Source organism: Diadema setosum, chromosome 12 (assembly GCF_964275005.1).
Source record: "Diadema setosum chromosome 12, eeDiaSeto1, whole genome shotgun sequence".
NCBI lineage: Eukaryota > Metazoa > Echinodermata > Echinoidea > Diadematoida > Diadematidae > Diadema > Diadema setosum.
Window position 1 is genome coordinate 2,930,027 of NC_092696.1, and position 144,179 is coordinate 3,074,205.

The 144,179-nt window shown below is 38.3% G+C and overlaps 2 protein-coding genes across 2 annotated transcripts in view; both read left to right on the top strand.

The window, feature by feature from the left end:
• Nucleotides 1-717, top strand: part of LOC140236115 (testis-expressed protein 52-like) — a 2,054-nt gene extending 1,337 nt beyond the window's left edge. Inside the window, exon 2 of the mRNA XM_072316087.1 lies at nt 1-717. This exon is cut by the window's left edge and continues 308 nt beyond it. Within this exon, the coding sequence (XP_072172188.1) occupies nt 1-585 (585 nt within the window). The 3' untranslated portion in view covers nt 586-717.
• Nucleotides 718-9,292: 8,575 nt separating this feature from the next.
• On the top strand, nt 9,293-107,543 carry LOC140236292 (uncharacterized). Its single transcript, XM_072316246.1, has 16 exons — nt 9,293-9,365; nt 19,042-19,353; nt 20,127-20,463; nt 26,992-27,128; nt 28,083-28,157; nt 28,605-29,995; nt 30,032-30,199; nt 31,099-31,260; nt 60,135-60,317; nt 68,218-68,400; nt 75,535-75,741; nt 82,905-83,087; nt 91,408-91,587; nt 91,890-91,958; nt 107,139-107,253; nt 107,470-107,543. Exons 1-16 carry the CDS (start codon nt 9,293-9,295, stop codon nt 107,541-107,543), a joined length of 3,849 nt encoding a protein of 1,282 aa, XP_072172347.1.
• The last annotated feature ends 36,636 nt before the right edge of the window (nt 107,544-144,179 follow it).

The following is a 144,179-nucleotide window of genomic DNA, read 5'->3' on the forward strand; positions in this document are numbered from 1 at the left end:
TGGGATCCAGACTACAACAGCAATATATGGCGGAACTTTAGCCATGGGGAGGGGTACAAGGTTGACACCCCTGGTAGACGGGTGAAGGAGACAGTGGCAGCTATGTACCCCATTAAGATTCCATCACACTCTGAAATGAAGGAGCACACATTTACCAAGTTCCTCAGTGAAGTTCCGATCATCAGGGACCCCAAGAGGCGCCACCTCGCCATCTCGCACTCAATGAAAGAACTCCAAGACTTTCAGAGGCTCAAACTCCGCAGCGAGATGCGGGTACCTCCCATGGATGCAGAGGGTAATTTGCTTCCCCCTCAGGGCTTCAAGAGACACCCAAAATTATTCCAGGGTCAGCCGCATGCCAACATCACCACAAAGTTTAGACAAATGACAGAGATGGAGCAAGAAAGCGAGCGCAGTCGACTAGGAACTCACAGAACTAGTCCAAATCGCCTGTGGAAACTTTCTTTCAAAGACAATAACCCTGAATTTGAGCAAGTTCAGAAAGACATTGAGAGCAGGAAATTATCACCCAAAAAGCGGAAAGATGCAAGAAGTCCTGCTCCTGCAGAAATTCTATTCAAATGAGGTGTTGATTATGGAAAGAAGATAATTGTATTGTGCGTAAAAAGTGAATCAGTGCAAAATTCCCTTGTCAGCTCTTAGAGTAACATTTGCTCTCTTGTGGAATGTAATTTTTGTAAGTTCTGTACAACTGACTAGTGGTGCCAAATGTTAGGCATGTACTGTGCACTCTCGTTATAACGAAATGCTTGGGACTGGCAGTTTTCTTTCGTTATAACGAAATTTCGTTATAACCGAACAAATACAATACAGTATATAACGAAAACAAGGAAACCACGCATATATATCACATTATGTTTGCTGAATACTCATCATACACTGGAGAGCTATGTGAAATGTGATGGGATAACTGTATTACAATAATAAACGCAAGTTCCACTCAGAAAGTGTGTGTGGCACAAGGAGCGAACACACAGTGGTGTGAAACGTTCACCCATGCAGAGACGCTATACACTACCGTATTTTTTATCCGCTACGTATTTTCGAAAGCAATTCGTATTTCGTTATAACGGAGCACATTTCTTTTGTTTTTCTTTGTCTGTGGCGCTCGGAAAAGACTTCGTTATAATGGAAATTTCGCTATAACCGTGTTCGTTATAAGCGAATTTTGTGCCATAGACTTTAATGGTGATAATTGTGGGACCAGAAGATTTACTTCATTGTAACGAAATTTCGTTATAACCGTGTTCATTGTAGCGGGAGTGCACTGTACAATGTAGTAGAGTGTGCTGTAATCATGCAGAAAATTGTTTAAGTGTATGACAAAGTTTCATCTGCAGCAAGTAATTGTCCAAGGAGAGAAAGCTCACTTTTATATTATTATGTTGAAAGTGTCTGCTGCAGTGAAATACAACTACAAGGAATATCTTAATACTCTAAATTAGATTTTAGATAGTAAAGATATTACACTCCTATATAGCTTTAAATGTGAGCAACCTCTAAATTCTGTAAATACTTTGTAAGATCTTGAAATTAGTCATGCATATATTTTCATTTTAGATAATACCAAGTTATTTTACCTTGCATGATATAGCACTAGCTTATTTAATCATACATTATTATTATCATTAATAGTAATGCCATACCATCTGTTGCAATACTAATTTTGAAGTTTATTTTTTCAAACATTTTGCCCTGATTGGTCAGCAGTCATATAAGCATATCTGTAATTCTACAATACTTTTTTTAAACAAAAGAGGCATGTAACAATGTTGTACAGTGCACTCACATTGTAATGAACACCATTATAACAAAATTTTGCATACTGTACATCAAAGTGAAATTAATTTCCTGAAATTATCATCAATATATTTGTTTATACACCGTATTTGTTTAGCTATGAAAGAAATAATATAATGAAAGGTAAACTGCCAGACACGAGGGCTTCAACCATTATAGCAAGAGCTGAATAGACTGTTATCCCTTTTGTCAATGAGGCGTTGATGTATAGCTAGCTGCAACTATCTTCTGTTGCTTTCTGTGTGGCAGATATACTCCAGCTTGTTAAAACCTAATGTTGCAATTATTTATTGTTAGGAGAGAATCTATCCATGGTAAAAGAACTATTTTCTACCACCTCATTGGTATTGCATTTGCTCCTGCATGTAGATCATGTTAGGTTATAGCCATGTTCTGTGGAATCATGCCCTATTTTCGAGTTTCTAATTCTTCTAATTCTAAAATACAATATACAGTAGTGGGGTGGAGTCAAAAGGAACGTGAGCTTTCGATCCTAGCAGAGTCCTCGTCAGACGCAAAATGGTCATTTTGGTAATTTTGCCTCTGACGAAGATTCTGCTAGGATCAGAAGTTCAGGCCCCTTTTGACACTATTTTACTCCATTGGCTCGCCTTCATTGGATAAGCAGTTTTCAGCAGCTTTTTTTTTTTTTTTTTTGCTAAAATAGTGGGGGTTTCTTTCATGGCAAAAGTGTTTAGATACCAAAACAAGAAATATAGTTCTTCAAAAAGAAACTGCAAACAGCATGTGTGCAATGATTGTGCAAGATACTTGATGTATAAAAGTGCTTGCTAATGACACCAAAATGGACCAGTGGTTTATGATACTTGTATGGAGTGTAGGAGATTGATATTTATTTGACAATCACTTTTTTTTTGTACGGCTGTGTCAATTGGAAATTTTGATATGTTTGTAGTACAGTGTATATTGCGTGTATACTTCTACATGCATAGTCTTTAAAACCTGAGTAAATCTTTCATGTAATCAAAATCAAAATAAAATATATCTATGTCAAATGTCATGTCATTCTGATTTGATTTTTGAAGGATGTGGCTGAAATATGAAGAAGGGTAGTGCATACATGTATTGTATGTATATGTATGCGTGTATGGTGTATGTGTGTGTGCGTGTATGATTTTTTAGATGCTGCAGTACATAAATGATTTTTTTTTTCTTATATAGACTAATGATTTTTGATACTTGAATACTGCATACATATATACACACATTATATACACAACACACACAGATATTAGAATATGCTTCAGCATTCTTTATGTTAAGAAATAATGTTACATGCAATTCCTAAAGGCTGTCCAATGGAATAAGGAGACATATACTGCAGACGAAAATATCTAAAAGACTTGGGTCACAGTATCATAGAAAAAGTATTACAAAATAAGATCTGAATATACTGTATGTGTACAAAATATGAAGATATACATGTACTCATAAATTCATCACAAGACAATTAAAATTGGCGTACGAGTTTCCTTCAATTTGTCTCACTCTGCTCCTCTGTACAGGAGACAAACTGAAGAAATTTCGTACGACGATCTTCACCCCCTCCGTTTATCATTTTGTAGGAATGTATTGCTTTCAAAATAAAAATTGCATACATAAACAGGTTTACTTAGTAACCTTAGTAACCTCAACAATCTGTCATTTTGTTCCAAAGCATATATTTCTAGTTTGTTGTACAAATTTCTCTCATTCCTATGTTCTGTTCTTCATCTCTCTCTTACTACATGTATCTTACACTGTATCTCCTTCCCTTACAATCGTTCTTCCTATATAGTTCTGCCTGCACCTCCTTTCAACTCTCCCTCTCTTTCCTGCTTTCTCCTTCTTTTCTTTTCCTTCTCATTGCTTTACTCCTTCCCCAGCCTGCTCTTTACCTTGGCCCCTTCGACTCTTTTCCACTATCTGTACTAGTATTCTCTAATTTTTAATTCATCCATCACCTTATTTAATCTTTTATATACAGTGTACTGCAGTTTATTCATTTTATTCAGAATGCGAACAACCAATAAGCATTATGATTATTCATTTATTACAATCAAAATATAGATCTCTAATAGTGTGGATTTCAATAGTCATATCTATGGATGTATACATTACGTACGAAGAGAATGGACAGCTTGTATGAAAAATGTGCCTTTTTAAAAACATTCATGTAAATTAAAACATAAAATATGATATTATGACCGAAACTTCTACGCCTCATTTTTTTTTCTTTTTCAGAGCCTACAAATCAGAGCAATAACAAACTGCTGTCTTATTGGTTTGTAAGGAAAGTAAGTTACAGTTTCTGGGGATTTTCAATCGTTCGTTAATTTATAAGTTGTTGGTTTTGCAGCTGTTCTCTCTTGTGCGGTTGAACTGCTCTCTCGGACGCTTCACCGGTATCAAGCGCTAGGTGGCGCTACCCACTCCCTGGCGCTGGCGTCAGAGCCTTCTCACAAGGCACTGCCTGGCGTCACTCTCTCTGGCGTTTTGCCGAACAAGGATAATTGTACAAGATCATCCATCACCTTTCTCTCGGTTGTACACATATTTCACTTCAGTAATAAGGATTCAATTTTTGTATGGAATGAACTATAATGGCCAACCCTTTTATAACTTATATACATGCCTTGTGACCAGTAGCCACTGACATCATATAGCTCAATTTATTTAGATTCAAGTACACATTTATTCCAGTCAGATCATAAAAATCACAATGAAAGGTTATATGGAACATGGTAGCTATACAGTGATCCGACAAGGACATGTCAGAAGAAGTTATACACAAAAGGGTAACTTGTGTCTCGATGGCCTAATACAATAGAAAAAGTGTACATGAAATAAATCCAAGACTTAATACATACACACACACACAAAATATACACACAAAAAGGAAGGATTGAAAAAAAAAATCAACAAAGGTAAAAGTACACAGACTTTGCTTGTTTTTCTACCCTGGATCAACAATTCTGGGAAATCTCGCTTTTTACAGCATATTGGTGGCAGGTAAAATTCATTTTCAAAATCTGCTTTTAAAATCAAATAATACATTCATAGATGAGAAACTGGTCATGACATGCAGGGGTGGTGAGTTTCACAGCTTTGGTACAGGGAATCGATTCTCAAATCTTGTTGAAAAGAAAGGCCGTGATACGCACACAAGCTGCTGAGACGCGTTACCGATATATATAAGTAAACAAAGCCCACAATTAATTATTAATAGTTATATCATGTTGTGTAAACACAAGATAATGATGTTATCATTGCGCGACACATTGGATATGAGACAATGTCTTATACATAACGTTTCAACATTTGATGCGTATACACTTTTTTAAGCACCAACACCTATTACCATTGGACGTGCTATCTCTTGGTTCTTTTAACAACCTCATTGTATGTTAAATATACCTCTTTTGAAAGAATAGTTTTAGATTGCTTAATCATCTATTCATTATGCATTTGATATGTTTCTTATATAAATTATCTAGACAGTATCTAGACAAATGGATAATAAAAGAATCTGAATCTGAATCTTTACAAATAATGTACATGTAAAAAAGTTATAGCAATACCTTACCTAGCGTTTGCCGAATAATTTTGTCTGCCAAAAAACGTTTTTTGCTCTTCGTGGCATTTAATTATATTAGACGTAAGAAATCACGAAATGCTTTCCATGTTGTCATCTTTTTGTTTTTGTAACTCAGAGTAACCAAAGTATTTCATGTTCTTGTAATCAATTTACAGCAATCATATCAAATTGAAGACTCCGGTCTTTCACTGACTTAACGTTGAACACACAGTATTTTCTCAGCAGATCTGTTTGTAATGCATTTATTCCAGTCAGATCAGATAAATCACAAAGATGCATACAATGGACATGATAACTATACAGTGATCTGACGAGGACATGAGGGTCCCGAGAAGTCATACAAAAAGGCAACTTGTGTTTCGAGGCTCTGATACAATATAACGGTGTAAATAGAATTGATACATCTACAAGAATTTTACACACACACACAGATACACAAAAGGAAGAATTGAAAGGAAAAGACGAAATCTACAAAGATAAAAGTACAGGAGCGAGTGTACATGTTTGCTTGTTTGTCTAACCTGGATCAACAATTCTGGCAAATCTTGCTTTTCACAGTGCATTGATGACAGATATATATTTTCAAAATCTGCATTTCCAGTATATTCATTAATAATACACTAGTAACATGCAGACCGGGTAGTGAGTTCCACAGTTTTGGTCCAGTGAAGCCATTCTTAAATCTTGTTGAGAAGAAAGGTTATGATATGACCTCACGCTGTAGAGACGTGTTACTGACTAAGTAAGTTAAACTTCAGTGTTGAGTACAAAGACCACGATTAATCATTAATAAATATATCAAAGTGTAAACATAAGGAATGTATGTTATCATCGCGCACATTCAAACACCAAGATGTTTCATGTATTACTATTTGACAAAGTTTCTACCTGAACACTTTTATGACACAGTGGATATGAGACTCAGTCTGTCAATAGAGCTAGAGCGTATTGACTATCTAATACATTATAATATGCATGCGTAACTGCAAACCTGTTTTCATGATGGCTGATTTTGATTTCATATCAATCAATGCTATAGCATTTCATATCAATCAAGGCTATAGCTCGTCACATATTTTCTCATATTATCTCATCTCATTTTAATATTGCCATGGGAACTATTATGTTTTTGTTAAATTTAAATGTTTGAGCTTCAACCAACCTTTAATTATAGAGGGCAAGCTTTCGTCCTACTCCTGAGGACTTTCTCAAGCCTACAATTAAAGGTTGGTTGAAGCTCAAACATTTAAATTTATCGTCATCACCAGCCGATGAAAGTTTTTAGTATCATATGTTTTTGTTGTTTCTTGTGCTTGTGATGTAATGTATTTTTTAGGCAGCTCACCACAAGCTCTGCTTTTTTGAGGTTCTGCCTTCCTTGTACAATCTTATGTATGTGATATACAACATGAAAAAGATCGAAAATAAATGTTAAATTTACAAACTTGAACTTGAACTTGAACGTCTTGTAAATGAGTTACAGATGATTATGTATCTTTTTTGAGTTACTTTATGTAAGAAAGTAGGGACATCTTGAATTTTTGATTTGAATAACATTCTATAGAATGTCTTGGAAACAAAATTCAAGTACACAGACACACGCTCTCTCTCTCATGCACGCACACACGCACACGCACACAGAGATTGTCATGATATAAAGTCCTTTTAGATTCTTTGTTCAATTCAATCACGAAAGAAATAATTCACTCGATTTAAAGACGCAAAGTTGTCATACAATTAACAGTAGGTGGCTAGAGATATGTTTATCTTCGTCTCAAATATCAATGTCATTTCACAGGCTCAAACCTTTGCGCATTGAACATTCGAATTCAGTCAACATAATCAAGTCCTGTTCTATGCAATTCTTACCGCATTTTTTAAGTTAAATTCTCCTTCCTTTTCACTGTTTCTCATTACAATGAATCGTTTTCATTTCAATTCAAAGTTTTACTCTAAACTTTAGACTAAGAATTGTACTTAGAATCTAATCTTTTCTTGCAGATTTCCCTTTGAATAATGACAAAGTGTTCAGGCGTTGACTGTTTTTTTTTAACGTTCTGCTCTCTCGGTTTGTTGTAATTCGTTGGTCATTCATATTCGTTTCATATCATTCCTCTTTTTGTTCTATTTTCTTTAATCTATAGAGAAATTCATAGGGAACGACGAAAAGTTTTGGATCCGTCCTCCTGGTCGACTCTGTGTGTGTGTGTGTGTGTGTGTGTGTGTGTGTGTGTGTGTGTGTGTGTATGTGTCTTCATCGTTTTTACGTTGCTCGAGCGAGCCGTAGACCCGTTTTTTCCAAGAGTATAGCGACATTATAATATAGATAATCCTGCTAGTTGTCATATTATGCTTTAGCGACTACAATTTCGTATTTGTGCATATAGTGTGATTCTCGAGCAGACGCCAAAACCGTTCATAATAAGCCCCGTAATGAGCATGCATGCATGCGTATGAAAGTTGTTGCTTCGAATGATTGTTTGTTGGAGGAATAAGAAAATATACAATTTCAGTATATTTATATAGGTAAAAGGTAACATTTTAAAGAATATTGAGTTTGAAAACATCTTTTCTATCACATCAAGTTAATAATTAGATACGTGTTATGCTTGGTGTGATGTGAGCGTTAATTGGCATTTATTGACTCTGTTCCTCCTGTTTACTCAAGAAATATTTGTTAGAATATCAAGGTCCGCTCATTATCGTTATTTGGTGGAATCGCATCTTAAAGTTTAACCTAGTGCACACACCCCCATTAGCTGTAAATCTGTAGATGGTTGCCTATAGTCACGGTATAGTAATTCAAGCAAGCAAGGACCGTCATACACTGATATAGTATACATCTTGACTCACAGTTCGCAATGATATAAGCACGAAAATTAGTATTAGTTTCAATCGCAAATTATGTGATGATAAGAAGCTCCTTGAGATTAATTCCATAAGTGAAAGTCAGTTATCAGGTTTCCTGTTAAATGATTGGTCGACATGACTGCATTTATCGAAATTTTACAGATAACGGGCTCCAATGTTATCGTAACAATTAGAAGTATATGCAGCAGGGTCCTTCCTGGTGTATTTCAAAGATGTTCATAATGGGAATACGCAGGGAAAACAATGACGTGTCCTGAAACTTGTTATCTCAGCTAACAATATTAAGTCATTCGAAATGCTTTTCAATATCAACATCATTATAATGTTATAACTTCCTTGGAAGGGTGTCACTTAGTCCCTTAAAATGGGTAACACAGCGTTGTAAACGTGATAAAGCGTCATATGACTAGCTTTCAGATGAAGCATTGTATTTGATTATCTTATCAGATGCCAGTAGAAAGTCTCTTTTTGACATCTCTTTATTTCAAGTGGTTACTTGCATCACTTTATTTAACATGCACTTGAATGAAGACTGCATGCATCTCAAGAGAATAAGTTGCACTATTTTACGTTTCAGTTCAGCCTTTGATCGCGGGAAAAAAAATCTTTACGCGTTGTACGACAGTGTACGAGATCATTATCATGTAAGAATACAAACAATCCGTAAACTTCGCCCTCATTAAACCTTGAACTATGTCTACTGAGAAGCAACAGTGTCAACATCAGTTCTACGTGTCCCATGATCTGCGAGACAATCCATTAATAGAAATAGGATACAAACGACATCGTCGCGGGGAGGAGCTCCACATTTTATTCCACTCATTCATTTTTCATTGAAGAATTTCGTCTGTCTCGGAAGGGTGCATTGCTTGTCCTGTGTTCGACTATCTCCCCCTTTTTAAATCATGATGGCTGAAATTCTTAACACTGTCGGACATAACTATCCAAACTTGGACTCAACTTATTCGTTATGAAATTTCTCAGTCTTTCACTATACCTGCGATGGATAGAAAGTACAATCTCGTTCTCCTGTTAACATTGACTGCCAATGTGCTCTGTGGCCACAGTGGAAAAGGTAGGTGTAACTTTATTTATCATTATCCTGCACTCACTGGCGTAGCCGGGGGGGGGGGGGGCGGTCGCCCCCCCCCCTAAGATTTGGACCGGGGATTTGGGAGGCGAAAAAAAAAATGCGTGTATATTGTATGCATGCACATGAAGCGGGTCTCCTTTGCAACCTTTCTTCAAATAAGATCATATTTGCTTTTTGAAACTTTCACTCAAAGCGTGCACCAGATCGTTGAATTTCAGTTCAAAATATGCAAAATCTCTCGTGCTTGGGAGGGGGTATCCCCCTCCCAAACCCTCCCCCTCTGTGCCTCTTTCCCTAGCTTAGTACACTTTTTAGATTTACAAAAAAAGGGAATAATTCTGAGTGCACAAGACTTATCACTTAATTCCGAAAACTAAAAGTTCCCTCATGTACATTTCCTCCCTCAGTCTCGCCTCCCACCCATCAAATCAGTTTTTTTCTTTTTGGTGATTTCCCAAATATTCCATCTATAATATGCGTATACGAGATATCTCCATTTCAACCTTTAAAAGGCAAAAGCTCCATAGTAAGGGAAAGATGGAGATAACACTCGCCCTCCCCCCCCCCCCGCCATGCATAGAAGTAGACTGTGGCTATACTTTGAACATAAACAGTTTTCCAAATATGACACAAAATGTGCGCACCAAAACGTTAAACTGCAATCAGAAAATTATACAGAATCTCCTTCCACAGACACTTCCCTTCTCACGGATTGACAAATTTCCAGATATTCCAACAAAAGTGTGTGCCAGATTGTTGAATTTCAGTTCGAAAAGCTTAAAACTGAAAAAAAGGCTCCCTTGAATATGGGAGAGGTATCTTGCCACGCATTCATTGCTTGTTACCCACTATAGACTTGGTACATTTTTGGGAATGACAATTTCTGAATTTTCCACAAAAAGTGTGCCCCAGATCGCTTTATTATTCTAAAAACGCAAAAGCTTCGCGAGCGGGAGGGGGAATCCCCCTTCCCCTAAGCTCTACCTCACTAGACTTTGTACATACACAGAGATGATGCACATTCGGAATAAGAGCTAAATTCCGTGATTTTAACACTTCGATGAAAAAGTATTGCACCAAAAATTTGCACCAGATCGCTGAATTTCAGGTCTGAAAACGCAAAAATCACTTTCGTGTGGGAAGGGATATGCCCCTATCTACACCCTCGTGTGCATGTTTTTTCTGTTTGATTGCTGAACAGACAGCGTTCATGATATTCAGTGTAAGAATTAATACAAGAAGATTATCTAAATGATACCATTTTATAGACAAATTGTTCAATAATAATCTACATCAAAATATACTGCTACCTTAAACAAGTGGGACTGTTTCACGTCCATACAACGCGCAATAACATGCATCAAACTGCACCATTTGCAACATCAAAATGCAAAAAGTTCTTACCATGGGAGGGTGGACACCCCCTCTCACACCCTCCCCTTCCCCCTCGCTCGCTCCGCTCGCACGGGTTCAGTCTCGTTCATGATATTTAGTGAAAAGAATTAATACAAGAAGTGTCTTTAAATTATACCATATTGTAGGCAAATTGTTCAATGATAATCTACATCAAAATATACTGCAACCACAAGTCGGACTGTTTGGACTCGTTAAAACACGCAAAAACATGCATAAAATTGCACCATTTGCAACATCAAAATGCAAAAAGTTCTTACCGTGGGAGGGGGACACACCCCTCTCACACCCTCCCCTTCCCCCTCGCTCGCTCCGCTCGCACGAGTTCAGTCTCGTTCATGATATTCAGTGAAAAGAATTAATACAAGAAGTGTATTTAAATTATACCATTTTATAAGCCAATTGTTCAATAATAATCTACATCAAAATATACTGCTACCTTAAACAAGAGGGACTATTTCACGTCAATAAAACGCTCAAAAACATGCATCAAACTGCACCATTTACAACATCAAAATGCAAAAAGTTCTTACCGTGGACCCCCTCCCACACCCTCCCATCCCCGTCGCTCGCTCCACTCGCTCGGGTTCAGTCTCGTTCATGATATTTAGTGAAAAGAATTAATACAAAAAGTGTATTTGAATTATACCATTTATTGTAGGCAAATTGTTCAATGATAATCTACATCAAAATATATTGCAACCTTAAACAAGTGGGACTGTTTCAACTTGTTAAAACACGCAAAAACATGCATAAAATTGCACCATTTGCAACATCAAAATGCAAAAAGTTCTCACCGTTGGAGGGGGGGGGGGGGGACACCCCCCTCCCACACCCTCCCCTCCCCCTCGCTCACTCCACTCGCTCGGGTTCAGTCGCGTTCATGATATTCAGTGAAAAGAATTAATACAAGAAGTGTATAAACTATACCATTTTACAAGCCAATTGTTCAATAATAATCTACCTCCAAATATATCGCTACCTTAAACAAGTGGGACTATTTCACGTCAATAAAACGCTCAAAAACATGCATCAAACTGCACCATTTCCAACATCAAAATACAAAAAAAGTTCTTACACCCTCCCCTCCCCGTCGCTCGCTCCGCTCGCTCGGGTTCAGTCTCGTCCATGATATTTAGTGAAAAGAATTAATACAAAAAGTGTATTTGAATTATACCATATTGTAGGCAAATTGTTCAATGATAATCTACATCAAAATACACTGCAACCTTAAACAAGTGGGACTGTTTCAACTCGTTAAAACACGCAAAAACATGCATAAAATTCCACCATTTGCAACATCAAAATGCAAAATGTTCTCACCGTTGGAGGGGGGGGGGGGACACCCCCTCCCACACCCCTCCCACACCCTCCCCTCCCCCTCGCTCACTCCGCTCGCTCGGGTTCAGTCGCGTTCATTATATTCAGTGAAAAGAATTAATACAAGAAGTGTATTTAAACTATACCATTTTATAAGCCAATTGTTCAATAATAATCTACATCAAAATATACTGCTACCTTAAACAAGTGGGACTATTTCACGTCAATAAAACGCTCAAAAGAATGCATCAAACTGCACCATTTCCAACATCAAAATGCAAAAAAGTTCTTACCGTGGGAGGGAGGACACCCCCTCCCACACCCTCCCCTCCCCGTCGCTCGCTCCGCTAGCTCGGGTTCAGTCTCGTTCATGATATTTAGTGAAAACAATTAATACAAAAAGTGTATTTGAATTATACCATATTATAGGCAAATTGTTCAATGATAATCTACATCAAAATATACTGCAACCTTAAACAAGTGGGACTGTTTCAACTCGTTAAAACACGCAAAAACATGCATAAAATTGCACCATTTGCAACATCAAAATGCAAAAAGTTCTCACCGTTGGAGGGGGGGGGGGGGGGACACCCCCTCCCACACCCCTCCCACACCCTCCCCTCCCCCTCGCTCACTCCGCTCGCTCGGGTTCAGTCGCGTTCATGATATTCAGTGAAAAGAATTAATACAAGAAGTGTATTTAAACTATACCATTTTATCGGCAAATTGTTCAATAATAATCTACATCAAAATATACACGTACTGCTACCAAAAGTGGGACTGTTTCACGTTGATAAAACGCGCAAAAACATGCATGAAATTGCACCATTTACAACATCAAAATGCAAAAAGTTCTTACCGTGGGACGGGGGAAACCCTCCTGAGCTCCCACACCCTCCCCCCCCCTCGCTCGCTCCGCTCGCTCGGGCTCGGTCGCTTCGCTCCCTCGCAGACTAACCGCCCCCCCTAAGATGAAATCCTGGCTACGCCGTTGCCTGCACTCATTTTAGAGTTGTGTTGGGCCTACCAATGAAGGGTGTGTTTAAACTGACGCAGCCAGCAAAAAAATCTTAAAGGGATCGTACAGTTTTGGTTGAGACCTAATTTCAGGTTTTTATCTTTTTGTGGTGAGATAGTGAGAAACCGCTTATAAAATATAGAAGAGCATGTAATTCTATGATGAATTCAATGTTTATTTGGCTAAAAGTAGTTTTTAAATGGCTGAGATATTCAAAAAAGAGCAATTCTAATAAAGTGTGGGCCCACATGTTATTACGATCGCTTTGTTTTACGGTTTTTTTTTTTTGGATGTTTCAGTCATGCCAAACCCGATTTTCATCAAATAAACTTTGGATTCCTCTCGAAATGGTATGCTCTGTACTATATCATAAGTATTTTCTCACAAAAAGTTAAAAAGCCCAATTCTCCCCTCCACCAAGGTAACTATACTATCCCTTTAACCGTTTATGGTATACCTTCCTTTGTCATATGATGCAATGAATCGGGGTGGATGGGGAGTTCAGCCTTAAAGGGATCGTACAGTTTTGGTTGAGACTTAATTTCATTTTTAACATTTTTTGGTGAGATAATGAGAAACCTGTTATAAAATATGAAAGAGCATGTAATTCTATGAGGAATTCAACGTTTATTTGATGAAAATTGGTTTTGAAATGGCTGAGATATCCAAAAAAAGAGCGATTCTGATAAAGTGTGGGACCAACACTTATTACGATCGCTTTGTTTTACTTTGTTTTTGGATGTTTCAGCCATTCCAAACCCGATTTTCATCAAATAATGTTTGAATTCCTATTAAAATGGTATGCTCTGTACTATATCATAAGTGTCTTCTTGGTATCTCGCAAAAAGTTCAAAGCCCAATCTTCATCTCCACCAATACTGTACCATACCTTTAATGTTGATATCCAAGCTGCTGATTCAGTCCAGGGCAGCGCCACCTCCCTGGTCTGTCGTGGTTGATTTAACTTTTCATATGTGCCGTAAGCTAGACATTGAAGAAAATAAGAACGATTTTTTTTTTTTTTTTTTTTAGTCATACACTATACGAGTCATGAAGCCCACGAGTCACAGAGTCCACGAGCTAGACACCTAAGCGGTTACAGTTCACTACTACAAAGGTTCGTTCATGAAAAAATGAATAGGGCTCGGTACTCCAATGGTTCCTTAATCTGAAAAAAAAAAAAGAGATAAGGATCAGTATTCTGAAGTTTCGTTTAACGAAATGGAAACATAGAGTGCTATAACTCGAATTTGGTTCGCTAACCCGTAAAAAAAAAAAGGATTGGTTATCCCGAGGTTGATCTATCATGTTTCAATAGTTTAAGGTTATAGCACGCACGTTCTTTTCAGATTATTAGGATTGAAGGGATGGTACAGCATCGGTGGAGATGAGAATCGGGCTTATAATTTTTTTTGCGAGATACCAAGAAAACGCTTTTGATATAGTACAAAGCATATCATTTTAAGAGGAATTCAAAGTTTACTTGATGAAAATCGTTTTTGAAAAAACAGAAACAACCAAAAACAAAGTAAAACAAAGCGATCGTAATAAAAGTCTGATGGGGTCCCACACTTTATTAGAATTGCTCTGTTTTCGATATCTCAGCCATTTCAAAACCAATTTTCGTCAGTTAAACGTTGAATTCCTCATGGCATTTCATGCTCTCTCACATTTCATATAGAGGTTTCTCATTATCTCACCAAAAAATGTCAGAATCCTAAAATCAGGTCTCAACCAAAGCTGTACCATCCCTTTAACGAACATTGCAATTATTTCTTCTTTTTTGACAGTCTCTCGGATTAACGGAGCTTCTAAATAACCAACCTTAATTCATTTCTGGATTAATACAAATGCAGAATAACGAACCTCGTTTCATTTTAGGATTAAAGACCGTATGGAAAAGCGAACCATGGGGAATAACGCCACAAAACGTTTGGATTGCCTATGCCTATTTCATTTTCAACAATGTTTGAATTAATGAACGTCTTTGAGGTAAAGGGAATTTGTGTGTTTATTTGGAATAACGAACCTTACGAGTAACGAACATCACCTAGTAAACAGGCCCAGATATGAGCTAGGTATAGACACTTAGAAAATGAGGCACAATTTTAAGAGCTTGACACTATACAGGCGCATACATAATTTAAACCCTATGATATCATTTTCAGCTCATGGATTTTGTTTTCCTTCAGTGTCGAACTTTTGGGCGTCATTTGCCTATAGTCTGATAGTATGTAGCTCGTGCACCTTATTTGCCTCTCCATATCTCGTATAGACCTCACAGCTTGAGGGCCTATTTTCATATCATTTCACTTCATTTATCAAGTTTCCACAAAATTTGACAGTGTTGTTATCGTAACATAATCCATAAAATGAAAAGTTACATATAGTCTGTATATTCAGTATTTGGTGTCTACATTAATATTACATGACACCATGAATTTAAATCAGTATAAAGTACGTTACGTTCATATTGGATGATGAAGAATCTGTGCGGGGGAACCTGCATTGAAACAAATGTTCGTGGGGGTAGAAAAAAAAAAGCACTTTCATACACACACCACTTTTTTTGTTTTATGATATTCTTTACTCGAGTTTCATCAAATCCACATTAACAATGAAATTAATATTACCAACAACCAAAGAGCAGCTGTATTCTCCTTTCTTGTACTGCTGAATCATTTTTACAACATACACCACAACATATTTGTTTTTTTTTTCGAAATCATACCATGGTAATATAAGAGAAATGACATGAAACTCCGCGTAACTCCCAGAAAAAGCTATTTTGATCAACCTAATCAAGCCAATCAAAATGTGCCTTATTACACACACACACACACACACACACACACACACACACACACACACACACACACACATACTTGTATTACTTGTGAGCTGTGTGACTCATGGATGCCGAGCTCGTGACGTGATTCCCCGAACTTAAGCCTAGTACCATGGACCTAATATAACGGACTATTAACGGCTGTCTTTTTTTGATGTATCACATACAAAGTTTCTCGGTATTACAGTAGACGATAAACATTTGTGGAAGCCTCATATTATTAGTATTAGTAAAATAATTTCGCGTAATATTGGTATTATTAATAAACTTAAATTTCATATCCCGTTGTCTTCTTTGTTGACGTTGTATTTTTCATTGATATTACCTTATTTGAATTATGGAATTTTAGCATGGGGCAGTGCCCATCAAACTTTATTAGATAGATTATTGTTATTACAAAAAAAGGCACTTCGTATCATTTGTGGCGTTTCTCCATGTTCCCATGCAGATCCATTATTTGCTAGATATAAGATTTTAAAAATCAAAGATTTGTTTTTCTTTCAGCTGGGTCAGTTTATGTTTAATTATAACACAAATGCACTTCCTAGCGTTTTTGATTCAATGTTTCTACGAAATCAATCTTTTCATAATTATCCCACCAGGCGATCAAATGAGTTTCATTTACCCCTTCTGAGAACGTTATTGGCACAAAATACATTTATATACAGTGGCCCTAGATTTTGGAATTCTTTAAGTTGTGATATAAAACATTCTTTATCTTTGAATTCGTTTAAGCGTAAGTTAATTTTTTTTTGTTGAACTCATATTAAGCTATATGATTCATTACCTAGCTGGTCTTTACATCGTCAATCGTTGATTTCATCATTGTGTATTTTTTACATTATCTTATTTGTATAAACTTTGTTCGGCTGATCGAGCTGAAACACCTCAATTCCCTTTTCTGATCCAGATGTACAGCACCTCAATTCCATCTTCTGATCCCGATGTTCAGCGTGTTGGCTTTTCCTTTCACTTCCTTTTTCTTTCTCCCCTTTCTTTCCATTGTTCTTTTGTGTTTTATTACTGTCATGGTATACCCTACTGTAAAGTCATGTAAAGTCGTTGTGTTTCTACTGTCTTGTTCTGTCCTGTCTTGTTCTGTCCTGTCTTTGTAAAAAAAAAAAAAAAGTTCAATGTATTCACAAGAATCCTTTGAGTGGTTCACAATTTACAAGCATGCTTTTCAGTGAACCTCTCCGTTCTTTCTTTCTTTTTTTCTCTCCAAACATAACTTTGTATTTTGCCGATATGCATGTATAATTTCGTATTTGTTAAACATTATCTACCATGTAAAGTCGAATACATGCCTATGTTATATCTTCTGATTCATTTCGTGTTATGTTTGACGAAAAAGAAAGAAGGAATGGAATAAATGAAATGAAATGAAATGAAATGATGTAATGATCGTCACCGACACATGATTATGTGCATCTTAATGAGTACATTCAGGTGTCTTGATAATAACGATTGTCTGATCATGCATCGTCACTAACAAAAGAATCGTTTTGCTCCATTTCAGTCTTGTTTGATGTGCCTTTTTCAGACGGAAATGTCTTTGAATGAATACAGATTATGAGGGGCGGCAAAATCCGGTCCTGAGATCATGACAAATTTTGTGTCAAAAGATGGGCAATTGCTGATTCGCAGATTTTCGCACATGCATAAGATCTTTACTAAGTGACAAGATTTACCTGTTCTCTACCATCCCTTTTTGCTCTGGAATAAGCTGCGGAAAAGTGAAATATTGAGATCACAAATGACAATCATTCTGCCAAAATGTTAGCTTTCCTTTAAAAACTGCCTGCTTCTCCCAAGCGAGATTGTTTAAGGCATAATTTCCTAACATATACATCGTAACTGCACATTCACTTTACTTGATTTTTGTTAGTTATTTTCTTCTACGCATAAATAGTTGTAGACAATCATGGGATCAAAGCAGCGAAGGATGCTAAAAATGCATTTCTGGGGCTTTTGAGTTGTACAGGTGCATGAACTGATAACGATAGGATGAATGTCCTTGTGTATTAGGTCCATGCTAGTAGGTACACTTTTCCCTCGCACAAAATCAACTTAGACAATAACGTTGCTCCTTGACTGCTATACTTGGAATAACCTCTACGTCTGGGACTATAAACTTATTCACATTTACATGTTCATTACATTTGAAATACTGCAAATAAGCGTAAAGCGTAGATCCCTAAAGAATCAAATTTAGATTTGTATTTTGATCTGTAAATATAGGCCTAAAAGAAAGAACTGAAGTGGATTAAGTTAATGAATATTATTTTCAGGGCAGTACTCGTTGTTGCGTTTCAAAGGAGAATCACAACGTGGATGATTACACTTTGGGTTAACCTCCCATTACCATTCTGTTCACGTCACAATATTCCTGGACGACATTCTTAATTACCATTCAGGATACCATTGATTTAATTTAAATTGTGTAAGAATAGGATCGTATGATTATGATATTGGAACCATCACATTGTAAATGTATTTTTGATAATCTTCGAAATAAGAAGAATGAATAAAAAAGCTCAACAAAAGTTGAAATGTCAACATTGGTTGTTTTGAGGGAACTAAAATTGCCTGTAATCGGTTCTTCTCTCAAAAAAATAAATATGACTTTGAATGTAAAATTAAACTCGATCACCATTTGTAGTCCGACTACTTCACCGGTTTAAATTGCAAAACACGTATGTGAAAAAAAGGCACACACACACAAAAGCTTGCCTCTTCAGAACCCATTTTATTCATCTATTTATTTATTAATATTTTTTTTATTTTTTATTTTTATTTTTTTTTTTTTGGGGGGGGGATGAAAAATCTTTAATGGAAGAGTAAAACGCCAATTTATTATAAAGTTTTTTCCTAGTAATGCGTAACAATATGAAACACCTTTATCATAAATTATACCCTGATCTTTCGCTGCCAAAAAAGGTTCATGAAGACCGGTAGCATGTATACGAGGAGACTACTCGAATTGTATTATAATCATGCATGTAGCTAAATACAGGGCAATGACACGGACTGACTTTGCTCATGTTTCCGTCGTGTAGCTTCAGTGGTAGGCACTGCCCCCAACGTTCAAGGATGGAAAGGAGAAGACATCCGATTGCGGTGTGACATCCAGGAGGAGCCTCTCGCTGTGTTTTGGGTCAAGGAGGGGATCTCAGAGCAGCAGTCGAGGACGACCAAGGCTGAATTCTATGATGGGGAATTTTGGAGCAGGGAGGAACGGTTCGACATCGATAAGAACTTCAGCCTCGTCATCACTGACTTGGAGGTGGCAGATGAGGGTTGTTACTATTGCCAGGTCGTTCTGAAGAATCTCGAGAACTTTGAAAATTCCACCGTAATGGCGATTAGATGTAAGTAATCTATATGTATATATTTTTCCCCGCATTATGTCATTGATCAGTAGGAGATAAGGGAAGGAAGACAACAAGTGAAATGAATGAAAAAGGAGCGATGAAAGGCTTACTTGTCAATAAAAATCACCTCTTATAGCATTGCATTGACTTGTTCGTATACTCGACCTCGCCGTTACTTGAACGTATAAAAAAAAGGCAACATTATCTGCATTGATTTCCTGAGGGTACAAAACACAAAACGGCTCGCTGATGAATTCAGTACAGAAAGTACAAATAGTTTTTGTTTTGTTTTGTTTTGTTTTGTTTTTCGTTGGTTATTTTGATGGTGTCAATTGGCGCGCGTTACGATATTATATATACAAATCCCCAAAGAAAGAATACGGTTATTAAGCTCTCTTTAACTCTCATTTTGCGGACGTGTGATCTCATGTGATGCAGTATGCCGATGTTAATACAATCACATTTATTCTTCCATTTTGTTTTTCAAAGTTCGGGGGAAGGGGAGTTTTTACATTCCCTCCTCGACTGATATCGGGGAGGGGGACAATCCCCCACCCCCTGGATTTTAAACGCCCATGCATCTGAGCATTCTTCAAGGTTATAGTCTCATCTGTGTTCAATAACAAATCATGTTGCTGAAGTACAACCGTCTTTGCATGAAAGTAGGATAAAGTCCGAAAATCATTTTAGTTATTTCTGACGGAAAAAAAATGGGATTCGAATACAAATATTATGTTTCATACCGAAAATGATCTTTTTTATTTTCCTAGCGATGGCGTCAAGACATACAATTGAGGAATGCGTTGATAAGAGTCAATCTCATCAAAGCCGGTGTATATACGAAGCTCCCTCCAGCACACCTACCTTTAATCTTACGTGTGTCGTGAGTGGATTCAAACCTAACGTTTCCATGCTATGGACCGAGGAGTCGGGAAAGAGACTGAATTCAGTGGTTTCACATCAGAGCACACTTTCTGACGGCACATACGAGAGGTTCGAGACAATCACTGTATCAGCTAAGCATGGGACAGAGCAAACCTTCATGTGCACGGCTACCGGTGACTCGCTGAATGGAGTGTCGACCGTAGAAATCACTATTCCGCCTATACCAGGTTTTGAAATGTTGCCAATTGTATGTTTCTGAATACATGTAGTAACTGGTATAGACGTGATCTTGCTTAAAACCAATGTTCTGATTGAGACTGGTCACGGATGAATATAGTTAGCTCATTCATACTTTGACCAAAGTAATCATCCCGCTGAAAAATTGTTCATTTTACTATTCTCCAATTTATTAGTAAAAATGGGGGAAACGTGCATACTAGGAAAATGTTGACCTATTTCAATGAATGATAATAATAATGATAATAATAAAATGATAATAATAATAAAATGATAATAATAATAAAATGATAATAATAATAATAATAATAATAATAAAGCAATAATAATGATAAAAGTAATGATATTGACAGTATTAAATAGTAAAAATAACGATAAAAATAATAATAATGTTAATAAGCAGCAGCATCAGATGGAAAAACCCTTACGACTATTGATAGAGGTACACGTCACAAGTCCGAAACCAACGAGTTACACAACCCACGATTCACACATTCCCAGATATCAACACTTCTAGGCAAGGAATTGGCCCATGAGCATAGGTATTAAAAAACGGCCCACCAATCCGACACTCGCTTGGCTTAACATGTTCAGTTTTTGTTGAGACCTAACTTCATGTTTCGAACATTTTTGGGTGAGATAATGAGAAACCTCTTATGAAATATGAAAGAGTATGTAATTCCAAGACGAATTCAACGTTTGTTTGATGAAAATTGGTTCTGAAATTGCTGGGATACCCAAAACAGAGCAATACCAATCAAATGTGGAATGTTGCGACACGGATTGTAGCCCCTACACGGCTCGGGGCGACAAGCCGTGACGCCAACTCAGTCACGGATTGTCGTCTGGCGACAATCCGTGACGCTTGTGCAGTTCCCAGTTTTTGACCTCGATGGCGACAATCCGTGATGGCAAAAAAATTGTTGCGACACGGATTGTTGCCCCGTCAAGGATTGTCTCCCGGGCTCGGGGTGGTTGCTCCGGTGTTAAGCTTTGGTGGGATGGGTATGACGGGAAAGTTATGCGTGTGTGTGTGTGTGTGTGTGTGTGCGTGTGTGTGTGTGTGTGTGTGTTTGGAGTATAACAATACAATATGTAGAAACTGTGCATGTGTGGTGGTTGTATAGTGGTAGTGGTTTGTTTGTCTGTGTGAATACGTGTGCCTGTATGCGTACGTGTGTATGTGGTATAGTATGTGTATATCAAAGGGTATGCCCATGATGGTGCATGTTTGTGGGCGTAGTCTTGTGCCTGCATGAGTATCTGAGGGGTTTGGTGTTCGTGGCCTCACGCTCCTTTTCCGGGCTTCCATATAAACCTGTGTTAAATGCAGCATGTGAAAGTATTCCATGAATCATAAAAAATCAATCGAATCATAGAATTTTTTTAAATTGAAGTAGATGAAGGGAAATTTTCTCTGCTTTCAAGCAAACAATATATTTTGGGATGTTGTCCAGCTCTAAAAAAAGTTAAGAGCCTCCATACGAGACTAGTCATCCAGTCACTCTCAAAAATGATAAAAATAGCAAATTACCTTATACATCAATAAAAAATCATTAAAAATACAAAAACCCTGATTCATTCAACTTCTTCATAACCTGCAGAAGCTCCTGTCCTCAAGCAATGTCAAACACTACCAAAAGTGGCAATTTTCCACTTGACTGATTTTAAATGATTTTTTTAGTAAAAAATAACATTACCTCATCTTTATACTGCCTTCCCGGTAGGCAATGCGCGAGTTGAATTAGGAGCGTGAGGCCTCGTGGGCTACGAAGGCCCTACGTATGTGTGTTGTATTATTGTGTGTGAGCGTTCGTGTGTCTACGTAAAGGCCGTGTCACACCAGAATTACGTGCGACTTGCAAGGAACAATTTTGACTACCCGGAGGTCCCCGTAGATGATCCGCACATGACAGTACCTAGCGTGTATCTCAAAAGTAGTCGCCCGGAGGTGCGCATGCATATTTTTTTACCCGCAACCGTGTTTAGGTCCTGTCACACCTTTCCGGGCAAGCTACTCGGGCTTGTTACGTGTAGGGATTTTCTAGCATACCGGACATTCCTGAGGGCGGAAAAGGATTTGTGCGAGTCAGCGCATGTGTCTTACTTGCTGGACGCGTTATACTTGCGAGTATACTGTGTGACCTTTGTACCAGTCGCGTGGGGGCTGACAACTCAGCGAAGGAATTCCTCTAATGGAATGGCTGAAATCTCACAGAATTTCATTACCTTAGCTGCATACGGGACTGCGAAGTACCTGCGTGGGAATTGCCTGGGAAGTACTGCCGCTAAGGGTCTCCTACTGGCGTTCTGCGTGGACCTCTACGGGCATTCCCGCGACTCACCCGTAAAAAGTTTTCATCATGCTCATAACTCGGCTGCGGTTAAATCGGACTTGCGTGAGCACCTCCGGGCAACTACGCGCTAGATACTGCCAGGTGCGGACCAACTGCGGAGAGCTCCGGGAAATAAATTTGTTTCCCCGCAAGTCAAGCCGCAGAAGTTCCCCCGTACAGTATGACAAGGCATGAATGAAAATTGCAAACATTCTTGTTCGCCCGCTGAAAATCTTCTACGTGCTGGAAACTACCTCCTCGCCACAAGCCCGCGTAGCTTGCCCGGAATGGTGTGACACGGCCTTAAGGCCCTGCCAGTCACATAATGCTCTGCGTCCGGCGTTACGTCCAAATAAGTCATTTTTTTTTTTTTTTTTTTTTTTTTGCGGAAACCCGCGGATCCCTTGCTGTCACCAGAGCATTTTTATTTTGTACAAAACATACGGGAAAAATATGCGGGCGATACGGAGAGATACGACCAAATGCGAATACTTGCGTCCACTTGCGGATATTCTTACGAATTGGCACGTAATTTTGTTCTTTCAACTTGCATAAACTTCCGAATAGTTCGGAACACTTGCGGAGAGTTGCGACTATTTACGGAGAGTTGCGGATATTTTCGGATAGTTACAGATTATTATATGTACAATATGACGATCCCTGCCAAGTCAATGCATTATGACAGCAAATTTATCACATATTGGACTGTCTTACATTCTACACTGGGAAAAACTGAAATTGAATTTACGTACAAGTTGTGAAAAGTTTTTGCATTTCTTTAAATTGCGTTACAGTAATAAAAGATATATGAAATTTTGAACTTGAAGTTTGAATTTTATTTGTGCAGCTCAAATATGGATAAACATCATAAATGTGAAGACTACATAACATAATTATACCACAAATAGAATACAATCTAGATCGATAAGTTATACACAGAGTAAGAAAATGATACAGTCATGGAATAGACAAGCTGTGGTTACGCTGTCATTGTGCAGCAATATTCATGATAAAGCAATGCCTATTACATTTCCAGAAAAAAAGAAACATTAGGACATTCGGACACCCCTCCCACACCCAAACACGATATAAAAAATGCAATATCCATGGAGCGTAAAGTGGGTAAGACTATAGGGAAATACTAAATTCGTTCTCATTTTATATAGTTTATCGCTGTCCCACACCTTCCCGGCCAGAAAAGTGAAAAAAAAAAATGCTGTCACCTCATCCCCAACCTCAAAATTGCTTTCCGAGTTTCGAAAAATTTACATTCAAGTAGTACAAGGAAAAATGTTCAGCACCAATGGCCAGGCGATGTCATGCGTATAATGGGTGTCACCTAAAATGACCATTTGTGGGAGAAGTTTCGTAACTTGACTTTGCGGTTCTGCCTCTCCACCGCTCCGAGTGTGTTGTATTAGCATTCCTTCTGGTAAATGCGCTGCAGCTTGGTAACACGAGTTGTGTGGCTTCCCACGCGTCTCTGTGTTCCCATCCGAGTGGAAAACAGAAACCGTCGAAGGACGTAATCGTCTACAGCATCCCCTGTACAATTCCCTGTACCTATTATAAAGGTTCGTTGATCCAAAAATGAAATTCGGAATAACGAACCTTAGAATAAAGAACCTCGGACTAAAGAGCTTTCAGAATAACGAACTGTTTAATAACGAAATGTAACCCCCTCCCCACACACACACACACACACACACACACGCACACACACACACACACACACACACCCGAACCGATACCACATTCGTTCCTGATGAAACGACTTCCCAATGCTGATAAATAAGACATAGTGGACCGTATGCAGAAAAGCAGCATCCGCCCGCACGCAAGCACCACTCCGAATTCATAAACAAATCCGCCAAACAAACTGATCAAAGTCAAAGCTGCTGATAAAATCAATATCAACGTTTATGCCAGCAACGTTTATGCCAAAACAATTATGTTTACTGGACCCAACGTTTATGCCAAAACAATTATGTTTACTGGACCCAGATACTGGAATGACCTCCCTCAAGATATTACTTCTTCCTTATCCTTATCCACCTTCAAACGCAAACTAAAACGGCTATTACTTAATGGATACACACTACCCGGCTCTTAGCAACATTTTTTTTTTAAATACCCCCAGTCTTTTGTCTTTGTCTGCAGCTCCAAGTTACTTAACAATACCGTTATAGCATTTGTGTGTGTGTGTGTGTGTGTGTGTGTAAACACGGCGAAATAACATGTACAGTCTCGTTTAAGCGATACTAAAGTATTCATGTGGTTCGATAGTTCGTTTTTAATACTGATTTTGCACTGGTACAATTTAAGTTGGTCGAGATAAACATGTCCGTTCTCCGTATAATTTCATGCCTGTAAATTCGGGAACCTACAGTTTTTAGAAGCATCATTGCTTTTATGTAGGCCCCATCATATTTCTGACATTTATTTGTGATATCCTCAGATGATAACGACCATTTATATTTGTGTGTAATGTTTGTTTGTCTTTTTTTTTCAAAGATAAGATATGGTTGTATATATTTTGTACTTTTGTTTTATTGTCAATCATTTTATAATCCCATCACTGAGAAAGTGGAAATATGAAATAAACTTGAAACTTGAAACTTGAAACAGCTTACTAGGTATCCCTACCCACACGCAGCTAATAAACACATACGCAAAGAGCTGCCATAATAAACATATTCTTCCATCATACACACACACACACACACACACACTCACATACACACACGCACACACACACACACACACACACACACGCACACGCACAAACGGACACGGATTGTCACCAGACGACAATCCGTGTCGCAACAGTGGGACCCACATTTTATTACGATTGTTGTTGGTTTTTTTTTGATGTCTCTGCCATTCCCAAAACAATTTTAATCGAATAAACTTTGAATTCTTCTTAGAATGGCATGCTCTGTACCAATCTACAAGTGGTTTCCTGGTATCTCGGAAAAGGTTCAAAGTCAAATCCTCAGATCCACCAACACTGTACCATCCCTTTAATGCATGCAGTGTTGGTCTCATTGAGATATATTTAGTGTTTTTGTTTTTGGTTGCCTATTTGCAATCCTGCACCACGAAAGCAGAACAGATTCTGAAAGAGCAGGACTTAAGTTTAAACGATAAATAGCTCATGGCAAATTGACTCTCTTAACCTTTCTAAATACTGAAAAGAAAGCACACACTTTGGAAAAGTATGAACTGAGAAAAAGATATGGCTCTGAAGTAAAGGGTATATTTAATCTTTACCAGACCGTGCCAGCTGTGCGATGAATGGAACAAAAGCAGGGTGTGAACCACTGGAACAACAATAATGAAGGGATTATCAGATTAAATTGAAATCGTGCATGCTCTATCAATACAATGTACATTCCGTCCATGATTAATGCAAACTTTCAAAGCAATAATGCTACCTTTTCAAAAGTTTTTTGAGTTAAAAGTAAAGAGAGTACAACGGATTTTCAAGAAATAAAGAAGGGAGATCTAAGAAATACCTTATCTCACTACTTTACCAAAAAGGATCGTAGACAAAAGTTCCGAAAACAGAATTTTCCGGTCATTTTATGATCCCAGAGTTGGGAATAATGCAGAAGAAGAGTAACTTATTTTCATAAAATAGAAAATTCAAGATTGACTTAGTTGACCGGTTTCACTTTTTCCCCCCATTCCTCACGTAAAATCGTGGGGCGCGACTTTATGCTGGTTTTGTGATGCTTGGTCGTTGTCAGACTCGTAGGCATTGTTTACCCAATGTCAGACTAATGGACCTTTTTTAACTTAATTAATGTCAAACTGACAGGCTGTATGACTCGTGAGCTGTATGACTCATGGACCTGCAAGGACCTTTTATCAATGTGGCGCTTGTTGGTCGTGTAACTCGTACGTCGGTCTCGCAGGATGACTCAATTAGAAGTGTGTCCTTTGAATAATTTTTGTCGTGATCATACATAATGATGATAATATGTTCGTGCAATCAATAATTATGCCATTATCAAACATAAACTTAAAGACATACACACACACACACACATACACACACACACACTGAAACCCAGACACTAAAATCTTACTTTGTATAGTAGGCATGTGTTTATTTTACTGTCTTCTAAATGGAGTAATGAATGAAAGCGTGTTCAATCTATGTCTGTTTCTATCAAATTTCAGGAAAACGTGTTAATCCAGGTCTCATCATTGGACTCACCATTGGTGTGCCTGTTGTCATAGTCAGCCTATTTCTCTTTGTTGGGAAGTATCTCCAAAACAAACATCCGGACTACCTGCCGCGAAAAGGTGCTGGTCTATTGAAGGTTTTATGTTTGCATTCAGTTGTGAATGTTCATGTGTGTGTGTGTGTGTGTGTGTGTGTGTGTGTTTGTGTGTGTGTGTGTGTTTGTTTTAGTTCGTTGTGCGTGCTTACATGTGATATGTGTGTACGTGCGTAGGTGTGTGGATGTCTTTGATACAAAATAACATCACAAATGATATCTTCAACACTAAGGACAACCAAATGAATATCCCATGTGTACAAATTCAAATTCAATCTTTATTTTTACTTTTTTTAAAAGAAAATACAAAGCCTCACAGGGAAAGCAACATGTCCATGTCTACATGGTCAGTGCAAAAAGAAACATAGGCCTACACTCTATGTATACTGCAAAAAAAAAAGAGAGAAAAAAAGAGAGGTACTCTTTCAAGAGACTATGCTTGTAACATGAGTGGGTGCCTCTAAGGGAAAGGGGAAAATAAAGGGGGAAGGTGAAAAGCTTACAATTATAAAGAGTGCGGGAAACTGGGAAAGTTGGGGATAGAAAAAAAAACACAAAATTGTGAAAAAAGCGAACAGAGAATAGGGAGAAGAGGAAGAAAGAGAGAGAAAGAGAGGGAGGGAGAGAGAGAGAGAGAGAGAAAGAGAGAAATAAAAACTTAAATTATTTTGATGCATAGAAAGCCCGCAGAGACAATAGAGTTAGCCAAGCGCTTTCGAGAGTGATACAGTGCCTATCTGCAGGTGTAAACCGAACTAGGAAATCTATTATCAAGGATGATTAATCGATTTAGAATGAATAAATATTCATCAAGGAAAACATGTATCAGACCACACATCGTGAACCTGTCCTCAAAATACTGGAAGTGAAAAGAGGGAGAACGAAACGGGACTGATTTGGAAATTATTTGTGCCTCGAACATATGGAAACGATCATTTATATAAGTGATGCTCTTGTTATGGTTGACAATATTTTTCAGGATGTGGCTGGAACCCCTGCTGGAGAACACTAAACATACCAGAGAGATCTCATGAGGAGGAAGAATTAATGCTGAGTAAGACAAAATATGTAGATAAATATGTAGACTAAAAAAAGAACAAAAATGATTTTTTTTTTACATAATGCACAGCGACATCTATATTTTCAACATTATAATCATCTACACATTTGTTGTACCGTGATGCAAGTGTATAATGTCATGCAGTTTAGTAGTAGGGCCTAGAAGGAAATATATTATGAATTTGTAATACTTTATAGGGATAAGTGCCTTGCAATGATATCCTCGATAAACAATAATAGTTTACATTTTGGAATTTATCGAATAAAGATATTCCAGGCCTTTTTCTCTCTCTCTCCCTTTCTCTCTCTCTCTCTCTCTCTCCCTCTCTATCTGTGTATTATACACTTATGTATGTGCTGGTATTTATGCACATTCATAAGATGGATGATAATGGTTTTGTGTTCGTGCTTTTTTTTTTCTCTCTTTTGATTTCCTTCTAAGAACCACCATCGCTTACAAAGAAACAAGTACAACGATGCAAGGAAGATCTGAAGGAGTATTACAGTGTGTCACGAGGCAAGGTCACGGTGGATCCACTCAACTTTATGAAGCGTGTTGAATTGGATGACATTTTTACGAACTTAAGTATTATTGACCGAAGCAGCAAGAATAAGACACCAATAACATACTACGATCTTCTGAAAAACACTGAAAAAGGAAACCTTTCAAAGCGCCTTCTGATCCAGGGTGAGGGGGGTGTTGGGAAAACAACACTTTGCGCTAAGATTGCCTGGGACTGGTGCAAGGGACGGATTCTCAAGGATCTGGACATGGTACTCTTAATTATTCTCCGAGATGTCAAGCACGGAAAAAGCATTGGGGAAATTGTAAAAGATTATCTATCTGATTCAAATACAGCAAAAACGAGCCAAATAGATGGTTTCATTGTAACCCATCCAGGTAGAGTTCTGATCATATTTGATGGGTTCGACGAGTTCAACGGGAAATTAAGTGAGGAGAACAGTAGAGTCATTCGTATTTTGAACAATGAGGAATTGAAGTCATGCCAAGTATTTGTGACCACACGCCCATGGAAGACAGATGAATTTATGATGGAAAAGACTCTTGCCGAATCGTACACTTTTCTTAGCGTTGAAGGATTTAACAAGGATGATTTATCAACTTATATAAGCAGATATTTTCGGAGTGTACAGAAGGACAATCTTGCAGAAAACTTGATCAATTTTATAGAAGAAAACGAGGTCATCCGGTCAAACATGGCCCCGTTTCCTATCTACTGTGCAATGCTTTGTCTCGTGTGGAACGACTTCACTGAAAAGAAACGGACAGAAATGCAAAATTTGCAAACCTTCTCCAATATATTTGGCGAAATGATTTCTTTTTTGAAAGAACACTACACATCAAAAGTTGGGGGAAATGTACAGAATCAAAATAGCATTGATCATCTCAGGGAAGCCGGTAGGGCAATCCATCAAATAAGTGAGATAGCGTTACAGGGTCTGTTTGACAGGAATCTTTCATTTCCTGAAGGACAATTCAGTGAGTGCCGTGATGCCATGGAAATATGCTGCAGTGTGGGTGTTTTGACAATAGAAAAAGATGTCATCACAAGGGAGCGTCGGCGCGACCTCAACATTTCATCCTTAGTTACGTCAACTGTGTCTTTTCCCCACAAGTTGTTTCAAGAATATATTGCCGCGCTGTATATTGAAAATGTATTCGCCAATGATCGCGCCAAGTACGACAAGCTGAAAAAGGAACTTTTTGGACGACGTGAGGAGTTCCGCTACCTACTCTACTTCACCTCAGCTTTAGGGAATGAACTCGGCCTTGATATCATCCACGGCTTGATAGACTCTGCTCCACATTTCGTCGAGAGTTATACTAGTGATGATTACGAAAAAGAGTATGCTGATCGTCGATACCGCGATTTCTGTGTTGACGTTGCGTTTGAATGTCATACTGAGGAGGCCGCTAGAGCAGTGGGAGAACGATGGAAAGAGTTCAAACTCTCATCCTATTCGCCGGAACATACAAAATCAGGAGTCACTTTCATGGTGCGCTTTAACCAAGTAGTGAGTGATAGAGCTTTGATATCAATTTGAAAAGTACAGCCAGTTTCTTAGCTTAAATGTGATTTGTGCTTTTTGGAGTTGTTGTTGTTGTTGTTGTTGTTGTTGTTGTTGTGTGTGTGTGTGTGTGTGTGTGTGTGTGTGATTGAATGCAAACTCCTCAACTTTACTCTTTTGCTATGCATGGTTGTAATATTTATTTGGGAAAAAGCTTTAAGACGCACAACTGTGAACAATGTTGAATATGGACGCGTTAATGTTCTTGTATTAAAATAGGTTTCCTCCCATAATGAAGTTTCAACAAAATGTTCCACATAAAGTAAAATATGAACAAAATTCTCAACCAACATGTGACTTCTTAGGTGTGTTATGATACGTTTAATGGTCAATAATGTAAATGTCTTTTCACTGCATGACCTTTTCAAAAGGTTTGAATTAGTCAATTTTAAGCAATACAGTGTATTCTTTTTTTTCCATAACAGAATAATTCGATTTAGTTAAAAGAGCAACTATTTCACACTCGGATAAAAATCCGACCGATCTGCGAAAATTAAAGATTTCAAACTGCATATACTGATAAAACCATGGGTATACTGAAGACACAGTGTATCGAAGGGCTGTGTCATACTGTGTGTTCTGTGTATCGTACCACCAGGCCTGCATTTACGGAACACAATATGACTCCCGATGATGTCATGTGCCTTTCCTAAGCTCTTGACATAATGAAACAAGTGGAACGTAGTCATCTTCCCTTCTCCAGCTTGGATGAATAAAATACGATATGTGATTTGAATGTCTCAGCTGAGTTTCCACCTCCTAAACAACTTCATATACATTTTACATGTACATCACGGAGCATTATTACTTTTCACAGCCTGTCAATTGATTTCTTTTGCAATTAGCCATCAATGGAAATTCACGGTTTGAAATGCGGGAGAATCGTGTCACGTCACTTGGCGGAGGGTATGTGTTCCAGCAGTGTACTACGGAGAGTAAAGATATTGGACTCACAATTTCACGTGGAATTCTACAAGATTCTCGGCGCAGAGGCCTTAAACTGTCAGGTAAGATCTTATCACCATACTTCCACAACACGTCTATCGTAATGTACAGACTAGAGATCGAGTTTTACTTCAGTTTTTCAAAGAAGCAGTATAACAATTTTAGAGTATTCCCACTTCTCCTTATCGTTATTATGCGTAGTAAGTCCAGCTGCCAGGGCGTCACCTGTTGAGTCTTTAATCCCCCCAAGACCACTGCATGGACAGCATCTGAATGGGTAGTCTTTCAGAAGTTCGGTCAGGAAAATCCATAGACAATAAATCATATAACGAGAAAGAACAAAATAGATAGACTTCGGTAGTGAAATCACTGCTTTACGTGAATAAACAGTCTCAAAAATGAAGAAAGAAATAAAAAAGAGAAAGGTAAGTACTACATCAAGGAGTTACTAGCTCGTGTATTGTATCGATTTTTTTTTTTTTGTATTTCAGCTTACAAAACATAGAATTGTCATTTTTGGTTATTACATCTTACAATTGTAATCGAGATATAGTGTCGGCCTTATAGATAACGAATTATAACAACAAACTGAGGACTTGAAAAAATATTCTAAATTAGTATGAGCGAGTGAGCAGAAATTTTCTGTGTAGGAACATTGCACGTAATTCTGATAGTTCGTTGTATACTTGTAAATCATACAATGCTGGCACACTGTTATGTGGTGGCTTGCCCTGTTATCATAATTTATGAAATAACAGATCATGCGACAATTGAATCCAAAAGCTTGCTAAAACTTACAAATCAGTGTGAGCATTTTCTGAACATGTTCGTTTATATCTTCTGTCATATTTGGAGCTTTGGGAAGAAGTTTCACCTTTTGTTTTTTGTTCAAGCGGACCCTGCTCTCGCTAGCGGTGGTCGTTCGAACCCCCTCCCCCTCCTGCAACTGCTGATCTGTAAATTAACAAACATGTCGGAAAAAGAGGAACCAGTGGGACTCGAACCTGTCATCTACTGCGAACTTAACAAATTTCATTAACCACAACACAGTACGACAAACATACGCTCGTTCGCGAAAAAAACAATATTTATATAAAGAATGGTTCAGATATTGAAAACGTCAAATGATATACATGCTACGACGGCGCAACTCGGTACCATCTGTTAATCACGTATACGAAAATAAGCGAACAAACAAACAAAAGCCAATACCGCCATGATTGAACCATCCTCCATTTCTTATACATCTATGGGCATACACATGGGCGATCAGGGAAGTTGATCGGGGGGGGGGGGGGGGGGGCATTTGACCAATCCCTGTACATATGTTGGGGGGGGGGGCAAACAAATAAATTGTCCCCCAAATAATTACCTAGATGAGGACAGGTTTTAAACTTTTTCGATGGAAAACATTGTCAAAATACCACCGCAAGTATGAATCACATCTTGTAATTATAAACATGCAAAAGCTCTTCCGCTACGGTCCTTTTCGAGAGACTTTGTACACTTTTGACATTGTTGTTACGAGAGGGTATAAATAGAGGGGATATATAAATAGTTTCAATTAATCCTATTTCCCAAAACTTGATTTTCCTCCATAGATTTAGTACCATTCTGGGACTGACAATTTTCCAAATACCATACAAAAAGTGTTTACAAAAATTTTTATTTTTATCCTGAAAATGATTTCCTTGCATGCAGGGGCGTCGATTCTGGAGGGTTAGGGGGCAAATATGTCATTTTCAGCCCCCCCCCCCACAAAATGTTAGTGAGTTGCCTGACCCCGATTGTAAGACCAAGCAGGTAACTCGTCCAACTTTCTCGTGATTGATTGATTTATTTATTTTCCGTATATATAAACAACAACGGCTGGATGGCCCATATTCAGTGATATCACACATGGCATTGCTGGACTTCCATGGGGTTCAGAACATTGAAGTTATACAAATGCAATGTGAAATTATGAAATACATACTCTTTTAAAAATGTAGATATTTGAAATACATAAGTTGACAGAAAGAAAAAAAAACAACAACATCGAATAGCAAATAACAAAAGAAAAGGATACAAAGGAAAGGGAGGGGGAAAATAATAAATCATAACTTTCAATAACCTGTACTAATTCAAATAATTCTGTAATAACTCTTTTTCATCAACAAAAAGAAGAAAAAATTAAATCAACGAGGCAGTGACCTTAAACATACTTATATTAGATTTGAATATATGAACACTGGGGGAAGTTCTAATATCCATGGGAAGGTCATCATATTCCTTAGCATATCTATATTTAAATGATTTCTTCAAATATTCACTTCTAGGAAGTCTTATTTTTAGTCCAAAACGGGAGGGGTAGGAATGAGATACAATTTCAAATTCATCTTTTAAATAAGAAGGGGTTAAATTGTTCATTATCTTATACATAAAGGTAAGGGAGTGATGATACCTTCTTTGGTCAAGGAGTTGCCAATTTAAAGCGTTATGTATTTGGAGAACAAGAACATGAGAATCGGGTTGTAATCTTGATATAATTCGGCCGGTCCTCGCGTGGTCCTATTCTGTAATTTTTGTTACTTTTCTAGGCGTTTCTTAAACGATGACCCATATATAATGTCTCCATAATCAAAATGAGGAAGAATCAATGACTTATAAATTAATTTCAGAATCGATTCACTTACAGAGTGTCTTAGTCTACCGAGAAAACCTAACATCTTTCCAATACTCATCAGCATACTTTCAAGATGACACTTCCAATTTAAACTTTCGTCACACCACAGACCTAAGTACTTAAAAACATGCACTTGATTCAGAGGGGTGTCGTGTAACGAGACTCGTAAGACATTTTGTTTTGACACCATGTGGCTGCTTGCAATTAACATGCATACAGTTTTCTGACAGTTCACACTTAACTTATTTTGACACATAAGTCCACATTAAGAGCAAGTTCAATATTGGATACTGAAGAATGAGAAAAATATAAAACGGTATCATCAGCATAATTGCACTGTACATGCTTTAACATATTGTACCAAATCGTTGATATAGATTATAAAAAGCAGTGGTCCTAGAAGGGACCCTTGAGGGACCCCGAACGTCATAGCAGATTCAGAGGAAAGTTTGGAGTTGACCACTGTTTGGCAGACTCTGTCCATCAAATATAAGCCAAGCTCCGGGGTACCATTGATGCCTATTTCCTTATTAGCTTCGTCATTAGCATATCACAGTTCACTGTTTCGAAAGCTTTTCTGAGGTCGACAAAACAACTCCAGTATATTCATTTCTATCAATTGCATAGAGCCAGTCATCCGTGACTTTCATAAGGGTAGTAATAGTAATACAGTTGAGTGTTGTGGTCTAAAACCAGATTGCACAGACGTCAGAATTATTGTTTTTGTGCAAGTAAGCTAATATCTATCTTTGAACAACTCGTTCGAGAATTTTTGAAACACATGACAAAATTGAAATAGGTCGATAATTTTAGGGATGATCTTTATGCCCATTTTTATGAATTGGAATGATATTTGCCCTTTTTCACACTGCAAAAAGTCCTGTGTTAAATATGAAACACCGAGCTGGTGTTAAATTTCCGGTGCTCATTCATGGTGTTAGATTAACACCTCCGGGTGTCATTTCATTTTTTTTTTTTGATTACTAGTAGTTTCTTAGGGACTGAATTTCTTGTTAATTCTGAACAAGACGATGAAGAATAACCGATAAAGTAGGACCTACTTGATTTTTGAAAAAATGGGTAAACACATTTACACTATGTAACACCAGTTGGTGTGGTCTCCTATTGAAGCTGGACGGGTGTTATACCATTGACATTAACACCACCAATATCAAATCAACATCATGCGGTGTCATTAATGAATTAACTCTAGCGCAGTGTCAAAAATATCACCAGCCACAGTGTCAAATTAACACCACGAAGTGCCAGGTGAACACTTTTTAGCACCGTCACAATACATTTTCTACACCTGTGGGTGTGGTCCTCTATTGAAGCTTGATCGGTGTTAGATTTAACACCCATGGTGTTAAATCTAACACCAATGTTTTTACAGTGCATGGCTTGGGAAACTTACCACTTTGCAGAGACAGATTAATCAAATCAGCAATGCTATGTGATATTTCAAAAGCGCATAATGTCAGCATATAAGCAGATATCTTATCAAAACCAATGGATTTATAACCTCTTTCAAATTACGAATAATTTTACAAACTTCACTCTCCATAACTGAAGTAAATTCAAATAGATCATTAACAGAGCTAGCTTTATCGTGAATAAAAGGTGCATCAGGAATTTGTTCTGCTACAGTACTTCCCACTGTGGCGAAAAATTCATTAAATTGATCAGCAGTTTCAATAAGATTATCAGAATTCACGTGGACTGAGATATCAGATTTCTTACGTCTTGATATAATAGATTTCAACAAAATCTAACTAGATCTGGAATTTTTACTATTTTGGGAGAATTTATCAACATAATATTTTTTCTTTGCTTTCCGAACTTTCGCTGTTACTTTATTTCGTAACTTTCGATACTCATTCATCATATTTCCATCTTTACATTTATATGCTTTCTTTTTTAGCTTTATCTCGCTTCTTCATAAGTTTGTAAATGTCGAAGTCATCAATGTTTAAATTTTTCCGGCTTCTGCAATTTATAGTTCTTGAAGAAAATAGAATATCAGACTTCCAAATCACAGTACTAATCGAATGATCACTCATTCCATTGTGAATCACATCAAAGCTCTTCATTTTGGGGGGATTATTAGTTACAATATGATCAACCAAAGTAGCGGAAAGATTAGTTACTCAGTATCCGGGTCGGTTCAGTGCAATTTATCTGTGTCAAAGCGCACATATTATTAAGATCAATATACCTTTTGGTGACACCAGATAAAGGCTGGGACAGTAAATCACAGTTTATATCTCCTACCTGGACTGTATCACAACCTAAACTGTCGACATAACTAAGGAAGTTTTCATATAAATCAAAGACACCGATATTACAAGAGGGGGGTCGGTACCAAGTAGTGAACACCATTGCCTTTGAACGCTTCAAATAAACCTTTACTGCAAGCACTTCTAACTCGTTCAAACTTTCATGTATAAGGTTCTCAAAATGAATCGACTTATGAACATATATCGCTACTCCTCCACCTTGACGAGTTCTATCTTTTCGCACTAGTGAATAATTTTCTATATTGAGTTCATGATCAAAAATAGATAAATCAATTTTAGTTTCATCTAGAGCGAGTAAATGTTTATCGTTTGACGTCACAAACGCTCTAACTTCATCTATATGTCTCAAAAGACTGCGATTGACATTTAAATGTGCAATCCTTAGACCATTACCTCCATCTTGATGCAATTTTTCTGAAGTAGGCAAATTTCTTCGTGTCATATTGACCTCATGTAAATCAACATCTGCAGCAGTTTCACAATCAATATAAAAAGGCATCTGCTTAAACAAACAAATATTACACTGCCAGTCATTAAAAGTCTCTGTCAAATCATCATAAATTCCTTCAGAAATACCAGAACAAACAATTACGAAGCCACTGCTGGCAATTAGTACATCTCAATCTTTTTCTATCTTTCTTCACAGGTTTCTTACAACAAGCACACGAAAACTTATAAATACTAGACTTCATTTCGCAGGGGAAAAAAAAGTGAAACATTAACTCTGCAGAGCACAGAAGCATGAGAAAAAAAAAATACACAAACAAGTATAATCGCATGTATATCGCGAGTAGGAACACAATGTTCCGTCAATAGAATATAAAAGTATCCGGAGTATTCAAAGATTCATCAAAATAACCATGCCATGATTATTCCAACAGAGTGTCAATGTATGCACTTCAATGTGCATTAGTGTTCTAAAATTATAGATATAAACACAAATCATTCAAAATTTTACACAGATTTTAAAAACATGTGTACTAAAGTGTTCTCTGGTCATCACTATGCATTCATCAGCCACGTTGTACGATCTCACAAAATTAGTTGAATTTTTAAATAGTTTCAATTTTTAATTCAATTGAAATGGCTACCAACAGAAACCAGCTAACCGCATAAAAGAGAACAGATATCTGGTCTGTAAAACAACTGTTCAGTTTGTAGGACAAAGATTGTAACTCGGTCCGGGGAAGGGTGAGGTAAAGCAGCAGCTGCTGCTATACATCGACGAGTGATGGCGCTCTTCGTCTGTGAAATTCGTGAAGATAAGGGTGGGGAGGCAATGCAGTGGTAACTCTTGACCAGAACATCGAGTAGGCCTACTGCAGTCAAGGGTTAATCCTAAATCAGATGATGCAAGGGCTGAAATCACACAATATTTGAGTTATCATAAGCAGAGACATAGCGGCCAAAAATTGGAGGACAAGCCAGTAGAGCACGATCCGGAGGCGTTTTTTTTTTTTTTTTTTTTTTTTTTTTAAGACGGCACAGATTGGGGCATGGCGCGTGTTAAACCTTTGGGAAAAACGTTGGGTTAGGGTTTTTGGTTAGCGTTAGGGTAATGGTTAGGGTTAGGGTTGGGGTTAGGGCTAGGGTTAGGGTTAGGGCTTGATGGTTAGGGTTAGGATTAGGATTAGGGTTAGGTTTAGGGATAGGGTCCCCAATAGATTTTTAGGGTCCCCAATCTGCGCCGTCTAAAAAAAACAAAACAAAAACAAAACACGCGATCCGGAGCAGGGTGGGGTAATGTGTGTACAGGTGATGGCGCTATTCTTCCATTGAACTGGTACATAATGGGGACAATACACTAGTCGACGTCTGGCAATCATGAATAACGTGGCCTACGGCGTAATGTACTGTAATCACGGTGTATCCTATTCAGATATTGCGAGAGGGTGTCAGCTGAAACCATTTGCACCGCAACCAGTAGAACAAGGCTAGCACACACAATTAGAACACAATCAAAACAAGAGCGAAAGGAGAGTGGGGTATTGTTGCCGACGGGTGATGCGCTATTTTTCGGTGGAATTGGCGCGGTGTGCGCCAGATTGAGGGGATTGGACGGCACCCACTTTCCTAACACTTTCCTAACATTGCTAACGCTTTCCTAACACTTTCCTAACACTTTCCTAACATTCCTAGCACTTTCCTAACGTTTCCGAACTTATGCCCCTATGCGCATGAGCGGACCCGTGCTAGCTAGCTGCCGGGCGGATGCCGGGAAATGCACCGATAACGCTCGCTAGCCAGTGAACAGGCACCCTGGTTTCGCCTCGCGATCGCGGCGATGTATCTTGGGCTTGCTTTTCGCCGAGGAGAAGGCAACAAATCAACGCTGTGCCAAAATCGGACAAAAGAGGGAGGCAAAAACAACACTTGAACGGAGAGCCTCTAAGCCGACCCCCTGTGATTTTGACAAGCGTTACATGTAACGCTCTTCACAAAATCATAGATATCTTCATAATGCCGTATTTTTCATCGATTCTTTTTCATTGCTTAGTCCTTTCATAGGCATTGGCCCTTGTTTTTGCCTGTTTCACTTCATGAAATAGTACTTTTGCATTTTGGGTTCCAACACTCCTCCCCAGTCCCTTTAAAGGAAACCCAACCCAAAGAGCAATGTGGATTGAGTAATAGCAGCAACATTAGTAGAACACATCAGTGAAAGTTTGAGGAAAATTGGACAAGCGATGGAAAAGTTTTGAATTTTTAAAGTTTTGGTGTTGGAACTGCTGGATAAGGAGGCTAGAGGTTATGACGTATGTGTGGACAACAATTCAAAAATATTAAAGAAATTCCACCAAAATTCACTTTTCTAGCATAATGAAAGAGCACATGACTAACTGCTTTCAGAAAAACAAGGGAATACTCAATTTACTCAGTCCACAATTCTCTTGGAAGTTGGTTCCCTTTAAGAACCATTTTAGGTATCCAAATGAAACTTGGCATAAACGGTGAGTATGAGAGAAGGAAGTTGTGCCTCTCAACTTTTGGTTGCACATCTTCAAGGTCAATGGCCATGGTCAATTTTTAAAAATTTGTCTGCATACATATACCTGATAAAGTTACATTGATAAAATTCTGGCCTATGGGATCAGAGGTCAAAGGTCAAATGAAAATGCTAAAATTCTATTTTTCCCATATCTCAGAAATGGCTCATGGTATCATCATGATATTTAGTGGATATGCATGTACTGCCTGACAGTTATTCTTTGGGATTTGGGCGACATTGAGTGAAAGGTCAAGGCTGAAAGGTCAGGTTCAGACGCTAAAATTCCATTATATTTGATTACTCTTTTTCTCCATTCCCTGGAGATGAATAACAAGTCTAGGCAAAAGAATACACATAACTCACTGCCCAATGATTCATAGAGAAAGATTTTTGCCATGGGGTCAAAGGTCAAGAGAAAATGTTCAAATTTAATGTCACATTATGAACTTATTATGAAACTTCTTAAAGGGGGTGGCTAGTAACTGATCAGTGGGAATCAGTGAGAATGCTGGGGGATGATTGTTCCAATCCTGGTGGGATTGATTTTAGAGTATTTCATATATGTGTGAAAATTATTTGCTTCAGAATGGTCTCATATGCAAGTAATGTGCAGTTCAGTGTTTCAAGGTTAGCATGACTGTGCAGTGATGGGGTGATCGTTAACGATCACCCCGTCACTGCACAGTCATGCTAACCTGGAAACAGTACTTGAATATGAGACCATTCTGGAGCAAATGATTTTCACACAATAGATCTATATAATGTACTCTTAAATGAATCCCACAAGGCTTGGAACAATTATCCCCAGCATTCCCACTGATCAGTTACTAGCCATCCCCTTTAAGACATATATGTGTCAGTTTCCAGAATGTTTTATGATTATATCATAAAATTGTTTAGGCGACCAATACTTTGTACCTGTAGTTGCATACTTGTCAGTTGCCTCAGGAAACATGTACAGCATATACAGCTGTATTGCCAGTGTAGGCCTAACAAATAACAATGTATATTATGTTGAATGATTCTGATGAGTTATTATGTTTATTGCTAGAGGAATGTTAAGAGGGGGGGGGGGGGGGACTCATCCCCTGGCCTAGATTTGGTTCATCTCGTGGCATTATTTCATCTGCTCAGTAAAGTAAGGGACCTTTTATGAACATTATGAACTTATTATGAACATTATTAAGACATATTATATAACATAAATGTCAGAATGTGTAGAAGGGGGGCTCCTCCCCTGGCCTAGTTTTGGTTTGTCTCGTTGCATTATTTCATGTGCTCAGTAAAGTAAGGGACCTTTTATGAACATTATGAACATTATTAAGACATATATGTGTCAGTTTCCAGAATGTTTTATGATTATATCATGAAATTGTGTAGGCTACCAATACTTTGTACCTGTGGTTGCATACTTGCCAGTTGCCTCTAGGAAATATGTCCAGCATGTACAGCTGTATTGCCAGTGTACCAAATAGCAATGCATAATATTATGTCGAATGATTTTGGTGACTTATTATGTGTTAATTGATAGAGGCATTACATACTTGCCCAGCTCATTTAGGAAACACTTCCACTTGAATATGTATGTGATATTTGCCGCAGGAAATAAGTGACTTTCTGTGACAGCGTATGTAGTGGAAACATGGTGTACTTGACAGTTGCATCTGGAAACACTCCAGGTATTCATTGTCTGTGTGCAAAATTCCATGTAACATCTTGATGAATCTTGCCAAATTCATTTTAATGAAGATCATAGTTTTGAATAAAGAGAATATGCACCTTTTGGTTCAGATCATGTTAAATGAAGGTATGAATTTGTTTTCCTCTCTTTCATTTTCATTTTATGTGTTTTACGAGTAAGTTCATGTGTATAATTTATGTTCATTGTAAAGTTTTGGTCTCTACCATACATAAAAAACGAGGCATAGACATCACTTTTCTGTCAATGGTGACATCAACAATTTGATGTGCTCTTTCCATGAAATCTTTGAAGGTTTTTGCGGCGGTAAAACATTAGATGGTAGAAGGCTTAAAGGTGCACCGTATATATTTTCAAGATTATGTGTTTGGCCCTGAAAAGGGCCTTCCCAGCCCGGATAAGACCTTTTCTAGAAAGAAGTGTTGCACCTTTAAGTCTTATACCAGACAATCTTCCTCCAATTTTCCACAACTTTGAGCTATTACCATCAATCCTCACACAACAGCTACATACTTAAACATGCCAGTCAAGTTCAAATATGAGTGATGTCTAACTAGGTCAAAGGTCAAAGTGAATGTGTCAGTGAACTAGCCCTGTTAAGCACTATATTCATAATATTGATATATACTCTGTAACTTTCTACAGATCTTAGGCTTAGCTCTGACTACCAAACTCATCACAGGTGCATGACCTAAAGATACCAATCAAGTTCAAAATGTGGTTGTCAAAGTCGAACAAGTTCAAATGTCAGATGGTTGAAAAATTTTTCCTCATAGGTACAGTACTCATAGTATTGAAGTGACATTGGTTGCCAGTAAGGCAGATAATTGCATTTAAGATTTTGTTATTTGTAAAGTACTGCATGGTCAAGCACCTGGTTGTCTGTCAGAATTAATATTAATAAAATCATATTCATATTCACATAATTTACGAAGTACACAGAAGTTGTAAGTTGCTTCTAAAGCAACCTCACTTAAAACAAAAGTAACTTTTAGGTATTGTGCCTTTAGCTGTGCTGCTCCATAACTTTGGAATGAATTACCTGAGAAAATGAGGAAGGCCCCATCACTTGCTGTCTTCAAATCTTTGTTGAAGACTTACCTTTTTCAGAAGCATTTGATTAATTTGTTATTTATTTGTGTGTGTGTGTCTAATCAGTAACAATGTCAGGAGCTCTGTTACATCACAGCACAGTAGAGTATATTTACATAGTAGCTGCGCTATACAGATTTGTCTAATCATTATTATTATTATTATTATCATTATTGTTATTATTGAGGTGTACTCATCAATATTTTTTTTCAGATTTGAGCAATGACCACCAAACTCACAAATTAGGTAGGCTAAATAAATGAAAAATGCCAAACAAGTTGTATATGAGTGAAGTCCAACAAATTCAGAGGTCAAATTAATGGAATTAATGGTCAGTGAACTTTACTTAATAAGCACTTGAAACAATACAAGGACACATTGTGGTGTACTCTCAATAACTTTCCACATTGAGAGCTACGATAGCCACGCATTAACACCACATGCATATCACCTGAAGATTCTGCTCAAGTTTGAATATTGGTAAATATTCTAGGAACTAGGTCAAAGGTCAGATGGTCAATGAACTTTCTCTAATTTAGTGTCAAATATTGTTTGCTCTCAATAACGAATTTCCACAACTTCGAGCTATGTCCGCAAAACTCAAACATGGGTACATCTGCTAAAGATATATGCCTGTCAAGTACTTGGTTAAATTGAACAATGTAAAAGGTCAGAAGAAAAATTTTTGAAACTCATACACTTAAAAAAACATTTTAATGACAGAGTGTAGTATTTATATGGGCGAGGACGATACATGGCTTGGTGTTTGTCTGAATTGTCATGAGTTACGTGTGTGTAGATGTTCATTTGTTATCTACAAAAACTTGTTTTTTTGCGTGGAAGATGCAGTAATATAAGGTTAAGATTTAAAAGCTTTGAAGTAGGATCCTGAAATATGTTGCCATTTTTTCTCACTCTAGGGTGCAAGTCTAGTCAGTATTTGTAAGTATCAAGTTGACCTGACTATTATAAAGGTCAAAGGTCCCAAAATTGAATGATTATGTACAGAAAACCAAGTATTTTTCAGTATATTTTGTAGAAATCCGTGTTTTTTTCTCCCCCTCCCTTCCCCCTTCTTCCCCTCTTTTCCCCTTCCTTTTTCCTTCTTTTTCCCCCTCCAAGCAGTCCATTATGCCCTGGTTCTTCGTGAAAGGAGGGGTGGGGCGACGTTGCAGTGAACAGCGTCCGGTGGTCATGGTAACCACGGGCCAGAAAGTAGAGTCCTGCAGGCAGGGATGCATCCTATTCAGACGATGCGAGGGCTTCATACTGCTGTATAGAGTTAAACACGAAAGACTTTTCCAAAAGAAGATTCCCTCAAGTTGGCTCAATAGACAGCAAAATACCAGGCGATTTATCTTGCAGTGGAAGAGGCGCGTACAAACATGGATCAACAAAAGGCAAGCCACGGGTATCGAACTTGGCCACAAAAGATCGACTTATTCAGTGGAAGTTAGTTGACTCCATCCTTTGTGCCGGAGGGTAATTACTCAATTATACAAATAGTATGAAGTATAATAATAATCATATTAGTGATAATAAAGTATAAGTCACTTTCCAAGTGTGACTTTAATATGCTACGGTCACAACTCAGAGCGGCGACGGACCGATTTGTAACCTGCTCGGTCGCCGCTGACATTATGGCACCGCCCAGTAGTGTTTGGAGATGTCAAGCAGGCTAGAAAACCCCAGCGATGCCTAAGCGATGCCCTATCGATTTCCCGTCGGTCAAAAAAAAAAAAAGGTAAAAAAAAGTGAAATATGGGGATCTTCTCGGCGTAGAGACTGAGCAGTCGGCGAGCGATGCCCCATTAGCAACTGGACGATCTACCACCGGCTATAGGCCGATTTTTACGGAATCGGTCATTACGTAATTACACAAAATTACATACCTCTTCATAACTGGTCCCCATAGAAGATCAGCGGCACCAGAAAAGTGCAGCTGATTATGGGCTATCCAGTCGTTATCCTTCTATAATCCTACATGCTATTTTTTTTTTGTACATCGATGATGTGCCACACTATTAATTTGCTATGTATGTATGTTTCACTTTAGCTATGATGTGTCTTTTATATCTGTATGTGTGTTAATGACGGAAATAAAACAAACAAACAAACAAACAAACAAACAAACAAACAAACGAACGTAATCGAATTGACTTTGTGTACGAAGTCGAACTTGTATAGTGCACCGTTCCGTACTCTTGCTTCCAGCACTGCTTGTGCAAATTTCCTTCCCAGAACAGCAACACCATCGAAAGACAAAAGAAGTAGGATCGGTTGAATTATGGACCTACTACACATGGACGTTCATCGCTAATTAATTAATTCACGCACCTGTTTCTGCCCAAAGTGTTTCAAAACATTTTTAAACATGCTTTCCTGCTTTGATGATCTTATCATCACCTCCGACAGCCAGCCTGAAAAAAACAAGATGGAGCTTTGAGAAATCTAAAGAATACATCTGCAAAACTTAGTTCCTCCCTTAAAGGGAAGATAAACCCCAAGAACAATGTGGATTGAGTGAAAGCAGCAACATTAGTAGAACACATCAGTGAAAGTTTGAAGAAAATCGGACAATCGATGCAAAAGTTATGAATTTTTAAAGTTTTGGTGTTGGAACCGCTGGATGAGGAGACTACTAGAGGTTATGACGTCTGAGTGGACTACAATATCAAGAAAGTATAAAGAAAATACTACAAAAATCCATTTTTCATGAAAATTACACATTCCATCAACTTGATATTGACATATGTTAAGGGTAGCAATTATTCCCCCTGCTTTCTGAAAGCGGTTGGTCCACTGCTCTTTCATAATTCTAGAAAAGTGAATTTTTGTTGAATATCCTTTATATTTTCTTTGTATTGTTGTCCACTCATACGTCATATCCTCTAGTAGTCTCCTCATCCAGCGGTTCCAACACCAAAACTTTAAAAATTCATAACTTTTGAATCGATTGTCCGATTTTTCTCAAACTTTCACTGATGTGTTCTACTAATGTTGCTGCTTTCACTCAATCCACATTGCTCTTTGGGTTTACCTTCCCTTTAACCCTAACTAGGCCGGGAGGGGCCTCCGAGGCCCCCCCCCCCCCTCGACGTTCCGCGCGATGTATCGCAATTGCAAAAAGCTATCGCCGCGACGTTTCATGACTTTTTTCTTTCGAGTCTCCCGCATCTTTTGACACCTAATTTGCGACGCCCGGGCGTGCGGGTCCGAAGTTACGCATAAATATGTACATGCATGTCAGACCCAAAATTGCTCAAAACGTTAATTCGTGTACAATTTCAATGCAAACTGTGCTTACAGGCAAATTTCATAAGCATGATTATTTTGGTGTTTTATTGATTAAAATCAATGAATAACATATTTTCTTGTTCGGAGCAATGTCACGGACAAATTTCATCGAAAAAACAATGAAAAACATAAAGTAAAAAAAAAACAAAGAAATACATAAGAAATTCAAAAAAACAATAAAATACTTCAGAATTTTTTCTGATATCACAATTTTTTTAATTACATTTTCTAAGGACACTAAAAAGAATATTTACACAAAAATGTGCCTGTTTTGAGCTTTAATTTGTGATTTATACCAAATAGTCTGATTTTAATGCATCATCGTGCATAAATTAGCATAATTTAGCATAAATGATGATTTTTTTGAAAAATAACTTCATGGTATTTTAGATTACATCATAGGCAATGTGTGCGCCAATTTTCGTCGCGATCGCCCAGTCGACGGCCGAGATCTGGAGGGGGGGGGGGGGCCTGGGAGGCCCCCCCCCCCCCCGCGTATTTTTTATTTACACGCAAGCCTGTTGCTTTTCGAAATCTAATTTAATGAAACCGCTCGTGATGCGTCTATGCTTACTCCACTAGGGTTGTTGGTTGCGAAGAGTTCTGTGAGCACTGAACTCTCCGCTCGCGATTCGTACACGTTCATCAGTGAGTGTGTGTACGCGCTGTGAAAGTTTTGCTCGCCGTGGTAGACCCGCATCCAAGTACATGTACGTATGTAAACGAGTGAGAGTGCGAAAAAGAAAACAATACAAAACAAAAAATCTGACCAGGAGGAGAGGGGGAGAGAGAGAGAATCATAAGGAAAGAGATAAAAAAAAAGCAATGAATATTCTGTGATATCTCATCAAATGAGGGTACATTCCATGGAAGACCAATTATTGGTGTATGATGGGGGTGTATATAATGGGCTACACTGACCGAATATTATATATATATATATATATATATATATATATATATATATATATATATATATTCATTTATATTAATATATGTATATATACAGGTTGGAGTGATTTTTAAAGGGATGGTAGGGGCGCTGAGCATACTCCCAAAGAATTACATTTAGATGGTCATTTTTCGCCTTTGTAAATTGTAGGCCTATACACGTTTGCGTTTACTGATATGTGGGGGGGGGGGACTGAAGGTGAAGCCAATCCACCCCCCCCCCATATTGAAACGCATAACGACACAATAGGCCTACACATGACGAGTAATCTAACAGAATGTAAGTATATAATGTAACACTAATTTTCCATCTCCGTTGATTGATAATTTAGATATTGACAGGAAAGATTGAAGGGAAAAGGAGTGGAGAAGAAGAGCATGGATGGAAAGCTTGAAGGGAGAGTAGTTGAAAGTTATGGAATAGGCTACAGCTGGTACATATGCATGTACATGTATCAGAGAGTTGTGAAATAACATGATCGCTTAAATCTAATGACACCTGAATGGAACAAACATCATATATACATTGGAAAATGTTTGCCTTTTTTCTCATTTTAAAATTAATACATTGTATCAAAAGTACTGTATTTGTCTTTCAGACCCCCCTCACTCTCTTCTTTCCAAAACGTCTCTCTTCTCCCGTCTCTCCATACATCATAGTATTTGTTCCAAATACAAGCTCTCTCTATCTCTCTTGACTCCCTCTCATATCACATGATTTCTGTTTCTAAGACCCCCTCTATATATACATTGTATGTACATGTATTAACTTTATTTCTCAGACCCCAACCCCCTGTTCTGTTGCTATTAAAGGCCCCCAAATCTATCTTCATACTGATGGTATATTATTTTGTTTTCAAACCTGTCCCTCTTTCCTTCATACTAGTTTCAAAGACTCACTCTGCATATTCATTTTCCGACCTCTCTCGGACCCCCTCCTTTTTCAAATTCATGACTCGTGTATTCCTTCCTCGATCACTGCTTGAATTAGCCTATATATATCATACAATTTATTTGTTTTTCATACTCTCTCTGTCTCTCCCATTCTCTCTTTCTGATTCTTAAACTTTACAATGTTTGTTTACAAGACCACTTATTACTCTCTACATTGATCAGTTTGTCTAGAAACATGTACAGTCACATGTTATCTAGGAAAATTACACCACTGTTGCATGAAGTCATTATGCACTTTATTCACTTCTTTATGTTCAAGCACTTTTTTTTTTCATGAAGGTATACTACAGATGTAATCGGATCCTCCAATATCCAAGAAATATTGTGATACAAACTAGAACTATCACTCAATGTGATTAATATCCCAAAAACTAAACACTGAGGCAGTTAGCTCAACAGGCAATGATCACTTTGTATAATTATATGCTTTTCTAAAAAAAAAATACTATGACAATGTATTGTTCAACATTGAATGAAATTAACAAAAATACGTTACTATGCTCACAGATAGTCACATGTTCCATATCTCAAGTCAAGTGCTCAAAACTTGAGTGAGTAAAGTCAGTAAATCAGCAATTTCTATGATTTTCATTAAGAATACTGTTACCATGTCAACACGATGTTTGACATTAAGAAAAAATGAAGTTTGCACAACTATATGTCATAGCTGTCACGTGGTCATGTGCCAAATTTCAAGTCAAATGCTCAAAATCCGAGGGAGTTAGGTGAATTCACAATATCATTGCATAAGATTTTCATCCAAAATGTGCTGTCACCATGTGTAGAGCTCACTAATGTCAACAATAATCGACCAGTAGAGTCATAACAACCACTAATGTGACTGCCGTATCTTCAAGCTATATGCTTACTTGACGACAGTCTTCTGCATTTATACACTCCGTTAATTCAGTCAGTGATTTTCTTTATTCCGAGTGGTTCCCTATCGACGCGTTCTCTCATTATACTCTTTTCTTTAATCTGTCGATAAACGTATATCTCAATTTTATGTTCATTTCATTTCATTTTCATTTCATTTCATTTATTTCATTCCTTCTTTCTTTTTCATCAAACATAACACGAAATGAATCAGAAGATATAACATAGGCATGTATTCGACTTTACATGGTAGATAATGGTTAACAAATAGGAAATTATACATGCACACCGGCAGAATACAAAGTTATGTTTGGAGGGGGAAAAAAAAAAGAAAGAACTGAGAGGTTCACTGAAAAGCATGCTTGTAAATTGTGAACCACTCAAAGGATTCTTGTGAATACATTAAACTTTTTTTTTTTTTTTTTTTTTTTTTTTTTACAAAGACAGGAGAGGACAAGACTGGACAATAGACAAGACAATAGAAACACAACGACATTACATGACTTTACAGTAGGGTATACCATGACAGTAATAAAACACAAAAGAATAATGGAAAGGAAGGAGAGAAAGAAAAAGGAAATGAAAGGAAAAGCCAACACGCTGAACATCGGGATCGTAAGAGGGAATTGAGGTGTTTCAGCTCAGTCAGCCGAGCAAAGTGTATACAAATAAGATAATGTAAAAAATACACAATGATGAAATCAATGATTGACGATGAACCCTTATAGGATGTAAAGACCAGCTAAGTAATGAATCGTATATATATCTTAATATGAGTTCAACAAAAAATATTTTAACTTACGCTGAAACGAATTCAAAGATAAAGAATTTTTTATATTACAACTTAAAGAATTCCAAAATCTAGGTCCAGTGTATATAAATGTATTTTGAGCCAATAATGTTCTCAGAAGGGGTAAATGAAACTCATTTGATCGCCTGGTGGGATAATTATGAAAATATTGATTTCGGGGAAACATTGAATCAAAAATGCTGGAAAGTGCATTTGTGTTATAATTAAACGTAAACTGACCCAGATGTAAGAAAAACAAATCTTTGATTTTTTAAATCTTATATCTAACAAATAATGGATCTGCATGGGAACGTGGAGAAACGCCACAAATAATACGAAGTGCCTTTTTTTGTAATAACAATAATCTATCTAATAAAGTTTGATGGGCACTATACCCTATGCTAAGATTCCATAATTTAAATAAGGTAATATTAATGAAAAATACAACGTCAGCAAAGAAGACAACGGGATATGAGATTTAAGTCTATCAATAATACCAATATTACGCGAAATTATTTTACTAATATTAATAATATGAGGCTTCCACGAAAGTTTATCGTCCACTGTAATACCGAGAAACTTTATATGAGATACACGCTCTAAGTGAACGTCATCAAAGATGATATCTGTGGGTAAAACTTCTATAGACTTGCTGAATAACATATAGTTAGTTTTCTGAAGATTCAGTAATAATTTGTTGGCTCTTATCCATTGAGTTACTTTTTTTAATTCGGAATTAACAGTAGAGTGATTGAATTTTGGTGGGAGAAGAAAATATTTGAATCATCGGCAAAACGTATAAAAGAAAGTATGTCGGATGATCTACAAAAATCATTTATGTAATATGATGAAAAGTAAAGGTCCTATACTACCCTGAGGGACGCCACATTTAATAACTTCAAGACTAGATTCGTATGTACACACTGCATGTTTCATTCTCTTGTAAACAAAAAGAAATGACTGTATTTCATTTTTGTAATATCATGATCGATGCAGAAAATTCTTAATAAATTCATTTGAATCTGGATCGTGTAATGTCATAACAACCACTATAATATCATCATAACACGTCGACGACAAATGTCATAATGGCCATAACACTAATTTAAAATCGAATTAATAAAAAAATGTCATAACTCGTCGACCACAAATGTCAAATTTTTCAAATTTACTGCAAATGTCATAACGCGTCATAGGGGAGGATCCAGGAATTCCGTAAAGGCGGCGTGCCGCCTTTACAAAATCAAAGACTGGCGTGAACCCCCCCTTTTCTTCTTTTTATTTCTGTTGTTTTAACAAATATAGAGAGGGGGCACAAGAGAGGGAAGCGCCCCCTCTCGATCCGCGATTGCGTTAACCTCAAATGTCAAAATCGGATTAACCACAAATGTCATAACACCTCGACCAGAAATATCAAAATTTCCAAATTTACTGCAAATGTCATAACGTGTCACAGGGGAAGATCCTGGAATTCCATAAAGGGGAGGCGCCTTATACAAAATCAAAAGCTGGCGCAACCAGCTTCATTTTATTTCATTTTATTTCTTTTTGTTATAACAAAAATATAAGAGACGGAGGGGGGCGCCGCGCCGCCCCTCTACAAAAGTACAAGCTGGCGCACCCCCCCCTCCCCCGCCCCCATTTTTTGTTTTTGTTTTTACTTCTGTTGTTTTAACAAGAATATAAGGGGCACCAGAGGGGGAGCGCTCCCTCTCGATTCGCGATTGCATCATCCACAATTGTCAAAACTCATTGCTTGCATTTCAGGGGCGGATCCAGGAATTCCGTATAAAGGGGAGACACCTTTCAAAATAAAAGGCTGGCGCAACCCCGTCCCCCTTATTTTTTTTTTTCGTTTAATTTCTTTTGTTTAAAAGAAAAAAAAAGAGAAAGAAAATGAAGGAGGGGTTACTTTTGTAAAGGCGCCTCCCCTTTACGGAATTCCTGGATTCTCCCCTGTGACGCGTTAAGACATTTGCAGTATAAAATTTTGAAATGTTGAAATTTGTGGTCGACGTGTTGTGACATTTGCAGCAAAAATGGGAATTTTGACATTAGTCGTCGACGTGTTATGACATTTGTTGTTAATCCGATTTTGACATGTTGTCGTCGACATGTTATGACATTAGTGGTCATTACGACATTTTGTCGTCGACGTGTTATGACATTCGGTTGTTATGATATTGCACGATCCAAATTCAAATGAATTTATGAAGAATGTTCTGCATCGATCATGATATCATAAAAATGAAGTACAGTCATTTCTTTTTGTTTACGAGACAATGGAACATGCAGTGTGTACATCCGAATATAAAACTGAGATATACGTGTACAGATCAAAGAATAGGCTAAGAGAACACATCGATTGGGAACCACTCGGAATAAAGAAAATCAAATGATCTGACTGAATTATGGCACATGTATTGGGAGTGTAAATTCAGAAGACTGTCGTCAAATTAGCATATAGCTTGAAGATGCGACAACCACATTAGAGGTTGTTATGACATTAGCGGTCGATTATTGTTGACATTAATGAGCTCTAACATGGTGACAGCATATTTTGAAAGAAAATCATATAATGATATTGTGAATTCACCTAACTCCCTCAGCTTTTGAGCATCTGACTTGAAATTTGGCACATGTGACAGCTATAGTTTTGCAAACTTCATTTTTTTCTTAATGTCAAACATTGTGTTGCCATGGTAACATTATTTTCATGAAAATCATAGAAATTGCTGATTTATTTACTTTACTCACTCAGGTTTTGAGCACATGACCTGAGATATGGCACATTATTGTGAGTAAGCAAAATAACACATTACTGTACTGTTAATTTTATTCAATAATACATTGTCATGGCATTTTTTTCCAGGAAAAGCATACAAAGTAATCATTGCTAGTTGAGGTGAGCTAACTGCCTCAGTGTCTAGTTGGGGGTATATATTAATCACATTAGGTGATACTTCTAGTTTGTATTACAATACTTCTTGGATATTTGAGGATCAGATTATATCTGTACCTTCATGAAAAAAAGTGCTTGAATATTGTGACGGAGAACCGTGATGTGCCTTGGTGAAACCAGGGTGGGGTGGAATAAAAGTGTCCATTCGGGACATGAGAGTTGGAGTTGGCAAACATGGCGTGAACAGTTGCAGTCATTCGGTGCTGATCCAAGAATGTTTTGTCGGTGTATGACAGATGTTATGTCGGTGCTGACGGGTGTTCTGTTGGTGCATGACATGTGGGGAACATGTCCGGGAAATGAACATACAAACAAGCCGTCTTTTGGTAGTATTTCGGTGTTCGGTACATCGTTGTAATGATTGATGCCCGTTGGAGGTACATATATGTGTAGTGTTCGCACTCATGTGAGATGTGTACACAGGGTAGCGAATGTAACAGTGTCGTTCGTTCGTAGTAGCGGTATTGTATACTGCGTGACATTGCACGGTATGTGTAATGGGGCTGCGTTAGCAGTGGTTGTGAATGGAAGTGCGATTCGCGAAGCGATGCGATGAGTATGTTTTGCGCACTTGTACTGGTCTTCTCGCTAGCTGAATTCCAGGGTTGCAGCATTGATTGCTGGAAAGGAAGGGTACGTATTACCGTTTCCGTTATGTCATTCTATCAGATTAGTGTGTCACTTTCTGGTTATTTGGATTAGCATCGTTAGATGTGGCTTTACGAGGAAATTGGCCTCGAGATATACGAGCGTTTGTTCGGTCTGAATTGCTTAGACTATTCTCGTAGTTCGGTACGCAGTGGAGTGTACTGTAGGAAGTTGCGTTAGCGACGTAGTCTTGAAATCTAGTCGGAAAGCTAGATGTGAATAATCATGGCAGCCAAGTTCGATGCTGCAGAGTTTGTGAAAGACGTCACTCTTGGTAGATTGAGAGGGTTAGTGAAAGCCCAATTAATTGAGGTTGCAACTCATGTAGATGCTGATATCAGAGAGTGTAGTCGAAAGAAAGAAATCTTTGCAGTTCTGGTGGAGAAGCTTGAACTGGGTGGTGTAGAAAATGAAAACACAGACCAGAGTGAGAGTACAGATGAGATTGAGAGTGCAGGTAGAAAAACTGCTCAAAGTACTACATGTATTACTAGACCTAGTGATATGAGGGTAGATTCCACACAACTAGAACTGGCTAGATTGGAGTTAGAAAGAGAAAAAATGAAGGCAGAAAATCTGAGACTCGAACAAGAGTTAATGCAACGTCAAATTGAGTTGACTCAGGTACAGGCCAGTAGCGTCCCAGGGGATAGGCCTAATGTTACTATGTCGAGACCAAAGACGCCTGACATTGCAAAAATGGCGAACACAGTCCCCCGCTTTGATGAAGAGGATGTAGACTCTTTCTTTTTCTCCTTTGAGAGAATAGCCAGGAATTTAGAGTGGGAGAAGAAATATTGGTCTATGATAGTACAACAAAAGTTCACAGGCAAGGCACATTCAGTAGTGTCTGCTCTCTCGGATGAGGAGGCTAATAACTATGACACAATTAAGGAAGCAGTCCTTCTTGCCTATCAGTTAGTCCCAGAAGCCTACAGGCAAAAGTTTCGAGGATATAGGAGAGGTTCGAGACAGACCTACGTAGAGTTTCAGAGAGAAAAAGAAATTATGTTTGATCGATGGGTTCGATCAATGAAAGTAGATCTCACTTATGACAATTTGAGAGAGATAGTGTTGATGGAGGAGTTCAAGAAATCGACACCTCCAGATCTGAGAACATATTTGGAAGATCGAAGAGTACATGATGTAAAGAGTGCAGCAGTCACAGCTGACCAGTATGAGTTGACACATAAAGTGAAAACAAAAAGTCCTGAGGGAAAAAGGAAATTTGATCAGTTGAGAAATCCTGACACTCAAAAGTGGCACAGTAGTCATAGTGAACGCAGGGATAAAGTAAAGACTGAATCACAGAAAGAGCGACCAAAATCGCCACGGCCTCAATATAAAGAAGTGAGATGCTTTTTCTGTGGGAAAACAGGTCACGTTAAGTCTGAGTGTAGGCGATTGCGTGAACAAAATGAAAACCAAAAGCAAAGAGCAACACATGGTTTAGTCCATGCAGACACACGTACACAGAACAGTTCAGATGCTGAAACAAAAGAGAAACAGAACCAGACAGCCACCAATGGTTTTGTTAAGTCAAGTGTAAGTGATGAACAGCGTCATCCAAATGTTGTGAAAAGCAGTGTCTCAAAAATGACAGATACATGTTCAAGTGGTCGTGTGGATGAAAAGTACAAGGACTTCATTTCCAAGGGTACAGTAACCATTGCTGAAGTTAGAGTACCGGTAGTCATCCTTCGTGATACTGGAGCTACACAGTCCCTCATGGTAGGAGATGTGAAGAGTATGCCCATAGACTGTAACACGGGTAGAAAGGTACTGATACATGATGTCAATGGAGGAACTCGGGCGGTCCCTCTTTTCCGAGTGAATTTGGATAGTGGACTGATTTCAGGGGAAGTGATTGTGGGAATTGTTCCATTTCTCCCTATGGATGGAGTTTCCTTTTTGCTTGGTAATGACCTTGCAGGAGGTCGAGTGAGTGTCCTTCCGGTTGTTTCCGAAGTCCCAGTGTACGAGCAGGAAACTGAAAAACTTGTCGATGAATTTCCAGAAGTATTTCCAACATGTGCTATCACAAGGTTTCGAGCAAGTGAAACAGAGCGTGAGAGAAAGGAGTCTGAAAGTGAAATTTCTCTTGGTGACACATTCTTTGGAAAGGTGACTAGTGAAGATGAAAGAGAACAAAGTTGGGAAGAAGGTGTGTTCAGTCAGCCAGCTTTAATCAAAGCACAGATGGAAGATGAGGAGTTGTTGAAGTTGAGAGAGGGTGCATTGACTGTAGATGAGGCGAAGGGAGTGCCAGAATGTTTCTATGTAAAGTCTGGTGTTTTGATGAGGAAATGGCGTCCCCCAGATCGTCCCGCAGATGAGGACTGGACGGTTGTCGACCAGATAGTTGTTCCTCCGCCGTATCGAAAGGAAATTCTACGTCTTGCACATGAAATTCCAATGGCCGGACACATGGGTGTCAAGAAGACTTTGTGTAGAATCAGAACTCATTTCTTCTGGCCCAAGATGAGAAAGGATGTGTCTGAATTTTGTCGAACGTGTCATAAATGTCAAGTGGTAGGAAAACCACAACATGCCATTAGACCTGCGCCGTTGATTCTTATTTCGGCTTTTGAGGAGTTATTTAGCCGTGTGATGGTAGAAGACGTAGGTGCAGTTGTGAGTGAGAGTGTCCTACACAGTGCTGAGAAAAGTGCAGACGAGTTTGAACCTGATGCTCCAGATTCTCAGAGTGTGAGTTTCAAGTCAGGAATGATTCCGCGAGTAGAGAACTCAAAGGCACTAGAAAATCCAGAGTTACTGCTCAGTCATATGTCTGATTCGGAGAGGCAAGATGTTGTCGACATCTTCCAGGAATTTCCGGAGGTTTGCAGTGATAGATTGGGCTGTGCGAAAGATACTGTTCATACAGTAGATGTTGGTAAAAATGCGCCCATAAAGCAGCATCCATATCGGATTCATCCTGCTAAGAATCTGGCCAAATGCGAGTTCGGGAAAGCTTGTGTGACTTACCTAGGTCACAAAGTAGGCCGAGGTAGCGTCGCACCACGAGATGCTAAGGTCCGAGCCATCGTGGACTTCCCAGTGCCGTCATCGAAACGGGAGCTTCAGCGCTTTTTGGGAATGTGCGGATTCTACCGGAGATTCGTCCCCAACTTCAGTCACCTGGTGGTGCCCTTGACGGACCTGTTGAAAAAGGGTACAACGTTCCAGTGGTCGGCGAGCTGCCAGGATGCGTTCCAGAAGCTGAAGGCCGTCCTCATGAACGATCCCGTGCTCATCGCACCAAACTTCGAGAGGAGCTTCCAGCTAGCTACGGATGCTAGTGACCGAGGAGTAGGAGCCGTGCTACTTCAGGATGACGACAACGGACACAGCAAACCCGTGTGCTTCTTCTCCAAAAAACTGAATCGCCATCAGCAAAAGTATTCAACTGTGGAGAAGGAATGCCTCAGTGTCGTCCTAGCCGTGCAACATTTCGAAGCGTATTTGGACGGTGGAAGAGACATCGTGGTGTACACTGACCATAACCCATTGACATTCTTAGAACGCTTCAAGCACAAGAATCAGCGTCTCTTCCGTTGGAGTTTGATTCTCCAACCGTACCCACTGAGAATTGTGCACATAGCAGGAAAGGACAACAAATTAGCAGACGCTTTGTCGCGAGTTTGAAACTGTGCGCTCGCTGATAATGTTGCCGAACGATAATTATATCAAATCTACAGTGAAACCTACATCAAGCTGAACATTTCAAACAAGACTCAAAACAGATAAGAAGCTGATGTTGATTTTTTTTTTTTGTATATGACAAAGTATACATGTGTTTATGTATTTTCGTTCAGTTTTCTTCCTTTCCCAAGGATCTGTGAAGGAAGAAATTGTATTTATGTTAATCATGTTTGTTTTAAGCGAAAACAGTATATGTGAGTGATGCTAGGAAGTATGAGAAAGTACTAGTACACAATATTCTGTCTTTATAAGGAGACATCGCTTGAAAAGTTTTTTTGATGTGTTACTCGCCAAGCATTATATGATATTTTGAAAACCCAACATTACAGGAAGCGCCAGGATACAATATCTGTGGTGTGTAAAATTACAGTGAAAGTTGTGCTTCAGTTGCACACTTCTACATGTATTGTGATTTCATTCAATGTACCAAAGAGTCAAAGGATTCATATTGTATGTATACCGATACGTTACAGAGTTAATGCTAGCAAATGCAAAAACAGTATAGCAAAACACAACCGGCCAGTCACAGGAAAACTGTTGATCAAATTTTGAGTTTTATATCAACCGATTTGTGTTAAAACACAAGAATTTGTGTTGTTTTGTATAAATGAAAAAGTGTTGAGTGACAGTGAGGCATAAAGAAGCCAAGATGTTATAATGTCACTTTTGGTAAATTAATAACCTGTATATGTACAATGTATTTCGTTACAGAGTGACAGCGTCACATCTGTGTGTCGAGTATGATCTCGATATTTTCCAGAGTTTGCACATATATTACAACATCTTATCGCGTGACAGTACATATGTGTGAAGGGACAAAAAGAAATGTCCGATGTTCAAAAGTTTGTTGTTGTTTTGGCTAACATATGACGCAGAGTTGACATAAGTATAAGATGTATTAGCAAGTACATTGAGTAGATGTACACGTGTGTTGACGTGTTTAAATACGATTTTGTTATAATCAAGAAATGTGTGCTGTTACCACATTCAGTGAAACTCCAGTGAAAGTTTGTGTTGGAAAAACAGACATATCTTTGCAACAGTCAGAACAACTTCAGGAAGAAAGTGTATGTTTGGTTTTCACATTTAAAGATGCAGTGTATGTGTTACAAAAATATATTATTCATGCCTGAAGTTATGTAAGGTTATTGATCAAATATGTTAGGATATACATGTAATTACAGTCGAGACTACCAGAAAATACAGTCTCAGTCAAAATCTTGATACTACTGGAGAAATGATTGATTACATTTGGTGTAATCTTTCCAGATTATGTGCACTCGTATGTGCACCCGTTGAAAACAGTTTCACATGTGTATTACTGTAGACTGTTGATTTGTGTATTTACATGTTTTGTAGGGGGCTTGTCAAGTTTCATATATTGTTCTAAAAGTGGACAATTGATGCCGGAGTTAACTGATTCTGATATGGCTCAAAATCAGTGATTATAAGTAAAGTAAGCCTTACAACGAAGGTGTTTATAGTCGAAAAGTTACATTCATAACTTTCCTCTTGTTGGGGGGAGGTGTGACGGAGAACCGTGATGTGCCTTGGTGAAACCAGGGTGGGGTGGAATAAAAGTGTCCATTCGGGACATGAGAGTTGGAGTTGGCAAACATGGCGTGAACAGTTGCAGTCATTCGGTGCTGATCCAAGAATGTTTTGTCGGTGTATGACAGATGTTATGTCGGTGCTGACGGGTGTTCTGTTGGTGCATGACAAATATAAAGAAGTGAATAAAGTGCATGATGACTTCATGCAATTATACATCTAAGTGGTGTAATTTTCCTTATGTGACTGTACATGTTTCTAGACAAACTGATCAATGTAGAGAGTAATAAGTGGTCTTGTAAACAAACATTGTAAAGTTTAAGAATCAGAAAGAGAGAAGGGGGAGGGACAGAGAGAGTATGAAAAACAAATAAATTGTATGACATATATAGGCTAATTCAAGCAGTGATCGAGCAAGGAATACACGAGTCATGAATTTGAAAAAGGAAGGGGTCGAGAGAGGTCGGAAAAATGAATATGCAGAGTGAGTCTTTGAAACTAGTATGAAGAAAAGAGCGGGGCAGGTTTGAGAAACAAAATAATATACCATCAGTATGAAGATAGATGTAGGGCCTTTATTATAGCAACAGATATAACAGAGGGGGGTTGGGGTCTGAGAAATAACATTAATACATGTACATACAATGTATATTTATATATAGAAGGGGTCTTAGAAACAGAAATCATGTGATATGAGAGGGAGTCAAGAGAGATAGGAGAGAGCTTGTATTTGGAACAAATACTATGATGTATGGAGAGACGGGAGAAGCGAGACGTTTTGGAAATAAGAGAGTGAGGGGGGTCTGAAAGACAAATACATTACTTTTGATACAATGTATTAATTTTAAAATGAGAAAAATGGCAAGCATGATTTTCCAATGTATTTCATTCCATTCAGGTGTCATTAGATTATGCGATCATGTTATTTCAGAACTCTCTGGATACATGTACATGCACATGCACATGTACCAGCCTATTCCATAACTTTCAAATTTTTTGTTTTGTATTGTCTTGTTTTTCGCACTCTCATTCGTTTACATAGTACAATGTACGTACATGGACTTGTTGGATGCAGGTCTACCGCGGCAAGCAAAACTTTCACACACTCACTGATGCACGAGTACGAATCGAATCGGCGCGAGCGGAGGCACTGTACAAGTATAACAGAACTCTTCGCAACCTGAGCGGAGTAAGCATAGACGCATCACAAGCGGTTTCATTGAATTAAATTGCGAAAAGCCACAGGCTTGCGTGTAAATAAAAAATACGCGCCCCCCCCCCCCGGCTCTATCAACTACCTAAATAGCCCGGCCTAGTTAGGGTTAAATCAAGGAAAATGCATGTGCAATTATTATAGTGTACATTGGAAAATTATCGCTCAAGTAATTTCATTTGTGAAATGCTCATACTTTATAAGAGAAAGCATCTATTTTGGCAGGTTGGTTGTGATTTGTAATCTCATTTTTCCCATTTTTCGCACATTGTTCCAGAGTAATCATGGACAGCAACCGTAAATGACATATATATGTATTATGAAGTCCTATCTTCATGCTTGTCCACAAGTGTCCACTCCAGTGATTTTCAAATTTTTGATATGAAAACTGTGATGTTTTCGAGTTTGCTGCTCCCTTTCCTCGGTCTTTATTCAAAGGCAGTTGAGTCTGAAAAGGCACCTCTGCAAAATAAGACCGCAATGGCACTGAATGCGGAAAATAGTCCTTTTGTCACTGTCGACGCACGATGTCACAATCGTCATTATCATTACACCTGAATGTACTCATTATGATGCTCATAATCGGGTGGAGGTGGTGATAATGGGATCAAAGAAAGACCTCGGATCCATTCATAGTCCCTACAATATGTGTAGTAGGGCAATAGTTCAGCAAAGCAGCGACTTCGCTCCCTCCCCAACCCCCCCCCCACACCCCTCAGAGGGCGCCAATTTGTAAAAGGAGTACTGTCAGCAAAGGATCTGGAAACCAGACGCACGCTTTGAAGCACGTTTTGCGGCACACTTCGCTTCATCAGCAACTTCTCCATCATGATGTTTCCAGTATACCGCTTTCCAGCAATTTCAGCAATTACCTGCATAATCAACGTCTAGCTCATTGAGTGCCTTCATATTAGGTCTGATACTTAACCTCATCAAACGCCTTCTGTGTTTTAGTCAATCAAATATGCATACGTTTCTCTATTTGATATATAGCTCTCTCTGCCAAACGAAGATTGCATCCTCCCGCGTTCTTCTGTCTGGAACACATCTGTAATCTGTCTGTGATATCTCAGTGCTTTAAATACTTATGCTTAAATGTGGCTTAAAGTACACGAACATGTTCACGGCATGTTACAGGCTTTTACATTACAATAACACTAGGCTTCTCCAGATGTCTTCGTAGTGCAATCTAGCCAGATTAATTCCATTTTCTTTGTTATTCTCTTGTTTGTGGCTTCCCCATGCAGGTTGCATATCTGGAGTTGCATCTCAGCGAAGAACATGAGGATTTAAAACATCAGTCCTCAGGAGGAGATGACTTGGCCCGATGGGTGTGTACTATGCCAAGACTTTTTCACTTCACTCTGTCGTGTTTGTACTTGCCCGATGGTTTCCTCTCAACAGCCGTTGCCTCAGCATCATCCTGTCAGGTATGTAATCTTTCGCGATACGTCATTTGCAGTTGGGACCGGAGAAGCCCTTACTTTTAAACCTAATTAACCATAAAATATGAGTTTCTCGTGAATTATATGTACAGTATATATATATAATGCATTCTTTTTTCTAGCAGATCGACTTCATTGTGATGCAACTTTTTGCAACTCAAGTGTACTCCGTCCGTAAACCCTTCAGTGTTTGAAAGAAATTACACCTCAGTGTTGCAGTTGGTTTATTGCAAAGTGAATGAAATCAGTGATGTCGGAAAATATAAAACAAAAAACCAAAATAAAAAAAAAGCCATCTAGCCTTTCGGGAGGCAAATATTTTTCGTTTAATTTTTCGGCGCCATTTGTAAGCCTCTGTTATGATAATGTTGTAGTGGTGACATTGAACAAGCGAAACCCCCCCCCCCCCAACAACAACATGAAAGTGGAATGCCCAGACGGGGAACTTGTTAGAGAACATGTACCCCCTAACCCGCCCCGTATCCTTTCTGGATTACTTTATAGACCACAATGCAGTATATATTGTGGAAAATATGGCAACTGTAGCAGGATACGATGAAATTTGATGAGAAATGAGGCTAGTATGGAACACACAAGAAATATGACATATGTACCTGTAAAAGTAGGAACAATGAAGGCGATGTAAACATTGGTAAATGAAAAGTTTTGTAACCTATAATCCCTCATAAACCTCCAAAACAGCTTTGAATAACATCAGACAAAAATGTGGATGAAAGAACACATTCAATAAATGTGCCATGGCATCCAAATCGCAACACAGTAGAAGACGCCGTGCCGCGCCGTCACCACACACTGATATTTTCTCTACGCAGGATGACCACCTATACAACTCCTTAGCAAGTCTCAATCCCATCCGACGAAAAATGAGACTAGTATAGAAGTGTCGAGGTAATTACCTTCCGCGGACAATTATCCCTCCTCCCCTCCTTCTCCCCCCCCCCCCCAGACTAAAGACTGGTTAGTGGTAAGGCTAGAGTAAAGATTAGGATTAAGGTTAGGTTCAGAGTTAGAGTTTGGATTAGGGTTAGGATTAGGTTCAAGGTTTAGGATAAGGTTAGGTTCAGAGGAAATGTCTGGGGTAATCGTCCAGGGATTGATTGCCCTAAACGGGGTGTAGAACAATCAAGAGTTATACTGGCTATAAAAGTCGGAACAATAAGGGCGCTGTCAATGAAAAACTTATGTTCTCATGCTATCTGGAACGGCCCTCTTTACACCTCCATAGCAAGTTTGAATAGAATACAACAACAAATGTGGCTGACAGAGCATATCAAGACATGGCAACCAAGTCGGAACACTGAGAACGCCGTCACCACAAACTGTTGTATCCTACATTTATTTCTTTTTTGGCCAATTTTGACCTGATGGTGACCTTGGATTCTGTAAAAAGTGGAACAATAGGGGCAGCATAACAAATAGGAATAGGTGTCTAGATATGACGACGATATATTTACATACCAAATGTTGAGACAAAAAAAAAAATCAGTCTAGAAACATGACCAATGAAGTGCACACAAGCGGACCCTCACTCTGGAAAATGTATTTGTGTGTGTGTGTGTGTGTGTGTGTGTGTGTTTAGAGACGGAACAAGCGAGGGTTCCATCATCAAACACGATAAGCTTAAACTATTTTTACCATAATACACCGTCATCCCAGTTTGAAGATGATCCGAGAAGAACAGCAATCGGTAGAGTGCTCGCAAGAAAATATCTACGGCGACGTGGCCTTACACTGTGGGTCAGGGAAATACCGAAGTACGCAAAAGTTATTTTAGGCACTTTGGATTTTTTTTTTTTTGGCATGTCCTGTTCAAAGACAATACTTTGAAGAATATTTCAGTAGAATATTTGACACAGGTATGTACAGTAAAGGTGAGCAGTTTCCTACCTGAAGTAGCAAAATACAACATACCGACATTAAGAAGCCGTTTACAGTGCATGGCCGGGCCGAACCGCGGCCGAGCCTGGCCTCAAATGCTGGACTCGGCCCGCTTACAGTGCCGAGCCAGGCCTTTTATTACTGTAAACATGTGGTTACGCAAACTGGGCCAAATGCGGGACCAAATTGCGACCAGCGCGCTCCAAATAACAGTCGTTTGTAAGGCTCTGGTTTGTTTACAAGCAGAGCGCCATTACGACTCTTTCAATAAGGTTAGCATCCCGAGGCTTCCATCATGCTGTGATTGCTGCTCTATCATTTGCAGGCACAATCCAAAGAGTATCTTTTTTTTTTCAATTTTGTAGTGCAGTATCCAGTTATAGAATATAGGCTACTTTCGGCTCCTAAAAGACCCCCATTACAAAAGTGAAAGTGTATAGACGATTGTAAATATAACCAAGGAGGTATTAGTTTCGCCCTGTTACCTCCTTCGTATAGCTATACAAGCTTATTCCTTCTGCGATACGTATTGTATGGATACTTAACAACTTCGATCCTACTCTTCATATATTATGCAGGTAAAAAGTAATACACCCATTCCAGAAAGATTTTGTTATTCTCATCGGTCATTTGTTGAAAACAAAGTCAGTTGATTCCGGCCGCCCATCGAAGTGTATCGGGTCGCAGTCTGATGAATCCGATTTGTGTTGGTGGACTATCAGGTCAGTGACAGAAATTGCTCGCGTGATCCTCCTCGGAGGATCTTGAATTATCGGATCATGACTGGCATGTCTGACCCTGACCTGATAGGCGACCATCCAAGTCCGGTTCATCAGACTATGATCCGATACACTTTATTGGGTTGCCGGAAACAAACAAACAAAAGAGAGCTTTGCAAGTCCCGACTACTTAGATGAGATGAGATGAGAAAAAAAAAAACAACCTGTGGAACGGGGGTATAATTTCACATGGAAGAGATTCCGATTTTTTTTTTATTGATAAACATTTTAGTAAATTATATCTTTTTCATGCAAACTTTCATACACTACAGACTCCTTCTTATTTGCTATATCATAACCTTTCTTTTCTGGTTACCGTTTTCCTAATCTATTATCTTTTCTGTATAACTAAACAAAATGGTTTCAGGGTTTGACGTGGCATAGACCTACGGTTACGAAGTGGAGCGATAAAAACGATATCGAAGTTTCATTTTATATCACGCATTATACATGTTCTACTAGAAAAGAGTGGAGAAATTTGCCCTATATTACAGCGTACATCATGAACTTATATTCTCAATAATTTACACGGACAACAGTATTATCTTGCTGTACTTGTTTAATGTGGAACTTTCAAAATGAAATCAATTCTTTTAACGAAACCGGAATGTTTATAGCATCCTTTATTTATTTTTTTTTGTAGCATGTCAAACTGTGTCAGTGAATGTGAAAAAAAACATAAATGAAACCCTTCACATTAACCTTCAAAGAAAAAAAGAATAACAGCCGATGAATTGCATTAATTAATTCAGCATTCACAGACAAATTATTTGGTAGCCAACAGGAAATCAGCATGACAGAGACATAACAGAAGTTTGTAATTACGTTCAATCGGTTCTATGCCCCCTATACCCCCATATACCATTTTTTTTTTTTTTGGGGGGGGGGGGCAAAAAAAAATCACGGAATATAATTTCAAGCTCATTCTGGCCCACTGTGCGTCGGAGTGACGACGCAAAATCCGTGTCTTCCGAACTCATAGTCTGTTAGGGGGATACAGTCTTTCACCTTCTCCATCCACGAATAACTACTATCACGTGATTTATGGAAGATCTTTGTTGACCCTAAAAGCTGACGAAGTTATACTGGTTCGGCTGTCATATGAATCCCTGTATATAAGTCACAATGTTTGGTGATTAAACTCCGACCACAAGCATGAGAATCCGACGTTAAACAGATCAGTCGATCAGAGAGTTTGAGGAGATCGACTGCGGACTGGGAATAGCGAAAATAATTCTAACAGCTCAAATAATCCAGACACTGGATCTACTGACCAGTTCGTGATACTACTTCATCTGATTTTATACGGCTGCTTGTTGTTAGATTCAATATCTAATCATTGATTGGAAAAGTCCATAACTTCACTGGCCACCAAATCGATAGAAGAGACACAATGGCAATACTTATCTAAAATCACAAGCCATAGTCGATTGTACCATTAAATTTGGCGACGCTGTTTGAGACTTTATGCACATCTATACTCCCCTCATACTGCACTGGTATCGTGGAATATGAGAGAGAGAGAGAGAGAGAGAGAGAGAGAGAGAGAGGGAGAGAGAGAGAGAGAGAATAGATTTCGGTATATCAATGATGTTCTGTCTATAGCTGACATGGCTGAAATATAGACCTACGTACATAATTTAAGCGTGTCCCAGGTTTTTTCGTTAACATAATTGGTCTTTCGCACTTACAAGAATGTTCAGTGCTTCACAGGATTTGATTTCTTTTTTCTTTTTTTTTTTTACTTCGGCACTATTTTGTTGTTTTTCTTTTCCCACAGATTCGAGATCTCGAGTTTGATTTTGATAGAGACATTTTCTCTTCTAAATCTCAAACTCATGACAAAACTCGATATCAGTCAACGCTTAGAGGAGACCTGGTCCAGTGGATGTGTGCCTTGCCAAGACTTGGGAAGTTCACTCTGTGGTGCCCCTACTTGACCGATGATTTCCTCTCAGCAGCTGCCGTCTCAGCATCATCCTTTCGGGTATGTCATCTTTGACTACTTGCTGTTGGAAGCATAGTAGGCATTCTTCTTTTGATAAAAAAATAGTTGATTACGAAATCATCATTATGAATTACTTGCGATGTATGGGTTTGCTTGTAGGGTAGTTATCCCTTTGTAGTACTAATAGTCATAACTAGTTTTTGTGTAGCGCACGTCACACTTGTTAAGTATCTCAATGCGTTCCTTAGTAAATCAACCTCATTCCGTTACGATTCAACGGTTTTAACTTGACTAGTGATCCAGTAGACGAGATCTCCGATAGACAAATTAATGATCTCGACCCCCTGTATCTACAATCCACCTATCAATCCGGGTGTGCACAATAAACGTTAGCATTCGTATACATGTATTTTCCGTACACAGTATAACAAGAACCTGAGTCGAATACAAGTGAGTAGGGTATAGGTTTAGTGTAGTGCCGTGCAAGTCAAACAGCTAGGTGATAATATATGTTTTTCGACACCATCATGACACCATTATGTAAAGCAGAGGTTTTACGTCGTAATACATGTAGTAGGACAAGTATTGGAACAGTGGTCTTTTGCTGGAGTACTTATTCTGTTCGTCATATGAAATATGAGAATAATTATACTGACAATAATCTTTATATATAATACTAACAATAATATAGGTTTTCCCGGCCAATTTCGCACTTTTGTCAGTCCATTTGATAAAAGGTTCATTCAATTTAGCGAAAATGCTCGTCACTGCCCATTCTGTCATTCAAAATTGCAAGTTGGTCGTTCAATTTAGCATTTCGATCAATGAAATTTGCACATGTGCCATTCGAATTCGTAAAACGAGCATTCAAATTGGCACGTGCTCTTCAGTCATTCAAATTCGCCAACACTGGCCGAAAGGGGTATTTCAGTCATTCAATTTCGCGTATGGGCAGTCAAATTCCTAACATGTTCATTCAAATTAACGTCATGTTATTTCTCTTTTGAAAAGGTGATAACATTTAAACGCGTATTTCTATGTGACTTTTTGTTTCATCCACGCACTGTTAAGCAGTAAAAGTATCATATTTTTTACCATACATAACTCGGGTTTGTTGTTCTATAACGCCCCTTTTCTTTCATACATGTCATTTTAGGCCTACATGTACCAATACTAACTTCATCTTCTTACAGTCATGACAGCACAAATTAGATACAGACGTATTTCTCAAGAAGACAGAAAAAGAATTATAGAAACATTTGATAATCATAACCTTGACTTCCTAGAACTGGCCGACACACTCGGAATAAAGCACTCAACGGCCAGATAAGTTGTGGCCACATGATGCACTAAATCTTCGGACTGGAAGAATCACTAAGCACATTGAAGAAAAAAATAAACCTGTTGCCAAAATCTTTCAAATAAGTACGAAAATATGAAATGTAATGACGCTTGCAAAACAGTAACTGTGTTGACAAAAAAATAAATAAAGAAAGAACCAAAGCATAAACATGCGTGCTAAATTGACTGCAAAAGATGTTAAATTGGATGCCCAAAAATGAATTTGAATGAACGAGTGCGGCATGTCCGTGATCACGTGACTATATCATTCTAAATTGAATGAACGAATAACGAAATGGTGCTAGTTTTACGAATTTCAATTGAAAAAGTGTTAATTAGAATGACGCTAAAGGTAATTTGAATGCTCCAAAATGAATTTGAATGAAGAGATCATAAAATTGAACTACCGAACATGTCATCTACGCTAAATTTTGCTAAATTGAATGCAGCAATCAGGAATTGGACTGACACAAGTGCGAAATTGGCCGGGAAAACCTATAATAAAGACAATAATATTAATAATGATAATAATAATAATGATAATGATAGTAATAATAATAAAAATAATAGAATAATACTAAACATATTGTATGTACATTAAAGTGTGTATCAAACAAGATCCATAACATTCAACATGGCAACAGGACTGTGTGTGTTGGTCTTTGCGGGAGTGACCAAGATATCGGACAGGCGGCCCATTCAAAGGTTATGGACCATAAAGATAATGTTAGAAGAAACCCTTAACACAAACCCGTAGGCACAAACGTGCATTCGTACAGGCTGGCTTATTCATTTGACCAGTTTAATTGACAGAGCCTATCCATTTAGTGAGACATTCATTGGTATTACATGATGACACTCGAGTATTGTCCATGTGCTCAGTCATGCATGGCATTTGTCAACATAACTAGGTACCAATCGAAAGAGCAAGTCTTTTTCTTTTCTCACAATCAAAATTGTGCTCCCACGCATAACTGACAACAATTGATGTAGTATATATATATATATATATATATATATATATATATATATATATACACTTTTTTATAGCTTGTATACATGTACCTTTGATGTTCTCACCCAGTAATCAGGTATAGCAGTTAGCTTTTTTCTAACGTGCTTTCAACGACGTCATGAATTCACAGTCTTATTGTTACAAAGTCATATTGTTCATTAACAGGCAAGCCTTCCTCTCCCTTTATTGCCGCTATGATGAGCATCCATTCTTTCCTTTTGAGAGCTCCTCTGTACATGGTTTTAAAGGATGGTGATCGAAGAAGTCTAAGTAGGTCCTGCTCTGTTAGTATTAATGGGCCATGATATATTTCCTCTTGGAATAATTTCATTCACTCATTACACGTATAAATGTATTATAGCAGTATTTGATCAAAACCTGACATCAAACTTAGACAAGCAGAATAAATGATAAAGGTTTCTCTTGAATCACCGGTTTAGCTGACATTTTTTAAGCACTTATTAGTATTCATTTAAAACCACAGTACATTTTACTGTTTTAGACCCAGTAACTGATCATTCGCTTAATAAGAGAAAACTGTGAGTTCACTGGTTACCTTATCGATAGCAGATACAATGACAAATTAAAAAAGATGTACAAGATCCTTCGTTTTGAAATGCGTTGGCCATTTATTTTTTTTTTCGATACGCTCCTTATGAATAATGTACAAGCATACTTTTATCTGTACTGGTATCCAGGAATAGAACAGGGAGTGCAATTCGTTCTCATCAATCCTTAATCCATAAAATGATAATTGGATCTAATGTTTGTGGTTTGAAATGCGTGCACGTAATGGTGTAAGGCATATTCCAGCGTTATTCGTCTTATGTGCTATTTTCCGTCATGCGTTCTTGCTAATTGAAGTCTATTTTGATTGTTGCTATTTTCATTTTCCCCCCAAAGATTCATGATCTGGAGTTGCGTATCAGCAAAGAGCAAGAGGATTTAAAACATCAGTCCTCAGGAGGAGATGACTTGGCCCGATGGGTGTGTACCATGCCAAGTCTACGGAAGTTCCTGCTGTCGTGCCTCTTCTTGTCCGATGGTTTCCTCTCAACAGCCATTGCCTTAGCATCATCCTGTCAGGTATGCAATCTGCGTCCTTTGCTGCTGGGATCGTAGAAGACCATACTTGAAAACTGTTTCTTGAAAGATAAACATGTATATAATATATATATATGTGTGTGTGTGTGTGTGTGTGTGTGTGTGTGTGTGTGTGTGTGTTCAATGAGTAGAGTGGCTGCCCTCACAATCGGGAGGTCGTGGATTCAAACCCCGGCCGCGTCATACCAAAAGATGTTAAAAGATGGGAGTTGCTGCTGCCTTGTTTGCCGTTCAACAGTTGAAAAGGTTAGAGCAACGTCGGTCTGTCGCTGCTCAGTGGCTGCCGGGCCCACGATCAATTGGGCAAAATGAATTTCCATTCTTGGACAATGAAATTTGGAATTTATTATATATATATATATATATATATATATATATATATATATATATATATAGATATATACAATGTGTATATATACACATACAAATATATACAAATATATACAAATGTGTATTATATATATATATATATATATATATATATATATATATAACGAAGAATAAACCGGTACTGCAATATTTCGCCAATATAGAGTAAAGAGCAACTCAAATTTTCGGTGGCTTCCATCCACCTTCTTCAGGAGTCTCGACGCGGAATGTCAATGTCAAAACATCAATTGAACATTAAAGGGGCATAGTCCCGGTAGTGTAGATGGCGCTGTTGATGATACTGCCGATCACCGTTAGCATTGATTCGAAGATTACTGAAGTAGAGCTGTCATCAAGAGTAAAGTGCGTAGGTGTTGCTAAGTAACGTTGCCTTTGTCGTCTTCCCTGCGCATCGCGCAGTCTGTAGTAATGCCAGGGTGCGTGCATATGTGCTTGTTATTATGACATCACAAAAGAAGTTTGCTAAAGCTGTCATCCCCCTCAGCCGAATCATGAGCCGAACTGTGATCGGACCACTGACTACAGTGAATCGGACTTCTTCGGACTCGGGAAAGTGGGCCAAAGCGTAAGCGCCAAAGAGAAGTCGATAGCGTAGGTCTCTATAGGAAACTTGCGCCGTGCGCCCGCGTACGCATTTGACTAAAACACGGGGACCATGCACCTTTAAGAGCGCGCACTCATATACACAGAATTGGTCGCTATGAGAGTGCGTACCCTTTACAATGATGTTGCCATGTAGACGCAATGTAGTCAAGGCACCCCACGCATAAGGAGGACATTGACAAGCTTATTACGTAACAATGGTGTTCAATTACTTTGTATTAACACAAGTTATGATATCGACATACTATGTACTCATCAACGTACCATAGGTTACAAAAATAAGTTATAGAGCGCTCCAGCAATTAAATTGTTTCATGTGATATCGACACATGTAATCATAAGTTACAAAAATAGGTTGAATAGCGCTCAAACAATTAAATGACTCAGAATACAATAATCATCGGTAGGAAGAAGTCGATATAATAATTCCTGTTAAGAAACAGTTCAGTGTCTCACTGAAATCTAAACAGATTTGAACATACAAGTGTGAAATTGATTGTATCATACAAATGAGTATTAGGATGACAGTGTGAATCCATCTATAGAAAATAATACAAAGTAAGAGTAAATTGATTATTAAGATGGAGACATGAAATCATAATATTCGCTTTAATTCATCATAATCTCAGACATGTCAGACAGAATAACCCACTAATTTCTCCAAACACCAGTGGTAGTGAAACAGTTATCAATTAAATATCTTATAATCCTCGACATGACATATTCTTCTCTTTAACGGAAGAATGAGTAACCATTTAAAATGGATAAATCTCTGTTCAACCCTTCACCTTGAAAGCTCTTACTCTTTACGATTACTCGTAACTCGGCGAGTTTTCTTTCCTCTGCTGATGTGTAACCTCCCCCGGCCGAAAATGCACACTCTGACATCCGTCAGTGAGTGGCCGGGGAGGTTGAAGTGTTTGGCAACGGGGAGGTCGTTCCGATTTTTCAGGATGGACGATTTATGATTATTAAAGCGCATCCGGAATTTGGTGCTGGTCTCACCAATATAGACAGCGTGAGGGCATTTTGCACACATTAGACAGTACAGTACATTACTGGGATCGCAGGTAAGTCTCTGTGGACGGAGGGTGACATTGTTTGAGATTTTCACCCTGGTGTCAGTAATAAGGTGTTTGCAAATTTGGCACCTAGGCTTAGCACATGGTGTGTTACCACTCGGTGGTAAAGGCGCTGGGAGTTTGGTGCTTACAAGCAATTTTCTGAGATTTGGGGGCTGACGCTGGGCGTGTAGAGGTTGATCTCCAACAAGTTTCCCTAACTCGGGGTCGAGAGCCAGTGTAGGACATTCTTGCCTGACTTGTTTCACGAAAGATTTGGTAGCAGGGTGGTAAGTGGTCACGAATGGAAGGCGTTCCTTGTTTTTCTCCAACTTAGTTTGGTTGAGGAGAACTCTTCGGGATTTCCTTTTTACTCTACGAATTGCATTCCCGATCATTTTTGGAGGGTATCCTCGTTTGAGGAATTGTCTACCTAGTGTAAGGACCTCTCTGTCAAACACATCCTCGTCCGAGATGATTCGGCGGAAGCGAAGCATCTGACTATAAACAATCGATTGTTTGATGTGGTGTGGGTGAAATGAGTCAAATCTCAAATATGAGAAAGAGTCGGTGGGTTTACGGTACACGGATGTTTGTAACGTTTGGTTGTCCTGGTCTATCGACACCAATACGTCCAGGAAATGGACCTTCTCTTGCGAACTTTCCATTGTGAATTTGATGCTTTGATTGCATGAATTGAATGCCCGGTGGAAAGCAGCCAGCTCTTCAATAGAGTGATCCCAAATCATAAATATGTCATCAATGTAGCGAACATATACCGTAGGTTTCTGAGGATAGCTTGACAGAAATTCCTCCTCTAGGGCAGCCATGTAAATGTTGGCGTATGCGGGTGCCATCTTAGTTCCCATGGCAGTGCCTTTTTTCTGTAGATAATACTTGTCGTCAAACTGGAAAAGGTTGTGTTTCAGAATGAATTCTGTCAATTGGGCTAATGTGTCTTTATCTACAGCTTCGTCCTCATTAGCATGGTCACGGAGGAAGCCGACTCTTTCTCATATTTGAGATTTGACATTCCGCGTCGAGACTCCTGAAGAAGGTGGATGGAAGCCACCGAAAATTTGAGTTGCTCAATAAACTCTATATCGGCGAAATATTGCATTACCGGTTTATTCTTCGTTAAATTGGAGCCAATACGTGAACTCGCAACATATATATATATATATATATATATATATATATATATATATATATATATATATATATATATATATATATATATATATATATATATATATATATATATACAATATACGATGTTACGGAAGAAAAACTAGAGTATAGACGTTGCAGTGATGTTCACTCTTGCCTTTATTCCCCAAGCTTTCGGCTGTTTCACCAGCCTTTTTCAAGGGCTTGATGAGACATAAACATAAAAGCAAAATAGCAACCAATTTGCATGCATTTGAAAAGAAATAGAAATAGTAATAACAAAAAGCCAATCAAACGGAATATAGACAGTAACACCAATTTGCATACATTTCAACAGGATAACGAAAACAATAACCACATAAACAAAAACCAAAAACAAGGCAAAAGAAAATCGAACAAACATGGACAGCAACATTCGCTCCAACGGAAAGGCAGCTTTATCACACACACTTGCAGTGAATAAATGAAATTGTAGTAGTAGTTTAGTATAGGTAATAGCAGCGGTAATGCATAAACCAACATAAATTAAAGCACATTAGTTACCTTTTAAGGCGTGGGGATTTACTTGTGTGTGGTGTGGTGTCAGGAGGATGAGTGTGAGGGGTTCGTACATGTAATGCGGGGGCAGTGAAGTGTGAGGGGTGATGTGGCTTGGGGGTATTTGGGACGATGACACAGTAAAAATAGACATATATATATATATATATATATATATATATATATATATATATATATATATATAAATTGAAACAAGAAAGGGAAAACTGACCAGAAACAAATAATAAATGGCGAAAACTTTGAGCAAAGAAAATGGGTTTTCATCGGGATTCGAACCCGAGACATCCGGATTACTAGACCGGTGCTCTACCGACTGAGCTATTGAAAGCCCTAGATCGGTGTTCGTCCCAAACCCTTAACTCTCTTTGCTCGTGTGGTCAGAAGCTATAGTGTGTGTATGTGTGCCACACACACACACACATTAACCTGACATAGACCCAAAGGACGTAAATCAACTTTGGAATAAATGCGAGGGATCACCGAAGCGATGCAGCTTTTTATTTTTTGTAATATAAATTGAAACAAGAAAGGGAAAACTGACCAGAAACAAATAATAAATGGCGAAAACTTTGAGCAAAGAAAATGGGAAAACGAGCAAAGAGAGTTAAGGGTTTGGGACGAACACCGATCTAGGGCTTTCAATAGCTCAGTCGGTAGAGCACCGGTCTAGTAATCCGGATGTCTCGGGTTCGAATCCCGATGAAAACCCATTTTCTTTGCTCAAAGTTTTCGCCATTTATTATTTGTTTCTGGTCAGTTTTCCCTTTCTTGTTTCAATTTATATTACAAAAAATAAAAAGCTGCATCGCTTCGGTGATCCCTCGCATTTATTCCAAAGTTGATTTACGTCCTTTGGGTCTATGTCAGGTTAATGTGTGTGTGTGTGTGGCACACATACACACACTATAGCTTCTGACCACACGAGCAAAGAGAGTTAAGGGTTTGGGACGAACACCGATCTAGGGCTTTCAATAGCTCAGTCGGTAGAGCACCGGTCTAGTAATCCGGATGTCTCGGGTTCGAATCCCGATGAAAACCCATTTTCTTTGCTCAAAGTTTTCGCCATATATATATATATATATATATATATATATATATATATATATATAATATACACATATTTGTAGCAGAGCGACAACATTGTGACAGAACTAACATTATTTGTAACTAGTCCTCTTCATCTGTAAACCCTTGTTAAGGGTACTTCTGTTGAAATTAATGTTTTACTATAAACTGAGTACAATCAAGAAGAACGAGATCTTACACCTGGCCCTTTGTCTTCTCGGAAGTCGACACGATGAGATTTTACATCTTCTGTTTTTGTTTTCTGGGAACCATTTTTATTCATTTTTTTTTCTCCCTCTCACTGTCTGTCAAACCTCTCATACCGTCATGAATACCTGCTATCACATCGTTTATGTACGACCACTGTTGACCCCAAGTGCGTTCGTGCAATTGTATCAGATCACATTATTTGATGAAAGTTTGAAGAGATGGACTATATGGACTCGGAATAAAGAGAAAGGCATTAAGGATCTTTGCCAGGACTGATGTTGCAACTGATTGACAAATTGCCCTACAGCGACGTAAATAAGCACTGAATTGATCAGTGTTTTAGTAGTAGCCATGATAAAAAAATCATGGGCGTACATACTCGAGCAGGATTCGAACCTACGACCTCCTGATCACCGAACAGGCGTCATCTCCACTAGACCACCGAGCTTTCGCCCGACAGCAAGTGTTGGTTCTAATCCTTATAGCATGCAGCTGATGTTGTTTAATATAATTACAAAAATAGCAATAACAGTGTCACAATGGAGGAATGCATTAAATGTCAATTGTCTTGATTTTTAGTAATTCAAAATCCGAATTTTCCAATTGACATTTGATGCATTCCTTTATTGTAACATAATTATTGCTATTTCTAGTATTACCAATATATACATATAATGTACATGAATGGTTAACAACAACTTAAAAATCATTTACAATAAAACTATTTGAATGATACTCGACATTACCGGTACAAACAGCAATAAATAATGCTTAAAAGACAGCAACATTAACAGTTACTACAGGTAAAAAAAAAAATACTTGTAAACATCCTTGGGTTATTTTTGACGATAGACACCGAACAATTTATGAAACAAATTAAGTAAAATAATTAGTTATGTAGGTTGTTAAAGGCTTAATATGACTGAATGGCAAATAAGTCTGTTGTGTTGTCTCATTTTCATTTACTCCGGTACACGGTGTCGTGTGGCATTCCGCCACAGATACGAAAAAAAGTCGAGGGAACAATTTTTAGAAGTTAACCCTCATTCTCATATTGCTACCACTGACGTTAATTTTAGCTTCGGGTGGAATGCAGAGGACAAAAAAAAAAAAATAAAGATTGATCTTGTGTCACTCACGTTTCCGATTTCATATGACTTACCCCCTAGGTATATGAAAGATATGTAATTAAAACGATCTACCGCTACATCAGCCAAAAGTCATTTTACTACACGAAATCATTAACAAGCAGAGCTGCAAAAGTGCAGCAGCTTATTATAGGACCCATATTCAATTTTACGCAGCAAATATTATTCATATTCCCCCTCACTAGTTTGGTTTATGTCATATTTCGGGTCGTGTAAAAAATGCATATTTCTTATTCTTTCTTTATGCCATGCTTATTACACTGTGGAAAATGGAAAAAAAATGTAATAGAAAGATATCTGATGATTTATGACAACTTTCCCCTTTCTCAGCTTTAAAGTTCATTTTGAACAAAATCGGAATCCCTCCCGCATTTGTAATTACATGTGCGTTTTAGTTGTACGGTTCCATGGCTTGATCGCATTATATTTTCATGTCATTATCATTCATTGTATTTTATGGGTGAAACGTCCTTTTTGTAAAACAGGGCCATATGCATGACCGGAAGTGACAAACATTAACGTTACTGAAAATGGGCCTACGTTTTTTTTGTTGTTGTTGTATGGAAATAGAACAAAGAAACAATGGTAAGATTCCCATTTTAAATTACATATTTCATTTAAAAGTGCATCGAACCATTGAATTTGTGGTCGATTTCTTTGTTTATTACATTGTACCAGTATGAACGTTTTCCAGTCGCAACCTGCAAGTGATATTGTGAAATAGGACAAAAACGTAGATTCTTGTATAATCGACATCATTTGAACTTCTATCCATGACTGAAATATATGTAAACTATCAGGACATTTCCAATGCTTCTAAATCACAAATTAATTATTGGTCTTATGGACCTACAAATGTATCCAGTCATTCAGAAGATTTGCTTTTTTTTTTGCTCCTTGTTTTTCAACAGATTCGCGAACTGGTGTTTGATTTTCGCAGAGGCTTTGGTGATTCAAAATCTCAATCTCCTGACGATTCTCAATATCAATCATCGCTTGGAGGAGACTTGGTGCGCTGTGTGTGTGCCTTGCCAAATCTTACGAAGTTCAGTCTGTTTTGCCGCTACTTGACCAATGATTTCCTCTCAGTAGCCGCCGCCTCAGCATCATCCTGTCAGGTATATGATTTTTCATTTTTGAGTCATCTCCTTTGGGTGAGGGACAGTGTGCATCTTTTGTTAAATGACTGACAAGGTTTCATTAGTTTTCCCTTTCATGTTTTTTTTTTTATGGTAGTACAATATCGCCCGAGAAATCTATGCAAATACTAGATTACAGTTCATCTTTTGTTGATTGTTTCTCAACAAAGTCTATTCAATCACATATTCTCGTCATTTACAATTCGAATTTTAGCAATCATTTTCGTCAAATTTTCTTTCAAAATTCATCTAATATCATTCCTGTTAGTGACTTCTTTGGTTATTTAATATTTCACTTTTTCCTCATCAAGGAGTAACAACACACACGTGTACCCCACCCACTAAAAAAAAAAAAAAAAAATCGTAGACACACGGACACTCATTCATAAACTCTACAAAATTTGGGTCAGAAATGATAAAGAATGGGTCAGATATGACCCCATCCAGAGGCATAAATTCGGTCAGGGTGACCCCATTCCGGGTCTTCATGACCAAATTCCAAGTAATTTTTTGACCCCAACAGACCCAGTTCCGGGTCAGTTCTGACCCGGATTTTTTATTCTTTATTTTCAGAGTGTACAAACACTCCCGGAAGAAGAGTACACACGGAGACAAACATATATGAAATATCCTCTTATATAAGCGAAATCAGTGACCATGATTTCGAGGCACATCGTTTTTATGATTAAAAACAATTTTACATGTGTAGAGTTTAAGCCCCTTTGAACGTAAAAGTTAATAAATGGATAATAAACGCTAATGCACTTAGTACTGAACCACATATTTACTGCCGTTTTCCATATTACAGAACAAAGTTTTCTTCATGTAAGACGTAATAACATAAATCAGGCAATGAAGCAGCTCAAGTCTAAATGTTATTAAGACATGAACATTGGCAACGAGGAGGACCTAACCAAGATTGGTGGCAGGTCGAAAAAAAATATGGATGCTTTTGAACAAAGAGAAATTGGAGATTTTGACAGTTTCCAGGGGAAAAGAAAAGAAAAAAAAAGAAAAGAAAAGAAAAGAAAAGAAAAGAAAAGAAAAGAAAAGAAAAGAAAAGAAAAGAAAAGTGCAACTCCTGTATCATGTGAACTTGAATCCGTGAAGTACTTTGGTGTAATCATCACTTCTGATTTGAAGTGGACCCAAAACAGCAATAATACTGTCAATAAAGCTAATGACGTCCTTGCATTTTTATTCTATTATGAAATATTATATAATAAAAACGCAATCTTCGCATAAAATCCTATGATGTCAAAGTCACAGCTTACAAAACAATGGTTCGACCAATTGAAGAGTGTGCGTCCTCTTTTGGGATGTATTTTTCCGAGAACCTCATCCACAAAGTGGAGATGGTCCCTAGAAGAGCTGCGAGATTAACTTTGAATCGCTACCATAATACCTGAAGAGTCACTATAATGCTGCAAAACAGGCTAACCATCATATACAAAATACACAATAATCTTACTCATCTTTCGGCACAGGCCTATAATATCAAGCAGGTTACTCAGTTGACGAGAGCCACCCGTATACATTCCTATCAGATACCGTACTCGAAAACTGAATTGCATCGCCATTCCTTCTTTCCGAGAACAGTGCGGAGCTGGAATTACCTGTCTTCGAAAATTGTTGCAGCGCCATCTGTGGGAGCATTCCTTAAACCGACAAGCGGTTGATCACAGTACACTGCGGCTAGTCTTTGTTCTCGATATTTGTTATATGCTTTTAAATATCTGTAAATAAACTGTATTACAATGTAAATAACACTGTCTGCAAAAATCTCAATCATATTAAAGGAGGCAGACCAAACCAAGAGAAGAAGAAAAAGAAGAAGAAAAAGGGAAGAAAAAGAAGAAGAAGAAGAAGAAGAAGAAGAAGACATGACTAAAGATTGTCTGTATACTGTTTTCAATGCTTTCATCTTGTGTGTTCGGATTGGAATCTATACACATGTATAATGATGGTGATGATGAAAAGGCATGTTTTTATTGGGTAACATCCATAGCACCCAGCATGCCCAACAGGCTGAATTACAGACATTTTACATGGATAAGTGTGACAACATTGAAATATAATATCGAAAGAAAAGACGCATAAGAAATAAAAACAAACAAACAAAAAAAAAAATCAGGGTAAAATATTGCACAATGAAACTGAACATCATAATGAATGGCCATGTCATGATCGATGTACCTCCGAACGTGTATCTATTTCAAAGTATACGTGATTACAAACACCAAACAAATCAAATAAAACCAACGCCAGCACAGAAATCAGATGCGTAACACGTTTTGCTCGTTGTACATAATGCACATATAGTGCCCATGAAAGCTGCAGGACTTAGTTTGAAGTTGGAGAGAAGAGAGAGAGAGATAGAGAGGGAGAGAGAGATGTTTCCCAGCGTTTTTCAGAGAGGGATAGACAGAGGTTTCAGAAGTTGCAAAAAGGAGGTGTAATCAGGATATTCAAAAACATATGAAGAACTGAAACAAACAAGCTTCAGCTTAATTTTAAATCAAAAGTTATAACTATCAGAAATTATCACACTGACTGGTTTATATTTACCGAAAGATATGTTACATAATTATGATATTCAGTCTTCACATTGTGTTATATTGAAAATATATCACATTATGGTATCCTATGTAAAATAATAATCAAATGAAATTTCTTTTAGTATTCAACCTATTAAAAAGTTATCAAACTGCAACTTATCAATCTGCATGGGGTCCTCACATCCAACTGGCCCCCACATGGAAGACCAGCTTAACGTAGCTGAATATAGACTATCCATCTTCTCAAATGGAAATAAACAACAACAAAACAAAAAACAAACAAACAAACAAACATTCAAACTTTAATGTCTCTGAATGAAATACCTTTGGTATGAGTTATAATGTGAAAACAGAATAATACAATTTATTGTGCAATACAAATACCACTTGAAAACTTCAAACAGCCAATCTCCTGCTTAGTTTAGAATCATTGTCTAAGGCATTTCATTGTTCCTATAACGTTCAGTCGTGCACTTGATCTCCCTGAGTTTGTTGCTATGTCTTAGGGCTCTGTAGCTGCTCTGAGTTGGCGGAAGCCAGTCTGGAAATCTCGCGTAGAGCGAACCTCAGACACAATTGATCTCTTCTATCACAGAGTGAAGTTATGTTGCACATGGCACAGGCCTTCTCATAAATCCTACCTATTACCCAAGATTATACGGATTATACGGATATCTTTTCTGAACAATTGCAATGGTGATAAATATACTTTGTTTATTGGTAATGGATGAGTGCCATACCGGTACACAATGCTCTATGACTGTTCTGATGTAGCTAGTATCAAGATGTTTAGTAGGTCTTCAGATGGCGCTCTGTACCGTTTCATGACGAGGAGTACGTATAGCTTCGTCGCAGGTCGCTTGACAATGTCGCCAACATACGAATTCTAGCAAAGATTGCTTTGAATAGGAACACCAAGGAGCTTGACCTCGTTTATTATTTTCTTCCAATACATTGTCGTTCAGCTTGGAGCTGGTTGGGCGGGATGTGGAGCCGGGAAATGTGCAAACGCCGGGAAATGTGCAAACGTCTTGCCGGGAAATGTGCAAATCTCTAGATTTCATCAACGAGAAATGTGCAAACGTGGGGACGACGGGAAATGTGCAAATGTTCAATTTTGCCGGGAAAAGTGCAAAAGCCGCCGGGATACCTATATTATGTATACATGTAGATCGAAGAGAAACTGTCAATCAAACTTGCGGATGAATCATTACTACCTTTACCACATGTCGTAGCCCCCACCTGTCTATAGCGACCACAACGGATTTTCACCAGATTTGCAGATAGCATCTTAATAATGATGTGGTTGTCATTTTTTTTAACATGAGTCCCCCCTCACCAGCCACCACCACCAAAGGAAGGGGGTGGTTGAACCCTTAAACTGGTTGAACTATGGATTTTTTTTCTTCTGCCGAACCTAAAAAAACAGATAGAGCTAAGTTAGTGCTTTGAAGACATTAGTGACTGAAATTTCATTTTTTTTTTTAAAATCATAACGGATCCAGGGGTGCCCTGATGGGGGAAAGGGGGGGGGGGGTGATGCAGAGGAAGGGGATTGTCCACATTTTCAGCATCTTCTCGATAAATCTCACGACAGATTATCATCAAACTTGGCAGATAGCATTTTTACGGTGATATGGTCTGTATGTGTTGAAATGAGTGCAAATGACCCTAGCGTCAGATCCTTAATCTCTGGAATTTTTCAATCTTCTTCTGTCAAACCAGAACAGATAGAAGTAAGTTAACTATGATGACTTTAATGACTGAAATTTCATGCTTTATTATGGCGGATCAAGGGGTGCCCATTTCGGGGGATGGGGGGGGGGGGAGGAGGGGGATTTTCCACATTTTCAGCATCTTTTTAAAGAATCTACTACGAATCTTCATCAAACATGGCAAATAGCACGTTTATGGTAGTGTGATCTTAATTGATAAAATGAGCCCCCCCCCCCTCCCCGGAGGGGGTTGAAGCCTCAGAGTCCCTACACTCTGGATTTTTTTTTTGTCCTTCTGTCAAACCGAAAAAGTAAGTTAGTGCTAATGAAGACATTAATGACTGAAATTTCACGTTTGATTATGGCGAACCCAGGGTTTGTTTTTTGTTTTTTTTTGTTTTTTTTTTTTTTTGGGGGGGGGGGGAGAAGGTTTTTCCACATTTTCAGCATCTTCTTGGTGAATCTGCAACGGATTTTTACAAAACTTGGCAGATTGCATTTTATGGTGATATGATCTTAATTTGAGAAAATGAGCCTCCCCCTACACACACACACACACACCCACAAACACACACACACACACACACACACACACACACACACACACACACCCACACACACACACATACACCACTGAAGGAGGGCGGGGGGGGGGGGGTAAGCTTCAGAGTCCCTAAACTGTGAAATGTTATCCTTTTCTCTCGAATAAAAAAAGAAGAAGATAGGGCTAAGTTAGTGCTTTGAAGACATTAATAAAAAAAAAGGAAAATCTCCCCCTCCCCCTTACCCGACCCTTCCCCAATCAGGGCAGCCCTGCACCCACCATAATCAAACATGAAATTTCAGTCATTAATGTTTTCATAGCACTAACTTAGTTCTACGCTTCTATAGGAGATCCAGACTTTATAGGGACTCTCTGAGGCTTACACCCCACCCCTTCCTCTTCGGCGGGGTGGTCATTTTAACAAATCTGAATCATATAAGGTGAAAATCATGAAAAGATTTCATGACCATACAGAATATGTGGACAATTCCTCTCCTCCCCCTCACACCCCTATCAGGGCAACCCTGGATCCGTCATCATCAAACCTGAAATTTCAGTAACTATAGTGTCTGCATAGCATTAGCGTAGTTCTATCTTTGTTTGATTCGAAAGAAGAAGATTAAAAATTCCAAAGATTCAACTCCCCACCCTTCCCCGAAAGGGGGCTAGGGAGGGGTGTTGAAGCCTCCCCCCCCCCATGGCCTCGTGTCCTGAATCCCTGGATTTGCCATTAAACTTGAACTACTGTCATCAATGTTTTATACCACCAACCAAGTTCTATCTTATTCGGGTATAGAATATAAGAAGAATTTTGATAAAATCGTAGTTTTGGGACTTCGAGGTCCCCCCTTTTTTTTGGAGAGGGGTGGGGGGTATGACTAGTCTAAACAAATTAAAATCCCATTTCAATAATGGTGCTACCTGCAGTTTTTTTGTTGAAAATCTGTCTAGGATCTTATTAAGAAAATATTAATGGTGGAGGTTTATGCGCAGATTTGACATGGGGTTTAGCTATCATCTTATACACAGTATTGCTATCATGGTTTGCACGTTTCCCGGCGATGTTTGCACATTTCCCGGCAAAATTGAACTTTTGCACATTTCCCGGCGTCATGTTTGCATATTTCCCGGCGAGACATTTGGACACTTCCCGGCGTTTGCACAATTCCCGGCGAGACGTTTGCACATTTCCCGGTGTTTGCACATTTCCCGGCGTTTGCACATTTCCCGGCTCCACACGGGAGTGGTATTTTGGTGAACGCGACACGCATCACTTTACATGTCGAAGGGTTAAGTTTCATCTCCGCTTCGGCACAGTTCCTTGAGTATGTCCGAGACTACACTTGCAGAGTTTTTCCTATTCTCAGCAATGGTCATGTCATCAACGTATTTCCAACGCTCTACAAGAGGTGTCTGTTTGAGTGTATCGTTGATCATTTCTATTATTACTAGTATAAAACGTGTTTCAGGCTTCCACCATTGTCTTGGTTAATGTTGGTTTCTTCGATAATTATATACAAAAACTATTATATATATATATATATATATATGCACCACAAAATGTAACATAATATGACTGTATGGCATATTCTAAAACAGTATATGCTAGGCTTAAACTTCTATTTAAAAATAGATTTTAGTACATCACCCATTAAAATGAATAACATAATACTAACATGTAGGAGTGCTTCTATGAGAAAACTTACTTTAAAGATGAGATTCTGTTCATATGCAGTGCGTCACCGTCTTAACGTGTGGAAACAAAAATAAAAGGAAGGAGGGATTCGAAGTTGTGAACATTGGAAACCATTGTGAAACCCTAACAATTTGACATACAACTTGATTACAATTCTTTATTTTCTAAAATTACATTTGACGATCAAACTTCTGCTTCCTTATTTTAAAGGTCTTCTGGGTTTTCTGGAACTCATGGATAGAAAACGGAAAGAAACAAATAAACGACAGACAAAAACGTTTCAACAGCAGTTAAGAAACAATACTGTGTCTTGTACATGATGTCATTCTTGAACCGTCGGAAAATGACTACCGAATATAAAACTTAGGCAGAGCATGCCAACAGTACATATTTTATTTTGTTTGTTTTGTTGAAGGATTTGTCTCCATTCTCTCCATTAGGCAAAAGGGCTTGATGGCTTGGTAAAATATGAAGAGCTTGCTTCCAAAAGGCGCTAAATCCATTGAAAATAATGGATTTAACGCTTTGGAAGCAAATAGGCTCTTCACAGTTTGAGTTTTTCATTCTTGCCATTTTCACATGATTATAATTATTCCTCACTTTTTTATCGTGACTCATTTCCTCTGCAGATTCAAGATCTGCACTTGGTTTTTGAGAGCATTCAGGACGATTCCCACTATCAATCCTCGATGGGAGATGACTTTGCCAAATGGGTGTTTACCATGCCCCGTCTTTCGAGTTTCAATCTGGAGTGTCCCTACATGTCCGATAGTTTCCTCTCTACAGCCGTCACCTTTGCATCATCATGCCAGGTATGTAATCTTTTATTGAGCATTATGCAATGTGTCATTTGCTGTTGGAAACGTAGTAGGCTTCCAAAATGTAGACTATACTGAGTGTGGATCATTACTTTTGAAGCCTTGATCCTAACTCGGTAGTCTATATTCTAATTCTCAAATCATTTCAAACGTTACGTTGACCAAATCTTATGGCTTAAACTGTCGATTTATGCAGTTTGCACCATTGCCAATTTGAAACAATTTGGTTTTGATCATGTTTTGTTTTTTATTTATTTCTCAGGTTTCTTTTGAAGACGCCGTTTTGTGTGTTTGTAGAGCTGCATTTTCCGAAGTTTCTATTTTGTACTTATATAATTATCTTAGCCACAGTAAAGCACGAAGCACCAAAATACATCTTCTTTGGTATGGTTTCAAGTGTCATATTTTGGTACAACTCATCATAGGCGGAAAAGACTTTTGAATTGGAAATGTCCTATGGACATTGAGTAGGCCTACCTCCTCTTCACGAAGTCCTTTGACTCTTGTACCAGAAACCCTCTGAAGTTACCAACACTGATTGTCTGTTACTAATGTGACAATGCTGGTAATGATATAACACGCAATTGTGTGCCTGTGAACACTTGTCTTGTTTTAGTGATTGTCACCTGTAATGAGAAAAAAAAGTGTTCTACAGACTGACCACACGTAGACTAACACACTTTGGGAAAAGATTGCATGCATTTCAGCGGTTTATGATAATAAAGTACATTTATTACGCACCGTAGCTATCAATACTCTCGGCTCATGAGAACCTGTAAGATTCAACACATGTTGTGTGCACATGAGCAGCTAATAGTACAACCCTTCGAGTCCAAACCGTATCCAATATTACATAAACTTAACTCAAACTACAATTGTTTATTGCTTTCAAATTTCCGTGCTTGAAGAAAAAGGGACTACGTCTTCCGAAATACTAAGAGCAGACATGCAGTCAGCATTGCTGACCAAAGCAATACTCTCTTTTCTTCTTGTTTCTCGTATGGGAGTCATACGACATAGTTATCATAATGTTAGATGTTTCAGCTCATCTCTACCGAGTCTGAAGTGGATGTGGAAACATGAGCGTACAGTGAAACAGGCTGGTATACATCAACTTCCACCGCAGCTACACCTTTAATTCTAAGTTTTTGACCGTCATTGGTCTTGCTCGTGGCTTGAAGGTCAAAGGATCAGAGCCATTCAAAATGGGTGTCAGGCTACCAGAATTTGAACAACTATATAAAGATTCACAATAGATTATTAGGGGAAACAAAATGTTAGATTTTGAGGTTATAGTTTCTCGAATCGGAAACCACTGCCAAAGAAAAAAAGAAAAAAAGGAAAAAAAAACCAAATTAACAACAATAAAAAAACAAACAAACAAACGAAGCGATGAAGTGTCGAGCCCTGTATATGAAGAGTTTGTTCGCAAAAACGGATAAGTCCATATTTGCGATTAAAGGTCAAGAAAAAGAAAAAGAATAATAAGAACATTTTTATTTCTCTTTACCGTAACTTCAAGAATGTACACTGTACCTTTATAGGTCCTATGCAGTGTCAAATATATCATTTAAAAGGTATCATTTTGTGCTTTTTGACAGAAACCATACTTCAAAATCTTCAAAATTAACTTTTTGCCTACAAGCTCCTATATATATATATATATATATATATGTATATATATATATATATATATATATATATACTATATATATATTATATATATATATATATTGTAATTATGTATAATATAATTATATATATATATATATATATATATATATATATATATATATATATATTATATGTATGCACATAATGGCTTTGCTTTTTAGTGGGTTCCTCATATTACTCATCAATTATACGTCCTTTATACATGGGCGTCGGGGGGGGGGGGGGGTGCGTTGGGTGCGAACGCACCCCCCTTCAGACCCTAAAAAAAAACAAACAAACAAACAAAACAACAACAAAAAAAAAACTTCAGTCTGCGAGCGACCTCAACGCCAGACACTAAATGATTATTATTTTTCATCTATTTATTTTTATTTTTTTTTTTAATTTTGCCTTGGAGACAAAAACAGAAAAAGCAATTCAAAAGGCAAAAGCAATTCGCACCCATGGTTCTGGCAGCACTGATTTTATACATAATTATCTACTAGTGCAAGTGTATTCTATACAGTGTTGACTATATACATAGATTTTGGACCTTCCTATACTTGGTCACTTCGACGCCACCTCGCTGGTCATACCTCCCCCAGTCATGAACATAAACCGACACCCTTGACTACCAGTGGCGGATCCAGGGGGAGGGGTGCACCGGGCGCCCCCCCCCTCCCCTCTTAATTTCCAAAGCGAAAAAGTATAGCTACAAACGGCAGGTTTTGGACTGTAAAATGTTAAAATTTTCAAGCTCGCTCGCTGGCATTTAGTCGTAATGCCATTCTCCTGAAGTTGCTGCCAGTAATTGCCGGCAGTTCCACCCGGTGCACCCCCCCTCCTTACTGCAAAAAATATAGCTACAAACGGCAGTTTTGGGACTGTAAAATGTCACAATTTTCAAGCTCGCTGGCTCCGCTCGCTCGCATTTAAATGCTCCTAATATTGCTGCCAGTAATTGCCAGCAGTTGCGCCCGGTGCGCCCCCTCAATTTCGAAAGCAAAAAAAGATATAGCATCAAATGGCAGTTTGGGGATTGTAAAATGTCAAAATTTTCAAGCTCGCTTGCATTTAATCTTTATGCAATTCCCATGATGTTACTGCCAGTAATCGTCCAGTTGCGCCCGAAGCGCCCCCCTTAATTTCGAAAAAAGCGAAAAAATATAGCTACAAACGGCAGTTTTTCTACTGTAAAATGTCAAAAATGTCAAGCTCGCTCTCTTCGCTCGCTCGCATTGAATCGTTATGCAATTCACCTGATGTTGCTGCCAGTAATTGCCAGCAGCTGCGCCCGGTGGCATGCGCTCCACCCCCCTTAATTTCCAAAGCGAAAAAATATGGCTAGGAACGGCAGTTTTTGGACTGTAAAATGTAAAATTTTCAAGCTCGCTCGCATTTAATCGTTATGCAATTCACCTGATGTTGCTGCCAGTAATTGCCAGCAGTTCCGCCCGGTGCGCCCCCTACCTTAATTTCCAAAGCGAAAAAATATGGCTAAGAACGGCAGTTTTTGGACTGTAAAATGTAAAATTTTCAAGCTCGCTCTCTTCGCTCGCTCGCATTTAATCTTTATGCAATTCCCCTGATGTTACTGCCAGTAATTGTCTGCAGTTGCGCCCGGTGCTCCCCCTCTTAATTTCCAAAGCGAAAAATTATAGCTACAAACGGCAGTTTGTAGCTACTACTAAAACACTGATTAATTTAGTGCTTATTTACGTCGATGTAGGGCAATTTGTCAATCAGTTGCAAAACGGCAGTTTTCTACTGTAATGTCAACATTTCCAAGCTCGCTCTCTTCGCTCGCTCGCATTGAATCGTTATGCAATTCACCTGATGTTGCTTCCAGTGCCAGTAATTGCCAGCAGTTGCGCCCGGTGACATGCGCTCCCCCTTAATTTCCAAAGCGAAAAAATATGGCTAAGAACGGCAGTTTTTGGACTGTAAAATGTCAAATTTTCAAGCTCGCTCTCTTCGCTCGCTCGCATTTAATCGTTATGCAATTCACCTGATCTTGCTGCCAGTAATTGCCAGCAGTTCCGCCCGGTGCGCCCCCTCCCTTGATTTCCAAAGCGAAAAATATGGCTTAAGAACGGCAGCTTTTGGACTGTAAAATGTAAAATTGTTCAGCTCGCTCGCATTTAATCGTTATGCAATTCACCTGATGTTGCTGCCAGTAATTGCCAACAGTTCTGCCCCACCGTTTTCCGCCCGGTGCGCCCCCTCCCTTTATTTCCAAAGCGAAAAAATATAGCAACAAACGGCAGGGATTTGTTTTACTGTAAAATGTCAAAATATTCAATCTCGCTGGCTTCGCTCGCTCGCATTTAAATGCTCCTAATATTGCTGCCAGTAATTGCCAGCAGTTGCGCCCGGTGCGCCCCCTCAATTTCGAAAGCAAAAAAAGATATAGCATCAAATGGCAGTTTGGGGATTGTAAAATGTCAAAATTTTCAAGCTCGCTCGCATTTAATCTTTATGTAATTCCCATGATGTTACTGCCAGTAATCGTCCAGTTGCGCCCGAAGCGCCCCCCCCCTTAATTTCGAAAAAAGCGAAAAAATATAGCTACAAACGGCAGTTTTTCTACTGTAAAATGTCAAAAATGTCAAGCTCGCTCTCTTCGCTCGCTCGCATTGAATCGTTATGCGATTCATCTGATGTTGCTGCCAGTAATTGCCAGCAGCTGCGCCCGGTGCGCATGCGCTCCACCCCCCTTAATTTCCAAAGCGAAAAAATATGGCTAGGAACGGCAGTTTTTGGACTGTAAAATGTAAAATTTTCAAGCTCGCTCGCATTTAATCGTTATGCAATTCACCTGATGTTGCTGCCAGTAATTGCCAGCAGTTCCGCCCGGTGCGCCCCCTCCCTTAATTTCCAAAGCGAAAAAATATGGCTAAGAACGGCAGTTTTTGGACTGTAAAATGTAAAATTTTCAAGCTCGCTCTCTTCGCTCGCTCGCATTTAATCTTTATGCAATTCCCCTGATGTTACTGCCAGTAATTGTCTGCAGTTGCGCCCGGTGCTCCCCCTCTTAATTTCCAAAGCGAAAAATTATAGCTACAAACGGCAGTTTTCTACTGTAAAATGTCAACATTTCCAAGCTTGCTCTCTTCGCTCGCTCGCATTGAATCGTTATGCAATTCACCTGATGTTGCTTCCAGTGCCAGTAATTGCCAGCAGTTGCGCCCGGTGACATTCGCTCCCCCTTAATTTCCAAAGCGAAAAAATATGGCTAAGAACGGCAGTTTTTGGACTGTAAAATGTCAAATTTGCAAGCTCGCTCTCTTCGCTCGCTCGCATTTAATCGTTATGCAATTCACCTGATCTTGCTGCCAGTAACTGCCAGCAGTTCCGCCCGGTGCGCCCCCTCCCTTGATTTCCAAAGCGAAAAAATATGGCTAAGAACGGCAGCTTTTGGACTGTAAAATGTAAAATTGTTCAGCTCGCTCGCATTTAATCGTTATGCAATTCACCTGATGTTGCTGCCAGTAATTGCCAACAGTTCTGCCCCACCGTTTTCCGCCCGGTGCGCCCCCTCCCTTTATTTCCAAAGCGAAAAAATATAGCAACAAACGGCAGGGATTTGTTTTACTGTAAAATGTCAAAATATTCAAGCTCGCTCGCTCCGCTCCCTCGCATTTAATTGTTATGCCTTTCTCCTGATGTTGCTACCAGTAATTGCCGGCAGCTGCGCCCGATGCGCCCTCCCCCCTTTATTTCCAAAGCGGAAAAATATAGCTCCAAATCGTATTTTTTTTTTTACTGTAAAAGATGAAATCCTAGCTACGCCGGTGCCCTTTCCCCGCTTGGTTTCCCTCAACAACAGTAAAAGTCTAGGGATTGAGAGCTTCCTATATTCCAAATGTCTTAAAAAAAAAAAAAATCTCGTTACTTTAGGGTCAAAACGCATCCCCCTTGAAAAAAAGCTGGTGACGCCTCTGATTATACATTTGTGCAATTTTGTTTCAAACTGATCAAATTGAATATAAAACTTGTATGAAATATGAAATATGGAACATGAATGATAAATACGTTATATATATACACTGTAAAAACATCGGTGTTAGATTTAACACCACGGGTATTAAATCTAACACCGATCAAACTTCAATAGAGGACCACACCCACAGGTGTTAAAAATGCACTGTGATGGTGTTGAAAAGTGTTCACCTGACACTTCGTGGTGTTAATTTGACACTGTATCTGGTGTTAATTTGACACTGTACCTGGTGTTATTTTGACACTGTACTGGTGTTAATTCAAAAATGACACCACATGGTGTTGATTTGATATTTGTTGGTGTTGATATCAATGGTTTAACACCCGTCCAGCTTCAATAAGAGACCACACCAGCTGGTGTTACTTTGGTGTAAATTTATTTTCACATTTTTTCAAAAATCTAGTATTTTGATTTTACAATTAATCTTTCATTTTAAAATTCTTGATCGTCTTGTTTAAATTAAAAATCAACAAGAAGTGCAGTTACTAAGAAACTCTACAAAAACCAGTTTAAGATTTGGAAATGACAGCCGGAGGTGTTAATTTAACACCATAAATGAGCACCGAAAATTTAACACCAGCTCGGTGTTTACTATTTAACACCGTTTTTTTTTTTTTTTGTGTGTAAGTATGCAACTTATGTACGCATATATTGAGATCGTTAATATCTCGTCATGACGATATCTCGGATACCCATACACGACCACAATATATACTTGCAGGACTTCCCACGTGACGACCTCATGCTGTTACCTCCGATATACTGTATCACTTTGTGCATATACATTATTTCTGACAAATGATGGCTTGATGGAGCCGTAATCGCCGGTTCGCATCATTGACTTTAGTGGAAGCAATTAATCTGTGGGCGTTTCCAGAACACGTTATGCGTATTACTCCCTCAAATCGATATTAAAGCAATTTGCCTTCGATATCTTACATTTTACGAAGAATATTCACTTGTCGCCTATTGATAAAGTCAAATACTATTCTATTGTACACAGGTTTACAAAATTGTGACAAGAAGGCAGCTCCAGTGCCTTTGATGCTATGGAGGTGTTGAATCATACCGTAACAGGATGACAGAAATGACAAAATGACACCTTTTTATTACTCGTCAAACTGTATTCCCTATAGGATTCACAATACAAAGCTCTTATTGACCAGGCATTTGAGAAAGTCACCGTTTTTGCTACAATGATTTCAAATAGTCTTGCTGCATGATTATTTTCTGATAACTGGAGCGTTCTCTTTCTTTCTTGCTAGTGACGAAGTCCGTTTTCTATTTCGGAAAGTGATAACAGTTTCTCTGTTGCGATATGTTTCACCGCGTAGAGCATAACAAAATAAATAATGTAATCAGAACAGGAAAAAGAAAAAAAGTATACCTAATCATTCGTAAACATCGTTGAGAACATCATACTCTCTTGGTTGTCCGTCCGTCCGTCCGTCTGTCTGTTTTTTTTTTGTCCGTCTGTCTTTCCTGTCGTAATCAGTTTTTGGACAACCTAACTTGATAGCCGTATGCGTGGACGAAGTTAGGCCTGTCAACTTTTGGGTGCATATGCTCAAGATTAAAGTTAAAGTTAAAGGACAAGTTCACCTTCATAAACATAAGGATTGAGAGAATGAAACAATATTAGTAGAACACATCAGTGAAAGTTTGAGGAAAATTGGACAATCGATGCAAAAGTTATGAATTTTTAAAATTTTTGTGTTGGAACCGCTGGATGAGGAGACTACTACAGCTTGTGAGTCATATGCGTACAACAGTATAAAGAAAATGTAAAAGAAAATTCAACATATTTTCACTTTTTTCGTATAATGATAGAGCTCTTGACTTGCCTCTTTCTAAAGGCAGGGGGAATAATATTACCCATAACATTTGTCGGTAACGAGTCAGGGGAATGTGTACTTTTTTCAAAAGATGACATTTTGTGAAATTCTCTTTATATTTTCCTTATATTGTTGTACGCATGTGACATCTAAGTTATTCATACACTGCAGTAGTCTTCTCATCCAGCGGTTACTGCACAAAAACTTCAAAAATTCATAACTTTTGAACGGATTGTCTGATTTTCCTCAAACTTTCAATGATGTGTTCTACTAATATTGCTACATTCTCTCAATCCTTATGTTTATGAAGGTGAACTTGTCCTTTAAAGGTGAAGATCAGCAGGTGTCTTCTTAAACTTAGTGTAAGAGTGTATTTCCAGATAAAATTCTGTAGGAAAAGCTTTGAACCACAAGGTCAAAGGTCAAAGTTCAAGTGAAAATGATACTTTTTCATCCATACTTCAAAAATGGCTCAAGGTGTCTTCATGAAACGTAGTATATACTTATATATATATATATATATATATATATATATATATATATATTTCATGTATATATTTTTCCTGCCAATGATTCTCTGAAGATTTTGGTGTCATGGGGTCATAAATCAAGAGTCAAGTGTCAGGTTAAATTTCTGAACGTATTACCATAATACTTGCTCTCTTAACCAACTTTAATAGTGATCAAATTAAATGAAACCTATACTTCGAGGAAAGTAAACTTTCAAAACATTTGTGACAGTCATGCGATATGTCGGATTCATACCAGTCGCCATAGCAACATTTCTACTTATTATTTATTTTTTTTACTTTTACTTTTACAGATCAGCGAGCTTTCCTTGGATCCTTCCAAACCGCACTCCAGCTTAGTCTCAGAGTCAGGAGCAGCAAACTTGGCTGTATTTCTTTGTCGTCTGCCCAATCTTCAACATGCCAGTTTCTTTCCGGTTAAACTGCCAAGGACATTCTTCACGACAATTTCCTCACAGGCTTCTCGCTGTAAAGTAAGAATCATTTATTTCATTTAGCTACCAATTTGTTCAAACTGAGGGAGGGAAGCAAAGAATATCATGTCACATCCCACAATCTAGTCGTACCTTATGTCAGGTCTTTTTATAGGAAAACTGTTGAAATGAAACTTTTCTGTAGTCGAAGTGGTTGCGCCGTTCCTTGTTTATAGCAACAAAATTCAATATGATACACTTCCTACAAGCTATGTTGCTATAAATCCCTTGCTTTTATAGGAATAAGAATCGATTCATAGTGATACAAATGTGTCTTTTTCATTCTCTTCATCATTTTACAGGTGGAGTGCATTACCATCAATTTCAAGCCGTTGAGCTCTTTCCTCAGTGACAATCGAGGAGGCATACAGGTATAAATGTTGTTATTAGGTATTTTTTCATCAATTATAAGATTATAAATAGGTTATACCCATGAAGTGTACTTATGGATGGCCTAACATTACCTCTGTGGGACAGCTAGGTGGAAACAGAGGAAACGTCACAAAAAGAACAGTTAAGAGATGGTACGGTCTCATACTGCCCTTACGATACACCATTTGAAGACCCCAACACCCCAGCCCCACTCAATCTACTCTGAGTTACTTTGATCATGAGGGTCATCCTTCTTTTGTTCACAACTTTTGTTTTGCCATTATTTGTCCGCAATATTGAACGAAGACAGCATATAGATTTGGCCTTTTCATCCACGTTCGTGATTTCCATGTCAGGGCGCACCTTGCTTACCCTTAAAATAACTTTGAAAAGGTTTCAATATCAATGAACATTACTTATGATATTTTTGATTTTTGTAAAGAGAGATCACAATAAAAATGAAATATTGAAAATTGCTGCAAAACACATTCTGAAAATTTTGTCGGCCGTTACGAGGAATAGTTAAATATTTTATTCGCCTCTCTAGACATTATTTCTTGTCTAATGAGTTGACGTGCATTGGTCACGGATTACTATGGGGAAATTCTGTCAAGAGTATGACGTCTATTCTTAATCCAGTTCAATCTTATTTAGCAGTACGTTATGGAGAACAGTGAGGAGTAACAAGAGGGAGGTAGAATAAATCTGCTTCGAAGAACGTAGAAGCAAGTTAAATGACATCAGCAATGTGCTCTACACTTTGATCGTAATATACAATATAGGGTCTTTTAGTCGCATCAGATATTGATACATAGATATCTATAGTAAATTCTGAGGTAATGTTGGTAATTAAAGCGATGAAAAAAACAACAAAGCAAAACACAAACAAACTGAACTTAAAGAAATATTTTCAATTCCAATATAATTTGTAATTTGATGAGATGTGGAAGAGTCATATTTCACGTAAAGGGGTTGGGGTGTGACAAATATCTCAAAAGTAGGCCTAATGCTTAATGATTTGGTTGGAACCACTCATCTCTGTTTTCGGGTAAGAATTGGACATGGTAGGTTATGGGGAAGCATTGATACTAACGCGCCTTGCATGTTGTCGCGAAAAAAAAAATCACACTTCGCGAGCCTGCGGCGTACGTTGTTGCCTCACTTGGCGGGGATGAAGTTAGCCATCTAATTTCGGTACCCTCCGATTACCGCAAACTAGGATGCAAACTTTAACTTCAAATTTGGTAGGCAGCGTACGTCGCAAAGGATCAAAGACAACTAGTATTGTTTCGAGCGACAATTATGCATCATCGCATGTTTGCGTAAAACGTGCAGTGTGTACGTGCCCGGACGAGAAACTTGTTTGGATATTGTCGCATAAATTGCTGTTAAGGACGTGCCTCAGTTAAAGTGAAGTCCATGTCATTTTCTTCAAACTTTCCTTGCGGTAACTTTGACCCATCCGAAGCCCAAATATGTCAGTATGTAAATAAAAGCATAGATTCTTGTGCTTGTTTTTCTTCTACGGGACTTTGAAGAATATGGCTAATCTGCCGTCCTGAGTCGCAGTTCCCATACGATTCAATGGAGTTCTTTGTCTGCTTTTTGTCTCGCCCACCGGAGGTGAAGTAGTCCAGATTCTGGACGTTCTTTATCATTACGCATCCACGCGCCGCTCCACAGCTTATCGCGCTATCCCCTGTAACCGCTCGGTGCCAACAAACCTGTCCGAAAAGAACGTCCAGAATGGTTTGACTGTGCGTTGGGTCAAAAGTTCATATTAGGTATGCTGACGTATTGCCCTATCTCTCGCAAGCTCATTGCGTATGCATGAAAAGTAAGGGATCGATCACAGAAAAGAGTTCTTGTGGGATCGATCGATCTGCAGCCAGCTGTGTGCATTGCACCGTGAATACAGTGCGATCTGCAACAATTACTAATTATGTGCACAGAGATGCCTGCATTTTTGCACAACACATATTATCACAACCAAAGAGCCAACTCTGATCACAACGCAATGAGATACTTAGTTCTTCAGTGATCCGTACCATGCATTGTTGCACAGCTGATTCATGCAACGTTTTTGACTGGCTGAAAGTTATGGTTGCAGTCATGTCCGACCTACTTTCAAGTGGTGTTTTGGACTTTGTTGTGCCCAGATTCGATGATGACTTGAATATTATTCTTGAGATTAAAAATGGCGAGCTACATATCGCCAACTCGCCAATGTATGATTTGTGATGTGCCACTTCTAACGTCCAAACACTACATAAAACTGCAAAGAACTCTGTGAAGGTCGTGAGATGTGGACCTCAAGAAAAGTTGGAAGATTTGTTTGGCGATGTTATTGTTGGTAAAGGGGATAAATATGTGTGTTTTTTTTTTTGGGGGGGGGGGGGTTGTGCCAATCGTATTCATTAAAGGAAATAATTTTGTCATCAATTATTCTTCGTTAATTATATTGTATGAAGAAATATTCAGAAATTAAAGAAATTCTTTACTTGACATAGACACTTGTATGCACCTGTTTTCACTATTATCTGGCCCACTAAATAACAATGCAATTTTGTAATGTAAGCTCAGGGCTGTGAGATGTGGGTTCTATGAACCGGTACTTAGCTATAGTATACAAGATATCAAGCATATTCAGGGGTGGTGGAGGTGAAGGGGATAGGGTACATTACACAATTTGTAGTGCAAATTTGAAGTACATGTAAGGAACCAGAACGTGCCTTTTTTGTTTGTTCTTTTCCCCAAATGTTAGTAGAGAGCAGTCTAAATTTAAAGAATTGCGCGAAGTTTGTACAACTTTTATCATTTTATTACCACTTCATGTAGGGCCTACTAGGCAGTTAGACCGAAACTATTCACTTTGATAATTTCTGTAACAGAGACAATCAGACCAATATCCCTGTTGTAAGAATACCCCGTCACTCAGTCTTTTGTTTGCTAGTTAGTCTTCATGATAATAAAGCTAAATTTAGTTAACCAAGATGAAGACGCTTAAGGGCATTTTGCTAGAGATATTGGTCCATTTGTCTCTGGCATTACAGAAGTGAACAGTTTTGGTTGAACTGCCCTTCTGCATATGCATATATATATATATATATATATATATATATATATATTTATATATTTATATATATCTTCCTTTTTTATTATTAAATAAGTAGGCCTATTCACATCAAAAGACAGTCTGACAGAGCAACTTGTATGTTTCTAATTCACAAACATCTAAGGGGGATATCAGCGTGAAAGTATGCTTGGGAAATGTATGGGCCATGCACACAACACACACAAACGCATACACGCATGTGCACACACACACACACACACACACACACACATACTAACACACTAACATGTTAGCAATTTGATTAAACCCCTATTACAAATCACATCCAAATTAAAACATTGTATATGTACTTTGTACGTACAGCTGTACAGTGTAGTAGACTTTACTTTTTTTTCAACGTTTATGGCACCTGATCATTGGTAAATAAGTTTAGATTTTTTTTTTCAGAGTTGAGGTGTGGTCAGGAAATACATCAATTTATCACTATTGTACTTTGAAATGTACAATGTACAGTGTCATGTAGATTGTACATGTGCTATATATGTACTGTTAAATACACTGTGTAGTCTTCATCATTTCATGTACAGTAAGAGCAGACAGCAGAGTGAAAACAAATGGACTACGAGTAGTGTAATTTGGACATATGTATGATTTGTACATTTCTTTTAATCACATTTCTTCTTAAGCCTTCATTATAAAAAATTGGCCATGATGGTAAAACTGTTAATGTTGTGCCAACTACAAAGGAAGTTTCAAAGCTAGCATCCCACTCCCAACTGTCAATAATGAGTTCAAAAAGTTGTCAGTCTGGGAAGGACGTTCAAAATAATTCCTCAGGTGTATAAGTGTCTTTAAAGTTGGATATCCTGTGCCACCAAGTACTCATGAAGAACTGAAATGAAATGTTCTATAGTTGATAAAATATTGTGCATATTTCAGCTGTTTCTCCATGCTCTTGAAATTCCTTCATTATACACTTTCATTTGTACATGTACATGTACAAGTACTGTAATATACAATATATTTACGGTATATTAATGATAGTTCATGATCATTGTTCAACAACAGTGCATTATTTCAAACAAAATACATTGTAAACTTGTTGACTTTGAATTTCGATGTCAGAGAAATAATTTGATATGTCACATTTCAGTCTGATTACCATGTGTAGTAGACTCTCATTACACATAAAAAAAAAAACAGGATTAACACAAACTGGTTACAAGTTATGACAAAGAAATCTTCCTGGTCCCACTGTAGATTTTGTTTTTTCATTTGTTGCGCTTTACAACAATTCTTCGTAAAAAAAAGAATTGCTTCGAAATTCAAAAAAGAAAATAAATTCATTGCTACACAGTTCAAACTACAGGTACAAATGTTCATGTGCATTAACACAACTAGTTTTATTTTTATCAAAATGGGCCAAAGAACATACTGTACTTCTCATGAATGATTTTGTATGTAAAGAAAGTATATGTAAACAAGTTCTTGGTAGTTGTACAACTCAAAAACATACTCTACACATGTGTACACTTGAAGAGTTTGTTTGCAAAAACCGATAAGTCTATTTTTGAAGATTATGAGTTGCGGTCTCTATCATAAAGTACAAAATAATACCTTATAAATGATATTTTGGTCACTGCTGATAAAGGTATATTTTTGAAGTTATGGCCAAAAAAACCCACAAATTTTCTTATTATTCTCTCTATTTTTCTTGACCTTTAATCGCAAATATCTCCATTTGGCAAGTATGGACTTATCGGTTTTTGAGAACAAAGTCTTCACTTGTATGTACATGTATACATAGATGAACATGCGATGTACAATTACATGTGCAGACAAACAGCATAACAGTTCAATTTTCAAACACCCAAAACACACAGCCCATCCCCACTTGGCATGGTCTGTATGTACATGTACATGTAATCCACTACATCACAAAAACACAACCTTGAACTAAAATATTTCAACTTTTGCATAATTTTATCACTTGCAATTATGATATGTACCCATCAACATGTCCAATGAAATGAAAATATTCACGCCTAAAAAACAAAGTACAGTATGAAAAGCAGGTGTGTACAAATGTACATTGTATTTGTTTCCATGAATAAGAGCAAGGTACAGTAATTGCAGTGATAAAAAGAAAATTATTGTACATGTAGCATGGAACTGCAAAAATTTAGGTACACCAGAAACCAATGTACCAACCACTCACCATTACAAACCTTAAGGAGGAAAAACACACACAGTGGATTCTTGTTTTAAAACAATCATATGAATTCTCTAAAAAACAAATTTCAAAGCCCAGAGGTACAAGCTAAGCTACATGTACACGTGTATACGTAACATTTTTCATTAAAAAAAATCTGAGCTACGATGTACAGCTTGTCACAAATGTACACACTAGTAGTTATGTACACACGTGTACATGTATGATGTACTGTATGCCTGGCTGTTTTAATGTGTATGTATACAGGTGGACCAGATTAATGGAGAACATTCTATGTGGTATACATATAGTACATACAGGCTGACCAGATCAGTGGAGAATTTTCTAGGTGGTATACAATGTAGCTATACAGTACATGCATGGAATAGGAAAAACATTATAGCTCACTCAATATAGAATGATTTCACCCATTTCCAGAAAGTTCTGGGAAGTGCTTGACTATACATGTTTGGCTGAGTGAGGCACTGTCCCTGTAGCCCAATGTGATTGGTAGTTATTCTTGGTAATGATGTTTTGTACATAGTTAGGCAGTGAGTCATCCAGGATTCCTGGAACTTGGACTGGCTAGTAGGTTGGAGAGAGTTATAGAATGTGCTAGAAGGGGGTGAATGGATAGTATATAAGCCAGAGAAATTCTGCAGTAGGCAGAGTACCCAACACCTCTGCTCTGAGAGTTACGTCACTTCTGGCTCTGAAGCGACTTGTTATAGTCAGTCCTGTGTTACCTGCTGACCTGTTATGTTTGTGGAGATAAGGCCTGGGAGACATTTTGCCTGCAGAGAATTAATGTGCCTTCATTGGACTCCATATTTTAATGTCAATGGACATTGCTACTTCAAAGCTGTGACGGGCTGGATTCCTAGCTGGACAATATAAAGTGAATCATCATTCAACGCATCGACTGGACGTGGTCGTTGGATTCTGCACATTTCGCTGTGAACATTCTACCGTGGATCTATTGTGGACGTATATCCTGGATTTTTACCCCGGATTCATACCGAGGATCATCACAACCTGCGCGTTTGGATTAACGTCGGAGGAATCATTCGTCGGTGCATCGCGGATCATTCATTTGTGCATCGAACATCGTATTTGGACACTTTCAAAGGATTATTTAATACGTGTAAGTAATTACACTACCGATTTATAACCGCTTCTATTGATCATTGTTGTATTGATGTGACGCCGATTACCAGTCTGTACCCACAATATCACTGTTAATAAACCGCCTGAACATCAGTTGATTGTTTCTTTTGTGCGATCATTCTCAGAGTGATTTTGGTCGTAACAAGCTGTACAGATGTACATGATTCCTCATGTTACCAGGATATCTGATAAGGCCTGAGTGCTTTTAAAAAGTGGATATAATCGTCTAGATCACTTGGGCATCCACACAAAACCATACTGTGTACATTGCTTACGTCAACACCCAGGCCAGACGCAATGGTAGCTATCAGAACTCTGATTTCACCATTTGTTGCTAACATGCTATCAACAATTTCCCTTTGGACATCAGTTTCCGTGTTCCGGTGGTACATATAAACTTATTAACATACCTGTGGCAACCTTCTGGAAGCACATCAGTGCCATAAAGGTCGCGTACACATTACTGCACATTTTTCTTATCATCCTTTCACAACATGCACCGTGGATCTTCAAGTCATCTGACAGCCACTTGAACATTATATCTAAATCTCTTGCAGTAGACTTGACAACATGTTTTATATTTTGCTTGTCCGGCAACTGATTTACCCACACATAATTGCGAAGTTTTCGATGATACCGCTACGCACGTCTCTGGTTGCAGTGGCTGTCAGGGCAACAGCGGGACTGACGACTTGAGTTTCGATCGTAATTCACCCAATTTCCCATACACTGCTCGAAATGCTTCAAATGGTGTCTCCAGATGCAGTCCCCCTATTTGAAAAATAAGAAAAAAACAAACAGTAAGATTAAAAAAAAAATCTCCATTGCACATGTGATTTTAAGGATGCCTGCTGTCTCTATCAATGCATATCGCATAGCCATAAGACTGCATAATTTTAATCTATGTATATAGATGAACAAGAATGAGTACATTTGCATACTGAAGCATGTTCCTATTTGATTTTTTTCTCAATGTACATGCACATGAAAAATTAGTCTGTGGGCCACAGCGTGTGTCTCGATTGCTCCTCTGTGTAGAGGAGCAAAGCCGACGAGACACAGGCCGTGGCTCACAGACTAAAGCTAAGGCAGTAGGCCTATGTGTACTTGCATTTGTATGCGAGAAAGTTACAGTAGTTACTGTACTGTACAAAACAATTAAACCAGTGCAGTTACAGTGTTAACAATTTATCACAATTACACAGGATTTAACTCAGTAGAGTACCCCTAGGAACACTCACAAGAGTAGTACTAGTACTGTACTCTGTAGTAGAAGCCTGACATGTGTTTACCCTACCCGGCCCAGAGGCCAGACATTTAACTACATTTAGTTTTACAATCATTTTGTTGTTGTTCAACTAGGGGCCTACAGTTACAGTTTGTAATTCAAGACTAGAGACACGAAATGAAAGTTGCCTTGACGAATCATTTTTAGAAACTGGATAGATCTAACGTTAAATGATTAGCTTACCGCTAGGCCGCTTGATCGAGTCTTCGACTTTGTCACGCAGGCCAAGCAAGATCCATAGCCCTGCTCATCTGGTCCGAAATTAAAGACTTAAAGGCATGACAACAAGAGCCACAGCTTTCGGAGAGTCTGGTCCATCATGTAGATCTAGTTTGCGAAGAATATCAACGCATAACGGTGCAGCTTGGAAGTTGGAACACCACACTATTGCCGAAACCAGTCGGCAGGGAGATAAACAAATCATGACCACGCACGGAGAAACAAGTACAGTAAGGGTACCGGTTTTCGACACTTTAGCACATTTCCTTGTTTACCATCAATACTGCACCGTTTTACCTCGGAATTTCGATATGAAGTTGAGCTACAAAGGCCAATAATAATATGCCTTAAACGAATTCCCATTTGAATGCACTCGCGTTCAATTTTTAAGCGATTTCCGTCACGCCGTCGCTGGCATCAGATTTCGACACCCAGCATCATTTTTCGACACAATCACAGCGCGCATCACACAGAAATCACATGGCGCGTACAGTATGCGTACACTGCATTGTGGACGCAAACTAGCAATCATACCGGCGCAAGAGCTTGTTGTTTCGTCTATAACGTGTTTTGATATGGGAATGTCGAAATCTGGTGCCACATTCTCAAAGCCAACTCTTTCTACAAGTTTGCTCATTTATCACGAATTCAGCCATGAAATTACTAAAGACGATTATGAAATCAAACATCAAGATTTGGCAAACAAACTGATACTAAAGCAAGATAACCGGCACGGGTAAATTTAATTTTACGGCGATGTATACAAAATGCGTCATATTGTTTTGAACCCCTAAAAATGGCCGACATTAACATTTCTGCTGACACTGTGTTGCTTTTCTCCTAAATATTCTACCGTCGGATTATGATGACAAGTGACAAACGGTGTTTATATAAGACTAGAAATGTGATTGATAACTTGGTTGATTGCTGAAGTCAGACATTTGTATTGAGTATAAAATTTTATAAGAATTATCTGCTGGGTGTCGAAATCTGGGTCCTGTTGAAAACTGGTGCACTAACGGTACACCTGTACGTGTAGTAGGGACTTCTAAGTCCTGGTTCTGCTGCTGCTCCCCGAAACCGTCAACGAATCCAAGGTTCTCAGTAGCACATTGCATTGAATGCTCTTCGCATTATCACTGTCAGAAAAGCGACGCGGAGACGCTGATGTTGACATCCATTGATCATGTAAACAAGGTTTGGAGGAAATACTTGAAATGCTGCACAGATTTTGGTTGGAAAACGCAAGACTCGGAATCAATACGAAAAGCACATTGTTGCACAAGCTGTATGCTGTACACGCGATCTGGGGGATCCCCGATCGAGAAGTAAAAGCCACCTCGAAATTGACATGTAGGTCACGAAGCTTTAAATGGGCGAACATCTTTTCTACACATATTTCTAAAATTTTCAATAATGATTTCTAAATTATTATTTTTTTGTCGAAAAACGGATTTAAAATTTTGATAATTGTGATATTATAATTTAGTTTATAACAGTTATGGGAACGAGTAGAAGTTAGTCTTGATCTTACACACGGTTTATGTACGTTCTAATTTCATTCTCCTCTTATGATCTCCAAGATATATTATTTGAGCAATTTTTAATAAAGAGAAAAATAATTTTGAAATTCCATTAATATGTGTGGAGACTAATACAAATATTGGCGTAAAATACGTATGTTATATTGCTAAATGCAATTTACCTGTTTTCAATAAGACTACAAGATTAGAGATCGATCGACTTTTTTCGATCCCGCAAATTGCCAGCTGGACGCGATCTCATCGACCAATCAGGATGCTCGAAATGAATTAGGTGGTGGGGTGGGGCCAAATTTTTCCGAAATATTTCGGGGAGACTTGGCAAACCAGGTCGAGATGCGTGCGTGCGCGGCAAATGAATACACGAGCGTACGGTGGGGCATACGCGTGCTGTAGCGGTGTGTGCGCGCGGTAAATGATCACACAAAACAGTCCAGGCAGTGGACTAGAGGTGAAGGCGAGACTAAGGGATCCAAATGGCGTCCGTCCGTCGTCCGTCCGTCGTCCGTCGTCCGTCGTCCGTCACAAATGTTAAAGTTTACCTGCAAGACTCTTTTATGATGCATGACTTGGCAACTGTTACAGCAATGGCAGCCACACTTGGGTGATAGAAGCACTAGGGGTATCTTCATGTTATGGTGTTGTCAGCGGTCATGTGATGATGTCAAAGGTCATTTGAGGTCATATTATTATTAAAGAGTATGTGCAAGACTCTCTTTTCTATGTTAAAGTTTACCTGCAAAACTCTCTTTTGACAAATAACTTCACATAAGTTGCTTGGATTACAACCTAACTTGGGTCATAGATGCACTGGGGATACCTTCATGTTATGGTGCCGTTGGAGGTCACAGGATAAGGTAAAAGGTCATTTGAGGTCATACATTAAAGTTTACTTGCAAGACTCTCTTATCACATGTAACTCGACACATGTTGCTACAATGGCAATCAAACTTGGGTGATGGATGCACTGGGGGTACCTTCACATTATAGTGCCGAAAGAGGTCACATGATAAGGTCAAAGGTCATTTGAGGTCATACGTTAAAGTTTACTTGCAAGATTCTCTTATCACACGTAACTCAGCACATGTTGCTACAATGGCAATCAAACTTGGGTGATGGTAGATGTCTCTTGGGAAATTGAAGGTAACCACAAGGTCAAAGGTTACAGACAGGGGTCAACGAATTTTTAGGGCCCAATGTTAAGTTTTTAGGGCGCATTTCGTTTATGGCTCATAACTTTTGATCCCTTTGTCCGTTTGTGACCAAACTTGGATGAAAGATGTCCCTTTGGGAGGTGAAGGTCGTCACAAGGTCAAAGGTCACAGTAAGGGGTCAACAAACTTTTAGGACCCAATGTTAAGTTTTTATGGCGCGTTTCGATTATGGCTCATTATTTTTGATCCCTTTGTCCGTTTGTGACCAAACTTGGATGGTAAATGTCCCCTAGGGTGTTGAAGGTTACCACACGGTCAAAGGTCATAAGCAGGTCAATTTACTTCTGGGAGTTATAAAAAATATTAATTCCTTGTACGCGAATGGCGGAGGCACAATTTGGCGATTGCCTTGTCTGTTGTTAGCTTTTTTTTTTCTTGGCTTGCTGTCAACTACTGCAAGGCTTCAATGTGCTGGTCACATGCTGGAAAGCGAAGAAATCTTCAACAAAAATACCTTTGGGAAAAGACAGAGCGTGATGTGAGTGCATGTGTAGCCAAAACCGGGGCAAGTTTGTCCCATGAGCTATCCCATAATGCATCTAAAACGCTGCTCTGCACACGGCACCTACTGGCGATACCGTCAAATCCTATCATTTTCGGACTAATGTTGTAAGAACTTTTGGAATTGCGTCAAAAATTTTCATTCCGAACTGACGGACAAAGTGTATCAGAATCTATGTGTTTTGTAATAAAGAACCCTCGGAACGATAAAACGAACCTTATTTAATAACACACGAACACACTGCTATAGCTTCTGACCACCCAAGCATTGAGAATTAGGGGTTTCTGGGACGAACACTGTACTAGGGCTTTCTATAGCTCAGTCGGTAGAGCACCGGTCTAGCAATCCGGAGGTCTCGGGTTCGACTCCCGATGGAATCCCATTTTCTTTGCTCACTTTTCCACTAATAATCAGATTATTGTATTACAATAAGGCCAAAAAAAGTGTTTGTTTGCCCTTAATTGTCAAAACCCAAGAGGGTCGGTAGGTCGGTTTTTTTTTTTTTTTTTTTTTAAATACAGGGTACCCTTTTTTTCCATGTCAATGCACTCAAAACTCCAAGAGATTCATTCAAATTTACGTCTTGCCAGGGCCCGGTACGCGAGGCAGAAACGCTCACTGACAAACACTTATAACGTTCATCTTTGTTAAATTTTGCAAACAGCTCCAAAAAAGTACCTTCCAGTGAGATGCTGGCAACTGAACTCCAAACAGTTTTGGTGCCATGACAGCTGGTAACGGATGCTGCAAAAGTAGCCATCTTGTGAAGGGCTGCACACTAACCCATTTTTTTCTGCCGGTCCGACCAGTCTCTGTCGGACCGGTAAATGCCCCGTTTTACCATTTTTTGCAGGTCCGAACAGAAAATTTACCGGTCAACAACGACAACATAAAAAACATGAAATGGCTTGCAAACTTATTTTCTTGTTTTTTATGGATGTACCCCCCTCATGTATATTTTACAGATTTATATATTTTTTTAACTTGCATTATTTATTGCACAAGAAATTTAAAGACAGGAAAAAATTAGAATGTTTGTGAATTAGTGTAAAAGTATTAATGATAATGAACAAAATCAGATTGTATCAAATGCGTTTGTGACTTTTTCTAAACATCAGCGCACGAACTTGCTGCGTAACCTGCTCTTGGTGGTCAGTTGGATTGCGATGATTTAATGACTTATTTTAGCTGTGATATTTTCTGATGCACGCGATACAAGGGGTTCTTTATTTTTCTCCCGATAATCTCTTCGCATTTGTGCATGCGTTCTTGAAAGGTACACGACATGCAGGGCCGAATTCGCAATCCTTTTTGCGCCCATTTCCACCTCAAATATTAGCGGGATCGTGACGATTTCATAAATTACTTCGGCTGTAATATTTTACGATGCACGCGCCAAAAGGGGTTGAAAATGCGTCCTTTATTTTTTTCCCGATAAACTCTTCGAATTTCGTAAGTGCGTTCTTAAAAGATGTACCACACGGCCGAATTCATGATACTTTTTTTGCGCCTATTTCTACATCAAATGTCATCGGGATTGTGACGATTTCATAAATTACTTCGGATGTAATCTTTTGTGATGCACGCACCAGCTAGAATGGTTGAAAATGCGTTCTTTATTTTTCTCCCCATAATCTCTTCGCATTCCGTAAATGCGTTCTTAAAAGATATACGACACGGCCAAAAATCATGATTCTTTTTGCGCCTATTGTTTCCTCAAACTTCAACGGGATTGCGATGATTTTATGAATTATTATTCGGCTGTAATCTTTATGATGCACGGGCCAAAAGGGGTTTAAAATGTGTCCTGTATTTTTCTCCCTATAATCTCTTCGCATTTCGTACATGCGTATACGACACGGCCGAATTTACGATCCTTTTAGCGCCTATTTCTACATCAAATATCAGCGGGATTGCGATATTTCGTTAAATTATTTCTACTGTAATCTTTTGTGATACATGCACCAGAAGGGTTTTGAAAATGCGTTCTTTATTTTTCTCCCGATAATCTCTTCGCATTTGTGCATGCGTTTTCAAAACTATACACTGCATGCAGGGCCGAATTCGAGATTCTTTTTTGCGCCTATTATTGTTTACTCAAATTTCAACGGGATTGCGAAATTTTTATGAATTACTACTCGGCTGTAATCTATATGATGCAAGCGCCAAAAGGGGATGAAAATGTGTCCTTTATTTTTCTCCCGCTAATCTCTTCCCATTTCGTACATGCGTTCTTAAAAGGTATACGACATGGCCGAATTCACGTTCCTTTTTGCTCCTATTTCTACCTCAAATATCAGCGGGTTTGTGGCGATTTCATTAATTACTTTGGATGTAATCTTTTGTAATGTACGCACCAGAAGGGTAAAAATGTGTTTTTTATTTTTCTCCCGATAATCTCGTCGCATTTGTGCATGCGTTTTGATAACAAACACGGCATGCAGGACTGAATTCAAGATCCTTTTTGCGCCTATTATTTCCTCAAATTTCAACGGGATTGCGTTGATTTCATGAATTTTTATTCGGTTGTAATCTTTTATGATGCACGTACCAATAATGTGTCCTTTATTTTTTTTTCTCCTCTATAATCTCTTCGCATTCCGTACATGAGCTTTTGAAAGGTGCACGACGCGGCCGGCCGAATTTATGATCCTTTTTGGGACGATTTCTACCTCAAATATGTAAGCGGGACTGCGATGATTTCATGATTTTTTTTTTCTCCCTAGTATTTATCTCTTCACATTTTGTGCATGCGTTCTTAAAAAGAACACGGAAGGGCCGATTTCGTGATCCTTTTTGCGCCCATCTTCATTGTGAGATCATTCTGAACGAATGAAAATATTCATTTGTGAAATGACTGTGTAAAATGAAACTGAACGCAATCAGATCCACTTACTGTATCGCTGAATATCGAATATGTTTTTACTTTTCTAAAAATCGACACAAGTAAATTAGTTCTAACATGTCAACTGCCACGCTGCTGCGAAGCCGGGATCGGATCGTGAGTAAAATGACCCAGAAATGCGTGCGCTTCTAATTCTATCAATGCTTCTTGTCTGGCATGACCGCCGATCGCAAGCAAACGAAAAGCAGTTACACTGTACAGTGTACATGCTTTGCATGTATTGCATGGCATGCCAGTGCGTGAGCAGCGCCAATGCGCAAGCTAGCGCGAATAACTGGTCGCCAGTGTGCAGCCCTGTACTAAGTGCATAATAATACATGCATTGATTGGATTTCGTGCGCGTGCACGCATGTGAGCCAAAAAGGTAGCTACATTGTAGCATGCAATGCATGCTATAAACCGTAGCCTGTGGACCGACGCGGCCCGACTACAATTACGACGGGTCGATGAGATGAAAAAAAAAAGACTTTTTTTTATTCTTTCTCTAGCTTAAAATGGATAATTTTGGGTTTAAAACCATTCACAAATTTGTAGAAGATGAAATTTGTGGAAAAAATAAACTTGAAAGAGCAAAAAAAAAAAAAAAAAAAAAAAAAAAAAACGCGACCCGAAATTTCCGTGATTTTCGGTCGGTCGCGAAGGGCAAACAAATCATTTTTTTTTTTGGCCTAACGCTAGTCCCTCTTGGAAACTGTGCGTGACACACGGAGCATATACACAGTGATGTAAAGCGTTCGCCCACAAAGAGGCCCTATTAATTCTTGTTCCGCTAAGCATTTTAGAAAATGATCCGCATTTCGTTATAACGGAGTACATTTCTTTTGCTTTTCTTTGTCATAGGCGCTCGGAAAAAGACTTCGATATAACGGAAATTTCGCTATAGCCGTGTTCGTTATAAGCGAAATTGGTACCGTAGACTTTAATGGCGAAAATTTGGGGACCAGAAGTTTTACTTCGTTGAACGAAATTTCGTTATAGCCGTGTTCGTTGTAACGAGAGTGCACTGTACGTGGAAAATTGTAATTTTATCTAATTCTCCTTTCACTCTCCAACAGACACCCAGTAATGACAGCGGCTCAGAAGGAGAGAGCAACCGAGAAAAAGACCAAGGTTCTGGGCAAGAAAACTTACTAGATCCAGACGAGTCTGAGACAAACAGCGAGGATGAAAGTATGTGCCTATTCGAGGAGTTGGTTTCTTGAGAGGACCAGGACAACAATGGAGACATGCAAGAGGAAGAAGAGAACAAGAAAGAGAACGATATCAAGGCAGGAGAGGGGAACAAACAAAGGCTAAACGTCATAAGAAGAAGAGACACAAAGTTCTTCGGAGAATCTTTCTTACTTGTCGTCTTTCTAATGTAGTCACATGTTCTATTTGGTAAAGGCTGCGTCTTTAAGCCAGGACCTGACAGCAGGGGTGAGGTTGCAGAGGGCAATCCATCCACCTTCCAGCAATGAAGCGTGCAATCTTCCACTAAGTGGTCTGCCGTGATCTGTCCATGAAGCTACTACTGTAGAGTAGCTCCATGGTCTGTCTTTGGAGAATGATAAACCAAGATCGAATGAGGGGGGGGGGGGGGGGGCTATACAAAATGAGACCATGGACGAAAAGGGGCCCTGAAGAAGAAAGACATTGAACCAAGATTTAAAATGGGGAAACAAACAGAGGAAGGACAGGAGTGTCTATACGACGACAGGAGGGGATAAAATATGGGATTGCATTAAAACAAAATATAATAAAGAAACTACGCACTTGACAACCCCACATCAGGTTTCATAGAGCCGCAGCCGAACTAAAACATTAACATCGGAAATGTGAGAGCTCTGTGGAGTTGATGAGAACGAATTCCTATATAACGCTGAAAGTTGGAAAATAAACAAGCCAAACATGTTCGCTTTAGCAATTTGTTTACTTGATACCAACTGTAGACACTCTTACCACATTGTGACAGCATGCACCTTCTTGAGATATTATCATGGCTGAAAGTCATCCTTGTTGACCAGTGTTGTTAAAACATCTCTCTTTCAAACTTTTTCTCAACCTGACCTTTTCAATCATTTTGTATTTGAGTCGAAAATAATGATTTATGGTCTTTTCATCGCAGGATACAGGTAGCAAGTGTGCAATTTCATACTGAAAAAAAATAACAATACGCACACTCTGAGTGAGTACCGAGTATGATCTGCCATTTCTTTGTTTTATTCTTTCAGCTCATGTAAGAAAAATTGGTCTCATGTTTCATAAATACGTCATTAACTACATGTATCTTGCTTTTAATTGTTTGTGTAGTTTATGTCAATGGTCTCAGTGATTGTATATATCGTGTAAATAGCAATGAATATCGATTTGTATCAGAGCATCTGTAATATACTTTTACTGTACATAGTCTTTTATGACCTATTTTTGTAATTGCTCTTTGGTTGATGGATGTACAGAATATATTTACTTTTATATGTTCAATTAATAATGAGATGATAATACTTTTGTATGGACTCCATGGACGACCAGATTTGTCATGCTGTCAAAGGTGAATATCGGCAATCCATCCGGTGCTTTTTAAATGTATCTCTATCGAAATTCAGCTCTATACTTCTATACGACACATACACAGACAGATAAACAAACACACAGAGTGAGACACACACACACACACATACGACAACGTTCTTAATTATTACATTGTGAAGAACAGCAGTTTGTTTGGATGAACAGCACTGCCAGTAGATTTACTACGATAAACACTGCCACTGCACTGAAGGACCCCATACATACGCACGTATATCAACATTAACATTAATTTTATACTGCACTTACTCCATTGTAAAACGTTCTACATTAACTCTAAGAAATCTTATTACGAAAAATGTCATTGCAATGCAAATATTCTTCCAAAGATGTCAGGAAGTTATTACAGAATTATTTCATGATTGACTCTTCATGTTTTTATTTTTATTTTGTGCAGTATTGTAACTTCAACTGAAAAGAGATATTCGAATTACTGTTGATGAGAGTGATTTTGTGTTAACAAAGGAAAGAAAAAAACAACAACTTGTAATACTTGCCGGAGACGTTGAAAAACGAGGGCACAACACCACGATGATGTATTATATTGCACATAGGAGCTTCGGCACAATATCAGTCTGCCACATCGAACCGGGAATATATCTTATTGTTTATCCTCTAGTCATACCTGACAAAAGTCTTCCACTGACATCCGGACAAATAGGCCTATTTGTATGATAAAAACTAAAAAGAATATTAGCTTTTTGTTCTGGTTTGCTTGTTACCATTGTCGCTTTTATAGACAATGTTGTAAAAAAAATGTATGATGAATGGTATGATGAATTTCGTTGCAAGACAGTTTGAAATAGAGATGCATAAGCATGAAAAATGTAACATTATGGCTGCTTAGACCGTCTTTCGATATGTAGGACTAATGTGTTTTCAGAAGGTGGACATTGTTCTGGTGAGACAAAGTTGCATTACATTGTTGCAGTTTTACCTCATAGCTCTTAGATACCGCATCGATACGGTGACATTGTCACCTTTTGTATACTTCATGTTGTAATGATTTTCGAACATCTGATCTATTCCGCGTTAAAGGAGACATCCGGATGAGTTTCAGATTATTACATTTGAACAACCAGAGATTAGTTATTCTGAGGACAGAGTTTCAGAATTTGTGATAATTGGGATGAAGAATAAGAATATTTTCAAAATTTAGAACAAATTGCAATGAACAAGGATGATGACATGGCAGAGTCACCATAAGAATGCATGAGTTGGGGCTCACAGAAGCAGAACAAAAGAAGAAGGCATGCATAGATTATACACAGGTGAACTCGCATGCAAGCGGTATTGTAATGGAATTACACTGCTACATTTCTTAAATATGTGAACCTCCTATGTCATCATCCTTGTTCAGTGTAATTTAAGGTTGTTTAAAGTGTTGTTTCTCTGCTCAAGATCACAATAAATTCTTCAAATCTATACATGGAGTTGTCGATTTATGTAGTACATGATGTGAAATTATGAAAATCGTCTGGAATGTCCCTTTAAATAACACTAATGGCAGAGTTGAGTGGACACCCTTTCTGTTTTTGAAGGTTACATGGATGTCTTTCATTTTGAGGTGGTTCCAACTTTTTAGCTTCGGAGTTTGGTTCATTCCTTTGAGAGTGGATTAACACTCCTATAGGACAGCAAATTCATTTTGAATCTGATCAATCCGATCAAGTCAACAAGGTCCTTGTTGAACTGTCTTGTAGAAACAACTCTGTTTCATGTGTTTTCTCCACTTGTTTTTTTTTCTTCCCTCTTTCTAATGTTTTGTTTTCAAATACTTTGTATTTGAGTCGAGAATATTAATTTATGGGCAACAGCATACAGATAGCAAGAACACAAGTACAATATACTAAAAAAAGTTACAATACGCACACTCTGAGTGAGTGGCGAGTATAGCAAGCTATTTCTTTGTTTTATTATTTCAGCTCATATATAGGAAAAAAGTTGGTATCATGATTTTTAAATAGGTCATTAACTACATGTATGTTATTTTTGGATTGTTTGTGTAGTTTATGTAAATGGTGTCAGTCATAATTATGATTGTATGAATAGGAATGGATATCCCTTTGATTATGTATGAGAGCATCTGTAATATACTTCTCATGTACATATGGGACTTATGTATCATAGTCTTTTATGTTGTATTGCTGTAATTGCTCTTATTTTGGTTTATGTACAGAATATTTTGATTTTCATATGTTGAATTATAGTAATGACATGATTTTACCGTGTATTGACCACATGGACGACCAGATTTGTCATGCTGTCAAAGTTCAATAACGGCAATCCATCCGGTGTTTTTTATCTATTCCTATCGAAATTAAGTTCTATACCTTTATACGACACAAACACAGACAGATAGACGGAAACACATACACACACACACACACACACACGACAACGTTCTTTACAATTACATTGTGAAGAATAGCAACTTGTTTGGATGACGACCACTATGGATTTATTAATATTCACATTGCTTTCCCCGAATACAGTACGTACGCAGGTATATTATCATGTGTAATGTATAATATATACTCACTCCGTCGTAAAACCTATAGATTACCTCTACGAAATTTCTTTTACAAAATATGTGATTGCGATGCCTATATTCCTCCAAAGTTGTAGGAAAGTTATTATAGAATTATTTCGTTTGACTCTTTATGATTTTTTTTTTAAATTTTGTACAATATTGTCGGCTGAGAATGATAAGGGCATTAAGTTGCCACTAAACCCGTAGTGTTCAAGACAACTTAACGCCCTTCTCATTCTCAACAGACGATATTGTGACTTCAACTGAAAAGAGAAATTCAAATTACTGTTGAAGAGAGTAATTTTGTGTTAACAAAGGTAATACAAAAGAAAACTTGTAATACTTGCCGGAGACGTTGAAGAACGAGGGCACAACACCACGATGATGTCTTATATTGTACAAAGGAGCTTCGGCTCAATATCAGTCTGGCACATAGAACCGGGAATGTATCTTATTGCTTACACTATAGTCATACCTGACAAAAGTCATTCAGTGATACACGAACACATATTCGTGTAATAAAAAACTATGTAATTTGAATAGATTGGCTTGTGTTGTCACCATTGTCGTTGTTATAGACGCTGGTGTAAGAAAATGTATTAAGTTTGGTATGATGAATTGTGTTGCAGGACATATTGACGGTTTCAGGCATTTTGAAATAGAGCTGCATAATCATGAAAAAAATATGATAACACTATTGCTGCTTTAGACCGTCTTTCGATATGTAGGGCTATTGTGTGTTTAAAAGGTGTACATTGTTCTGGTGAGACAATTTCGCTTTACAACGTGACAGGTTTACTTCACAGCTCGTTGATACCGCATCAATACGGTGTGATTGACGCCCTTTGTAGATTATACATTTACTTCATGTCGTAATAATTTTTGAACATCTGATCTATGCCGCGTTAACTTACACTAATGATACTGTTGAGTGGACATCCTTGCCGTCCTTGGGGCTTGAAGGTCACATGGATGCCTTCCATTTTGATGTGGTACCGGTCCAGCTTCGGGGATGGGCTAATTCATTTGAGAGTTGATTAACACTCCTATAGGACTGCAAATTCAATTCGAATCTAATCAATCCGATCAAGTCAACATGATCCTTCTTGATCAGTCTTGTAGAAACAACTCTGTTTCATGTGTTTTCTCCACTTGTTTTTGTCTTCCCTCTTTCTAATGTTTTGTTTTCCGCGCGTTGTATTTGAGTCGAAAATATTGATTAATGGGTTTCAGGATACAGATAGCAAGAGTACAAGTATGCTAAAAAAAGTAACAATACGCATATACTCTGAGTAAGTAGCGAGTATAGCAAGCTATTTCATTATTTTATTATTTCAGCTCACATAGGAAATATTGGTATCATGGTTTATGAATATGTCATTAACTACAGTATAGGTATGCTGTTTTAAGGCCGTGTCACACCATAACGCGGGCTAGTGGCGATGAGGTAGTTTCCAGCACGTAGAAGATTTTCAGCGGGCGAACAAGAATGTTTGCAATTTTCATTCACGCCTTGTCATACCGTACGGGGGAACTTCTGCGGCTTGACTTGCGGGGAAACAAATTTACTCCAAGGAGCTCTCCGCAGTTGGTCCGCACCTGACAGTATCTAGCGCGTAGTTGCCCGGAGGTGCTCACGCAAGTCCGATTTAACCGCAACCAAGTTTTGAGCATGACCAAAACTTTTTCCGGATGAGTCGCGGGAATGCCCGTAGAGGTCCACGCAGAACGCCAGTAGGAGACCCTTAGCGGCAGTACTTCCCAGGCAATTCCCACGCTGGTACTTCGCAGTCCCGTATGCAGCCAAGATAATGAAATTCTGTGAGATTTCAGCCATTCCATTAGAGGAATTCCTTCACTAAGTTGTCAGCCCCCACGCGACTGGTACAAAGGTCACACAGTATACTCGCAAGTATAACGCGTCCAGCAAGTAAGACACATGCGCTGACTCGCACAAATCCTATTCCGCCCTCAGGAATGTCCGGTATGCTAGAAAATCCCTACACGTAACAAGCCCGAGTAGCTTGCCCGGAAAGGTGTGACAGGGCCTAAACACGGTTGCGGGTAAAAAAATATGCGTGCGCATCTCCGGGCGACTACTTTTGAGATACATGCTAGGTACTGTCATGTGCGGATATCTACGGAGACCTCCGGGTAGTCAAAATTGTTCTTTGCAAGTCGCACGCAAGGCTGGTGTGACACCGCCTTTAGACTGTTTGTGTAGTTTATGTAAATGGTGTCAGTGAGTATTATGATTGTATAGGAATGGATTTCCTTTTCATTATGTATGAGAGCATCTGTAATATACTTCTCATGTATATATGGGACTCATGTCTCATAGTCTTTTATGACGTATTTCTGTAATTGTTCTTACTCTTTGGTTTATGTACAGAATATTTTGAATTTCATATGTGGAATTATAGTAATGACATAATTAACGCTTGCACAGACCACATGGACGACCGGATTTGTTATGCTGTCAAAGGTGAATATCGGCAATCCATCAGGTATTTTTTTTTTTATTTCCATCAAAATTTCTATACTTCTACACGACATAGACAGACAAACAGACAGACAAACAGGCACACACACACACACACACACACACACACACACACACATACACACACACACACACACACAACGTTCTTAGCTATTATACTGTAATGAAGAACAACTTGTTCGGATGAAGACCAATATGCACTGTCAGTAGACTTTCCAATACTGCAAAAAAAAAAAAACATTGTTGTCCCCAAATACAGTACGTTACTATGCAAACATGTATCCTGTACTCACTCCATTGTAAAACTTTGTAGATTAACTCTAAGAATCTCTTTCATGAAATTTGTAATTGCGATGCCAATATTACTCAAAAGTTGTGGGAAAATTATTACAGACATATTACATTACACAATTCATTATTGACTCTGCATTCTTTGTTGTTGATTTTGTTGTTGGTGGTTATGTACAGCATTGTGACTTCGACTGAAAAGAGATATTCGAATTATTCTTGAACAAAGGCATTTTGTGCTAAAAAATGAAAGGAAAACAAAATGTAATACTCCCTAGAGACGTTGAAGAACGAGGGCAGAACACAACGATGATATATCACATTGCACATAGGATTTTCGGAACAGCATTTGTTGGGTACATAGGACCGGGAATATTTTCATTGTCTCCCCTCTAGTCATAACTGACTAAAGTCCTCCAATGACACCCGGACAAATATTCGAATAATAGTGATAATAAAAATTCGAACAAATTGTTTTAAGTGTGGTAGGATTAAGTTCGTTGCAAGACATATTGACTGTTTCAATCAATACAATCAATCAAAGATCAATACAAATAATGGAATGTGCGTGATGTCAACAACAACAACAAATAACATTTCTATGCGACAAAGTAAACTTTGGATCCCAAAACAACATCTGTATATTTGTGTTTTTTTCACCAAATCTATTTTGCTATTTAAAAAACAAGCAAGAAACAAACAACAAAAGAAAACAACAGGATCAAAAGCAAACAGTAAACCGCTTGTCCTGGGGGCTTCATTATAGCAGGAGTTGCCTGTACAAATGACTTTCATCCGTTTTGCCAATGAAGCAGTGATACATGATTGGTTGCTTCCTGTGTGGCAGACATACTCAAGCGTGTTGGCATTGACTAATGCTGCAATTTTCTATTGTGATTAGAGAATCTATCCATTTCAAAAGATACCACCTCATGTTTTTTGTGCCTGCGAGTGAATCTCGTTAGGTTTTAGCCTGTACAGTGGAATTATGCGCTCTTTAGGAGTTTAGATACAAATTCTTTTCATTCTAAAATAGTGTGGTTTCATTCATGGCAAAAATGTTTAATTACCAAGGTAAGGAATACACAATTTCTATACGTAACAGTATAACTGAACAAAATTGTACAATGATTGTGGGAGATTCATGATGTATTTGATTGTGCTTGGTTATGAAAAAAAAAAAAGATGAACCAGTGATTTATGATACCTGTATGGAGTGTAAAGGAGATGGAGTGTAGGAGATTGATATGAATTCATTTGACAATCAGGTTATTTTTACTGCTGTGTCAAGTGAAAATTGTGATAATTATGTTTCTAGTATGTTGAGTATACACTCCTACATGCATAGTCTTTTAAATCTGAATAAATGTTTCATATAATCGAAATCGAAACAAAATAGTATTTATATGTATGTAAAAATCTAGGTCATGCTGATTTGATTTTCTATGTATGTTGCTGAAATAAAATAATAAGTAGTGCAGACATGTATGGTATGTATGATATGTATATATATGTGTATGTGTGTGCGTGTATGCCTTTGTATATGCCATACGAAACTGATCTCTTTTTTAGGTCTTATACAGTGTATAGACTAGTGATTTTTGATACCTGAATACTCTGTATTGTATACACACATATCTTTACACAGCACACACACACATTATGATATACATGTACTTCAGCATTCTTTTGTCAAGAAACAATGTAATATTCAACTCCTAGGTTGTCTCCTAAATGGAATAAGGAGACACAAATTACACACACACAAAAAAAAGTGTAACAGACTTGTGTCACACTATCATACAATGATGTTACAGAATAAATTATCCAAACATACTGTATGTGTACAGAATATGATAACAATAGATTAATCACATAACCATAGCATATACATATTGGGTTTTGAAGTTTAGTCACCCAGGGTCCTCTGTTTTTTAAAGGAATTTATTGCTTTCAAAATTGAAATTGCATAATTGTACATGAACAGGTTTACTAGTAATCTCTAAAATGTCTTTATTCCAAAGCATATAATTCCTGTTGAAAGGGACTTTACAGTACTGGCTGAGATAGAGATTCATGTTTTGAACATTCCTAAATGAGATAATGAGAAACCTCTTATGAAATATGAAAGAGGTTGTAATTTCAAGAGGATTTATTTGGTTAAAATTGGTTTTCAAATGGCTTAGATATCCCCTAAAAAGTGATATTTATAAAAAGCGACAAAAATCATCGTACATTAGGATTTCTTTTTTTTTCCACCTGGTTTGGGGATGTCTCAGCCATTTCAAAACCGACTTCCATCAAATAAACTTACCACTTTGACATCTCATAGTGTAGTTTCTGAATATCTCGCAAAACGTTAAAAGCTAAATCCGCACCTAAACCAGAACTGTACACACCCTTTAAGTTGTACAAATTTCTCTCATTCTTCTGTTCTCTTCTTCTCTCTCCCTCTTACTATTTTACTCTTTATTTATCCTTCCGGTCAATTTTCGTCTGTTTCCTTTTTCTTGGCTCTCTGCCCCTCCCACTCTGCCTCTGTTTCTTTTCTCTTTCTTCTCTCTGCTATACTACTTTCCTCTTTATCTCACCTCACTTCGCTCTTTCCCTGTCTTTCTATTTTCTGTCTTCCTTATACATTTCATTCAAACATTGTTCATAGCTTTTATAAACCACCTTTCATGTTTCTTAGGGGCCTATATCTGAAAAGATAACCCATTCTCAAAATGATTATGTAATGTTTGTCAGTCTATTATACATATTTGTTTTTATATGAAATATCATTTCATATTAATGAATAAACCTAGGCGTGTGTATAACATACAAAGAAGTCATCTTTCACGGAGAAAATGGACAACGTATGCATAATTTTCTTTATTCAACAGTCCTTTCAAAGACTTCATAAATGGTATTCAAAGCAAACTTTTTTTTTCATGTTTTCTTTGTTATAGCTATGACCTCAAACCGTAACACCTTTCATGTAATATATTCTTACTGGAGCCTGCAAACCAAAAAAAAAAAAAAAAAAAAAAAAAAAATAGCTAATCATTCTTTCACTCTTTTCAAGAAAAAAAAAATGTTTGGATATCGATGTGTATGCATTTTGTTGGATCCCGAAACAATTCCAATCTCGTGCATTCAAGTCCATGGTGTAGCAAGCGGCAGAACTGATCGAACACTTAACCGGTATGAAGCGCTAGATGGCGCTATCCAGTTCTTGCAGTGAATTTCCCGACAAGGCATTGGTGTAGCACGTCGTTGAAATTGCCTTACCGTTGACTTGTGCCAATCCATTCTGAAAGTGCTACAGGAAAAACAAAAACAGCAAAATCATCATCATCAACAATATCAACAACAAAAGCAGCAACAACATCAACAACGACAACAATAACAACAACAACCTCAACAACAACAAAGAACACAGAATTAAGCAACGCTATACATCCAACTAAGCTCCAAGTAAGTATAAGTCAACAAACAAAAACAAAAGTGAGAAGAGCATCTATTTATCAATTTCTTTTTATTTTGATTCGGGTTGATTTGGTTTGTTAGTTACTAATGATTTAAATGACTTGACAGATGGTCACGATATCAACATGAGTTAAAAAAATAATGTGGAAATCGGCTACAAACAACCTGATTGACATACCCGTGTGGCATACCATGTGCAGAAAGGGCTAACCATGAATTGTTGATCAAGGTGTCATCAAATAACTCATTCAACAATTATATTTCCCAGTCAAACATTGAGAAGCTTCGTTTTACAAATACCATGTATTACAAAAGAACTTGCATCATGTACACAGTGTATTTCAAAAGTTGTTTCTGTGGTCACTTGATTCTATGCATCCTCCTAGATCATGGAAATTGTCTCATATTGTACCAATACCGAAGATTCCAAACCCTGTTCATCATAATGATTTTAGACCCATTGCTCTCACACTAGTAATCATGAAATGTTTTGAAAAACTTGTTAGGAATGCACTTGTATGTCAGGTGAAGAGTGATCCTTTTCAGTTAACTTACCAGGCAAACAAAGGTGTAGAAGATGCTATCATGACCCTATGGCATAAGGTTTGTGATAAGCCCAAAACTTACGTTCGTGTTTTGTTTGCGGATTTTTCTTCAGCTTTTAATACTTTTGATCCATATCGTTTTAAACATAAACTTCAGGTCATGGGAATTCATTCTGTGTTGTGTTCATGGATTTTCAACTTTTTGGTAGACAGGGAACAAAGGGTAAAAATAAATGGCACACTTTCAGATACAATTATCATAAGGGTAGGAGTTCCACAAGGGTGTGTTTTATCCCCCTTTTTGTTCAGCTTATATACAAATGATTGTAACACACAAAATGAATCCTGTGTTATCATAAAATATGCTGATGATACAGTTGTCACAGGCCTTATTCGTGAGAATGATGAAAATTCATACAGGCATGAAGTTACTAAGTTTGTAAATTGGTGTCAAAATAACAATCTGGTCCTTAATGTGGAAAAAACAAAAGAAATGATTTTGGATTTTAGGAGACAGAGAAATGGTATTATTCCTTTAAATGTACATGGTGAGAATGTTGATATCGTTACAGAATATAAATACTTAGGAGTTTATATTGACAATGAACTGTCATGGGGAACACATGTTAGGAAAACATACTCAAAGGCAAGTCAAAGGCTGTATTTTCTTAGGAAAATGAACAAGTTCAATGTGAGTAGAGATATCATGAGACTGTTTTACAGCTCAGTAATTCAATCTGTGATCACATATTGTTGTGTCATCTGGTTTAACTCTCTGAGGGTACAGGATAAGTTAAGGCTTGAGAGGATTACAAAGACTACAGGGAAAATAATAGGTGAAGATGTAGAATGTCTCAGTAATTTGGTAGATGAACGGCTTCTGACTCACTTTCAAAAATTATTGAAGGATTCTTTACAGCACGTCAGATACGTGTTAGAACAGAACGTTTTCGGAAAACTTTCATTCTATGTGCAATACACGTATTCAATAGTTTACAGCGACGCTGAGTCAGTGACTGTTCGGTCTTTGCTGTTCCAGTCCTTTTTATTATGAGTCTGTAGACTGACATATAAACCTTATGAAATTGATATCCAATGTAATTACCTGCGAAGAATTATGTTAGGAATTTATATATTTTATGTATGCATTTAAATTTGTTATTGATGGGGGAAACATGTAGTTTCTCTTCTAGCATATGCATTTCTCTCTTTTTTTTTGCTTTCTTTTTTTTTTCTTTCTTTTCAACATTTCTTTAACTGTTATTTCTTTCTTTCTTTCTTTCTTTCTTTTCTCTTTCTTTTCTCCCTCCCCTTCCCCTACCCTCTTTTTTTTGTATCATTAGATATTACAAAGAAGATTTTTTTTTTTTATTCCATGTGCAATATACATATTCAATAGTACTCAGCGACACTGAGTCAGTTTGAGCTGTTTGGTTTCGACCGTAGTCACTTTCTTTAATCTTTTCCTAGGCGTCTGTAGATTTGATACATGAATTGTGTTTAGGGATTTATAGGTATTATAAGATGCCATTTAAATTTGTTATATATGCATTATAATATGTTACTTAATTTGTTATTGATGGGGAAACAATAGGGTACATGTAGTCTCTCTACCAGCATATGCATTTTTTTCTCTTTATCTTTTCTTCTTTTTCTTGCTTTCTCTCTCTCTTTTTTTCTTTCTTCCTCTTCTTTTCTTTCCCCCTCATTCCATTCTCATTCTTCATATGGAAAACTTGCGCGCATTTGCTCCGGAGCGAGAGCACCGGTGCTTATAACACGTGGAAAGACGCGTCATATCCCCCTCCTTTGGGACAAAAATAGCTCTGCACAAAAAACATGGCTATGAATTCAAAACCCTCGCCCTCCAAATGAAACTAGAATGTAACCTCTTTCTACTCCGTGTATTTCCCTCAAAAATAGGTTTGGGGAAATTAGGGCACTTTTACCCTGAAATTCTGCTTCAAATCACCAAATCTTGAGTTTGTCTATGGCGGAGTATACCCAAAATAAGCCATAATTTTCGGACATGCCCATATAAATCACAGTCTGTACCACGGCAGCTTGGTGGAATTGTTTACCCTCGCACTTCAAAATGAAGTAGAATGTTTGGGCTCTTCAGTGATGTATAACTTGCTTTGATTGGTCAGAGAGAAATTAGGGCACTTTTCTTGTCAAATCAAAGAATGTTTTACAAAACTGCTTGTGACTTTGCTAAAGCGTGCGAGCTCTTGTGCTGTCCATTGTACACAATTCCCCTAATGCTTACGGAAACGGAGGAGTGTGCGTAAACAAACAATTGTGTTTGTGCTGTGAAACGAAGGCGGGAGAGTTCAAGTTATTCACAATTTTCGCTGGATATCATGCCTTTTGAATCGTCTTTCGTCCTTATTATAACAGATTAGTCTTTATTAATATTCTGACAATCCTGCAGAGTGTATTACCACTTCTTTCAGAGCTAAATATTGCCAAATTCAAGGATCATCATGCGTATTTTGCTCTGCAGAGATGACTTGAGGTTGCAACAAGCCGTGCTTGAACAGACCATGGTTCAGTCCCATTAAATCAACAGGGGTGTGTGAACCCATTATGTAGATACTGTACGCGTTGGTGTGTGTGCTCGTGAATGATCAACTTGTGTGGTGAAATGGAAATGCCGTTCTTTTTACATTATTCGTAATGTATACATGTTCAACTATTAAACTAGTCCGAAAAACAAATGGTAGTACAAATCTGCTATTGTCCTGAAAGACGTATTCTGTCCCTCCAGTAAGCACACGCACCGTTCTCCCGATTCCCGTACAATGGACGAGTCCGCTCCTTCCCATATTATGCTCGAGTGCACTCGGCTGTTGGCTCTCGGCGACTACGTGCACTCTGGGGGGCGTTTCATCAACGAGTTCGTCGGAGATTTCACCGACGAATTTGCTATCAGCCAATCAGACCAAGGATTTCATTAGCTTTTAACAGTTGTCAGTGTAAATCTTTGCGTCTGATTGGCTGATAGCAAATTCGTCGGTGAAATCTCCGACGAACTCGTTGATGAAACGCCCCCCTGGTCTGTCAACCCTAAATGCGCGAAATCGTGCGAAAGTTTTCCATATGCTTCTCGCCTCGTATCACTTGATATAATGAAGACGTTTGGTCATATTTATTTACTTTTACCACTCGATTTGTTTTAACCTCACGTGCATTAAGCACACTTGCACAAGACCATGGTAAATTGTTTGAGTAGATGCGGATTGTCTCGCCTGGAGTGTGCCGGGCGTTGATCGTGCTAACTACACGAATTTGTATGATTCGGTTGGCATGGTCACTGCCTGGCTTACACCCGGTGGGACATTCCGCATCTGAAGTTACATGAAGTTACATGAAGGCATGCTACTCCTGAACACTGCATTCCAGCTTGTGTCCTTAACTAGGGCACTATCGACAGGTTGTCTTTGCGTCTTTCCCAGTGCAGTCTTTGTATATGTATTTCTTTCTTGTAATTTAATTTAAAGACAGTGCAGTGCATAAATGATGTCCTTTTTCTCTTCTCTATATCAGACTTTTCCTTTCTTTTTACCATTTCTAGTTGGGTGTCTACTCTTTTCTTTCTCCCTCACTCTCTTTCTTATTTCTTTCTCTCTCTGTCTTTTTATCTCTTATTAGTCTCTCTTCCTGGTTACTCTGTATTATGATTGTGAGGATATTTTCATTGTGTTCTAATTTATGTGGATTGTATATTATGTGCGACTGCTAAGATATATTGTTGTACAGTTGTAGTTATATTTTCATGTCTGAATTATGTATACAGTGTACTTTGTATAATTTGTATTGTATTTTTTCACCTGGAAAATGATTATCTTTTTTGTTGGAAGAAAGGCTAATGAAAATATCTGTATCTGTATCTGTATCTGTATTGTTCGGGGATGGATAACCAGTCACAATAGTTAAGGTTTAAGCAAACTTTATTATGCTCACGCAACACAAACTGCCGGCCGAAAGGGGGGAAAGGTTGTACAAATAATAGAACACACATCTCAAACACTGCCCGTAAGAGGGCAGTATAACACACTGGCGCGATCACTTTCTTCTTTCTGTCTTCTTCTACATAATAGAATGGAAAACCCTTGGCTGTGGAATAATCATGCACATTCAATAGGCCTATGCCAAGAATGTGTGTGGAATGAAACCAATCAAACTTCTGACTAATAACGTGTATAGGTAGACCACATTACGAACACTCAATGATTTGATAACATTAATACAAACATTATCTATCCCCATATAGACACAGTCTCTAGAAACCTGTCTGGACTGACTGAAAACCAACTAATATGAAACATTAACATTACACTAACTATGATCAGCACTGCAATACATATACAGTATTCTATACTCATTAGACCAACAATCAGAATCATGTCCATACAAAAATACCAATAAGCTATGCTATCGGTATATTGTAACCTCATATTTATACACTGTACAACGTATTCTACCAATCATAAAACGGCACTTAATAAAACAAACTACATTATGCTGTAAAGAAAACAGAAAATATTTCACAATGTCAACTATCAAATATAGTACATAGCTACCTCACTTACTTTCTACCTTTTCTCACAATGAAACACCATTACTGTACGTATTAAAAAGTACCATGATCTCCCCACTCTCATTCACTCTTTTGTTACAACACTGTCAAACACTTCACATACAGCTGTAATCACTTTTCTTCTGCTGGGATTTGGAACGAGTGTACATAAACACTACACCATAGCTGTGACCTTCCCTTTACAGACTTAACGCACACACACACACACACACACACACAATGCTGTTAGAACCAAATAAACGACCAACATAGGCCCTGAAAGCACAAAGACAGAAATCCCTAGAGAAATCAAATGAAACTAACATAGCATGGAAATCAACAATGGGGTGTGTATTATAATGCCTGATACATGTATTCAAATGGGTATGAGTAAGACCAACATGTACATGAAAGCTGCTGAGAAGAACCATCCACCTGATGTAACAATATCAAAACCTTAGTGTCATCATCAACTTATCATGTGAGTTATTACTACAACCCGTTGGCATATACAATACCAAACAAAACAACTGAAAACGATACAGTCAGTTAAAAAAAAAAATGTTACATAAATTATGACAACAAATTATCAGAAATAAGCAGAGATCAAATACACCTGTATTACACTTTTGAAAACATACTCAAATTTCCAAAACATATTTTGTCTTTGAAGTGTATCACTATTATGAACTGCTGCCTTGTACACATGCATCAAAAACGGAATCCTACATCGACGTCACTCCATACAATATGACCTGACACGTGATTCGTTCGTATCAAAAAGAGGGGAAGGATGAGCTACTGATAACATGATGTACATCAAAACTATGTGCCATGTACAATGTGTTACCATACATATCATGTAGGCTTCATATAATTACATTTACATTCTAACATACATCTCAAACACTGCATTGAAGAGGGCAGTATAACACACTGGCGGTGGTTAGAATGGCTTGTTTAAATCTGTTTATTTAACGCGGTTGTTTGGGGGATCATACCCACGTCAGCACTAGTATTGACCTTGAAGTTGTATACCCGGATCTTATCGATGCTTTAAACATGACGTCTCCTTCAGGACCGTGTGTCAGGAAAACACAAGTCGGTTTTGCCAAAATACACCATTGTAAAGAAGGACAATTGACAGGGCATTAAATGTTAGCGATTTAAGATTATTCTTAGATGGAAATCTCATTATACGGTTCGTTTTTTACAACATAGAGTATTTCTGGAATATTTCTACGTATATACAACACACAAAGGTATTCAGAGAAATTCCAACCCATGATGCAGCGGAGTCCTACTAAGAATCATTTTGAAAGGTGTTTGTAGCACAGTAAATACTTTGCGTTCTGTTCATAGTAGCAATGTCATAACAAGTGACTATTATAAGCCAGTTCAAATTTGTTTCAATGAATCATGTATGTCTAATATCATTGACCGTATTTGCTTTAAAAATTGAGGGTATGTGACTAATGTGCTGTATTGGGGGAATGATTTAGCGTTCGTAAAGAGTTAAAATGGTTAACTGCTGTCAGATGAACCATGGTTGGGTCATTGTTCTATTTGGGTCTCTGAATCCCTAAAAATGGAGTATCAAAAAAAAAAAAGAAGTCATTTACGGCATTGCCATTGTAAGTGCTCGAAACTGCACCACTTTATTCATCATAACTATTGGTGCCTGCACCGGGGTGCTGCAGCTGCAGTCGTGCTTTGCGTTGTATTAAAGACTGCACACAGTCCAGTTGTTGTATTATACGCGTGTAGCAGTCTTGTATTCTAATCAAACATATAGGTGTGTAAACTTTGCAGATGATACAAAATAAGAAAGATATATACAAATGAAGTATATATATATATATATATATATATATAATATTTATACATAACATGTGATGTCTGAACCAAACAGCATCAAAACATCATCTGTCTCAATAAACAGCATACCAAATCTCTAGCATTTTCTTTCTTTTAACACATAAGTTGCAGCTTGATCCTAAGAAGAAGTAGTATCTCGGAAGATAAATGATAGAATGTCATGATTGTGTAATATGCTTGATATGGTTATAAATAGGGCAAAAAAGTATCTACAAATAATTGTCGGTTATACGTATATTACATGGACATCATAAAAAGGGCCCCATTGTTAATATGGATGTTGTTCTTTGGGGGGGGGGGGATTCTTGTACGACTGGTACGTTTTATTTATACAATGGAATATGTACATTAAAGTTGATTATGGATCTGACCAAAAAGCACTCTATGCCATCATTGACAAGCTTTTGTACAGGAAGACAGGATCCGCTATGGCACTACGGCATCATTCCTCTCCTGGTCGTGTAGCCTCTAAATTCTCAAGGTACTTTATCGGTAATATTGAGTCGATAAGATGCAATAAACGGTCGGACATGTTTTTTACTGTAGAGCCAGAGTCGACCAGTGATATAACCTCACGCCCACAGCTCCGGCAGAAATACAGAGCGTTATCCGCAGCTCTCCTGCCAAGTCATGCTCCCTGTATCCAATCCACATGGCCGGCGGAACCGTGGCGGCCGTGGGGACTCGGGCCCCCACACTTTTTGTGCACCATACAAAGGAATACATAAGGTGTCATCACTTTGGCCCCCCACACTTTTTTTTTTTTTTACGTCAGTGGCACTTTATAGAAATATCTAGAGATCTCAAAGTGTGAGCTCGGTAAGGTTATGTTTTTCACTGAAGACCTTTATTTTATTTTATTTATTTATTTATTTATTTTGAGCTGAGGACCTTATTTTTTTAATTTTTTTTTATTTTTGCTTGTCAGCTGAAGTAGCCCGGTAATGGAAGGGGAGAGATGAGCTGAGGACCCCTTTTTTTTTTTTTTTTTTTTTTTTTTTTTTTTGCTTGTTAGCTCATGAAACCCGGAAGTGGGCAACCACACTTTTGAAAACGCTCCGCCAGCCCTGATCCAAGCCTCAGTTTTTAAGGAGAGTTATGAACTGATGGCCAATCCTATCTCAAGGATAATCAATAGTTCCTTACAGGAAGAAATGTTTCTATCTAGATGAGCTGAAGCTGCCCCATGTCACTCCTGTACTGAAGAGAACATCCTTAGATACGGATGAGATGAGCAGCTACCGACATATATCTAACTTGCCGTTCCTTGCCAAAGTAGTTGCCGGAAGACTAATGTCACATCTCCAGGACTGCACTGAGCCGATGCAGTCTGCTTATAAGAGACATCACATCGAAGAGACAGCTCTTCTGAAAAAAAAAAAAAAAAGCTGATGGCATTTTGCGAGCAGTTGACAACAAGGAAGCAGCCATGGTAATTTTCTTGGATCTATCAGCTGCATTTTGTCACATTTGATTACAAATTCCTCATCCACAGGGCGCAGCAGGATTACAAAGTTGGCGCCACTGCCCTTGAATGGTATAGATCTTATCTCCTTTGCCGAAGACAATTTGAACATCAATGGAACTGTGTCAGAGGAGGCCTTCCTGACCTGTGGCATCCAAAAAGGTTCAGTCGTCGGACCTTTACTCTTTGCCCACTACTCTTTTCCCCTTGGGAATATGGCGCATCAACATGGTTTAAAATCCCAATTATATGCAGATGACACTCAACTTAATGTGACATTCGATCCAAGAGTGGCAACTGAAGAAACAGCATCAGCAAATGGGATGACCAAATACCTGTCAGATATCCGACAATGGATGGTAAAGAACTTCATGAAACTCCATGACGACGAGACTGAATGTCTCATCATTTCTTCTCCACAAATGAGAAACAAGATTGTGTCCATGGATTTTTAGGTCGGTGATGTGTACGTCTCTTCTGCAGAAAGCGTCCGTAAACTTGGGGTCTACTTTGACCAGTCTATGAGGATGGATAGCATGTTTCGCGGGTATGCCAGACTGCTTACTTCCAGCTTCGTAGCATCGCAGCTATTCGACCTCTGCTTTCAAGGACGGCAGCATAAAACATCCATTCATTCATAACATAAACACTGGATTTTTCGTAACAGTATTCTTGCTGGTGATCCATCTGCAACCTTGAAAAGACTTCAAGCAGTACCGAATGCAGCAGCACGCTTGCTCACCTGGCTGAGGAAGTATGATCACATCCAGTGGCGTATCTAGGGAAACGGCGCCCGGGGCAAGCGCGAAAATTGCGCCCCTAATTTCTGAAAAAGTCTTCAACCCCAACCCCATCCAGGTATTTTAAGGTATCACAAATGTACACACTAGTAGTTATGTACATATGTATGATGTACTGTATGCATGGCTGTTTTAATGTGTATGTACACAGGTTGACCAGATTCATGGAGAATATTCTACATGGTATAGATATAGTACATACAGGCTGACCAGATCAGTGGTGAATTTTCTAGGTGGTATACAATGTAGTTATACAGTACATGCATGTAACAGGAAATACATTATAGCTCACTCAATCTAGAATGATTTCACCCATTCCAGAATGTTCTGGGAAGTGCTTACATGTTTGGCTGAGTGAGGCACTGTCCCTGTAGCCCAATGTGATTGGTAGTTATTCTTGGTAATGATGTTTTGTACATAGTTAGGCAGTGAGTCATCCAGGTTTCCTGGAACTTGGACTGGCTAGTAGGTTGGAGAGAGTTATAGAATGTGCTAGAAGGGGGTGAATGGATAGTATATAAGCCAGAGAAATTCTGCAGTAGGCAGAGTACCCAACACCTCTGCTCTGAGAGTTACGTCACTTCTGGCTCTGAAGCGACTTGTTATAGTCAGTCCTGTGTTACCTGCTGACCTGCTATGGAGATAAGGCCTGGGAGACATTTTGCCTGCAGATAATTAATTTGCCTACATTGGAGAGAGACTCCATTTTTATGTCAATGGACATTGCTACGGTAAAGCTGTGGTGGACTGGATTCTTAGCTGAACATTATTAAGTGAATCATCATTCAACGCATCAACTGGACGTGGTCGTCACAACGTTTGGACTCTGCACGTTTCGCCGTGGACATATTTCGTGGATTTTACCCCGGGGGGCGCTGTGGCATAGTGGATAAGACTCCCGACTCCCGATCGGAGGACCCGAGTTCGAATCCCGCCCAGTGCTTACGTCCTTGGACAAGATGTTTTTACCCACCGTGTCCCTCTCGACCCAGGTGTATAAATGGGTACCTGGCAACGCTAGGGTAATAATAATAGCAGGGCCCTCTGGTAGAGCAGTGGCAACACTGAAGAGGCTACCCTGGGTAAATAAGACCTTATTATTATTATACCGTGGACTATTGTAACCTGCGCCTCTGGAGTTACGTCGGAGGAATCATTCATCAGTGCGTCAAGGATCATTCGTCTGTGCATCGAACATCGTATTTGGACACTTTCAAAGGATTATTTAATACGTGTAAGTGATTCCACTACCGATTTATAACCGTTTCTATTGATCATTGTTGTATTGATGTGACGCCGATTACCAGTCTGTACCCACAATATCACTGTTAATAAACCGCCTGAACATCAGTTGATTGTTTCTTTTGTGCGATCATTCTCAGAGTGATTTTGGTCGTAACAAGGGACATTAAAAAAAAGTCCACATGATATGCTTTTTTCAAGCACTTAAAAGGGGTCTTTTGAGGGTGATTTAAATGTAATAAATGTAAATAAATTTTAGCGAGCGAGCGCAGCGAGCGAGCCGAAAATTTTTGTATACTTCCGCGTCATTATCACGTTTTGTTCTTATCTTCTTTTTTTTTTTGATAAATTCTGGCGAGCGAGCACAGCGAGCGAGTCGAAGATTTTGTATTTCAGCTTACAAAACATGGAATTCTTGTCATTTTTTGTTTATTAAATCTTACAATTCTAATCAAGATATAGTGACGGCCTTATAGATAACGATTTATACCAACAAACTGAGGACTTGAAAAAATACTCCAGATTAGTACGTACGAATGAGCAGAAATTTGTATATATCCGCGCCATCATCACGTTTTGTTCTTATCTCTTTTTTTTTTGTTGATAAATTTTGGCGAGCGAGCCGAAACTAAGTTTTTTCTATTTCAGCTTGAAAACATGGAATTCTTGTCATTTTTTGCTTATTAAATCTTACAATCTTAATCAAGATATAGTGACGGCCTTATATAACGATATCTATATACCAACAAACTGAGGACTTCAAAAAAAAATACTCCAAATTAGTACGCACGAGTGAGCCGAAATTTGTATATTTCCGCACCATCATCACGTTTTGTTCTTAATATCTCTGTTTTTTGACAAATTTTGGCGAGCGAGCGCAGCGAGCGAGCCGAACATTTCTGTACTTCAGCTTGCAAAACATGGAATTCTTGTCATTTTTTGCTTATTAAATCTTACAATTGTAATCAATATATGGTGACGGCCTTATAGATAACGATTTATACCAACAGACTGAGGACTTGAAAAAATACTCTAAATTTAGTATGCGCGAGTGAGCCGAAATTTGTATATTTCCGCGTCATCATTACGTTTTGTTCTTATCTTGTTAATTTGGTTTTTGTTCGACACCTTTGGCGCCCTCGTTTGATCCAATGGGCGATCACTTCAGAACGAAAGAAATAAAATTACAGCCGCTGCTCCGTGTAACATTTTGCCTACTAAAGATGGCATGTGTGAACACAATATACATTGTCATTTTGTCCCCCCTCCCTTCCCGGTCCGCGCGATTTTTTTTTCTTTTTCTTCTTCGTTTTGTTTTGCTTTGTTTGTTTTTTATTTCTTCGTTTTCGGCGCCCCCAAGGAGTGGCGCCCGGGGCACGTGCTCCCCTTGTCCCCCCCCCCCCACAGATACGCCACTGATCACATCACCCCTGTCTTCGCTGAGCTGAATTGGCTTCCCATCAAGAACAGAATTGATTTCAAGATCTTACTGCTCACTGTTAAGGCCATAGGATACCTGTCTTCCCTAATCGAGCGACGTCATTCTCGCCCTGGCCTTCGTTCATCTGGCCTTACTCTCCAGGTGCCCATCACGCATCTCAAGGGATAAGGAGACCGGGCATTTTCCTCTATCGCTCCTCGCCTGTACGGAACTCTCTTCTATCATTTCTCCTTAAAATTGACAAACTGGATCACTTCAAAGTTTCACTAAAAACTCACTTATTTCTCCGGACATTCAATTGTTAACGGTCTTGGAGAAGTCTTCGCCTTTGAATGTTTCAATAACAGATATATGACGTCATACATCATTATGTTACAATAAAGTATTTTATTGCATATCTATAATGGTACTTTTTTGCCTACAATCCTGCGTTCAATATGCAAAAATGTCTTTTGCTTCGTAGAAACACATTTTTGAAATGGTCTTTAAAGGGATGGCTTATTATAGTTTTGGTTGAGATAGGGATACATATTTCAATTTTGTGCAAGATAATCGACAGCAACTTTTGTTAGATAATAAAGAGCATACAATGCTAAAAAAATTTTAAAAATCTTGAAATGTTAGAGATAAAGAAAAATAAAGCAGAACAAAGCGGTCCAAATAAAATTAGGGACCCCTTTCATATGACTACCCTGCTTTTGGATATGTTAGCAATTTCAAAACCGAATTTTATCGAATATTTTTAATTCCTCTTACATTATACATTTTGTATCTTATTACACGTTGTTTCTTATTATTAGGCGAACAGTTAATAAATGAGTCTGCATCTTTACCACAAATGTACTATCCATTTAAAGGCAAGAACGAATTCTCACCCTAAACATGCTAAAACACCTCTTCAACTTCTGCCTATTTATGCTCCACCTCCTTACAGAAAGAGGTCTGGTATCGATACCAGTCTGTATCGCGATCACTGTTTGGGCGCTGGTCCCAAGTTGTTGAGATGGCAGGAAATGATTATTATACATGCACGTTTCCTTACGGAAATAAAACATTTGGTGCACTCTGCTATCGTTGCGGATAGGGAGCAGTGCGTTTACAACAACCCAGCATTCTTTGTACACAATGGAATGACGCTTGTCTCGAATAGGGAGGCTGCATTGCAAGTGTTCGACTATCGCGCCTTCTCGAAAGCTGTGGTGACTCAGATCATGAGAGAGGCTTGGACATTACATCAAAACATATACGTTAACGATCAGTGAACGCATATTTATTTCTTTGTATGTGAAATGTGTCAGTCTTCTACTACGTACAGTCATGGATAGAAGCCACGGCCTCGTTCTCCTTCTTTTAATATTGACCGTGCTGAGTGGTCATGATGCAGAAGGTAAGTTTAATAATGCTGCTGCTGCTGTTATTTCCGTCTTCAGATAAAAACAATGTAGAAGGTTCTACTCAGTATGAAAAAAAAAATACAGGCCTATATAGACCTACGGTATGAAGAAACTGTCTCTGATTGCGCGCCTCGTGAGCCATGACCATTACATTTGCAAAATGCGTCTGTTCTGCCACAGGGTAGTCTATAACTTCAAAATTGTCCAAAAACAGAAAATTATATCACTGAAAGATGGATAAAAGTAGTGATGGATAACAAGGTGGAATTGAAAACCAATGATAATATCATTAATCAAAATAATGTATCGTATTGATTGTAAATGTCAGGTTGAGCAAAAAGAAATTGATAATTTCTGGATATAGCAATATCAAAAACAAAATTATCTACCTTGGCAAGGAATACTATCTATGAATGCATTGTAGGTCAACTGTGACCACCGATAAGAAGGAACAAATCACAGTAGCCTAGATTTAACTTAACAGGCAAAAGTAATCTAACCCGTTCTAGTTCTGGTTAGGGCACAATGTTTGGGGTGTGTTCGAATATTCCCCCTTTTTGGAAAGTTACGTAGCTGTGATTACTCACGCGTCCATACAGACATTACGTTCAAAACGAACGTTCAACTTATTGTCCATGAATTAACTCGGCCAAAGACTACGTGTAATGGAGAAAAGATACGAGCTCGTTCTCCTATTAGCACTGACTGCTACTGTAATCTGTTTCCTCAATGTAATAGGTAAGTTACAGGCCTACATATTATTTTCATGAACCCTCACTCGATGCAGCTTACTTGCGTCTCAGGCGTGTGAGACAAACTTAGTGAAAAATGTGTTCAAAATGAAAGAGCCATCTATGGAAACTGACCAAATTCAGATTATGCCGCAATAAGTGTGTAGGCCTATACAGGGAGTTACTTCGTGATAAATTCTTATTTTCGTTAGATTGAACACATTTTTTTTTTCGAAGAATTACTTCAACAGTTATTGTTGGGGCAAATAACTTTAATATTCAACTTATTCAACTTACATCAAAATCATCAAAGCATGAACTGTGAATTGTTACGAGATTTAAGTAAGATGTGTACATCGGGTTGTATCAATTACCTTCTTTCTATAAAGACGGGAGGAGGGGGGGGGGGGGGGCTACCAACTTCTGAAAATCTATGACCTGCGTATCGACCTTCATATGGTTAAGGCTAAGACGGGTCATTCCGCTGATAAAAGCTGTAGCGTCGAAAGCTGAAAATTTCGGAGGTAAATATAAGGCATTGAGATCAAAAGATTATAACACCATTTTCAGTATCGGCGTTATTTTGTTTGAGAGACATGTGTCAGGAGGTAGCTGGTTTGAATCCATATGATATTTTATTTTTTTAAGCTGTTACTAAAACACAAATTAAGTTAATGCTTTTTTTACATCGATGTACGGCAATTTGATGACCAGTTCCATATTAGAAGCTTCTAATGCAAATAATGTATTTTGCAAATGGTTATACAGCCAATCTTCGTTCCGATATGTATTTGTCAGTAATCTTATTACAGCAGGTGCAGCTCGTTGGATTTTACCAGTGATGAAAATGTGTGACATCCATCGAGAGATTTTGTCACACTGGATCATTCCCTTTTGTTTCTAAAATAATTTTCAAGCATACATCGATTCATTTTTGTTTCTCTTTATTTTGGTCCTACGTTGCATCCGTGCTCCTCATCTTTACACTCTGTTCAGAATTTGGGACCTACGCTTAACAAGCTCGCTTTTAAGTAGGTTCCATCATATTTCTCCAGCGTTATACATAGAACCAAACGTACGATGATTGACCGCTACATGTTTTACATGCCTACATTAATTTACTGTACATCCAAGCAGGATATTATGATTCACTATGTTTTTATTATATTTGATGTACATTCCTTCATTGAGAAGTATGAAAATAAATTGAATTGAATTGAATGGAATTGAATTGAATTACTTTCTAATGGTTAAAGAGTTCTAACCAAAATAGAAGACAATGGGTATTAAATGACAATATCTATATAACATCTTAAAAATTACTACAGGTGTCTTCCTTGGAATAATCAAACTTACAGGTGTGTAAACTTCGCAGATGATACTATATATATATATATATATATATATATATACATATACATATATATATATGTCTGCACCAAACAACATCAAAACATCATCTGTCACAATAACCAACATACCAAATCTTTAGCATTTTTTTTTGTTCTTTTAACAAATAAGTTGTAGGTTGATCCTAAAAAAAAAGTAGTATCTAGGAAGACGAATAATAGAATGTCATGTGAAATATGCTTGATATTGTTATAAATAGGGCAACAAAAATATGTGTCTACAAATACTTGTCGGTTATACGTATTTTACACTGACATCATAAAAAAGGGGCCCAGCATGTGCATGTTGTTTTGAGGGGGGGGGGGGGGTTCTTGTGCGACTGGTAAGTGCTATTTTTAGGATGGGAAATGTACAATAAAGTTAATTGTGGATCTGACAAAAAAGCACTCTATGTCATCAACAAGCTTTTGTACAGTAAGACAGGATCCGCGATGGCACTACGGCATCATTCCTCTCCTGGTCGTGTAGCCTCTGAAATCTCAAGGTACTTTATTGGTAAGATTGAGTCCATAAGATGCAACATGTCTTTTACTGTACAGCCAGAGTCCACCAGTGATACAACCTCATGTGATGAGCATCTTACTACACTCGCGCCCACAACTCGATCCGGCAGAAATGCAGTTATCCGCAGCTCTCCTGCCAAGTCATGCTTCCTGTATCCGGGTGCACGTCATGAGACCGACACCCACGAGTCATACAACCCAAGAGTCATACAGCTCACAAGTCAAACAGCCCATGAGTTATACAGCTCACGAGTCATACAGCCCATCAGTTCGACACTTAGACCAGGCGTCCACTAGGGCGCGGACAAGACGCGGACAAGCCCCGGAATGCAAATTTGGTATTCCGCACTCCTTCGGGAACCTGTCCGCACGTTCCTGGACGTGTCCGCTCGCTATCCTAAACATGTCCGGGCGCTTCCGCACCTTCGGGAGAGAGAAAATTTTCCGCGTCCAAATTTTGATCGAGACCAAAATTTGCACGCGGAAATGAACTTCCTGACACCTTCGGCGACTTGTCCTGACGATGTCCTGAGGATGTCCCGCTTGTCCGGAACCCTTCCGCTCCTTCCGCATACCCTCCGGAAAGAATCCCGCGGTGTGGGGAAGCTTCCCGAATGAAAGCGGAAGACACTAGGAATGTTTTAGGACAGCGCGGAGCCGATGCGGATCTATATATGCAAGTGTCCGGAACCGATGCGGAAATTTTGTGATCCAGACACGAAAATGTCGACACTTTCCGCGAGCGTCATGCCAATGAAATGCAAAATGAGCAAGAAGGGAGGCGAGGCCCCCATGCAAATATCCCCATCACAGGCACACCTTTCGTCTAGTGATGAAGAACAGGTAAATCTAAGGAATTTCCGGTCCCAGAAGGCAAAGAAGAAGGTAGTAGAGACTGTGCCAAAAGCAACCAGAAAGAAGTGAAATCAACCCCCTAACTTCCTAGTAAGTTTGTTTTGATTTGATCTTTTCAGAAATTATTTTTCATCTGAGTGACTTTCCTGGTTCCTATTACTTACTATAGTACATTTCCCTTTATGTTGTTTTCGTATTCTATTTGCAAACAAACTAGGTTGTCCTATGTGACAGCCCAGCTGAAAAATCACAAAAGTAGGTGGAAGTACACTCAGAAAAAAAAGCATAGAATTTTTGGCTAAATGTTTATGTATTATATAAACATGAGCAAGTTGTTATTCATACGTAAATGCTTTCTAATGAGACAACATATTAGAACAAAAGACAAATTCATCACACTAAAAAGCATGAATTCAATTGCAAAGATATACCTGTGGTCTCATTACAATGTAATATCTTTGAAGCCCAAAATAACAATGAAAGCTAAAGATGATGGAGGAAAATGAAGAATTTTCTGTCACTTCAAAATTCAAGTGAAATGAGAGAAAAAGCAATAAATCATGAACTCGAAAAAGTGTTAAATTTCTGTCTTTCTTTTGTTTTGTTTTTTGCTGAGTGTATATATTTAAGTACACATTAAGCATCACAAATCATTTAAGAAATATTCTTTACCTGAATGATTTTCGTAGTAGTTATTACCTTATAATTTTTTCTTCTCTTTTTGTTTTAATAGCAAATAAACTCGATTATCCAATTTGACAGCCCAGCTGAACCCCCCCCCAAAAAAAGTAAATTAAAGTAGGTTAAAAATGTTTCCCCATTTTTACACTTCATTGACAATAGGCTAGTAAGCTCTAAGCATGAAAAAACAAAATCGCGGACTTGAAAATGTTCAAAAGTGATCAAAATAAGAGAGGGTTAGAGATGCACAAGGGTAAAAATCAGAGAAATAAAACAAATTTAATGATTAGGATCATTTTGGCATGCTCTACAGAAGTATGAGACAAAACATGTATATACTTCACGATGGATAAAGCACAGATCTAAAAAAAAAGGAATATATATATATATATATATATATATATATATATAACAAAACTGCAACAAAGTTCATGCTGTATTCATCAACGGTTTATTTTTTGTGAAGAAATAAACCGTTGGTGAATACAGCATGAACTTTGTTGCAGTTTTGTTACTTATCTTTTTATCTTGCCCACACGTGGACTAGGCTACCTTATCAACATGATATACATTTACATTTCTATATATATATATATATATATATATATATGGTTCAAAAAGTTTGCGAATATCATCCATGTGACTGTAGGCAGAGAAAAAATTGTTCTCCCAGATGAGACAAAAAAAAAAAAAATGAATCGCCAGCCGACATGCAAAGAATCCTAGTCTTCGACTTTTGGTGGTCACATTTATCAAATAATATTGACCAATCATATTACTATAATATCAGCCGCTACTGCGGAAGCACAACAAGGAGCATCAATGACGGCTAGCAGTCAAATGAGGAAAAGTCAAAGTCAGCGCCAAATTTATACCTTTCCATTTTCCTGGTATTGTCCGCAGTTTGTCCGCATGCCTAACTTGTGTTGTCCGGAAGGCATCCTGATTGTCCGCGTTCATTCCTGGTGTAATCCTAGATGTTTCCGCGCTGCCCGGCTTCGATTAGCATCTTCCGAGGTATTTCGCGCTCTTCCGGAGTGATTCCTAGGAATGTCCGCAGTCAGTCCGCGGACAGTCCGCGGACAGTCCGCGGACAGTCCTAGGAATGTCCCAGGACAAGCCGATTCACAAAGTTATTCCGCGTCTGTCGCGGACAGGATGCCGAAATAACAAAATTTGCTTCCGCAACCCTTCCGGGGCTTGTCCGCGCCCAAGTGGACGTCCGCCCTAAGCGAACAAGGTCCACGAGACCGACACATTACGCGCTGTGTTGTATCTGTCGAACTCGTGGGCTGTTTTCATTCTATAGTGTCGGTCTTATGGGCTATATTTGCCTAGTGTCGAACGCAAGGGCTGTATGACTCGTGAGCTGTATGACTCATGGACATGTTTTCATTGTCGAAGTTGTGCGCTTTATGACTCGTTGGTGTCGGTCTAGTGGGATGACCCCCTGTATCCAATCCCAACCTCAATTGTTAAAGACAGTTATGAACTAATGGCCGTTCCTATCTCCAGGATAATCTATGGTTCCGAACAGGAAGAAATGTTTCCATCCAGATGAGCTGAAGGTGCCCTATGTCTCTCCTGTACTGCAGAGAACATCCTTAGATACGGATGAGATGAGAAGCTACCGACATAATTATTATATCTAACTTTCCGTTCCTTGCCAAAGTAGTTGCCGGAAGACTAATGTCACATCTCCAGGACTGCACTGAGCCAATGCAGTCTGGTTATAAGAGACATCACAGCGAAGAGACAGCTCTTCTGAAAAAAAAAAAAAGCTGATGGCATCTTGCGAGCAGTTGACAACAAGGAAGCAGCCATGGTACTTTTCTTGGATCTATCAGCTGCATTTGTCACATCTGATTACAAATTCCTCATCCACAGGGCGCAGCAGGACTACAAAGTTGGCGCCACTGCCCTTAAATGGTTTAGATCTTATCTCCTTTGCCGAAGACAATTTGAACATCAATGGAACTGTGTCAGAGGAGGCCTTCCTGACCTGTGGCATCCAAAAAGGTTCAGTCCTCGGACCTTTACTCCTTGCCCACTACTCTTTCCCCCTTGGGAATATGGCGCGTCAACATGGTTTAAAACCCCAATAATATGCAGATGACACTCAACTTAATGTGACATTCGATCCAAGAGTGGCAGCTGAAGAAACAGCAGTAGCAAATGGGATGACCAAATACCTGTCAGATATCCGACAATGGATGGTAAAGAACTTCATGAAACTCCATGACGACGAGACTGAATGTCTCATCATTTCTTCTCCACAAATGAGAAACAAGATTGTGTCCATGGATTTTTAGGTCGGTGATGTGTACGTCTCTCCTGCAGAAAGCGTCCGTAACCTTGGGTTCTACAATTTTGTACTTTGACCAGTCTATGAGGATGGATAGCATGTTTCGCGGGTATGCCAGACTGCTTACTTCCAGCTTCGTATTATCGCAGCTATTCGACCTCTGCTTTCAAGGACGGCAGCATAAAACATCCATTCATTCATAACATAAACACTGGATTTTTCGTAACAGTATTCTTGCTGGTGATCCATCTGCAACCTTGAAAAGACTTCAAGCTGTACCGAATGCAGCAGCACGCTTGCTCACCGGGCTGAGGAAGTATGATCACATCCAGAGGCGTATCTAGGGAAAACGGCGCCCGGGGCAAGCGTGAAAATTGCGCCCCTAATTTCTGAAAAAGTCTTCAACCCCAACCCCATCCAGGTAGGGACATTAAAAAAAGTCCACATGATATGCTTTTTCAAGCACTTAAAAGGGCTCTTTTGAGGGTGATTGAAATGTAATAAATCTAGATGAATTTTAGCGAGCGAGCGCAGCGAGCGAGCCGAAAATTTTTGTATATTTCCGCTTCATCACGTTTTGTTCATATCTTCTTCCGGGCATTTTCCTCTATCGCTCCTCGCCTACGGAACTCTCTTCTATCATTTCTCCGTAAAATTGACAAACTGGATCACTTCAAAGTTTCACTAAAAACTCACATATTTCTCCGGACATTCAATTGTTAACGGTCTTGGAGAAGTCTTCGCCTTTGAATGTTTCAATAACAGATATATGACGTCATACATCATTATGTTACAATAAAGTATGTTATTGCATATCTATAATGGTACTTTTTTGCCTACAATCCTGCGTTTAATATGCAAAATGTCTTTTGCTTCGTAGAAACACATTTTTGAAATGGTCTTTAAAGGGATGGCTTATTATAGTTTTGGTAGAGATAGGGATACATATTTCAATTTTGTGCAAGATAATCGAAAGCAACTTTTGTTAGATAATAATGAGCATACAATGCTAAAAAAATTCTATAAATCTTGAAATGTTAGAGATATAAAAAAAAAGAAAAAAATAAAGCAGAACAAAGCGGTCCAAATAAAATTAGAGACCCCTTTTATTATGACTTCCCTGCTTTTGGATATGTTAGCAATTTCAAAACCGAATTTTATCGAATATTTTTAATTCCTCTTACATTATACATTGTGTATCTTATTACACGTTGTGTCTTATTATTAGGCGAACAGTTAATAAATGAGTCTCCATTATTACCACAAATGTACTATCCATTTAAAGGCAAGAACGAATTCTCACCCTAAACATGCTAAAACACCTCTTCAACTTTTTCCTATTTATGCTCCACCTCCTTACAGAAAGAGGTCTGGTATCGATACCAGTCTGTATCGCGATCACTGTTTGGGCGCTGGTCCCAAGTTGGCGAGATGCCAGCAGGGAGGTGCTAGAGAAGGAGATGCAACTAAAGCTCTTCTTTGAAGTCATGCGTGGCACCGCCGAGAAGTTATGCGTTCAACTACAGGTGTTACCCATGTGCTTTGACAAAAGAGAGCATCAATAATTGGGACTAGCGCTCTCACATCTAGAAATGCTTGCTCCTACTGCAATTCGCTCTCTCTTTCAATGTGATGGCAACAATGAATTTGTGTACCTTTAATTGGAACAGCGAATCAAAATGCAGTGGAAAACTCACAATTTTAACAGCAAATAGTTTAAAAACACGCTGGAACACGCTTTAACGGAGTACTTTATTTGAAAGATCAAAATATCCCCTTATTAACAGATAGAAAATTAACATGCGGAAATTTGCTCATTATAGAAAAAAATAGGTTTTTAAGAGGGCCTAATTTTCATTTCCTTTCGATTTGCGAATTACGAAGAAACTAGAAATACATGTTAATAATATTGAATTCTTTCCTTGACTATTCTAAATCAATTCGAGTATTTCATTTAAAATTTTGCGGTGAAATAAAGCTTGTAATTCAACGAAAGGTGAAATGCGTTCTTTGTCTCCGAACTTCGTCTTGCAACTAGAGCGGTGCCGAGCATGACTTCAAAGCGTAATGGAATGCTAGACATCCCATTTTAACGCCTTGAACCCAAACATGTGTTTGCATGAATTACGAAGAGTTGCCACTCCATCTCTGTAACCCCTCCCTGATGCCAGGAAATGATTATTATACATGCACGTTTCTCTACGGAAATAAAACATTTGGTGCACTCTGCTATCGTTGCGGATAGGGAGCAGTGCGTTTACAACAACCCAGCATTCTTTGTACACAATGGAATGACGCTTGTCTCGAATAGGGAGGCTGCATTGCAAGTGTTCGACTATCGCGCCTTCTCGAAAGTTGTGGTGACTCAGATCATGAGAGAGGCTTGGACATTACTTCAAAACATATACGTTAACGATCAGAACGCATATTTATTTCTTTGTATGTGAAATGTGTCAGTCTTCTACTACGTACAGTCATGGATAGAAGCCACGGCCTCGTTCTCCTTCTTTTGATATTGACCGTGCTGAGTGGTCATGATGCAGAAGGTAAGTTTAATAATGCTGCTGCTGCTGTTATTTCCGTCTTCATAAAAACAATGTAGAAGGTTCTACTCAGTATGAAAGAAATAATAATAAAGGGCTATATAGACCTACGGTATGAAGAAACTGTCTCTGATTGCGCGCCTCGTGAGCCATGACCATTACATTTGCAAAATGCGTCTGTTCTCCCACATTGTAGTCTATAACTTCAAAATTGTCCAAAAACAGAAAATTATATCACTGAAAGATGGATAAAAGTAGTGATGGATAACAAGGTGGAATTGAAAACCAATGATAATATCATTAATCAAAATAATGTATCGTATTGATTGTAAATGTCAGGTTGAACAGAAAGAAATTGATAATTTCTGGATATAGCAATATCAAAAACAAAATTATCTACCTTGGCAAGGAATACTATCTATGAATGCATTGTAGGTCTACTGTGACCACCGATAAGAAGGAACAAATCACAGTAGCCTAGATTAACTTAACAGGCAAAAGTAATCTAACCCGTTCTACATTCCTTAGGAGAGTAAGCAAGCCGTAGGACCTACTCTGTAACATCCCTAGAATTGTTAATTTGTTAAAACTGGATCTCCTTAAAGGGATAGTACAGTATTGGTGGAGATGAGAATTGGGCTTTTAACTTTTTGCAAGATACCAAGAAAACACTATTGATATAGTACAGAGCATACCATTTTAAGAGGAATTCAAAGTTTATTTGATGAAAATCGGGTTTGGAATGACTGAAACATCCAAAAACAAAGTAAAACAAAGCGATAGTAATTAAGAGTGGGTCCCACACTTCATTAGAATCGCTCTTTTGGGAATATCTCGACCACTTCAAAACCAATTTTATTAAATAAATGTTGAATTCCTCATAGATTTACATGCTCTTTCATATTTCATAAGAGGTTTCTTATTATTTCACAAAAAAATGTTAGAAACCTGAAATTAGGTTTCAACTAAAACAGTACGATCCCTTTAATGTGTAATAAAAAAAAATGAAAAAAAGAAGATTTGAAGAATTAAAAGTCACCAGAAAAAACAAACTTTTTTTTTTCTTTTTCGGTCGACATGCGTATCGAAAGTCCTTATACTATGCATATTATTTTATTGCTATATGCCTTTGTGACGTCAGTTTAACTCATGACAGGTATTTACGTCAAAACGTACGATTTTCCACACGGTGGTACTGACGGCAATGCATACAGTGAAACGCCTCTTCAGCCATGCAACTACCATGGAATGCATACAAACTATAAGAGTACATGTATTATGCATTCGGAAAACAGCAAGGCTTCAACTGCGTGTGGCGTGGGCACTGATCTCTGTGTAAAATATGTCTGGAGACCAGTGTGAGCGTGGGGAATCCCACGTGAACCTTGAACTATGAGTAACTTAGTACTTGGCTGTACGTGGATTCATTATGGACGAAAGAGGGCTCCTTGCAAATGTCGTTGTGAGGCATTGCCCGTTTTGTCACATATAGGGCTCACACGGGTATATCCCCATCAAGGCGTGTGTTTAGATTTAAAAAAAAAAAGTCTGTAAAATAGCTGGGAGGAATGAAATCTTTTATCTTCTCTAACCTCTAAAAGTGAGATATGCCGTTCAATCCATGAAATTTCCGAGAGATGTTCTTCTGGTCAAACTCTGTCCAAGGGTTTGCAAAGTCAGACTATGCGTTTTCTTTACTAAAAAAAAAATGAAAAAAAAATCACATATTTTCCGTGTTCATGCGCACAATCAATAGTCCCTTCAAATTTCATGAGAAAAGCTTTCATCTTTCATCCAAAATGAAGATAATTCCATCTGATTTTTATGCCTCCGCCACGAAGTGGTGGCGGAGGCATTATTAGTCTAGTAGGAGAAAGGGGTTTCCATGCACCCCAAACATATAGTTTTTTTAATCTACTTCATCTAGACCAGTTTTGTGCGTAGATTTCAAAAAGGCAATATTAACAGGTCAAAGCGTGTCCCATAGTGGTAAAAAATCCGTTTCCATGGTAACGCATGGTGAAAATGCTAGTATCTCATAAAAATACATGTAACCTGTGATAAATTGTTTAATCATCATGTCCTTAGTCTCAAATTAAAGAAAATTAAAGTATCTATAAATGATACCAATTGTGTAGTGGGTTATACCAATCTTCATCTTAATTTTGAGGCCAGAATACAATTTTTCACATTTTTTAGTAAAAATGCAATTTTACCATAAAACTTATCTATCTCTAAATCATACAAAAACAAATTCAATTTGTTTGAATATTCTTCAAATTTATACTAAATATGTATGCAATATAATGTGAAAATTTCATAGATATTGCTCAAATAATAAGAAAGTTACGGTCATCCAAAGTTGACATTCACGCATATCAAAATGTGCAGGACTGGTGGGAATGTGATGTACGCCCTCTATTTTTGAATAATCTCATTTTAAACATTTCAGTCATAATAAATTTTGGTTCCAAATGCATGAGAATGAAATTGGATGTGATAAAGTGGGTCATCTAGACCAGTTTTGTGGGTAGAATTAAAAAAATGCATTAACAGGTCAAAGAGTGTCCCATGGTGGTATAACAAAAAATCTGTTACCAAGGCAACGCATGATGGAAATGTCAGAATCTCCTTAAAATACATGTAATATTTGATGCAATTGTTCACTTATCATGATTTAAATGTCAAAATTAAATGAAGAGTATTAAATTCTCTGAATGATAATACCAATCATCACACGGAATTTATACTAATTTTCATATCATTTTGGAGGTCAGGGTAGTAGTTTTTGCAGCGTGCTGCTGGGGGGGGGGGGGCGAGTAGAAAAAAAAATTCATTGGTTCACGTAGGAGTACAGTACAGTATACTAGTATACAATTCGGGGCCCTGTTTAAAATTATACTAGATAGTTGATTTCAACTGAAAGTCTATAGGCCAGGGAATTGAGGCTGAATTTGGGGGTCAACTGGCAACTATCGTATAACAAACAAATTTTGTATTTGAAAGTATATGTTTCAAAAAACTTACCAGTAAAATTTCCCAGAAGTTCTGCTTCGGAACATGCCGAAATGACGTCATCAACATGGCCACCCCACAAACCAGATAAATGAATGGGAATTTTAGGATACCTCAAGTGTTCATTATACAACTGACATTAATCGTGAGATAAGTTTCTAGTGCATGTACATGTATTTATTATTTCCTGCCTTTCTTCAAACAAAATTGGGACCATTGTGACCTCTTTTTCAAAAAATCTCAGCCCAAATTAGGTCATTTCTATGGCAACTTTATGCTAAAAACAATGTTTTTCCTAAACAAAAAAAATGCAACACCTTCTCAACGATAAACATCATTTTGAATTTACATAAGCATGCAAATTCATAGCTATTCAATTGACTGGAGTTGAGACCTAACCTGTTATGAGATACCATAGCTACCATGGTTAAATTCAAACTTGCCTGTAGCCATTATAACACAGCTGTCCAGAAATCACAATTTTCATTATTATTGGTGTTTCATTATTATTGGTGTTTTATTATATATATTGTTTTGCATTTGGCACAAGCTGACATTTCGTTCAAGTCAATTAGGCACAGAACATAGATTAAGTCAATTTCTCATAAATTTCTCCGCCCCCAATCCCAGTAAAAATGGTTAGTTCATGCCTTTTCCTTTCTTGCAGTCCTGTAGGGTGTTTCAACAAACTTTTCATTGGTTTCAGTTTCATTTCACTGGTTTCAGTCTCGCTATTTCACTTTTCTGATTGGTATGTTTCAGTCACGAGGACTTACTAAGTGAAACTGAAAACACTAATTGACACTGATCTCACTGAAATCAATGTTGGTGAAACGGGTCTTGCATGAACTTCTGTAGGATCCTTGAGCAAGCTCATTATACTCGATGGCAAATACTGTACTTCTGAAAGAAATGAAGCACTGTTAACAGACACTGGATACACATTTTGTCATAGATTACATTAGTCCAGTCAAAATAGGGTTTCCCCCAACTCTAATTGCAACAGTAGGAATTCCACTGCAGTGCTACTTGTTATGGGCTCCTAAACACCATACTAAAAGTCCCAAGAAATCCAGTGGGGCAAAGTGGCTAACTGTCCATAATATGCAAATTAGCTCTCATTATGATAAAAGTGTTTTCATGAAAACTAGGCTTCTAGTTTTCAGATTGGAACACAGAAAGTGTTGAAACCTATGTTTACAATGTCACAGTGCGATGCAAACATTTCACCATGTACATAGTCTAGGCCTCATTTGCATAATATGCAAAGGGTTCCAAGCCAACGGAATATTCTAATGCATCAAAGTGCCCGATATGAGCATATCGAGAGTGTTCAAATATGA

Bases quoted from the DNA above. Each gene is read 5' to 3' on its own strand.
- LOC140236292 (XM_072316246.1), top strand. From the start codon at position 9,293: ATGGATAGAAAGTACAATCTCGTTCTCCTGTTAACATTGACTGCCAAT. The intron at 83,088-91,407 runs GTATGTAATCTT...TTACTTTTACAG, and splicing joins CCTTTGCATCATCATGCCAG to ATCAGCGAGCTTTCCTTGGA. The intron at 91,588-91,889 runs GTAAGAATCATT...ATCATTTTACAG, and splicing joins CACAGGCTTCTCGCTGTAAA to GTGGAGTGCATTACCATCAA.